This window comes from Jaculus jaculus, chromosome 8, assembly GCF_020740685.1.
Source record: "Jaculus jaculus isolate mJacJac1 chromosome 8, mJacJac1.mat.Y.cur, whole genome shotgun sequence".
Classification (NCBI taxonomy): Eukaryota; Metazoa; Chordata; class Mammalia; order Rodentia; family Dipodidae; genus Jaculus; species Jaculus jaculus.
In genome coordinates this window covers 53003473-53147651 of record NC_059109.1, presented here as the reverse complement: position 1 = coordinate 53147651, position 144179 = coordinate 53003473, and the positions used below count along the sequence as shown (strand labels likewise).

General features: G+C 37.7%; 1 long non-coding RNA gene and 1 other non-coding gene across 3 annotated transcripts; both read left to right on the top strand.

Annotated features, from left to right (window-relative positions):
- The first annotated feature begins 67664 nt into the window (after nucleotides 1-67664).
- On the top strand, nucleotides 67665-141254 carry LOC123462990. 2 transcript variants are annotated; one of them, XR_006638617.1, is made up of 5 exons: nucleotides 67665-67851; nucleotides 74044-74113; nucleotides 117852-117955; nucleotides 118423-118520; nucleotides 140982-141254. It is a non-coding gene; the product is annotated as an uncharacterized LOC123462990 (long non-coding RNA). The 2 variants fall into 2 exon arrangements; XR_006638618.1 differs by lacking the exons at nucleotides 117852-117955; nucleotides 118423-118520.
- LOC123463136 lies at nucleotides 129120-129223 on the top strand. The gene has a single exon (XR_006638745.1). It is a non-coding gene; the product is annotated as a U6 spliceosomal RNA (small nuclear RNA).
- Nucleotides 141255-144179: the final 2925 nt, after the last annotated feature.

The following is a 144179-nucleotide window of genomic DNA, read 5'->3' as shown; positions in this document are numbered from 1 at the left end:
AAAAACAAACAAACAAATAAACAAACAAAATGTAGCTTTCCTTTACTCAACAAAGTTCCTACAATTTTAAGTCAAATGACTGGAAAATGACATTAGCTTAGTAAATTCTTTTTTATCCAACAAGGTCTCTTAACACCTACCATTGACAAACATGAATGAGTAAAAGATGAATAAAAACTAACTGAGCCTCATGGTCTGAATCTGTTTTTTAATCAATTTTCTGTGTAACAAATATGTTATTAAAAACATTCATTATGTCAGAGTTCCATGAGCTATAAGTCCCAGAATTGCTCAGGCTTAAACTCCATCCCAAGCTCCTTGTGGGCAGCAAAATTCATTTCTCAGTGGTTGTAATACTGCGAATCCTTCTCAGATATTGACTATGACTAGAAGCTGCCTTTAACTGCTGGAGTTGTGTATTCTACTACCTAGTCGTTTCTATAGCCAGTTCCAAACAGGGTGCCTAATTACCTCAAGCTAATAGGGAGACTAGTACAACACAAAATCCTCCTTCATGGGTGATAAGACCTGCACTTACCTGTGTGTGTGTATTTTTTGAATACTCACATGTACAGTAGTAATCACAGGATTGAAATGTCTACATATTTAGCTATATTTTATTTGCTAGAGACAAGTCACACTTTCCACCTATAGAGGGGGTGAACATTTGACCACCCTAAGATCTACCTGACAACCCACAATATGCAAACAGTATGTTAGAAAGTAAAAGAGGGACTTCCAGTTAAGATGGCGGCGTAGGTACCATGCCAAAGCAGCCTAGGGGGGAAAAAGACCAAAAAAACTCAGCAAAATACACACTTTTACTAAAAAGTGAGGTGTATAGGAAATTGAAGCGGCAACAGAGAAGTAGAAGAGTTCCAGAGCATCCAGAGCCTGCACAGGTGGGAAAAGTGGCTCCGGCAGCTTGGCCAACTGCCGCGGCCGCGGGGTGCACCAGAAAGCCGCCAGGCTCGGCTCCAGCTGCAGGAAAAGCCAGGTGCGGGCGCTTCCCCTCACACCGCGCTCTCCGCAACTCGGGAAACGTGAGGGGAGAGCGGCAGTGAGCAGCGGAGGAGCAGACCGCGAGGTAGAAGAACGCTTGGAGCAGCGAGAGAACCAGAGCAGCTGCAGCTCCCTCCCCTCCCCCACCGCCTGAGCCCAGCTCCGGGGAACAGAGCAGCGGCCCAGGACCCGGCCATGCCAACTTGGGCTGACAGCGGGACCCAAGCAGGAGCAGAGTTCGGCAGCAACATCAGCGGCTCCAGCAACGGTAACAGCGGCCCCAGCAGCAGCAGACCCAGGAATGGCAGCAGTGGCAGACTCAGCAGCAGCAGCTACAGGGGGAGCAGTGGCAGTGGACACAGCATCAGCAGCTTCAGCAGCAGTGGTGGCTCCAGCAGTGGCAGCTACAGCAGCAGCAGAGGCAGCAGCAGCGGTGGGTCCAGCAGCAACACCTTCAACAGCAGTGGCTACAGACCCAGCAGGGGCAGCTTGAGCAGCAGCAGTTCCAGCAGCAGGGGTGCTGATCTGCAGGGCCACACTTGCCAGGCTCGGTTTGCCCCACAGGAAAAGCAAGTGCCCAGCTCCAGAAATCAGAACAGCAGCCCAACGACCCAGGCAGCAACTTGACTGAGACCAAAATCATCCAAGGTAACTGGGATTGCACCAGGGAAGGGTCTCACTTGGTCGCAAGCTGACTTGGATCCCTCAAGAGACCAGAAATCTTAACCTCTTTGTTGATAGAGGATCTGGTCGTTATAATAACTACTCTTGCATACATACTCGGGGCTGTTTTTGATTGAATGTGTACGGTGTTTAGTTAAATTTTAGAATCTACCTGTATTTTATTCCACTCAGCCTGCTTGAATACTCCTATAGCAGGGAAACTCAACCCCTAAGAACATCTTTGTAGATACTCTGAGAGTTTTAAGAGCCACACCTAACACCTTAAGGTCCTACCCAGAAAATATACTACATCAAATCAAATGATACAGCTAAGAATACACAGCTAGCTAGAAAAACCAAGCATTAACTTAATCCAAGATGCAAAAATATATACATTATAACACAAGAAACACTAAGAAGCAAGACGATATAAATCCACCTAAAAGTATTAATGCATCAGAAATGTCCTCCAGTGAGAAAGAGTTAGAGGAAATGCCTGAGAAAGAGTTCAAAAGAATGATTATAAATATGTTCAAAGAGGTCAAAGAACACATCAAAACAATCAAAGAAGAAATCAAAGAGGAAATCAAAGAGGAAATCAAAAGAATCAAAGAAGATGCAGGACACCAATTTAATGATATAAGAAGGCAATACAAGACATAAATAAGGAAATAGAAATAATAAAGAAAAACCAGTCAGAATTACTAGCAATGAAGAACACAGTTAATGAAATAAAAAACCCTGTAGAAAATCTCACCAGTAGGATGGATGAGGGAGAGGACAGAATATCTAAGCTAGAAGATCAGGTGGCAGACCTAATTCAATCCAACAAAGAGAAAGACAAACTTATAGAAAAATATGAGTGGGAATTTCAAGATATTCGGGACACTATGAAAAGATCCAATATAAGAATTCAGGGCATAGTAGAAGAAGAACTCCACTCCAGAGGCATAGTAGGCGTCTTCAACAAAATCACAGAAGAAAATTTCCCCCAAATTGGGAAAGAGGTGCCAATGCAGATACAGGAAGCCTTTAGAACCCCAGCCAGACAAAACCTGGAAAGAACCTCTCCTCGCCATATTATAATCAAACTTCCAAACACACACACCAAAGAAAAAATATTGAAAGCAGTTAGAGAGAAAAATCAAGTTACCTACAAAAGCAAGCCCATCAGGATGACAGCAGATTATTCAACACAAACTTTTAAAGCCAGAAGGGCTTGGAGTGATATATTCCAAGTTCTGAAAGATAACAACTGTCAACCAAGGTTACTTTATCCTGCAAAGTTATCCATTCAAATAGATGGAGAAATAAAGACATTCCATGACAAAAGCAGGTTAAAGGAGTATTTGAAGACAAAACCAGCTCTACAGAAAATACTTGATAGAATCCTCCATGCTGAAGAAAAGGAAAAGCACACATATAAGGAACCTAGAAAAAACAAGCAATACTCAAATACTAATTAACAGAAGAGAATGCAGGTAGAACCAGAAACACACACACACACAAAAAAATGGCAAACAAAAATACACACCTTTCAATAATATCTCTTAATATCAACGGTCTCAATGCCCCAATGAAAAGACATAGATTTGCAGACTGGGTTAAAAACCAGGATCCTACAATTTGTTGTCTCCAAGAAACTCACCTTTCTACAAAGGATAGACATTATCTTAAGGTGAAAGGTTGGAAGATGGTGTTTCAAGCAAATGGGCCTAGAAAACAAGCAGGGGTTGCTATCCTAATATCAGACAGGGTAGACTTTAGTCCGACGTTAGTCAAGAAAGATAAGGAAGGTCACTTTATATTGATTAAGGGCACACTCCAACAGGAGGACATTACCATCCTAAACATATATGCACCTAACATGGGGGCTCCCAAATTCGTCAAACAAACACTATTAGAACTAAGGTCACAGATAACACCAAACACAGTGGTGGTGGGTGACTTTAACATCCCACTCTCATCAATTGACAGGTCATCCCGGGAAAGAATAAACAGAGAGGCATCTGGACTAAATGAGGTCATAGAAGGAATGGACTTAACAGATATATACAGGACATTTCATCCAAAGGCTGCAGAATATACATTCTTTTCAGCAGCACATGGAACATTCTCTAAAATAGACCATATATTAGGACACAAAGCAAATTTTAACAAATTCAGGAAAATTGAAATAATTCCTTGCATTCTATCTGACCACAATGGAATTAAACTACAAATCAGTAGCAAGAAAGGCTATAGAGCATACGCAAAATCATGGAAACTAAACAATACACTACTAAATGATAAATGGGTCAATGAAGAAATCAAAAAGGAAATCAAAAAATTTATAGAGTCAAATGATAATGAGAACACAACATACCAAAATCTCTGGGACACAATGAAGGCAGTTCTAAGAGGTAAATTTATAGCCTTGAGTGCCTATATTAGGAAATTAGAAAGGTCGCAAGTAAACGACCTAATGCTTCGCCTTAAAGCCTTGGAAAAAGAAGAACAAGGCAAGCAAAAAATCAGTAGATGGGAAGAAATAATAAAGATTAGGGCAGAAATTAATGAAATAGAAACAAAAAGATCAATCCAAAGAATTAATGAAACAAAGAGTTGGTTCTTTGAAAGTATAAACAAGATTGATAAACCCTTAGAAAATCTGACCAAAAGAAAGAGGGAAGAGACACAAATTAATAAAATCAGAGATGAACAAGGTAACATCACAACAGATTCCAGAGAAATTCAGAAAATCATAGGGACATACTATAAAAGCATATACTCCACAAAGTATGAAAATCTGAAAGAAATGGATGATTTCATTGATCTATATGACCTACCTTAATTAAATCAAAATGAGATTAATCACTTAAATAGACCTATAACAAACATGGAGATCCGAACAGTTATCAATAATCTCCCAACTAAAAAAAGCCCAGGCCTGGACGGATTCACTGCTGAATTTTACCAGACTTTTAAGGAAGAGCTAACACCATTGCTTCTTAAGCTTTTCCAGGAAATAGAAAAAGAAGGAATTCTACAAAACTCCTTCTATGAGGCCAGCATCACCCTGATACCAAAACCAGGCAAAGATAGATCAAAAAAAGAAAATTATAGACCAATCTCCCTCATGAACATAGATGCAAAACTTCTCAATAAAATATTGGCAAACAGAATACAAGAGTATATCAAAAAGATCATTCACCCTGACCAAGTAGGCTTTATCCCAGAGCTGCAGGGATGGTTCAACATACGCAAATCTATAAATGTAATACATTACATAAATGGGTTGAAGGACAAAAATCACATGATCATCTCATTAGATGCAGAGAAAGCATTTGACAAAATCCAACATCCCTTCATGATAAAAGTCCTACAGAGACTGGGAATAGAAGGAACATATCTCAATATAATAAAGGCTATTTATGACAAGCCTACAGCCAACATATTACTAAATGGGGAAAAACTGGAAGCTTTTCCACTAAAATCAGGAACAAGACAAGGGTGTCCACTGGCCCCTATTTTATTTAACATAGTTTTGGAAGTTTTAGCCATAGCAATAAGGCAAGAGACACACATAAAAGGGATACAAATTGGAAAGGAAGAGATCAAGTTATCATTATTAGCAGATGACATGATTCTATACATAAAGGTCCCTAAAGACTCTACTAGCAAGCTGTTAGAGCTTATCAAAACCTACAGCAATGTAGCAGGATACGAAATGAATACACAGAAATCAGTAGCCTTCATATATGCTAACAATAAACACACAGAGGATGAAATCAGAGAATCACTCCCATTCACAATTGCATCAAAAAAAATAAAGTACCTTGGAATAAACCTAACCAAGGAAGTAAAGAATCTATATAATGAGAACTTTAAAACACTCAAGCGAGAAATTGCAGAAGACACTAGAAAGTGGAGAACATCCCTTGTTCCTGGATTGGAAGAATCAATATTATGAAAATGGCAATCTTACCTAAAGCAATCTACACATTTAATGCAATCCCTATCAAAATTCCAAAGGCTTTCTTCATGGAAATAGAAAAAACAATCCAAAAATTCATTTGGAATCACAAAAAACCTCGAATATCTAAAATAATACTGAGCAACAAAAAAGAGGCTGGTGGTATCACCATACCTGATTTTAACCTATACTACAGAGCCATAGTAACAAAAACAGCATGGTACTGGCACAAAAACAGACATGTAGATCAGTGGAACAGAATAGAGGACCTAGATGTAAGCCCAAGTAGCTATAGCCACCTGATATTCGATAAAAATGCCAAAAATACTCATTGGAGAAGAGACAGCCTCTTCAGCAAATGGTGTTTTGAAAACTGGATATATATCTGCAGAAGGATGAAAATAGATTCTTCTCTCTCGCCATGCACAAGAATTAAGTCCAAATGGATTAAAGCCCTTAACATCAGACCGGAAACTCTGAAACTGCTAGAGGAAAAAGAAGGGGAAACCCTTCAACATATTGGTCTTGGCTAAGACTTTCTGAATACAACCCCAATTGCTCAGGCAATAAAACCACAGATTAACCACTGGGACCTAATGAAATTACAAAGATTTTGCACCACAAAGGACACTGTGAAAAAAGCAAAGAGGCAACCTACAGAATGGGAAAAAATCTTCGCCAGCTATATATCTTATAGAGGATTAATATCTAGGATATACAAAGAACTCAAAAAGTTAAATAATAAGGAATCAAACAAGCCAATCAAAAAATGGGCTATGGAGCTAAATAGAGAGTTCTCAAAGAAAGAAATACGAATGGCATATAAGCATCTAAAAAAATGTTCTACATCACTAGTCATCAGGGAAATGCAGATTAAAACTACATTGAGATTCCATCTCACTCCTGTCAGATTGGCCAACATCATGAAAAGAAATGATCATAAATGTTGGCGGGGATGTGGCAAAAAAGGAACCCTTCTGCACTGCTGGTGGGAATGCAATCTGGTCCAGCCATTGTGGAAAGCAGTGTGGAGGTTCCTAAAACAGCTAGAGATTGATCTACCATATGACCCAGCTATAGCACTAATAGGCATATATCCAAAGGACTCATCTCATTTCCTTAGAAGTACGTGCTCAACCATGTTTATTGCTGCTCAATTTATAATAGCTGGGAAATGGAACCAGCCTGGATGTCCCTCAACTGATGAGTGGATAATGAAGATGTGGCACATTTATACAATGGAGTTGTACTCAGTGGGAAAGAAAAATGAAGTTATGAAATTTGCAGAAAAATGGATGGATCTGGAAAGTATTATACTAAGTGAGGTAACCCAGGCCCAGAAAGCCAAGCGCCACATGTTCTCTCTCATATGTGGAGCCTAGCTACAGATGACTGGGCTTCTGCGTGAGAATGAAAATACTTAGTAGCAGAGGCCAGTAAGTTAAAAAGGAGACATAAAGGGTAGAGAAAGGAAGGGAGGAGGATACTTAATAGGTTGATATTGTATATATGTAATTACAATGATTGTAATGGGGAGGTAATATGATGGAGAATGGAATTTCAAATGGGAAAGTGTGGGGGTGGGGAGGGGGGTGAGAGGGAATTACCATGGGATATATTTTATAATCATGGAAAATGTTAATAAAAATTAAAAAAAAAGTAAAAGAATTCATTTTACAATGAAAATTTAAGGTCTAGTACATAATATTCAAGCATAATATAAGCATGCATAAAGATCTGTCCAATTTCCTAAAATTGCTTTTTATACATATGTAAATGTGCTATCAGTTAAAGGAATGGAATAAAAAGAGGAGATGAGAGGAGGGGAAAAGAAAACAGGGCACTACAACATATTTTCATATTAAGAGCAAGAAAAAACGAGAGGCATTTTCCTTCGCTTATCACTGAAATGAGTGGCCCATACTTGAGGTAGGACAGGAGTAAACAAAGACAGTAAAATGGGCAGCACTGGTAGAAAATAGCTGAAATAAGATTAAAGAAAAAAATTCTCATAAGCCTACTTAAAATGCAACACTATGCATAAATATCTATAACTAAAGTCTAAGAGTCTAAATAAAAAAATTCTTGCAGAAGACTTGCAGAAAATATACACTGCATTAAAATTTACAAAGTTATTGATGTTTTACTTAATAAATTATGAGCAGTTTGAACATTTAAAGTATAGAACAGAAAACATCTATAGGGCACATTGAATTATCCAGTGATTTCTAAAATCATTGAATGAATACAATGGAATACTTTGTGAGGTGATTTTAGTTTGCAGACTTTAAAAAATGTTAAATAATGATGTATTTTGTATGCATTTGCATATGATTAAAATATTTATTAAATAAGAATGCTGTTCATTCATTAAACAATTACATTTATTGATTTGTTTATTGACTTCTAGTTTGCTTCTCCTAAAGTAAGATAAAGGGAAGCAAAATCAAGTGTGATTAAAAATAGATTTCAGAAAGGCTAGGAGGAAATAGCTAAGACATAAAGTATGGGCTTACAGGCTTGCAGTAAATGGTATCATGTTCTCTTACTTCAAGGCTGATAATTTTATTTTATATGAAATTGTCACCATTTTATGTTATATGTTCTACCTTGATCAGTATAAATCAATATGAATTTGTAGAATCTATTGATAATAATGAAATTTTATGATTCAGAGGAAAATTTTAGGTGGAGAAAATGGCTGTTTTACATTTATGTTGCCTTTTTAAGCAAAAGAAATAGGTTTCCTCCACTCCTAGACGTATCATCAAAGACAGCAGTGTGAAGTAGGGAGTGAATCAGTCAGACAAAAGGTGACTTGATTTCTACCTCCATCAAATCTCTACATTGTTACTCTTCACAGAGTGGCTTCCTTATTTGTAAAGTGGTACTATAACACAGTTCTTTATTTCCCACAAAATAATTATTTAACAAATATAGCAATGTTATAGTGGCATTGTTGTCATAATTAGAAAAACTAAAAATCAACATCATTGTTAAAGGAAAATTCCCAATAAGGCACAGAAAGTTGTCTTTCAAAAGAGAACACAGACATGATGGAGATCATAAAAGAGCTACAAATATTTGATCAATACTTTAAAGTTAGTATCTCAGCACCAGCTACATTTCTACCCTGATTTGATTGCCACACTGTATTATGAATTGAAAAATAAAAGCCTAATCTTGAGAACACTATTTTATATCACCTCCACAGTATGTCTTTTTATCAGTAAGAGCCACACTAATAAAATCTACCCAGATGATCCATGCTAATGTTGCGTCTCACCTATGGGAGGCTTTTTGCACACTTCTGTTGGAACTCTGTATCCTGTTTCTAAATGAGCTAACCAGGTTCAGGCTTTCCTGCTCAGTTAATTAGAGAAGGAAAAACCTGACACCTGTGATACATAATGCCTCTTTCACTCCACACATCTGGAAAATGGATCTGTCATTCCATGGGAAATAAATCTGGAATTTTACTCAGTAAATCAAATGCATTTTGAGCATTTAGATTGAAGGATGAAACAAGTTATTTATTTAAAAGATGAAAGTTTTAAAATGGTCTTTCCCCTTGGTAATTTTTCCATGTGCTAATAATTCATGGTGCTTTGTTTTCTCTACACTCTGGAAAGTTACAAAGAGTAGGAAAACATAATCCAGAGTTTAGAATTATTCATGTGGAAGATTCAGCATCTGTGTTTCTAATTACACATGGGGAGGCCCCCAAAGTGACTCTTTCCAAGTACTTAGCTAATGCCACTGGAAACTGTAGGAGTGATTTTATTTTTAAAATGCCCTCTTAGTTGTTGGGTTATCTTTCCTTTTCCTTAATAACATATTGCACTTATAAAAGCACAAAAATATTCTAGACAGCATGGATGTGTATATGGGTATAGAGAGGGGGTTAAATCAACTAAAATACCACCCTAAATGTAATTGTTGTCTACATTATTTAACTTATATAAATTCCCAACTTCTCTGTAATATACACACATATTTTACTAATATAAGATCATAATAAATTATATTTTAAAATTAATGTTTGCATTTCACAACATATTATCATTGTACTCATGTGAAGAAAACACATGCTCTTTTACACTTGTGACTATTCGAATTGTACTTCTTCATGTGCTGCAGTTTGACATTTTGATATATGTGTATAATATGTAATGACCGTATTGGCATGGCTAACATTTTTATCTCAGGTTTTTTTAATTTATGTATAACAAATGTACATAATTATGGGGCATAGTGGGATAGTTTTATACATATATATGTGTATATATGTGTATATATCTCTCTATATATATGTATGTGTGTATATATATATATATATATATGTATATATATATATATATATATATATATATATATATATATATATATTATACTAATCAAATCAGGATAATCTTTGTCTTGTCTTTTTTTAAAATTTTTTTGATGTAGTCTCACTGTAGTTCAGGCTGACCTGGAATTCACTCTGTACTCTCAGGGTGGTCTTGAACTCACTGTGATCCTCCCGCCTCTGTCTCCTGAGTGTGGGGATTAAAGGCGTGCACCACCATATCTGGCTAATATCTCTTTTTCATTACTTTGTATTTGGGGTCTTTTAGCTACTTACTTCTAGTTATTGATTGGATTAATGTGAACTACAGTCTCCCCACTGTGCTACAGAGCATTAGAATTGATTACTTCTTCCTAATAGTACTTTGGTACCTGCTATTCATCTTCCTCCTACCCTCCCTCCCTCACACCTCCCACCCTTGAGTAAGCATTATAAATGACATAGAAAGACATATACTGTGTGCTTGCTTTCTCCTGCCTAAAGGCTGATAACTAACCAAAAGTTGATGTTCTAAAATGTATTCTAAATTCCCTTTGCACTTTTCTGACACAAATAATGACTAGTGTCTTGTCTTTGAACATTTATATTCCCATACAAGTCTTACTCTTTCTTTAACGTAAACTTCTAGGAGAGTGTTTGCATTAAAGCTAATGCGTATTTTATAATTTTGTCACGTAACTGTTATTCTCCAAAAGTATCAGTTTATATCTCATTTACAAGCTATGTAAGTTCTATTTTACCATATGTAAATTGGCAATAGATTTTACTCTTTTTATTCTTTTTAAAATACATTCAATCTGATAGTTTATATATATAACTTATATATATATGATTTCCACTTGTTTGCTGATCATTTAGTGAATGATATTTACTAAAGATCTTTTTATCATTTTTTTAATAAACTTCTCTCACTTATTTTGAGGAGATTTTTGTAAGTTAAAGAGATTAATCATTGTTTTATTATAGTTGCTACAAATGCTTTTGAGCTCTGTATCTTGAGTATAGTGTTTGAATCTCTGCTTACAATACTTCAGCTACATGGGGCTTATGCCCTTTATCCTGTGATTACAATGTAAAAACACAGTTTTTACTTTTGTTTGTTCTAAGTATAGAAAATGGGTTTTTTTTTTTACAAACTCTGAATAGTTTATTCACATGTATTGTATTTTTAAACAAACAAACAAAAAAAGCCCACTGTAGTCCAGTTCATTAGGTTCATTTAACTGCAAGTTAGGACATGTGATTTCAGATTTATTTTTCCTAAAGGGTTATCTGCTTATCTTACCTCCATTTGCTGAAAGTCAATCTTTTTTTGGAATTCTATCATCTTTTATTGACATATCTATTTTGTATAATTTGAATTTGTTTTATGATATAATATGTTTAATAGTCAACAAAGCAAATCCAAAGAAACTCTTACTTTTCTTTTGTATTTTTCTTCAAAGTTAAGATAATTTTCTAGCATACTCACAGATAATCTTCAACATGCAGTGCAAGTAGAATTTCACCAAAGTTCAGAATGGAAAGGAAAAATATTTCATGAGACTGATAAATAATATTGAATGCCAAATCCTTAGCACTATGTCTGACCAAATAAGTAGTCTTCATCATTCTTAGTATAATTGAGAGTTACACATTTTGGGGGTTTTGGGTTCTTCATGTTCTCCCCAAATGTAATTTTAATTGATTGATGTGGGAGCAATAATCAGCAACTCTACACAAAGCTCTGAAATGGACAGTTAAGAATATCAATTTGGGGCTAGAGAGATGGCTTAGCGGTTAAGCATTTGCCTGTGAAGCCTAAGGACCCTGGTTCAAGGCTCGATTCCCCAGGACCCACGTTAGCCAGATGCACCAGGGGCAAACACATCTGGAGTTCATTTGCAGTGGCTGGAGGCCCTGGTGTGCCCATCCACACTCTCTCTCTCTCTCTCTCGCTCGCTAGCTCGCTTGCTCGCTCACTTGTTGGCTCTCAAATAAATAAATAAAAATAAAGCAAAAAAATGATTATCAATTTTGTAAAATTTGGCTTTTGAGTTTCACATGTTTCTTCTCAGTCTAGTAGGAAAAAAGTGAGTATCCAAGCAAATTAAAGCAATCCAGCCTTTGGTGATATGATATGGAGTCTATGATAGTACAAAGAGCAGAGTGACTCTTCTTGAGCAAAGCAAGGAAAGAGAAGCAGAGGGCTTTGCAGAAAGGATATCATCTGGGGGAATTTTGATAAAGCAATGGGATGTAGAGGAGCAAGGAGATAAAATGCAAGGCAAGGGAGTTAACTCTTTCTTGCCATCTCACCATAATCACAGTTAATCTTTATTGAGATCTTATGATGTGATAGGTAGGCATTATTTAAATAACTTGAGGATAAAGTATTTAATTTAATACCCCCCAGTCACCTGGGAGACGGGCTTTATTATTAGCCCTACTTAATGAATGGGGACATTTATGAAGACCATTAAGCCTAAGTCACTTGACCAAGCTAGTGCGTGACAGATTTCTTATCCAACAGTTCAGCTCTTAAATCACAGTGAGAACTCTGCAACATACTGCCTCTTCACAATTACCAGGCTTGTTTTTTCTATAGATCTTTTTGCTATTTATGAGGCTGAGGCACTGCCTATTATGCAAGAGGGCAACTGCTATTTTTTTAAACAAACGTGATATGCAGCATATCTGTTTCTGTGTGTCAACTATGCTCCTTTGCATTTTCTCTTGCTGAGTATAATACACATGTACATTTGCACACATGTTCATTAAAATATACAGCAATATGGCCCTAGCAGGAGTGTATTTTTGATCTATACCTGTGCTTTCTAACATGATATTCCCTTTTAGGTTGTAAAAAAATAAACAACCTATAGGTATCAGGCAACCTCATATTAATTTCCAGCACTGAACTTGTTACTTGCTCATCTTAATAATTGCTTTTCCATTCCCAACTTAATACCTCCATCATTTTTTTTCACCAATTAGAAATCTGTGATCATATAATGAACTCTGGTTATTATATTAATTATCCCTTTGGTTATAGCTAAGTCCATAGTATACCAGGTTAAAAGGTCCATACTGCTATATTACAGGTACATATGAATCTATGGTTGTGGTAGACACTATGCCCATTTTACTGTCTGTATAGGAATTATCCCACAGTGTCTTTTTCCACTGTCTTCTTTCCAGGTGTGGTTGGAAAATTTTTTATCACCTTCACAGTCTATAATACATACTGTGGTAGTTTGAATATAAATGGCCCCTATAGGCTCAGGTAATTTTAATTAAGCTTTCTACTAAGTCTTCAGCAGGTATAGCCCTAGTGGAGGGGGTATGTCACTAGCAGTGAGTTTTGAGTCTAGCCCTGTTTATTCAGAGCCAGCTCTTGCTTGTTCTCTCTCATCTGTGGATGTATGATGGAACCACCTGCCTCCACCATGATAAAACTTTTCCTTGAAACTATAAGCCTTAAATAAATTATTTTCATCCCATAGGAAGCTGCTTTTGGTTGGCTGTTTTGTTCCAGCAATGAGAGGTTAATAACAACACATATGGTGTGGATATAGCATTAATTTATCTAACAAATAAGCATTCAATAATATCAGAAAGCATTGCTGTAGAATCTGCAAGAAGATATAATTGTTTTAAACTGAAAGTTTCATACAGAATCAACAGTTCATAGAGCAATTACTCAGGAATCCCTGGTTAGTCCCTAGTTCTAGCACTTTTATAGCTGTATGACTATGTACACATTGCTATGAGTAAGGACCATGAGTAGAGTAAGCAGCTGAAAGAAAGAGATTACATAGCTGTTATATGAATGTGCTGAAGTGAAACTAAACAGTAAAATTGATGGAAACTACATATAGTCCAAAACAACTCACCACAAACATACTGTTGTGAAAATTTTAACTGCTGAAGAAATATACTTGCTTACCTACCCAGGCTGTAGGCATAAGGAAGAGATGAAAAGTACCATGCATTTAACTTGAAGTCTTGCAACTAAGTTAAGTGGTTTGGTAGCAAAGCCATAAGTCTGCCATTCACTTCTAATGCCCATTTCTTTCTGTGGGAAGGCTAGCTTCCCAATATCAAGTTTTCTCTGCTACCAAATAGTTTTACGATAAATGAACCTAAGCTTCTTGGGTAGTAGAGCCAAATAAGTTTCCAGAACCTAATGAAAAAAACATACCCTGCATACTTAGGATAAAGTCCTGTTTATTTTTGAGGTTAATAGCAATCATAAATATTTGAGTTCATGTGAGTTTCCAAAAAGATTCTGTAAATGTGGAACCAATTTTCAAAAAAAAAAAAAAAAGAAGCTTATAAAACTATCAGCCTAACATTTATGATCTATAACAGAAGGAGAGCAAGACATGAGCAGACGTGAGATATAGTAGTCGAAATGTCAGGAAAAATAAACATGGGTAATTTGGAAGGAATGATTCCTCTTCTGAAGAGTATTGACTTGTTTGAATATTTACTTATAAAGACTAACATGTCAATTTTATTATATTGTCTTCTGCACAGACTCTAATACAGAAAAGGAATCATGACAGAGTCCACCATGCTAGAACTACTAATATTCTGTAAATAAACGTTCAAATGATTTTATAATTTTTGATTCCAATAAACTCAAAGCTCACATTTTATATATGAAGAACACAGACTAGGGAGATGATACATAAATCTTGTGAAATAAAGATTACCTTCAACATGGTGGCCTAGATGAGCTCACATACATGCACCCAGTTGGTATATGATTAATAGGTATAGATTTAATCTTATTATCTATTTTTGCAAAAGAAAGAGCCAAAGCCTGAAATTGGCTCTACATATACAAACAGTAAATGTCATGATGGTCCAAATAAACTCAATTCCCTTTCATTTAGAATATAGTCTGCATCTCTAGTCATAACTGTTGGATAAAGTTTTATGGGTACAGTAGATCTGAACTTTCTGGAAGCAAAAGAAAACTCAGAAAATAGAGATTCTCACTCCTTCATTCATGCTATCAAAGGGAAAAAATGATATAATCATATAGTCTGCTGATTTCTAATTAAGGACTAGCTACCTGGGCTCTTGACTTCCAGCTCAACGTATAATTAACTCTATAAACTTGTTCATGTATTTGTTCAAATACAAATAATATTATGTATATTCCACTAGGCACTGTACTAGTTTGCTGTTCAGAGGACAGCAATACTAGATTATTGCCTGTTCTCATAAATGTTAAAGTTTAGTAAAAATTATAGAAGAAAAATTAGCAGATCTTCATCCCCATGAGGATGGCCCCTTTGGAAAGGGACAAAAATGAGGGAAATGATGGTACCAATATGTGTTGTTTACATATTAACTATGTCTATAACTAATAAAAATAAGTTAAATAAATAAATAACCTTACTGAGGAGGGCCCTCAGGGAGAAGGGGAATGGAGTATGGGACATACTACAACCTATGTTAAAAAATTAACTAATAAATCCAGGTGTGATGGCCATTGCCTTTAATCCCAGCACTTGGGAGGCAGAGGTAGGAGGTTCACCATGAGTTCAAGACCATCATAAGAATACAGAGTGAATTCCAGGTCAGCCTGGACTAGAGTGAGACCCTACTTCAAAAACCAAAAATAAATAATAAAGCAAAGCAAAATATGATGAATGCTATGAAAAAAAAAAAAAAAAAGCAGGGTGCCTTAAAGTATGCAAGAAAGACTTAACATAGATCAAGAAATCCAAGCTCACTGTGAATCTGTGGCCCAGAAACTGCAACTTGGAGAATGACAAGATGAGAACAGTGTTAGACAGTTTTAACGGGGAGAGGAGAGTGCAGTCAGACACACTGAGGGATTCAAGGAACTGACACGTAGGAGCAACCGAAACCCCGTGGGCAAGTTTAATGAGGGAGAGAAGGAAAGAGAGCCATGTATTGAAAGCAGATGAGAAAGGGGCCTTATATGCTGTGTCAATAATTTCTCTCAAAAGATAAAAGGAAGCCACTGGAGGTTTATAAGTAAGCAAACACTGAGAAAAATGGCCTAGTTTCCTTTTTAAAAATATTTTGTATGGTTGAAATTATATTTGAAGGAAAAAGTTTTAAAAATCTGATACCACTTGGTATTTGTTAATGGGAATATTATAAATTTGTATATATGTGGATAGAGTAGTGGAAATAGGTAATTTTTAGACCTATGTGGAAGATATACTCAATGCATCTGGTTTGCCAATTTGGTTTGAGTTATGAAGTAGGGAAAGGTGTTGCAGATAGAATCTCTGTTTTGGAACCTTGGTGTCTGTTTATATGATGCTGTCATTATTAATTTGGGTAAGAGTAGAAAATAAGCATATTTTTATGAAGTGCTAGAAAGTAGGGTGGTAAGAAGAGTACAGAGGTGAGTGTTCCACTAGACCTTGTTCAGGCAGATGATGACACAAGGATAGTAATCATATCTGGATCGCAGAGGAATAGTGTAGAGAGAGAATTGCTGACACATAGTGGGGTTTCAAGCCCATGTGATTGGATAAAGTCATAGAAGCAGAGGATGAGGCACGTAGGAAGATAAGGTAGTGCTGAACTCTGAAACATGCTACTTGCATCTAATAGTCAGGGAGGGCTGAAGATCTGGTAAGGTCAGAAAAACATATGACTTTAGAAAGACATATAATTACAGAAACTTAGAAAATTCAACAATATCAGCTGCATGCTTCAACAGTTTTGTTTCTACATACCGTAAGTGTGGAAGTTCAAAGCCCACATGTACTTGAGATCTTTTCTTGTTGTAAACTAGATGTGTGAACTGGAGCAAGTTACAAAGAAAAGCTTTCTCATCTGTAAAATGGGAGTGAATAACGTTTTGCACACCAGTTAGGACAACATATGTAAACTGCTATACTTTGATCTATATGTGCAAGGTTTTGCCACTAGTGAGGCCAGAAGTTTTTAAATGTATTTAATTATTAACACATTTTGTATGTTCATATAGCAGATTTAAGCACCTAACAGTGTAGTGAATTCTATTAGAGGATTATTTCCAGGTTAAGGAAACCAAGATGAAAACAGAAAAGAAGCAGCAGTGTGGGGGAAAAATATGTTAAAGAAAACAGTTCCTACCAGCAAATATATATCAACTTGAGAAAAGTTATCATATTATATTAAATTATATTATGTATATTATATTATAGCTAAATAAATGAATATTTTATATTCCATGCATATTCTTCTCATGAGATAACAAAGTCTCATTGAAAACAATTTTAATCTGCTATACTATTTATTATTTATTCCGCTTGAGGCTTAGGTGTCCTTCAATCCTTAGAACATTCTTTTCATCTTTCGCCTTGTTTGTGATGTGGAGTTTCTTAGAACACTAATCATTTTGAGCAACAATTAACATTTGCTAAGATTCGATATAGCTTTGTTTGTTGGAGGGAGCAGAGAAATCATACAGTCATTTGGTATGAAGGAGGTGAGTCCAGAAACCCTGGTGGCTGTGGAGATCTGAGGATATAATGTGAGAGGAAAGAAATTTGAGAGGTTAGAAATTTGAGATTGGGTGTGATATGAATCAGATGTTTTACACAATCACAGGTAGGACTTATGGAAATTGTCCAGTCAGGGAGGTCCTTTTAAGTATTCAGTCCAGTTACAAATAAGCTTATAGCTTGACTGTTGTTTGATTTTGCTAGCTCCCAATCATATGAGTTTAAAATCTTTGGGTCTTTGAAGTGCTTGTTATAAGTAATCCTATTATTGATTGAGGTAGAACTGGAAATTAAAGAGAACAAAGTGTTGTAATTAGCTTGGTGAGAGACACTTGGGAAGACATGATGGGATAGATCATGAAACTCCAATGGCGGCAGGATTAGGAGCCCAGATCCAGAAGTTGTAAATCTAGCTCTTCCACATAGGTAACGATTCTTCAAGGTCTCCTGGGTACAAATTAGATGTTATTTTCTTGCTATATTGTTAAGCAACTAGTGCTTATTTCAGTTGCTCCTTTTCCTGACCTGTCGCCACTGTTTATTTCCCATAAGTTTAGGAGAATTAAGGGTAACTTGAAGGCATGAGGAGAGGCAGTGATAAAGACACTTTGATATGGAACGCCGCTACCTTTTAAGTGGATTGACATCTTTAGGGTTATGGTATGTAAACACAGATTACATGGAAATTGCCAATAGAGTTGCTTCATATAGAGAAGCACCATTTGATTAATTTTTTCCCCATGGTTCTAATCTTTTTATGTCAGTGCAATGGCGTAAGTTGAAAAGTAGCTCTTTGAAAGTCATTCTTCTGGAATGAGAGGAAAATAAAGCATGAAAAAGAACAAATAATTTAGTGAGGAAATAGAAGCCTGTAAAGTCTCACCTCTTGGAACAGGGAATTATCAAATGACATAGAAAGGCAGCCAAGAGGAGATGGAAAACCTATTCAAATACCACTACATTTTTGTCATGTAAATTCTCAAGAAAATTATTGTTGGAAGTTTTCTAGCTCTTAACAAAAATGACTACTTGTTTTTAGTGTTTCTAAACTCTTTAGAACTTCTGATGGCTTTCTTATGTCATATACATTAAAATGACTAACTGAAAGACTTCAGTAACATAGAATATTGATTTTAATTCAAATAATGTTTGACAGTCTAAAGGAAGAAATTTTCCACATTGGTGGGATAAATCCTTATCTTTGTTGCTGGGAAATGATATCCGGCTCATATTCTTGTCTGTCTGTCCTTGGCTCTTGGGATTTTCCTTTTCTTCTTAGTATTTGATTTGAAAAGTAGATACAAAAGCTATGGGAGGGGCTATTAAATGGTTTGTTCCATATAAGAGACATTTTGAAGATGAAATTTTAGAATAAAAATGGCATAAAATTCTATCAAAAATGTCAACAGAGAAATCATGGGCATCTAAGATCATCAAGTGCATATGTGGCAGAGCTGAGCCTTCTGGTCTCTTGAGCCCCCACCCAGTGTTTCCCTTTCAACACTCATGCCCATGATCTGGCATCAATTTTGCCATGAATTAGGCAGACAGTTCCTGAGCTCTTACTGTCACATGAGAAAACTAGGTGCAGAGTATTTAGTACTTTCTAAAAAACCAAAAAATATTAATGCCAGAATTATGAACATGTGAGGGACTTGGAAAATGTATTGGCTTATGAACTTCTTCCCCAGGCAGCATGTGAAAAGCTATATAATCCTTCCTTTGCTTTTGCCTTTTATTTTTCCAGGAGCACTTTTTCTGATTATTTCTTCCCGGATGGCTATTTGTCACATGTCAACCTTAGATAACACTTTCTCTTAGCCAGTGCATCATTTTCAACAGCATCCCTGAAGAATTTAAAATTTATATTTGATAAATAGAATCATTTATATAGTCATATATGCTTATGCATGTATCTTTAAGTTTTTGTTCTACAGAAATAATACACATAAAACAATATTTTTGTAAAAATGTTAAAAGCTTAAAACATTTTTAGGTCACCCTATTCTTCCCATAGATCTATTTTCTGGGGGGAAAAATAATATTGTGTTGGATACTAACATCTTATTTGAAGACTTAGACAATTCTCCTTTGCTGACACTAACTGAGCTGGAAAACATCTGGGTACTAAGGCAGTGCTGGCAATCCAGTCAATCATTTTCCTACCTGCTTCAGATGGTTCATCCAACTCCCATTCTATTCTGTGATTTGTTTTTGTTTTTGTGTTTTGGAATGCACATGTGTATTTGCATAGAGAGTACACATGTGTGTGCAGATGCATGTATCCCATACAGAGGCCAAAGGAAAATATCAGTGGTCTTCCTCTATTGCTTCTCCACTTGTGCCCTTGAGATGGAGTCCATCACTGAATCTGGAGCTGTCATTTTTAGTCAGACTAAATGACCAGTGAGCCCAGCGGTCTTCCAGTCTCCATTCCCTCCTCCAACTCAGGACTGGGGTTACAGGTGCAGGTGGCCATGCCCAGCTTTTTACATGGATGCTGGAACTCAAGCGATCTTGAGCCCAATCAAGCCCTCATGCTTGTGCAGCCAGTGTACTACCTGCTGAACCACATTCCCAGCTGGCATAAACATGTCTTTATTTAGATCTCTTCCTGAATCCCGGGATATGGGAGAACGCATCCATGTCTCAATGTTCCCAATGTCAACAATTAATTTACACACAGTATCCCAGTTGTCCTGGGAGGGTTTTCTTTCTTGTCAAGGAGGGGGTTAGAATTTGTTAGCATTTTGAACACAAATAGTGTTTAGTCTTAAGTCCATGGTAAATTTACATGACCCAAATGACAACAGAATGTATGCATGTGTGTATGTAAAAAGAAAGCATAGGGCTGAAGAGATTGTTTAGTGGTTAAGCTACTTTCCTGCAAAACCTAATGACCCAGGCTCGATTGCCCAGTACCCAGGTTAAGCCAGATGCACAAGATGGCACATGCATCTAGAGTTTGTTTACAGTGACCAGGGGCCCTGGTTCTCTCTCTCCTTTTAAATAAATAAAAATAATTTTTAAAGCTGGACATGATGGTGCACGCCTTTAATCCCAGCACTCGGGAGGCAGAGGTAGGAGAATCACTGTGAGTTTGAGGCCACCCTGAGGCTTCATAGTGAATTCTAGGTCAGTCTGGGCTAAGGCGAGACCCTACCTAGAAAAAAAAAAATTTAAAAAGAAAGCATGTTTTATGTATTACCCATACTCCCTTTATTCCTTAATGAATACAATATTGAAACTAGTGGTTTCTTCTAGTTTCACTGACATGCTGCTATACCATGTCTATGAATAATTAGCTTTCAGATTGATCTCTTCGGTCTTGATCGTTTTTTTCTGAACTTTAAATCCATATATATGTACAACTATTTGCCAGAAACTTCATCTGCTTGTTCTCTTAGCACCTTAATTTTAATATATTCATGATTTACCCTGCTAATTGTCTCTTTAACATACTAAGATACACTTTCCATAGTTTATACAGTGGTTAGGAATATCATCTTTCACAGGTCCTTTAACTATCTTCCAAAATCTGGCCTTTTAGTTCACCTCTGCAAGTGCTTTACACCTAGTTCTCATACTTCTCATTTGAACTGTTTTAGTAATTTTATAACTACTCTCTCATTATCTCTCTCCTCTCTCTCTCTCTGAGTCTCCTCTGATAGCTTTTCATTTCACTCATGATAATCTACACTGTTTAGCCAGGCCCACATAGACCTGCTTGATCTTGTTCCTGACCATTCATTTTCCAAAACTTCCTACCATGGCACTTTAGCCACATGACTTCTTTTCATTCCTAACCCTAAGTCCTCCTACCTTAGGCCACTAAACTGTTTCCTCTACCTGAAATACAATTTGTTCAAGGCCTTCTCCTGGCTGCCTCCTTATGTCTTAATCAAATGTCACCTTCTGAAACAGTCTTTCCTTCATCATTCCACTTAATGCTGATCTCTTGGCTTCATATAACACTTTTCACTAGATTGTTTTGCCTTCTTTATTTCTTTTTTGTTAGATAAAATTATCTTTTATTTACATCTTAAATGCTAACTTCTGCTTTTAAGAAATGACAGGTTGCTTTACTCATCGTGGATGTCCAGGTTCAGAAAAATCATATACATTAGATGCTTAATAATAAACAAGAAAATTTCATAGTATAGTTTTAGAACAATTAGTTAAATTGCCCTAAACACTTGTACTTTGTTTTTCTACAATATCAGAATTGATTTTTTCAAAGAACATGTTACTTTATAACAGTTAAGTATAAAAAATAAAAATAAAAATCTGTACAATAGATAAAATAGCATTTACTTATTCTCAGATTGGAAGAGGAATTTTATCTGGATTTGTAATGGATAAGAAGATAAATTGCTTATGATAAAAATGTTTCTGATCTTTTTATTCCAAAATTGAGAGAAATTCAGAGTGTTGTAAAGAAAAGTACACAGAATTCCCACACACTCAACCCCCAGTGCTATCAATATTAATTTATTATACAATCATGTTGTAATACAGAATCCAAATCAAGAAATTGATGTTACTACAATCCATACATGTTACTCAGGCTTTAACAGTAATGTGTGAGATCATGTATATATGTACCACATTCTACAGCTCTATGTATAATTTTATTAATAGTAGTCTTATGTAACTACCAAAATAAGTAATGTATTTATTATACATCACCAAAAGAGTGCTTCCTATTTTGAGTCCATTCTATTACCTTTTAAAACTACACCAATCCTCTCCCCACACTTCTAATTTGTCCTTCATCCTTGTAATTATATGAATTCAAAAACATAATATAAGCATGTAATATCCATCTTGTGAGGTCACGTTCTGCTGACAACTTGATCTGGTTAGGAATCCACAGACATTCCCCTTTGAGGTTGCTTTCTGGAATGATGGAATAAAGGAGAAAGTCCTTCTTCCAGAGTGAGACATTTCCCCAGAGGGGTGGCCGTCCTGGAGAGGGGCTTTATGTAAGAAATCTCTGGAGGAAAACAGTCCGCTTCCTCCCACCTGGCTGCCAGTGCTGCTTGTTGACGAGCTCTTTCACTAGTACCTGCATCAATCCTGTTCTGCTCTCCCTTCTTGGCATTGGAACCAAGTTTCCTCAGCCTCCCAATGCAGACTGCAGTCCAGCTGTTCTCCAGAAAGCTTTTACATCTTCCATGCTGGATGGGAACTGAGCAGTCACAGGTTACTTGACTCACGCTACAGACTGCTTTTGTTGGGCTTCCATTGGCTAATCTGATAATTCCTTTCTAAAACTCTTTTTTTTTAATGTAAGAGAGAGAGAACAAGAGCAAGAGAGAGAGAGAGAATTGATGTGCCAGGACCTCCAATCACTGCAACTGAACTACAGATATGTGTGCCATCTCGTGTGCATCTGTGACTGCCCACTTGCCTTACCTTGTGCATCTGGTGTACATGGGACCTGGAGAGTTGAACATGGGTCTTTGGGCTTCACAGACAAGTGCCTTAACTGCTAAGCCATCTCTCCATCCCTAAACTCTTCTTTTAAGTTATATGTGTATACACACACACACACACACACACACACACACACACACACACACAACTTAAAGGAAAGGAAAGTGGCAGAGCGAGAGAATGAATGGGCAAGCCAGGGTCTCCAGCCACTGCAAATGAACTCCAGATGCATGTGCCACCTTATGCATCTGGCTCATGTGGATACTGGGGAATTGAACCTGGGCCCTTAGACTTTGCAGGCAAATGCATAAACCACTAAGCCATGTCTTAAGCCCAAATTCCCTTCTTAATACAATTCATTCTATCTGTTCTGTATCTCTAAAGAGCCCTGATTAATATACATCCTTCTAAGTTGGCTTTTTTATATTCAGTACAACTTCTTTGAGGTCCACCCAAGTTGTTGCACATACCAATAGTGTATTTTGTTTGAAATCTGAGTTGGGACATCAACAATATACATGTACTACATTTTATTACATTAATCTCCAAGTGTCTAAAGTTACTATAAACATTGTCATATAAATTCCCATGAGGAATCAAGTTTTAAATGCCACAAAATACATGTCTAAGACTGTAATTGATGGGTCACATGGTAAGTACATGTTTTTTTTACTTCTTAAAGATATATCCAAACTATTTTTTCAGAATTCCTATAACATTTTATATTCCAAACAGCATGTACAGTAACTTAATTTTTCTGCATGCTCACCAGCATTTGGTGATATCATTGTTTTACATTTTAATTACTTCATTTCTATAGCTTAAGAACCTCAGAGGCCCCCAACACCTCATCACTGAAGCAGACCAAAAATGAACCCAACATAGCTCAGGGATATTTTGTGGAAGCAGTGGTGGAAAGTATGTCAGAGCCACATGTTGGGTCATGATATGCAGAGACATTTATTGTGCCAATAACTGTGGGCTAACTCCACAATGCACAACCCTATACATCAACAAGGAGGGGCCATTGGGGAGGGGGTAGGTCACGGATGAGCCTAATAATGGTACCAAACTGCCTGTATCTGCTGAATAGAAAACTAATAAAAATTGTTTTTTAAAAAGAATGAAAATAGGGCTGGAGAGATGGCTTAGCGGTTAAGCGCTTGCCTGTGAAGCCTAAGGACCCCGGTTCGAGGCTCGGTTCCCCAGGTCCCACGTTAGCCAGATGCACAAGGGGGCGCACGCGTCTGGAGTTCGTTTGCAGGGGCTGGAAGCCCTGGCGCGCCCATTTTCCCTCTCCCTCTATCTGTCTTTCTCTCTGTGTCTGTCGCTCTCAAATAAATAAATTAATAAAAAAAAATTTAAAAAAAGAATGGTAATAGTTTTCATCTATTTTCAAAATTTTTAATGCTCCACTTTTTAAAATTTGTATATGAAAATTTATATATTTATAGGGAAATAACAACTTATAAGCAACATAAATAGTAAACAATTTGCACACAAAGAGATCAAATGCCTACTGGGATGTTTGAAACTCAAAATTTTCACAACTATATCACATATGAAAATAAAAATAAGAATACTAATAACAAACAGCAATTTAAAAAGTTAAAAAACACAACAATGATTTAAGAAATATTTTTCCTAGGAGTTTTTAATTGATTCTGTAGGTCTCATTGATTAAAATCTTCATTTCTTTTGGAGTTATAATAAAGGTCACAAATTCTCGGTCTCTCTAAAAAAATGTTTGAAGAGTTCACAGTGTAATATAAAATACAGAAACCAGAGCTGAAGGGATGGCTTAGCAGTTAAGGCATTTGCCTGCAAAGCCAAAGGACCCAGGTTTGATTATCCAGGACCTACATTAACCATATGCACAAGGGGGCACACACATCTGCAGTTCGTTTGCAGTGACTGGAGGCCCTGACACACCCATTCCCCCCCCCCCCTCTCTCTCTCTCTCTCTCTCTCTCTTTTCCTCTCTCTGTCAAACAAATAGATAAAAATATTTTGAAAAAAAACCACATATATCAATTAAGAAACTTTACCAAATGATAGAAATAAATATCCTAACATGTGAAATTTTTAGGGAAAGCTTTATTCCAAACAAGAATCAATAGATTAAGAAAAGCAACTGAAATTACCTATAGAATCAGTAAAATAAGAGTGAAAAGTAATAGTGAAAATCATGCTAGTTTAACTGAGGTAGGAAAACCAGGCACAATTAGAAATATGAGTAATGACCTTGTGGATTCTGGGGCCCAAATAAATTCAGAGTTAAGTCAGGTCATTGACGTAGTAAGCAATCTCTGTGGCTAGTCACATGGCCTGGCCTTCCTAGTTATTAATTCATAGTCATAATTCATACTAAAACCACTAGACAATGGGAAAACAGCAGCTAAACAGAATCTATGACTAGTAAGAGAAAATGGGATTTGAGTTTGGCATCCTCTCTTTCCTCATCATCCCCTTCAGTTTGGTTGAATTTTAGTCACTGGGTAAATTCTTGTCACTGGTTAGTAGACTCAAACATTTTGGGATTCATGACTTAGTCTATCAGAATATCAGATGTTGGTATATCAGAAGGTTATGTGCAAATTGTATAGGATAAGGACTCAGAAATAAACACATATACTACATTGGAGCAAGTTCTAAGTTGCAATGTCTGACATAGTTGGCATCAGACTATGTAATAAAGTAATAAAATTTGAAATTTGGTTCATCATATACAAGAGCCACATTTCACGTTCTCTATAGGCACATTTAGCTCATGGCTAATATAGAATACAGAACATGTTATACAGAATATATTATATAGAATACAGAACATCTTACCAAAACTGAAAATTCTGTAGGGCTTTTCTGACAACACTACTGTAGAGTTAAAGGACCGATGTAGGGAAACATTAAAAGTCTTTTCCATAGTTAGGCCATTATGTTTCTGTCAAAACAGAAAACCTTGTATGTGTAATAAAAACACTGAGCTTATGGCATACAAGTCTTGATTCTGAACAAAGGTATTTCTGGTGGCATTTTTTGTCGCCGTGTGATGTGTTGGCACGTGCAGTGTGAAGTGTGCATGTTGTATGGTCAGATCCAAGGCTTCAGTGAATTCACATTATGTAATTCAGACAAGTACTGCCAGAAACACCTCCCATTTGTTATGCATTTGGTTTTGAAGTAATTTTTGATCATTTCACATTCAGAAACCATTTACTATGCCCAAGTTTTTCATCTTCCCCAAATTCAATTTTACAGATTTGTTGGGTCATGTGTCATAGGTTAAGAAGCTGAACTTTATACTTCATGTTCTTTTGTGCTTTAAATTATGAACTTGCTTTTAAACTTTACACATTCATATCTTTTATTTATTTTTAAAAGTTAATGTCAATATGTCAATGCTTATTTTACTTTTATTTCTAATTAAGGACAATTTGAATATACCTCAGACTGGAAATAAAGAATGTGTTATTGGGTTAGAGAGATGGCTTAGCTTTTAAAGGTCTTGCTTGCAAAGCCTATGGACCCAGGTTCAATTCTTCAGGTCCCACATAAGTCAGACACACAAGGTGGTGCATGTGTCTAGAGTTAGTTTGCAGTGGCCAGAGGTCCTGGTACACCCATTTTCTCTCATTCTTCCTCCCTCTCTTTCTATTTGTCTCTCTCTCCCCATCTCTTTCTCTGTCTCTAACAAATAAATTAAAAAACTTAAAATAAAATTGTGTTATTATGTTCCAGTTTTAATAATTACTACCTCCAGACAGTCTTCTTTCATCTTTGCATTCATTTTCCTCTCCCTTAAACTCTATAATGATGAAGCTAGTCTTTAATATTATATCATTTATCAATATCTCACTTTGTATTTTACTACATGCCTCTAAGTGACAAGAACTCTAATAAATACTAAATAGCATTAGCAGATTTATATACAACTAAAATTAATTCCTCCAATTTTAAAGAATATTATTTAAATTATATTTTTACTTGAGTCAAGATGAAAATAAAGTTCCTATGTTAAAATGTAGTGATATGTCATAACTAAGTTTTGATGTGTATTTCTTTTCATCTTTGTTTAATTAATATAAAACTAAGTCATTATTTCTTCTTTCTTCTTTTTTTCTTTATTTTTATTTTTCTTTCTTTCTTTCTTTATTTTGATTTTTTGAGGTAGGGTTTAACTCTAGCCCATGTTGACCTGTAATTCACTATGTAGTCTAAGGGTGTCCTTGAACTCATGGTGATCCTCCTACCTCTGTCTCCTTAGTGCTCATTATTTCTTAGAATTACCAATTGTCTGTACAGTTTTTGTATTGTTTTGTTTTGAGATAGTCACACAGACTGGCCTTCACTTTCTGAACTCCTACGTTAGCCTCTTGAGTACTGGAAATACAAATTATATTGATTCTATGTGATGTGATTTCACAAATTTCTTTTTTTAAACTGCATATAGAAAGATGAGGCAACAAAACACAGAAATATACAAATGAGGCACAGATTAAAGCCCTGTATCTGAACTTTAGTGTGAATCTAAAAGCCTTGTTAATATCTGAAGAAACAAAAGAAAACAATGCTTCAAGGGGTGGATATGGTGTTGAAACTTAAAGGAAAAGGTGACATATAAGTGAAGATGATGGAGGATAATGTTCTAAGAAAAAAGACATGAAAGTTGAAATGAAAATGTTGGAACAAGGTATAAGTAATTGTATATAACAGAATAGCATAAGAATTCCCTTTTGACATACAAAAAGATGAATGTTGCCAGTCTTGGTGGAGCCCATCTTTAATCCCAGCACTCAGAAGGCAGAGATAGAAGGATCATTGTGACTTTGAGGTCACCTTGAGACTACATAGTGAATTCCAGGTCAGCCTAGACTAGAAAGAGATTCTGTCTTGAAAATCAAACAAACAAAAGAAAAGATAAAAATTGACCAATATCTGTCCAAGCAACTCATGGTCTAATCTACTTAGCAACAAATAACCTGTTGTGATGCCCACACAAGTGCAATGTGGGGAAACAACTGCTCTTGATTGGGCTAACTGATCCTCTCAGTTTTGCAGGACCCATAGCTGGAGCTGGGAAACAATTCAGAACCATATCCAAACATAAGCCCACTCTCCAATATCAAGCTACCATCAATCATGGGGTACAAGAGGGCCTACACCTATTAAACTCTCTATGAAAAAAGTAAGGGTTATCTCATTTGTACTGGTGCTAACTCACTCTCCATTGGAATATCTGCTTCTCTTTTTCAGATAGATGCAGATCCTAAGGAGAGAGCCACCCCATCATACCTCAAAAAGGCCCCGAATGAAACTAAGGAAAATTGGCAAAACAAGCAAGGGTGCTGTTTACCTGATGAACCAGATATCAGCACAAGGGGGAAGGAAACCAACACAGAGAAAAATCAACTCCTACCAAATCAGAGAGCCAGAGCCTCAGAGGCCCCCAACACCTCATCACTGAAGCCGACCAAAAATGAACCCAACATAGCTCAGGGAAATTTTGGGGAAGTGGGGTGGAAAGAATGTCAGAGCCACATGTTGGGTCATGATATGGAGAGACATTTATCGTACCAATAACTGTGGGATGACTCCACAATGCACGACCCATATACATCAACAAGGAGGGGCCATAGGGGAGGGGGTAGGTCACGGATGAGCCTAATAATGGTACCAAACTGCCTGTATTTGCTGAATAGAAACTAATAAAAAAAAATTTTAAAAATTGAGTAGGCAATTTCATTTTAAAAATATTTTATTAATTTATTCCTTCATTTATTTATGTATTGGAGAGAGATAGAGAGGCAGATAGAGTGAATGAGTGCTCCAGGGCCTCCACCTAATGCAAATTAACTCCAGAAGTGTGCACCACCTTATGTATCTGGCTTCCATGCGTACTGAGGAATTAAACCTGGATCCTTAGGCTTCACAGACAAATGCCTAAATACTAAGCTATCTCTCTAGCACAAGGAAAATCTGAATTAGAAATACTAAGGTTGATAATTTGGATTTGTTCCAATAGGTATAAATTGTTTATATTTTAAACTGTTTCATAATACTTGTTCACATTTATGAGCTAAGGGGTGATGTTTCAGTACATATATACCACATGTAATAATTAGAAAAAAATCAACTGGTTTATCAATACCTTAAACATTTATCATTTCCTTGAGCATTTGCTATCAGTTATTTTGAAATATAGAAATTACATCCATCCATAGTTATCCCACTGTGCGGAGATATTGAAAGCTATTCCTTATGTCAGGCTAAGCTCTAAACACTGTCCTCTCTCAGCTGCCATCTCTGTGACAATGCAGGTATCCTTTTGACATTCCCATTTCTTTTCTTTGGTTATAATACTCCAAAGGGGAATTGTTTGTTAGGTCTACTGCTTTTTCTTTGAGGAATATCCATACTGTTATTGCTGATGACTACTTATTTATACTATCACCAACAGAATCTGAGAATCCTATGTGTGTATATATGTATGGATGGTTGTCAATATGTACATACATGCCATGGGTAAATACATGAGTACATACATGCCATGGCATGTGCATGTGGAGATCAAAGGATAGCTTTTGGACACTGGCACTCATTTTTCACCTGCTGTTCTCATTCACCACTCTGTTCTCCAGGATAGCTGGTCTGTGAAATTCGAGTGAATTCTCCTCCTCCCTTCTTCCTGTAGGCATGATGAGATTACAGATGCCCACCTCAGTGCCCAGGTTTCTATTTGGGTCCTGATAATTTGAATTTAGGTACTTACACTTGCACAGTATGTGACAAGTGCTTTATTCTCTAAGCCATCTCCCTGTATGTACCCATAGTGTGTGTGTGTGTGTGTGTGTGTGTGTGTGTGTGTGTGTGTGTGTGTGTGTGACTGGCCTGTAACTTACTCTGTAGTCCCAGTCTGGCCTTGAACTCACATTGATTCTTCTATCTCTGCCTCCCAAGTACTGGGATTAAAGGTGCGTGCATCACAACAAGCTGCTCATTGTAATTTTGATTTGTACTTTCTTAATAATTAATGATGAACATTTTTCATATACATTTTTCTTTTAATAAAGTCTATTCAGATCATTTTGTCATTTTTTGAATTGGAATATTTATTTTCTTTGCTGATATAGTTGAGAGTCTTTTGTATGCTAGATATTAATCCCTTTTGAATGTATTGCCAACATTTTTTTTTTTTTTTTGGTTCATAGGTTGTATCTCAATTCTGTTGTTTCCTAAAGTGAAGTTATTTTTAGTTTAATATAATTTATCTTGTCAATTTTTTTCTGTTAATATTCTTTGTAAGTTAAATCTACGAATTGTTACACAAACAAGGGCCTTGAGTGTTTTCCCCATGTTTTTTTTTTCTTCTAGTTGTTTAAATTTTAAGACAATTAGATCAGAAGGATGGATTGAGGTTGGAGACCAGCTAGAAATGTGGAAATCAATTTAAAAACTTAATGATTCAATCTCATAGGCCAACCTACATGGTGACTCTGGCAATAAAAATGATAATAAAATATTTAACCCCTTTTGTAGTAAATACATTCACAATGCGAAGGATAAACTTCAAATGTATTCTTTAAGATACAAAGTTTGAGAATTTGTCCTTTTAAAAATATTGAATTTATTTACTTATTTATTTATTTAAGACATAGTGACAGAGGGAGAAAAAGAGAAGAGACAGACAGAGAGTGGGGGGAATGGGCATGCCAGGGCCTCGAAGAGCTGCAAATGAACTCTAGATTCATGTGCGCCCTTGTGCATCTGGCTTTATGTGAGTACTGGAAAATCAAACTCAGGTCCTTAGACTTTGCAGACAAACACATTAACTTCTGAGCCATCTCTCCAGCCATGGAAATTTTTCTTATTTAAAACTTCTAGAATGTTCTTTAGTCATGGCCTAATATACATGGCTTAAAAGATTGATGATGTCACAGGTTTAGAAAGCATATTAGAATATTTTTATTTTCCTCTTTGATAGATTTTTTCTTATTAAAAAAGAAATACAGTGAAGTGTTCTGTTTCTTGCATGTACATTGTTCAGGTTATTAAAGTAAAACCCAACCATAAATTCAAATCCAGATATGTAATGTAAAATTGGCAAAACTTCTTTCATTTTTTTGGCTTGAATTATTTATAAGTGATTCCTATTCTATATTCCTGTCCAAGCTTATACAGCAAGCTAATGAAAGAAATGGGAATAGAACGAGTCCCTGAATCTTGGGCCCATTTTTTTTTCCCACTATGTGCTCAAAGTAGAGAAGGTGCCAATTTATCCCTTGGCTGAAATAGATTGGAAAAAGTATGGAGTTCAATTGAAGGTCTTGTTGGAAATCTCTTCCTCACCTGACTCTTACTGATGGCCAAATTTTCCAATGTAATGACACTACATATAAATGCACTGATATTAACCAAATGGGAACTTTCTTGGGACCTGTAAAGATGGTATCAACAGCATAATTAGTACTTACCTGAGCATAAATTCCTAGAGAAGGGCTAAAAATAATGGAAAATGATATGTCCTGTTTTCAGTGGTGATGGCTGAGAGGGCACGCCCTCCACTGTAATAGTGTGGCAGCAACCCAAATCCTACAAACCGTTCTCAAGTCTCATATACTTTATTAATTTTCCATAAAAATTGAAAGAGAAAGACATACTGATGTTGGGAGCTAATTCATGTTTCTGTACATTATGCTTTGAGATTGTTTTTTCTAGGGTGACGGGACAGTGACTAACCTTAGATAAATACATCCCTCTTCAGAGGCTAAGGATCAGGCAAATTTGCTTAGAGTCATTTATATTGGGTCTCCTAAACTCATGTGTTCTCAAATGTAATGCAATTTTTTTCTCAATGCCAAGGATTAAATGGGCTACTCCTATTCATTCCCATGGAGCCTGCAAGAGAAGGGAAACCAGTGCCAATAAACTCTATGCGTGTGCTCTGTTCCAGTTTATTTTTCTTTGATTAAATGCTCAGTAGTGTTATTGCTGCATCATAATTTTTAAACATTTTATTTATTTATTTGCAAGGAGAGAGAGAGAGACTGAGTGAGTCAGGGCCTCTAGCCATTGCAAATAAACTCCAGATGCATTGTACAATATGTGTACTTGGCTTTATGTGGGTACTGGGGAATCAAACCTGGGTCATTGGGCAGTGCAGGTTGTTGCCTTAACCACTGAGCCATTTTTCCAGCCCTGCATCATAATTTTTGACCTAAAACTAGGCAAGCTAATTGGTTAGCCTGCGAGTAGAATCTCAAAACCTTTAAAGTGATTGACAAGTGATTTCTAGCTAGATCTCCAAGTAGCTATATTTTAAAATATTTCTTGGTGCTCATGGAACACAATATGTGTGTGTATGTATATATATATATATTCTAAATACATGTCTTAACTTTATAGAAGATAAACCAATAACTAATTAGACTAAGAGAACAGTTTATATTTCCAAACAGGCAATTATGGAAGGGTGGTAATATGCATATGCAAGTGTTCAGCAGAGCATATCCAATCAGTGCATAGGCAAGTGTGTATCCTTGTGATTTGGCTGGAATTCATTGGTAAACACGGAGAGGACTGAAGGGCTGATGAAATGCACATGCATTCCCTCCTTCCCACTGGATACTGTAGAGGAAGCCTGGCAGCACCCATGGATGTCCAGACTTTGCAGGCAATCTTGGAGCCAGGAACTTTCTTCTATCCAGAAATAAAGGTACATGTACAGAGTCACAGTCACCTAGAAGGTCTTATGATACACATTGTGCCAGAGAGTATCCACCCCACCCCTCTGCTGGGCTTGGCAACTTTTCCCTTCATGATATTTATCACCTCTGATGGCTGAAAAGTGCAGACAGTTAACGACCCTGCCACAATCTAAACACCAAGGCAAGCAGGTGTTTGTTTGCCTTATTAGTTTTCAAGTTTTTACTTTCAGTTCTAGGTGAATTAGCTTTTCCTCAGGTGTTAAAACTCTGAATGTTTTTGTATGGTTTTTTATATATTGCAGCAGTATTTATTGTTTAGTGAGGAGAATTGTATGTTATTTTAGCAAACACAGTTCCACCAAACAGGAAATAGGCTGAGGTTTCTTTTTCCCATGTGCAAATGAACTCTAGATGCATGTGCCATTTTGTGCATCTGGCTTTATGTGGGTACTAGGGAATCAAACCAGGGTCCTTAGGCTTTGCAGGCAAGTGCCTTAGCCACTGAGTCATTTCTCCAGACCAATAACAATATTTAAAAATATTAATATTATAAGCAAGCAGTTGTGGAAGGATGGCAATAGGGATATGCTAATGCATGTACAATACAAAATGTAACCGTCATTTCAAGTTTGCTCCTTGTGATGATCCTTTTTCTGTAAATATTACATTTAATGACCCCATCATATTAAAAGAAAGAATAAGCTGGGAGTTCCTTTTGCCCCCTAACTTATAAGTCATTCTACCTTCAATAAACTAAGTAAAACACAAAACCATATTCAAAATAGTGTTCCTATAAATTGTTGAACATTTTGTTTAACTTACTAAATCATTTTATTCAAATTTAATTTATATGTAATTCATGTATTTTAGTAGACATTTGGATGAATTAGAGGAAGCTGATGCATTTATATAACTAATTCACATCCATCCTTCCATCATTATAGATTTTTCTTTCATCTTACCAGGTAATTATCCCTTACCTCCAGGCCCAGGCAGCCACTGACCTAGTTTCTTTGGAATATTCTAGAAGGTTATTTAAATACCTTTACAATGTGTTGGTCTCATTGTTTAGGTGGAATATTATTCTATGAATTTTAGTACAAATCCCTTGTTATATACATGCATGATAAAAATTTCTTATTTGTACCTTTCATTTTCATTGTTTTAAGTGTATTTTTGATATGTAAAATTTTTAAGTTTGATGAAGTCTATATTACATAGTTTTTCTTTCATAATAGTGATTTTTGTCCTATATGGAAAAACTGTTTTACTATCCTCCCAAGTCAAAAAGAATTTCAAAAATTTAAGAGTTTGAATTTTTTATAGGTTTTTTTTTTTTTTTTTTTTTTTTTTGGTTTTTCAAGGTGGGGTCTCTCTCTGGCTCAGGCTGACCTGGAATTCACTATATAGTCTCAGGGTGGCCTCGAACTCTTGGAGATCCTCCTACCTCTGCCTCCCGAGTGCTGGGATTAAAGGCGTGCGCCACTATGCCCGGCCGAGTTTGAATTTTTATGATTTGATTCATAATGAATGTTAAGTATTTCTGTGTTCTGTTAGCCACTATCATGATGCATTTCTTCCATCTAGATTGTTGTTTTCACTTTATTAAAAAAATTCAGTGGCACATATGCCTGAAGTTCCTTTGCAATGGCAGGAGATCCTAGTACATCTAGTCTCTCACTCACACTCTCTCACTTTCTTCTTCTCTGTCTTCTTCTTTATATATATGTATATGTATATGTATATGTATATATTTAAAAATTCTTCCCAGTGAGTTACCCTGTTGTCTTTGTAAAACACCAGTGAACATACACTCATGGGTCCATTATCCTTGTAGAACACAAGCAAGCATGTAAACATGGATCCTTTGTTCTTTAAGCTTGCATATTAATTTCAGACTCAGCTTTCCAATATGTACACAAAAGTAAGCCATCCAAGGCTTTGATTGTTCAATCAATAGCTCAGTTTGGGAAGAACCACTGCTATTGGGGAAGATATTGAAAATTTCAGAACCTCACTCTTTGTCTAGAAAAATAAAAAGGCAGAAACAATTAAATGTGCATTGTTCAGATTAGGTTAGACATTTTATGCTAAATTTTTGCTGTGCCTTGCACATGATAAATAGTTGTAATTGTTGCTGTCAGTAACCGAATGATTTCTTGTGTCAGCTCATGTCATTTTGACCCTAACCTTGTAAAGGGAGGACTTAGTACTATCAAACATATATTGAAAACTTTTTATTAAGTGTTTATTTTATGAATAAATAAATAAATATTCAGGGCTTAGCGGTTTAGCTCTTGTCTGTGAAGTCTAAGGACCCTGGATCCAGGCTCGACTCCTCAGGACCCACGTTAGCCAGATGCATAGGGGGCGCAGCGTCTGGAGTTCGTTTGCAGTGGTTGGAAGCCCTGGCGCGCCCATTCTCCCTCTCTCTTTCTCTTTCTCTCTCTCTCTCTCTCTCTCTCTCTCTCTCTCTCTCAATCTGTTGCTCTCAAATAAACAATTAATAATAAACAAAAAATATTCATAAAATAAAATATCTTGCTCAAAAATCACACATATGGTGAATGGTGGGGATGTCTGAAAGCAAATAAGCCTTTCAATTTGAGTGTTCTTTCTACAATAATGAGTGTTTAGGGGAAGTTATGAAAGGAAGCCAGGAAACAGATCTCAGAACAATAATTCATCCTTAGCAGAAAAGAGACCAATACAATGGACTCTGGGCTGTTGGTTCTTTTCTATCCCCAACCCTGAGCTACCCACATTTTTCCTCTCACTTGTCTTCACTGACTCCAGACAAATTTTGTCAGCCCTTCTACCATGGACCTAAAGTTTCAAGACCTTAATTCCTCACCATTAGATCAGTCAAATAATTCAGGACTTATTTGGCAACCCATTTCTACCTCTGTCCTGAGTACCTTCCCTGAAAGCAGATAGCAGAGGGTGAGCATTCAGGTCACCTGGCTATAGCTGTCATGCAGCTGATGAAGACCAGGGATGCACAGTTTGGTGCAAAAACCCAGTCTGCTTGGCTCTATGTGCCTTATTTGATTGTTGAAACTTTTTACAGTGATCTCACATTGAAAGCTTCTGGATAATTAATAAACTCCTCTCTAGGTCTTTCCTGATTTTCTGTCCATTTCAGGTGCTATTTCTTGGCTAAATTTAATCTTTGAAAGAATAGCTCAAATAAATTAACTGTAGAAAGCTGTGAATTGAGAATATTCCTGCCTAGCAGGCCTAACATTTCATAGAAACAACTGAATTAATAGCCAAAGGAATATGTAAACATTTACTTTATGGTTCTGTGCCAGCTTTCAGTGGAATATTCATTTTTATGAACACACTAATAAACTTGTACTACTTTGGGGTGAAAAGAAAAAGAAGGGCTGTAATGGAAACACTGACATATTTTTCATTCTATTTTACTTGACTTCAAACTATAAACACTTTACTGACTCAGGGGCCTGGAATGAATTGAGGAAATTGTGAAATATGTTTTCTTATAAAGGATGTCAATAGAATAGATTGTTTCTTCAAACCAGTTATTGGTTCTAAATGGCATGTCCAAATGTCTTTTACCAAACCTGACACATGCAAACACTTTAATGTAATTCAGCAGTGATGCTGATCCAACTTGAGGCCAGGTGCTAGGAGGCATGAAAAGGCAATGAAGGTAGGAAAGGTAGCCCCTGGCCCAGTGAAGGGGTTTCTTCTGTCATCCTGAGAAGTATCAGAGTGCTCTAGACCTCACAGGAATGAAGGGTTCATGACTCGACAGAAGAGATTACTGTCTGGGGTTGAAAAGGCCCCAGTGAATAAAGTGGATCTTTGATCTTGAGGTAAACTAGTGGCTATTCCTGAAGCACAAATGAAATCCCAGAAATGCCCTCAAAATCCTGAATGCCTCAGGAAACTTAAGGGCTACTTGGGCGTTCAGTGACACAGGGACAGAAGCTTGGTCTAATATAGTGCCCGGGACTGAAGAAAAAGGAATGCAGATTTAATAAATTGCAATTGTAAGGCATGCTTAAAATTTCAGAACATGCAAGGATAAGGTTCTTAGTGAATTTTAATGCATAACCAAGGTTTATTTAAACATGTGCATGTATATATATGCACATATATAGTTTCATTTATTTGGGTATATTAAATTTAATTATTTGCCAATATATTCATACTGCAGACTCATTTAAGATATTTCTCTAAATATGGACTACTTATTCTCAATTCATCTTTGTACTTACCACATGTTATGCTCAAAAAGACATTTTAGCTACATTTTCGTTAACCCCATGGGGGAAGAAAATTTTAAACCTATTCATAAAAACTAATGCTAGGAAAGTCTGATATATTTAAATTATCACCATGTGTGGGCTAATATTTGGCAAAGCCTGTTAGAACAACATTCTTTATTATTATTCATATATTGTACATGATTTTTAAACATTCATTATGATATAAAGATATTTCAAGAGTGGTACCTTAATAATGTCCTTTATCTCAGAATGCAAATTTGAATATAAGCACCAGAGGAGGTCAAGAAACCTATTTGAATTTCAGTCTTTTTAATAATAAAAAAGTAAACAATTATGCCTTCATGGTAGTATTATGTGGACAACATATAATGACATGTAATTTTCTTAGCATAGAATGCTGCATGTCTGTAGCACCCATAAGTCACAGGCAAGAAGCTGGATCCAAGCTCAGAGTTGTAGAGCTATGGTATAGATAGAGTCACAGTGAACACAGCCATGCGAGAACACAGCCAGGCAGTAGAAGACAATGCAAACACTAGTTATTTTGTGCATGCACCTTGTCTCCATCATGTGGGGTTGCCATATGATACTAATTAAGTGATTTGACCACTATAGGAGATGTTTTTCAATTTTTAAAAAAACTGAATAATTATAGTTCCTGCTGAATCTATATTCAGGATTAAGAAAAATAGCAAATAGCAAGTTCTCAGTAAATACCAACTATTACTAAGGCAAGATATGATCTCAGGTAAGTGTTGTATCTTTTTCTAGGCCTCTTCCCTAAATCAATTGACTGTTTAGGAACTATTCTCCAGGTACTGAGAAAATGGCAAGTGTGATTGGAGGATTGGGGAGACAGTGGGCAGGGCTGTAAAGTAAGGTTGTATGGTCTTTAATAGAGTGGTGTGTCATAATAATATGTTCAATTCCTGTGGATTCATCATGATTAACATATGGGGCAAGAGCATGGCTTTATTTTCTGAGATTTATGAAGCTGTGGAGATAGCTTTGAGATGTGAGAATGAGGAGAATGATGGGCCCGGAAACAAAACCTGGCTGATAGACCATAGAGCAGGTTCAGCTACTTAAATCTAAGACTGGTTGGCCGCAGAATGGAATATCTTCTATGGCTGTCATGAGGTAAAGTGATTTAGTAACAGAGGGAAAAGAATGAGGATTTTGCAAAGGCCTGTCTAGCCTACCAGGGAGCTACAGGTGACGAGGGTTGTAAAAATCTAATAGCAATCCATATTAAAGCTCACTTAATCACCTTGAGGAGTTCACTGTATGAACTTTATTATGGAGAGTTATTTCACAATCCTCACAAGCATCTCCTGGCTGGATTCTGGGCCATGTGTCAGAGAAATTGTCTGGGTCATCCTTTCATTACTGCTAAGGAGGTCACTGGTGGTTGGAAGAGAAGCAGCAGTTTGCCTGGAATTTTATTACATAAGACTTGTTACAAATCCCAGCTTGACTTATGCAATTCTATTTCAGGCTCTGTCTACATCATGATAGTTTTCACATGTTGAGATGTGTGTATGTATATATATGTATTTATATTATGTCCACATAATACTACCATAAAGGCATAATTGTTTACTTTTTTATTATTAAAAAGACTGAAATTCAAATAGGTTTCTTAACCTCCTCTGGTGCTTATATTTTATATATATATATATGGTCATATTTTAATTCATCCTTTGTCTCCTAATGGTTATAAAACTTGGAATTTACACTGCCTTTTCACTGTGCATGTGTAGAGCCTCCCTTTAGGCTTTGATATTCAAGCTTTGGACTTGCCCTGTATCTCCCCATATACCTATGTATAATTGAAATTTTTCTGAAAAATTAATTGACCTCATAAAACTTCCAGTCTAGGTGTTAGTGCCAATATTTCTTACCCTCTGGCTAGGCTATTTCACTTAATCCATATTCATTCATTCTTTCTCTTTTTCTTTCTTTCTTTCTTCCTTTCAAAAGAAAGAAAGAGGCAGAGAGAGAGAAAGCGAAAGAATGGGTTTACCAGGGCCTCTGGCCACTGGAAATGAACTCCAGATGCATGTGTCGCCTTGTACAAGGCAGATCCTTTTCCATAATAGAAAAAAAAGTGGGGGGGGGGGGCATTGTGACAGGTCACTAAGTAGACTTTCCTGAAATGTCTTGACTAAAATGGGGTAAATAGGTATCATAGAGATTAGAACAGTACCTGCCAGAAAGACATGCCCTAATCTCTGCAGCTATGAATGATGAATGTTCCCTTGTTTAGAAAAATGATCTTTACAGAGATAATTATAGCAACCATCTTCAGATAAATGGATTTCTCTGGTTTATCAAGATAGGCCTTAAACTCAAAGGCAAATATCCTTACTAAAACACAAAAAAGAGGCTGTGAGGACAATTTAACCATGGCTTTAATGAGATAAGAGTAATGTGAGCACTAGTGAAGAAAGGTTCACAGCCACGGAAGTAGGAGAACACAAACTGAGTTTCCCCAGGGCCAATAAGGAAGGGTGAAAGCTTACTGACAACGTGGATTTCACACTTTGAGCCTCCAAAATTGTAGGAGAATACATTTTTACATGTTTTTGTTTGTTCACAATAGACCTGTTAGAACAGTTTTGAGTTCACAGTAAACCTGAGTGGGAAGCAGAGTTCCAATGTGCCACCATTCTCTGAACATACAATCTTCCCAGCCATCAATGCCCGCATTAGAACTGTACATTATTTGCTATGATTGATGGACCTGAGTTGGAACATCATCATTTAAAGACCATAATTAACCAGAGAGTTAACATAGTTAACAGTCTTCATGTATGTTCCATGGGTTTTGACAAATGGATTAAGGCATTATCCAGCATTAATGTATCGGACTAAATAGTTTTACTGTCTGTGGTAATTTGATTATGGACCATTACTCAAAGGAGGCTTCATACTTAATCCCCACCTGGGGGAGCTTTGGGAGGTGGAGCCTTGCTACAAGAGGTCAGGAGGTGGGTCACTGGGAGTGGCCTTGGTGCTCAGTCTTGCCACTTCCCCACTGCCGTTGGTGATTGGCGAGCCAGCTCTCTGCTCTTGGCTGCTTTCCTCACCATGATGAAACTTCCCCTTGAAACCATAGGCAGAGATCGAATCTTTCCTCCCATATGCTGCTTCTGGTTGGATGTTTTGTCCCAGCAATGAGAAGGTAATTGCCATACTGCACTAGAAATTCTCTGTGCTCTGCCCCTCAATCAGTGGCAAACTCTGATTCTATTGTCTCTATAATTTTCTATTTTCCAGAATGTCATAAATTTAGGGTTATATGATATTATAGGGTCATATGCTATTGTAGGGTTATATTCTATTGTAATACAGTTCTCCAAAGAAATGGAAGAAATAGCATGTGAATTTTAGGGTGATGAAGAGCTTTATGATAGGCATTGGCTTGTGCAATAAGGAGTCTAAAAAAATCCAAGATCTGCAGAATAAGTGAATAAGGTAGAGCAGGAAAAATTCTTCCTACCTTAGTGAAAAAAGTATCATTGCATCCTATTCAGACTCTCAAATGATTGGACCTTCAAAGATGGGACAAGGCTTATATTATGGAATGAAATCTACTTCATTCAGTCTACTGATTTAAATGTTAATTTAATCCAAAAGTAGAAATGGAACTATTTGGGAGGAGGAAAGGAATGAGAGAAAAGGTAAGGAGACAATGAGGCTATGGAGATGAATATGTTCAGAATACAAGATACCCTTGGACAAAATGTCATTATGAAACCCATTACCTTATACTGTGAACATACATGAATAATTTTATAGTCAACAACCCCAAGAGAAACTTTTACTTCCACTTGGCAATATGCATTTTGACCTTCCTTTTTCTCTTTTCATAGGTTTACAACTTATTATAATTTAGTTCTGAATAATACTCCATGTCTGTACAGAGTGGAATTTATTTATCCTGTCACCTACTGAAAAATCATGGTTGCATCAAAGTATTGTATTTAATAATGAATAAAACTGTTATAAAAACCTGCATTAAGATTTATAATTTTTATCATATGTGTATATGGGAGCATGGAGAAGGGTCTTTTTAAAATATTTTATTTATTAAGTTGAGAGAGAGAAAGCAGATAGAGGCAGAGAGAGACAGGGAGGGAGAGGGAGAGAGAATGGGTATACCAGGGCCTCTAGGCCTCTAGTCACTGCAGACAAATTCCAGACTCATGTGCCACCTTGTGCACCTGGCTTATGGCATTTTTAAGTTGTAAGAAAATGTTCTGCTGTTATAAGCCACCATGTTTGGGATAATTTACTGCAGAAGTACTAGGGAACTAACACAAATATCTCTATATAAAATGAAAGAAAAATATATATGAATCAAGAATTTTTATCTCAATACAGTAAATGGCTCATTATATAATAGTGTCAGAAATCAACATGTCTTACATGCCCAGTAACTTAAAGCATTTTAAAGACAGGTTTACAGTGCTTTTTCCTACTTTTTTTTCATATTAGAGTAGCTTTCACTGAGATTTCAGAGGCCAGAGGCTGTTATTAAAACAAAAGTAACCCATATTCATATAGCTTTATAGTTTATGAAATAGTCTTCATATTAACTTATAAGTTCCTAATAGCCCCAAGAAGCATATATAAGCCAGTGTGTTTATCTGTGGAGAGAAATAGAAGATGAAACATATAAGCATAAGTTATGAACCTGAACTCTGGAGTTTACTAGTTATTTAATCTTGGTCATATCATTTCAACTTTCTTAGCCTGAGTTTTATTGTCTTTAGAGTGGGCCTTACATTAATATTTTTCAAAGTAAGTGTTATATATTACACATAAGTGCAAGTTATGGCCTAATTAACATTCAGTAAATGCTCATCCTACATTCTTCTGTAGTAACAACGAAGTATCACTATTATAAATACAAAATAATTCAGAAAGTTTAAATATCTTGCCCAAGATCAAATAGCTATTAAAGGCAAGTATTCTGATTCTGAAGCTCCTCATCATGCAGTTCCTGGATAAAGGGAATAGAGTATATATTTTTCAACTTTCTTGAAATGGAAATTTTGCACTATCTACCTATCTTAAAGAGTGTCAATGAGAAACATTATATGCATGAAAATAATGAAGAATAGTACTCAAGAATGAGGGAGATAGCTCATCAGACAAAGTATTCACTGCTCATGCATGAGCACTTGAATTTGATTTCCAGACCTCATGTAAAAAGCCAGAAACTGTGGAGGGCTTCTGTAAGCCCAAAACTCTGATGGGAAGATGGGAGGCGAACACAGGAGAATTCCCAGAAGCTTGCAACCACAGCAGAGTGAGAAGCAGAGAGAGAAACCTGCCTCAAATGAGGTGGAAAGACAAGGTTGACCCAAAGAGTCAGATGTCCTCTGACCTCCACATGTGTGCTACAGTACACATAAACTCACACCCACACAAACATGAATGCATGCAAATGCATGCACATGCATGTGTGCATGTGTGCACATGTGTGCGTGTGCACACACACACACACACACACACTGCAGTGAGTTACTCTGGTGTCTGGTGGAAGCTTTCGTGTGTGCGTGTGTGTGTGTGTGTGTGTGTGTGTGTGTGTGTGTTCCATGCTGATGATGACATTTTGATATAGCCTGTCCAAAAAAATAATGAATTGTCTTGGGACAAATCTGAGTAAGTATTTTCTGATTTCTCTTTCTCACAGGGCATTTAATAGTTTGGACAGAACACTGGGGAAAATTGTGCAAATAAATTACAGTTGTGGAAAACATATGACTATGTTTAGGTGCCATATGTACAGAATTATGCTTCATTTTAAAAACATTCAGAGCAGAAAGTACTCTCTGCATACCAGTGCTTTGTAGAACCACCAGGGTAACTGTTAGGAGAAAAAAAACTAGCATCCTTGCCCACTGCATTCTCTTCTTTCTTTATTTACTCACTGAATTCTCATAACTTTACAAAATACTCATTTTATGAAAACACTGAGGTTCTTAGAGTCCTAAGTCACTCAGCACTTAATGGCAGACTAAAGGCAGATTCAAGTTTGTCTTGACTCAAAGCTTAAATGTGAGCATTTTTCTAACCAAGCTGGGCTGTACTTTAATATTTTAGTAAACCAGCGTTAAAGCTGACTTAAAGCAAAGGCCCGGGAAGCACAATTACTGCACAAAGCCCGGCATTCATCCCTGCACATCAGTCAAGCCTGCTGTTCCGTTTAGCAGGCAAGCTTTCAGGTAATGGGCCAATGGTGAATCTGAGCTTTGTTTCTGGATGAAGGCCACAAAGGCCTTGAGAAAAAAAAATATTTTTTATTTTTTTAGAATTTTATGCCAATTTAAACAAACATTGGAGGTTCAAGAGATTATTCCATGAATTCATGAGCAGAGTTTGAAACCCATAAGTCTAAGTAAAAGAACTTCAGAAAAGGTAAAATCTAAATATAAGAACTAAACTGTCAGTTTCCTACAGGACGAATGATGCCTTCCATGACAAACAGAAGAGAACCTACAGTACAGAGAGCTGGGATCGGTCGTTATGCACAAGGGATCTACTCGGTGATTTTTTCATGACTTGTTTTATGAATATTCAAATTAAATTATCAGAAAATCATTTGCAGAAAAATTAAAAGTATTTCTATTTTCCTATATGATTATAGAAGATTTTCATATACTTTTGATTAGAATTCACTGACATAGCTTTTAAATCCCAAATTATCAGAACACAGAAGAAAATCACCAGAATTTTCAGCTAATTCTTTTTATAAATATTTTATTTTTATCTATTTGAGAAAGGGAAAGAAAGAGAGAGAGAAAGAGAGAGAGAGAGAGAATGGGCCCTCCAGGGCTTCCAGCCACTGCAAACAAATTCCAGTTGCATGCGCCACCTTGTGCATCTGGCTTACGTTGGTCCTGGAGAACTGAACCAAGGTCCTTTGGCTTTGCAGGCAAGTGCTTTAACCACTAAGCCATCTCTCCAGCCATAGCTAATTCTGTAACAAGAATTGTTTACTGAAATTTTTAGTGGATTTGATTGGCATTGTCTACAGGCATGTTTGTATTTGAGTGAGAACTTCCAGAAACGGTGAGTTTCACTAGAAAGTGCATCACACAAGCAAAGGTGAAATTGATATGCTGAAACTGTCTTCCTCAGAATAACTGTGATAAGCCAAGTTGTTGTGGGAGGCATATGAAAGTTGAGTGATGCTGCTGTAGGGCCAAGGGAGTACAAAATAAAGACATTCAAATTTGATATGAGTCAGAAATGTAAATTTAAGCTATCTGTATTCTCAGCTGTCATTCCCATAATTGTTCCTCTCAGACATCCAAGTGCCCCATTTCTAACAACTTCCCAACTAGTACCAATGCTGCTAGCTTCCAGCTATAAGATGACCAACCTACTTAGCTGGCTTGTGATAGGACATGCAGTTCTTAGCAAAGCGTAGAGGTCAAAGTTAGATGTCTTCCTTAGTCACTTTCCTCTTATTTATTGAAATAGGATCTCCTGCAGAATCCAGAGCTCATTAATTTAGTTATTCTAGGTAATCAGATCCTCCTGTCTTTGCATTGTGAGCATAGGATTAAAAACACTCACCACCAGGCCAATCTAGTTTAATGAAACTGAAAACTATTAACATGATAACTCATAACTGCTAAAAACTAAGGATTAAAAAAATCTTGGTGGGCATGGTGGTGCATGCCTTTTATCCCAGCACTTGGGGTGAGAGGTAAGAGGACTGCTGTGAGTTTAAGACCACCCTGAGACTGCATAGTGAATTCCAGGTCAGTCTGAACTAGGGTGAGACAATACCTCAAAAAAGAAAATCCCAATCTCTTAAAGGCAGTAAGGAAACACATGTGGTACATACAGAACAAACATATTATTATTTACAACAGATAGATTGTCATCATCTGGGAAAATTAAGAAATTATAAAGTGACATTTAGAGTAGGCAAAGCTGTACATTTACATCAATTGTAATTGTTATAACCTGTGAATATATCTTTCAAAAGAAAGCAGAATATAAGATTTTTTTTTCAGATATAACAAAGGTAAAAGTCCATTATACTCCCTGGAACATGTGCTTCTATTTACATATCTATAATACCATTCCCTTAAATTCTTCCCTCCCCTCTCTCCCTTATAGACTTTCTAGCTTACTGTCCTCTGATACCAATTTTTTGTTCTAGTTCATGTACAAATCTACACATTTGTAGCTAGGATCCACATATGAGAGAGAACATGTGATGTTTGGCTTTCTGGTCTACCTCACTTAATATAATCCTTTCCAGATTCATCCATTTCCCTGTAAATTTCATAATTTCATTTTTCATTACTGCTGAATAGAACTCCATTGTGTAAATGTACCACATCTTTATTATCCATTCATCTGTTGAGGGACATCTAGGCTGGTTCCATTTCCTAGCTATTGTGAATAGAGCAGCAATAAGCATGGTTGTGCAAGTATCTCTAAGGTAATGAGAAGAGTCATTAGGATATATGCCTAGGAGTGCTACATATTCATTTATTTATTTGACAAAGCAGGAAGGAGAGAGAGAGAAAAAGTTTCTGAAAATGACCATTGTTACTGATAACAGCAAAGATAAATAAAACATGTACTATTAAGTCATTGAATGCTTAAAGCAAAAGTCACACAGTATATATCATCAGTAAAGTAAAAAATATCATGTCAATAACACAAAGGGTGCTAGAGTACATAGAGATTTATTTTCTTATAAGACTTATATTATTTGAAAGTGGACTGTGGGAAATTAAAGATGTATAGTGCAAATTCTGGAAAACCACTAAAGAATGAATGGAAAAAATAATAACCAGGGTAGACACTTAAAAAGAAGTTAAAACAAAATAACAGGTCAAAACCAAGTAGCAGCCCTGTCAAAGCTTGTCAGTACTTACCCTCACTTCACAGGCCAGTGTCAAGGCCTGGGAAATAGAACCATGTCAACAGAGCGCTAGTCGCTCATGAGCCCTCAGCACTTGCTGCACAGGAATCCCAAAGCTTCTGCTCCTTCTGGTGAAGCTTTCTCCAGCTGACACTGCTATAGATCAAGTGAACCAAACCTCTAGAAGGCACAGCAAGGAACAATGGCCTTGTCCCCAGGGTGCTAACTCTTTAGGTCTGCAGCATGTGCCAAAGGATGCCTTCGGGAATCTGGAGACACAATCCCAGCACTGGTGTATCCAAAAAGAGACACAATCAAAGATTGTTCTTAAAGTTTAATATTTAATTTGTACTTAAAGTCTAATATTTAATTGCCTTTGGGGTGTTTGGACTTCTTTAGGATGTTTTGCCTCCTGATGTCTCCTTTTTGGAACAGGATGTCTATTCTGTTGTATTTTGGAAGCAGATAGCTTGTTAGAGTCCATGGGAGGAAAAGGCTGATTCAGAATGAATTATACCGTGGGCTTCACAGTCATTAGATTTAAAATATTTAGAGGCTGCTTTACTCTTCAAATTTTTCAGTTAATGCTGGAATAAGTTAAGATTTTTGATCATTGACATAAAACGAGTGCATTTTGTGTGTGAGAAGAATGTGCACTCAATGGTGCCACAAGTGGAACCCTATGATTTGAATGTGTATACATCCAACTAAGATCCACATGGAAATGTCATCACAATGTAATTATGTTAATTAGAGCATTTTCTGAACTAAATCAAGACGGTCCTGACCTTGTAAGCCAAAGGCTTTAGAGAGATGCATGTCTCTTCTGGCCCTTCTGCTAGATGAGGATACAGGCTCATCTGATACTGAGGCTGTGGAAGAAGGAACAAGGGAGAAAACCCATGACAACTCTAAATTTGCCATTGTCTGTGGTGGGTTTTCCTCACTGAAGAGCTGTGAAGAATAAATTTCTGCACCTGGTAAATTCCCCAGTGTCATACATCTCAAAGCAACAGCAGCAGACTAAGGCATTTCATTGTCTAAGGCTGTCTTCCCCTCACAGGAGTGAGGGAAAGAACCGATAGAAGTGGGTCATTTTGTATCCAAGACTCACACTTTATATCCTGTCACTTTTGTTACATTTTGCTTGCTGGAAACAAATCATTACATTCATCCTTCACTTCAAAAGGAGGAACAGCACAAAGATACACATACCAGGAGGTCAGGATCTTTGGGAGCTATTTTGGAAACCAAATACCACCAGTATGGAGCTTTGGGAAAAAAAAAATACATAGAAATAAGGCTTAGAAGGTCCCCAAGAGAAATAAACAAGGCACTCAAGTTTTCTTAGAGGCCTGTTTTAAATGTTACCTCATCTTCATCTATTAAACTTTTCTTAACCACTCTGACCTCTCACTACAAGAGTTATCGTATGTATTTCACGAAGTGCAGAATGCCAGCTCCATCCTGGTATCTATTCCAATGGTCATACTCATTTTATGACCTCTTTGACTCGTCCATGCGTATGTGAAGGATTATGCGGTGAGTTCCTTTGTGTAGGTCTTGCCCCTTTCCTCATGAATGTTTACTGACCAGATTGAAAATGAATCCCAGATCACTCCCTGTATCTAAGGACAGATACAGCATAAGGTTATGTAATGAAATGCAATGGAGTTGCTAACGGCAATCTTCTAACCTGTGCTGTAGGGTTTCCATTTGTTCTTGGATCTAGTTTCCACTCTACTCCCTCCTTCCTGTGTTCCAGAAGCTTAAAGCTGAGAGCCTGCCCTATAGATTTGCTGGTTTCCTGGTTTCTAGCTCTGCTCTGTCAATGGGAAGCCCAGTGGAAGTCAGATGCAGGGAGTGAGGATGGGAAAGCCATTTCCTGGGTATGTTCCATGTGTGGTTCAAATCCTTCCACTAACACAAACGCTCCTCCCAGTCCTCTTCTGTGCAGCACACAAGCTCTGGATCCTAGTGATACACCTCTGTCCTGGTCTCTTCAGACCCAACTCCTCTACTCCAACAGGCCCCGAGGACTGGCAAGAAACCTTGTTGTCTCAGAGATGTTGTCTTTCTTAACTCATGCATACCTTTCAAAATGGCTCTTTTATTAGTATCCACTCAAAGTGTCCATTCCAATAAATCACCTATTTCCTGAGACCTTAATTGATGGCATGGACACTGGTATAGGCATAGCTTATTCTGGAATTCCTCATGGAGAAAGCAAGTCTACTAAGAGTTCATGGCCTTGTGGATCTTCTTGTCAGATAATTACTTCTTCAGTCAGACATAGGATTTTATATGAGTCTGGGATGGTTTTTATGAAGACCTGGTTTTGAAAAGCTGTTTATAAAATCAAATACTAAATCAAAGCTTTGCTAAAGCTTTGAAATATAGATAAAGTGCCTCTGGCTTAATAAAGAAGGAATAGGGAGGTTGTTATCTACAATATGTGACAGTAGATGCTATCACTGATAATTATCACTTCAGTTCTCCATAGGAAGGAAAGTAAGAAAACAGCCTGAAAAGTAGCCTAGAACATTGTGTGGCTTGGTTTTGAGTAAGCCAGACAAATATTGATGAGCATATGAGTACCAGTTAGAAGAGCATACCAAGACATTTCCCCAAGTTTTTATGTGTTTTAATTCTACTCAGTCTTCACAAAACACATTCATTTTTTACATGGGAAAATTTTTACATAGGAAGACTGAGTTGAAAAGCCAGGGAAAGGGGGATACAGGTATAAATCTAAGACCTCGTTACTTAACATGACTTTAAACTAACCAAGGAAAAAAGGAAACACTGTGTTACCTAATCTGGTGTATCATTCCAAAATTCTAACTCATTCTAAAGTAGTTGGCCACTGAGTCCAAGAATAATTTCTTTGTGTAAAAGCACAAACTATATTTGAAAATATGATTTCATGCTGGGGAGGTGGTTCAGAAGATAAAGGCAATTGCTTGCAAAGCTTGATGGTCTGGGTCCAATTCCTCAGTACCCACATAAAGGCAGATGCGCTTGTGAAACATACATCTGGAGTTTATTTGCAGTGGTAAGAGGCCTTGGTGCAACAATTCTTTCTTTCTTTCTTTTCTTTCTTTTCATTCAGTAGAGACTTTCTATGGAGACATCATGTATTGGCGCTATCATTTTCCTCCTCCTTATCTCCAGCACACTGATGGTCCTCCTCAGTGGGATTGCTGGTATTCACTATGGGTTGGTGGGTTTTGAGTTGTGAGAGCAGCAGCCAGTCATTTTGTGAGGGGAAATACTCTGGATATTCCCTCCTAACATGTGCCTCTTATAACCTTTCTGCCCCCTCTTCCACTGTATGTTTTAAGTCTACTTTAATGTTGAGCTCTCAGAAGCTTCTGGATTTCTGATTTGGTACGTTTTGCGTATCCACAGTGTCTGTCTCCATCACCCTGGCTCAGGTTGTCAGGCTCACCATGAAAGCAGATTCTTGCTCATTTTGCCAATTCCTCTGTGTTTTTTTCCTGGGCCCTAGCTGAGGTGTCAGGGGTGGTTTATCTCCTGCTAGGGAGTCAGCTATCTTTGCTTGTCTTGTTGGTTGACTTTTTTGTTGTTGTTGTCCTTGGTTCTCACTGCCTTCTGAAAAACAAACAGATTCTTTAATGAGAGTGAGATGAACATAGGTTAAAGGGGATAAACATTATTAATTTAGAGAGATTTTGAAGGGTATGACCTCTATGTTGTCCAAAACCTAGTGGGAACATCTCATTGACATCCACAGTCTTGATCTCCATAGGATTTTAACTCTGTTCCTAGTTCCAGCTATGGTTCCTTCCCACTGAGTGAATCAGAAAGCCATTGGTTACCCACCTAAACTGGAATCTGCCATTGCACAGGTGTGGCCATCTTTTCAGGCTGGTTTCTTCCAAATAGTAGTGTGCCCTGCTTTTTCACAGTGTTGTTGGCCATTTTCCCTCAGCAGCTCATGTAGCACTTTCCAGCACTATATGATTTAACCATCTGGGAACTGGCTTCCTTCCACATTCCAGCTGGATCTCTTGATATTCTATGTTGCCAGCATGCTGTGTATTCTGCAATAGGGTTTTACCTGTTACTCAGGTAGTAACCAAGTGCTTTGACAGAAGCCTGTCTTGTTTTGGGGATGTTGTAGGTCTCCCTGCTCAATAGCTCATTGTGCATTATAACCAGTATCAGGTACTGGGAGTACTAAGGCCAAGTGTTTTAGGGTTAGGCTTCATCCCACCCTTTCCAGGGCTCTTCTTACCAGACCACCCCTCCATATTCCTTTTGAGGGTTGTATCTTTCAGTCTACTATCCAAAAAGAAAGTTTCTATGGTAGCAATTCATTATGGACTTAGTTGTACATCTTCCTCAACCCTCCCATTCCACTTCTACCAAACCCTTCAATCCCTATTATCTGACCCTTGAATTACTTTTCAGGTATACTTGCAACTCAAGCTATCCCAGGTTGGGAACCACAGATGAGGGAGAACATGTGGCATTTCTTAGTCTGATCTGTTCCAAGCCCATCCATTTTCCTACAAATTTCATTATATCATTTTTTTTTCTTTCTTCTGAGTAGAATGTCATTGTGAATATGTACCATGACATCATCATTATCCAGTCATCATTTGAGGAGTGTCTGGGTTGAGTCAAGTTCTTAGCTATTGTGAACTGAACAGCTAGAAACATGGTTGAGCAAACACTCCTGTAATGAAAAATTGGGCTTTAGTAGATGCCCAGTAGAGGAATAACTGGGTCAATTGGCAGTTCTATTTTCATCTTTTTCAGGAATTTATATATTGATTTCCATAGAGGTTGTACTCCCAGCAGCAACGAATGAGGATTCCTCTTTCCTCATATCCTCACCAATATTTATTATTGTTTGATTTTTTTTTAAATGATTGCCATCCTGAATGGAGTAAGAGGAATATCATAGTTGTTTTAATTTGCATTTTCCTGATAGTTAAGTATGTTGAACATGTTCTTAACTGAGTACTAGCCATTTGTATTTCTTCCTTTGAGAATTCCCTGTTCAGTTCTCAGCGCCAGTTTTTGAGTGAAATGTTTGATTTTTTTTTATTTGTTTAGGTTTTTGAATGCTTTGTAGGTTCTAGATATTGGGCCTTTGTCAGTGGTATAGTTGGTAAAGATTTTAATCCCATTCTGTGAGTACTCTGTTGGCTCTGTTTATGGTATGCTTCTCTGAACATGAGATTGTTAGCTTCATGAAGCAGACCAAAAATGAACCCAACATGGCTCAGGGAAATTTTGCGGAAGAGGGGGCGGAAAGAATGTCAGAGTCACATGTTGGGTCATGATTTGCAGAGACATTTATCATACCAATAACTGGGGGCTAACTCCACAATGCACGACCCATTTTCATTAACAAGGAGGGTCTAATGGGAGGGGGTAGATCACAGATAAGCCTAAATAATGGTACCAAACTGCATGTATTTACTGAAAAGAAAACTAATAAATTAAATTTAAAAAATTAAAAATTAAAAAAAAAGATTGTTAGCTTCATGAGATCTCACTGGTTGAGTGATTGTTTAATTTCCTGGGCTACTGGGGTATTGTGGGAAAGTCTTTCCCCACTCCTATATCATGGAGAGTACCTCCTATTTTTTCTTTCAGTCATTTGAGAGTTTTGGGCCTGAGATTGAGGTCTTTAATTCATTTGGAATTGATTTTTGTGGATGGTCAGAGGAGTTTCTCTAGTTCCAGTTTTCTACATGTGGTTATCCAATTTGTCCAGCACCACATGTTGACGATGATGTCTTTCCTCCAATGTATGTTGTTGGCTCCTTTATAATAGATCAAGTAGCTGTAGTTACTTGAACTAAGGGCCAGGTCTTCAATTCTGCTCCATTGGTCTATATGTTTATGTTTATACCAGCACCATTCTGTTTTTGTTACTATGGCTTTGTAGTATAGCTTTAGATTAGATATAGTGATACCTCCAGAGGGTGTTTTATTTATTTATTTATTTTCTAATGATACTTTTGGATATCTATGGCCTTCTACCATTCCATAAAAATTTTGAGATTATTTTCTGCTATCTCTGTGAAGAATGATGCTGGAATTTTTATTGGTATTACATTGAATCTGTATATTGCTATTGGTAGAATTGCCATTTTTAAAAGATTAATTCTACCTATCCAGGAGCATGGGAGGTCTTTCCATCTTCTCATGTCTTCCTCAATTTATGTTTTCAGTGTGTTTTTATGTTTGCAGGATATAGGTTTTTCACATCCTTGGTTAGTGTTATTCCAAGGTATTTGATTTTATTTTGTGTGTGGCTATTAAAAATGGGACAGCCCTGCTAATTTCTTTCTTGGTATATTTGTGTTTTGCATATAATAAGGCTACTGATTTTTGTGTGTTGATCTTACAGCCTGCCACATTGCTAAAGGAATTATTCACCTTTAGGAGTTTTATGGAAGAGTCTTTCAGGTTACTTATGAATAGGATCATGTCATATGCAAATAGGGCTAGCTAGACTTCTTCCTTTCCAATTTATATCTTTATTATAACTTCCTCATGTTTTATTGCTTGGGCTAAGACTTCTAGTACTATGTTGAAGAAAATAGGTGAGTGGGCACACCTGTTTTATTCCCAATCTTAATGAGAACTCCTTGAGTTTTTCCCCATTATGATTTGGGCTTTATATTCTTTTCATATAGCCTTTATTATGTTGAGATATAAACCCTTCATGGCTAGTCTCCCTAGTGTTTTGAATATGAAGTGATGTTGTACTTTGCTGAAGGCCTTCTCTGAATCTATTTAAATGATCATGTGGCTCCTGTGTTTAAGTTTATGCATGTATTGTATTTCACTAATTGATTTTCATATACAAAAACATCCCTGCATCCCTGAGATGAAGTCTGCTTGATAGAGGTGGATAATGCTTTGCATATGTTGTATAATTTGGCTTGCGAGGTTTTTGTTCAGGATTTTTGCATCTATGTTCATTAAGGATATAGGTCTATAGTTTTCTTGTTTTTCTATGTCTGGTTTTGGTATTACCATGATGTTAGTTTCATATTCTTCATTTATTTGAGAAAGCTTGAGAAAAAGTGGTTTCAGTTCTTTGATGAAGATTATATCCTGCACATGATTAACTCTGTTAGTTAGAGTTTCTTGAGAGGCTTTTAAAAACTCTATTTGACTTTTGTTTTCTGGTGCATGTTTTTTCTGTATTATATCCATCCCTTTGTCAAGTCCCAATGTCAGGTTGTGGTTTAATTGTCTTGATGATTCTTGGAATTCATTCTTGCATTTATTTCATCATGTCTTCATTAGCTTTAATCAGCTGCTTACTGAGATCCTCTATTTGTTACATCACCCTCAATTCATTTATCTCTCACTTGAGATCTCTCTGATTTTCCAAAATTAAGTTAAGCCTAGTGTCGAAAGCTGTGTGCTGTAAGAGATGATTCCATTGCATTTCATTTATGCAGTTATTAGGTTTTTGATGATTTGCTTCCAGTTCTGCATATTGAAACATTGATTTTTCTTCTTCTCTGCTAAATGTCAGACCTGCAGGTGTCTTCTATCATTTCTCTTCTGTTCTTTTCCTCTTCAGCATTGGATAATTCTCATAGGTTTTGGGACTCAAGGAAGGACTCTTTAGCACACACGAAATTTGTACTCTCTCTTGTATCCTGAAAGCTATTTAAAAACTGCCTGGCATGTCACTTCCATATAATTCCAACTTTTGTTTCTCCATTGTTACTGCCAAATCCTAGACTTATGTGAAGAACAGCATCTGCATGCCTTTTTCCCCATTGTAGTCCTTCCCTTGCTTATTCAGGCTCACCAAGCAATTGCTTACTGCTTATATAAGCTGGAGGGTAAGGATGGGGGGTTACTTGTAACTCTTGTAACTTTATGAGCTTCTTGAGCCTTGTAAGTTGCTTCAACTTTCTATAGGATCATCTTTCCTCCTTCCAGGGGGGAATACCTTGATTCAAAAGAAACAGCTGTATAGCACCTTCCTATACACTCCCCATTCCTATAGGCCTAATATAACTGTCCATTAACAATGCTTGCCTGGGGCTGGAGATATGGCTTTGTGGTTCAGCTCTTATTTGTGAAGCCTATGGACACAAGTTCAAGGCTTGATTCCCCAGTACCCACCTAAGCCAGTTGCACAAGGTGATGCAAGTGTCTAGAGTTCATTTTCTGTGGCTGGAGGCCCTGTTGTGCCATTCTTTCTCTCTCTCTCAGTCTCTCTCCTTTCTCTCTCTGTCTATTGCTCTCAAATAAATAAATAAAAATAAAAATACAATGCTTGCCTACTCCATCAGACCAAAGCTTCAAAAAGCCATCCCTCTACAGCATTTCCAATGGATTTAGCAGCCATTCAACACCTTTTCCACCAACTGAATGCATGAAGCTTCATACTCTCAGCCAATGAGATTCATGATGCTTCTTACTATCCACCAACAGGATGCATGAATCTTATTATCTCTACCAAAGGGATGTATGAAGCTTCTCTCCACCAATGGGATACATGATGCTTCTTACTCTCTCCTAGAGGATTTCTACTTTGCTTTTGTTCCCATAACTCAGGGCCAGAATCAAAACTAACCCTAGTTTTTATGTTTTACTCTGTGTTAATCTCACATTTTATTTCACCTTTGTGACCGGTGGTAACAAGCTTTTCTAACAGTCAAAAAATCCAAGTTGCAGGCCCAGAATGGTGGTGTACACTTGTAATCCCAGAACACTTGGGAGGCAGAGGTAGGAGGACCGCCATCAGCTTGAGGCCACCCTGAGAATATATAGTGAATTCCAGGTCGGCTTGAGCTAGAATGAAACTCTACCTTGAAAAAAAAAGGGGCATAAAAACATCTAAGTTGGGGCTGGAGAGATGGCTTAGCGGTTAAGCGCTCGCCTGTGAAGCCTAAGGACCCCGGTTCGAGGCTCAGTTCCCCAGGTCCCACGTTAGCCAGATGCACAAGGGGGCACATGCGTCTGGAGTTCGTTTGCAGAGGCTGGAAGCCCTGCCGCGCCCATTCTCTCTCTCTCCCTCTATCTGTCTTTCTCTCTATGTCTGTCGCTCTCAAATAAATAAATAAATAATGAACAAAAAAAAGGATAAAAAAAAACATCTAAGTTGTTTATTGTCTACCATCACAAGTCCAATTCCAGTTTATAACACAGAATCATTTTGTACCCTTTTATGTTACGGAAGGTTTAAAACCAAGAAAATTGGTGAGGCAATTGCAGTCTGCCATCCACAACTAATGTGGCCAATATTACTGAGGTACTCCAAAAGAAAAACCTCCTCATCAGCCATGCCCTCCTCAGCAGAGATGCATGTCTTCAGAGAAGGCAGAGCCAGTAATTAGATTTATTTAAAGGCTGATTTACCCTCTCCTTTTTCCACTTTGGGGGAAAGAGTAAATTTTCAACAAGTTTTTGCACTTACTAAAAAGAATGTAAAAATAAAACCTTAATTACTGGAAAAGCCATTAAGAAGAAAGTATACTTTGTTCTTCCAGAGCCAGTTTTGGGGACAAAACTGGTTTTGAATCTTTTCAGTTGCCATAACCCCAGGAATTAAAGAAACCTCACATATTGGGCAGTGTTCTTGTTCTATGATCACAGACTCATTCAGGTTGAAGGATGAGATGTTCTAATGCATGCTTCATCTATTTGACAGTTTGAATGTAACTGGGATAACATTTTTTTTCTAATTGCCTTGTTCCAGATTCTGTGGCTGTGCAACAAATCACTCTAAAATGTAGAGGCCTGAAACAAAAGTTTAGTATCTTGCAATTCTGTGGGTCAAGAATCTAGAAGATGCCAATATTTTTTTTTAGTTGTCTAATGAGGTTATCAGCATGGTGACTAAGACTGAGATCACACAGAGGATACCTGATCTAGAAAAGCTGATGTTTCCTGGACATGTTTATCTCTATGGCATCTTCTCATATTCTCTCCAGTGTAAAGAGAAGAGTGTAGCTGGATTTTTTTTTACAGGTTGGCCTAATATTTAAAGCTGCATTTCTGAAAAGGCACAGAGCTAGGTGAGGAGGACATCATGTCAATTCTGGCATATAATTTGTTTGAGGTAGTTACAATGGTTTACCCAGAAGGGTCAACATCTGTGTTCCATTGTTAGAAGCAAAGGGAGCAATCAGGAAGTCCTTATTCCTATAGCAGAAAGCAAAAAGTCAGCACTACAATATTTTCATTTGAAGCAACATTCATACATTTGTCATCAAACAATGGAATTCTTGGTTTTTTTTTTTTTTTTGCTTAATAGGGAAAATTTTATAAATCATATGGGAAGACTAGTATTACCCTTTATTAGAAAACAAAATTAAAAACTATCATGATGCTTTCCAACTAACATGCAATGAGGGGGAGCTTAGCTTTCAGTTTCCTTGATTTCTTAGTTTTCACAGAGTGTCTGTTACTCTGTCTTTATCATTTGGTGAAGCATGTACACAACATATCACCATAATAGGATGAAGAGAGACACAGTAACAGGGGACTAGTGAGATGGCTTAATCATGTAATAAGCACAGACCTTGAATTCAGATCTCTAACATCAATGTAAAATCCATAATAGCAGCTCTTTAATGCCAGCACTGGAGAGGCAGAGACATGAGGATCCCTTGGTACAATAGATAGCTGGTATGGTAGAATCTATAAGCTGCAGGTTCAGTGAGGGACCCTGTCTCAAAAAAAAAAAAAAAAAATCCTAGACAGAGACCAATTGAAGAAGATACCCAACACTGATGTGTGACAAAAAGAACAAAGATGAAGACATCACAATACCCAACCTGAAACCAGATTGCAAAGCTGTATCAACAAAAGTAGCATGGTACTAGTATGGTCACTGACACAAAGATGCAAAGACAACAGGAGATTAACTAAGAATAAGCCCACATGTGCAGCTTGATAAAAACGGAAATTAGAAAAAGGAAATTTTCTTCCATCTTTTAATAAATGGTCCTGGGAAAACCAGTCATGCATATGCAGAAGAATGGAATGAGACCCTTATTTCTCACTGATTTTTTTATTTAATTTTTAAAAATAGTTTTATTAATTTGAGAGAGACACTGAGAGATGGAGAGTGAGAAAGAGAGAGAGAGAGAAAATGAGAATGGATGGGCCTGGGCTTCTTGCCACTGCCAATGAATTCTAGACACAGGTGCCACTTTGTGCAACTGGTTGTACATGGGCACTGGGAAATCAAACTGGGACCATTAGACTTTGCAAGCAAGTGCCTTCAAGTGCTGTGCCATCTCTGTAAGCCCAGCACTAATTTTTCAGTGAGATCCCAAACCTTAGGCAACAAAAACAAAAATTGGAAAGCTAATGCTCCTGCACAGCAAAGGAAACAGCCATTTGAGTTAGCCAATAACCTTCAGAATGCAAAAATATCTATAAGCAACCCATCCAAGATTAATTAATATTCAGAATGAATTAGGAATTGAAAAAGCTCATTAGAAAAAAGTCAAATAATTTAATTTAAAGATGAGTCAGTTGTCTAAATATGTTTCTCAAAACAAAATGCACTAATTGTCACAAATACATGAAAAAATCACAAAATCACTTCTCATTGGGGGAAATACACATCAAAATCACATTGAGAAACCAGGACCTCACAGACAGAATGGTTCTCACTACAAAGAAAAAATGACAAGTAGTGATATAGAGGAAGGGAATTTTATGTACTGTTGGTAGCATTGTAAATTAATATAGCCCTTACTGAAAACAATATAAAAGGTCCCCAAGAGACTGAAATTAGAACTACCATCTGATCCAGTAATCCCATTGGTCCATACATTATTAAAGGAAGGGAGATCACTATGTCAAAGGTATTCCAGAATGCTCATGTTTCTTGTGGCACTTTTAAACTACAACAGTCAAGATATGGCGTCAATATGTCTTCTCTACAGGAGGCTATATTAAAATTGTTCATAAACACATAATATTATTCAAACATGAAAAGTAAAATCCTATTATTTATGTAAATATTAATGGACTTGGACGTCATTAAGTTAAGTGAAATAAGTCAGACAAAGAATGATAATAGGATATACTCTCTTATGTATGAGTAAACTTAAAAAAATAATTTAAGAGAAAGAACAGTGGTTATAGAGTATAGGAAAGGAATGGGTGATGGATAGAAATTCTGTGCATAGTATTAAAATACACTTCCATAAGAGGAGCAAATTTTATGACTAGAGTTACATGTCCCTCAGAATAGGAGCTGACTATAATTTATTCCATGTGTTCCAGAAGAGTTGACTACAGTTCCTTCCATTTTCTCCAAGATAGGCACTTACAATATTTAAAAAAGAGCTCAAAGAGAGAAAACTGAAGCTTCCCAGCAGAAAGAAAAGAGTGTTTAAGAAGGAAATACCATTTACCCATATTTCTTCATCACATGTTACATACATGAAGGATCACAAAGTACCCCATCACTTGCTCAACTACGTAATGAATTAAGACATTTAAACTGGTTCACATGTGCATGTGTATATATTTGTCCTGGGTGAGCACACGTGAGTGCAGGCTATCATGCATTTGTGTTCCCTCGTTTGTGGAGGCCAGAGGAGAGGACACTGTCAGATCTCTTCCTCAATCATTGTCTACTTTATTCTTTGAGACCATGTCTCTGACTGAACCTGTACCTCAATGATTCAGCTAGACCAACTAGCCAGTGAGTTCCACGGATTTCCCACCTCTGTCTCTCAAATGTTGGGATTACGGGCTTGTGATACCATGTCTGACATTGCTTGTAGATACTGGGGACTTGATTTCAGACCCTCATACTTGCATAGCAAACACTATACCCACTGAGTCATCTCCACAGTTTCCAAGACATTTTAATTTTTTAGTTAAAAATAATATGATTTAAAATTTTATATAACAAAGAATTTAGTTTAGATTGATTTTTCCTATTATTTTCCAGTGTTATCCTTACATGTATCCCATAATGAATTGTATTCTAATTCATGAATCTTTTATGCATTAAATGGGAGCATTATAATGAAATAAAAAGGTAAATGACACAGATTTTTCACTTAAAAATTTACTATCTCATAGAAAACATAGATATGTACTTATAAGGAATAAGTTTTCTGAGATCTATATGTCACATATTGTAATATCCACTTTGCCTATATTATTTCATTTGATATTAATAATGTGAGAAATATTATTATATTTATTCACATTTAACTGCTAAAGAAACTGAAGCTCAACAAGGTTGAGAAATTTGCTGAAAGTCAGATAACTAAGTGTGGAAGTCAGGTTCTGATTCCAGGCATTCTGACCATGCAGTCTTCTGATGGTTCATTACTAAAATCCACTGGGATTGGTGGGAGAGTAAGGATACAAAGTTCTGGCCAACTTTATTGGGAAGTGTTTCCAAACATCGTTTTGAGAGGTAGAAGAATCGGTATCTTGTAGACCTCACATATTGTGCTAGGAGTCTTTTTAAATCTATTTTAAAGATGGCACAGCACCACTGATGAGAAAAGGGATGAATAAATGGCAGTCAGCCTCATATTCAGATGCTAGATTTCCTAATATTGGTGTTGCAAATACCTTCATTTGTCCTAAGTGCCAAATATTTGTCTCTTAGATGCCCAGGAAAAAAATAAAAAAGTTGATTCTTCCTTGCAGACATTTCTGGAGTACCGTCTCATTCTGAACTCTTTGTCCTTTCCTGTTGTTGCTTTCTTTTACTGTTGGATCTCTGAGAAAACATTCCAGCATGTCACCATGTCATTAGCCAAATCAGACTGATGATGAGAACAGTGTGCTGCTTTACCAATAGGAAAACAAGGTTGTAAACTCTGCTCGAAGGCTTCATGCTACTCTTGGCTAGGGCTGGGGAGAGTCCTGAAACAAGACATACCAAATGCAAACACTCTCTGAGAAGATCAGCGATCAGGTGCCACAGCTAGACAGGGATCAACTGTGAACTCAGTCCCTGGAGAGGGTCCAGCACACAGTGTGCACTGCCTAATGTAAGTGGACTGACTGACGTTGTAAGAGGATCCCTCCCTTTACTGCGCTGCAGCAAGTCTGGGGATCCTGGGCATGCATCCCCTCCTTAGCTGGGTGCTATAGATTGAACAGCGGAGCCAGCAACATCAAAGAACCACTGCTTTCCCAGGGTTTCACTTCCAATTGTCTCAGACACCAAACATGGGACTGGGAATAAAGCTTAAATGGTCTTTGTTGAGGGAAAACATTAATAATTTCCTCTTGTCAGAGAGTTTAGCACACTCGCAGTTGGCTAATATGGCAATGATCGCATGTGTAGGTTGAGTACAGAACGTACCATCAGACTGATTTTCAGAATTAACTCATTGCATGAGCCACTTGATCTTTCTGTGCCATGAGCATTCCAGGAATTTGATAAAAGCTTATTGGTTTGTTAAAATGATTTAGAAGAGACGCCTGTGCAATGCTCAAGTCACATAGCAAACTTAATATGCTCAGCTATATGGTTTCTCGGCAGCTGACAGGAACAGGAGTGTATCGTAGATAGTGTGGCAAAGGCAACACGTTAGGAAGCTAAAAAGTAAACAGATATTGACCTTGACACTTATACTTTGGAACAATGTAAACTGGTTGGTCTTAAGCATTTTTTCCTCTATAAAATATAATTTTTTTCTATATCATAATGTCATGTAAGGATTTAGTTAGTTGATGTAAGTAATGTACTTTTTTTTGGTTTTTCGAGGTAAAGGTCTCATTCTAGTCCAGGCTGACCTGGAATTTACTATGTAGCCTCAGGGTGGCCCCAAACTCATGGCAATTCTCCTAACTCTCCTTCCCAAGTGCTGGAATTAAAGGCGTGTGCCACTAGGCCTGGCTTAAAGTACATGTTTGATAGCTGCTCATCAGCACAAGGTATTACATTTGCATTCATTCACTCCCAAGGACAAGACTGGTTGTCCCCAGGGCTCACTACTTACAGCAATGCATTATTATTGGGCTGGTTAATTCTATTACATGCCAACACTAAATATTTTGCCTCTCACTTCTGCCCTAGGAAATTGTCACCTCACACAGTCCAGTGTCAAATCAATGCCTCTCAATTTGACATCAGATTTTAAGAGGAAAGTTCTGAGTTGTGTTGTCTGAAGAAAGTTGGTAATGATTCTTTAGGTCATTTGGCTCTGGTTTTCTGCCCTGCTCAGTAGATAGGAAGTTCACGTGCTAGAGTGAGGAGGTTCCTGAGAAGGCTGGACCTCCTGCAGCAGCTTCACTTACCCTTACAGTATGCTCACAGCAAGGGCGTGGGCGCAGAAAGAAAAAATAAAAAATGTTGCTAACAGGAGAGGTTTGTTGAAATGAACTCAGCACTGAAGCACCAAGGCAAAGGAGCCTGAGAGCAGGGCTGGCCTCGGCCTGCAGACAGTGGCTTTGCCTTCACAGCAGCCAGCAGGGCTTATGTAACACAGGGTCTATTTGACTGCAGCAGGAAATCCAAGTTCAGACGACACCCTGGCTCCAGCAGACTGCCAGGTAGCAGCCTGACTGTCTCCTTTCTTCCCTCCTCCCATGAAAGAGCCCCAGGATAAATTTTTCCCTCACAGCCTGAATTCATTAGATTTGTTTTCTCCCAATCATGCTGTGGAGGTTGAATTGCTCTCATTCATAAGCTGACTCCAGACCAGGAGAAAGAGTCAGCAGCGTCCAGCTATTGCACCTAATAAAATGTGTTCGGTGGCAATCACAAGAGAAAAGTGGATGAGAGTTTAAATAGTAAGGATCTCCAAGAACCTGTAATGCAAACGCCAACACTTTTTATAAGTCTTGGTACAAGTCTTTGGGGGTATAAATATTTTGGGCTTAGTTTTTAAATCCTCCTCACCTTTGATCATTAGCTAAGCCCTGATTTTGGATGGTTCTCAAGGTATTTCTTCTCTCTAGACAAGCTCCCTAGCACTTTAAGGGAAGTGGTTGGCTTTCAAGACAGAGCATACGCAAAGCTTGAAAGTCTGATTGGTAGCACCCGAGCAAGCCCCGACTCCCCGGAGTCCTGAGTCATCTCCTCCCAGCACTGCTCCCTAGCACTGTTCATAATTATCTCCTGTCATGAAGCTATTGCTTTTGGCAATAAACACTTAGCACATTGCTACTGGTTTTTGCCAAGACAGCATGCCCCACTCAAATTTATGGTCTAAAAGATGCAGGACTGACTTTCATACCACAGTTCAGTCTGTAAAGGAAAGCAATTGTATAAAAATTTCCCTCTCACCTTGTTCACTTCTCTCTTTTTCCCTGTGTTCTGGTCCCATAGAAAAATGTACTGGTGAAGACAGGAAGGTTTTGTAGAGGGAAAATGGCAGAGAACTAACGAACTAACAGGGTGTGTGTTTGAAATCTGATTTGAAGTATATTTCTCCTTATCAGAATATACTTTCTTTAAAAAAAAAAAAAGAAACCAGATGAAAAATCATAATTAAACAGAAATCTCTCCTTGATACCTGCTAGTCAACTCTACTGTCCACATGTTTTTTTATAAAGTCAACTGGCTTCACTGTGATATTATCATATCATATATCATTGTATTTTATTCTATTTTTCCCAAGCATATTTAAATCAACATATCAGGAAACACACTAGCCTTTTGAATAAGATGTACCTGAATTAATTCACTGAATTCAATCTATTGTCAAATAAATAAGAAATTTACATAAACAAATACAGTAAAACATCTTTTTGAATGGTTTAAGGACAAAATACAAGTCTATGCTAAAGTGTGTGGTAAAGAATTGGAACTGATTTTTAAATTTCTTTTCTCTCATCCTTCTATGTCCACAGTGTTCTTAATGACAGCCTGTGTGCCCCTTTTTAGGTCATCTTGTCTCTTTTCAAGCTATCTGAGAAGTTCCTTACTTTCTCCAAACCTTCTGACTCTAATTTGCCTCTTTCTTGATTCAGTCTCTCCAGTCATTGCTGGGTGCTTCTTTTGTTTTAATAACGTGCCAATAGTGAGGGAAAAGTCAGATGCACTTGGTCATTGGGTTGCTTTTTCCAGATGACATCCTCACTTTAATAAAAATGGAAGGCAATACTAAATTTTACACAAAATTTTTAAGTCCTCAAATTAGCTGGCAATTAACTATTAATATGTGGAGCACTGGAGGGGGCTTAGAGACTGACAAAGAAGAGAAGATGGCTTTGCTCCTTCCGGAATTTGTAGTCTGCTATGGAAGGCACACTCATGGAAATAAGCACAAAGCTTCAATTCCAGAGAGTATTACAATAGAAGTTGAATCAGGAGACATGGGGAAGAGGATCAATTAGAGCTGTTAAACTATACAAACTTTTCTTACTGAGGACATATTTGAAATAAACTTTGAAGGATGCAGTTTAGGGTTAGCATGAGTACCTTGCATAGAGATCCAGAAGCTACAGAATATGTAATGCTGCAGGGAACAGCAAGCAGAATATGGTAACTGTGATAGAAATTATAGACTGCAAATATATAACACACTAGAAACTAGAATGATTAGATTAAAAGTAATTGAGAGCCATGCTTGGCACTATAGAAGGCTGAACTTCTTGTTGACAGTGGAAATTATAGATCCTAAAGCAAGAAAGAGCATCGCTACTTGTACATGTTAGAAAGAAACCTTCAATTGAAATTGTATAAAGTTGGCAGCAAGGTGACAGGAAGGAAATGTTTACTGTTTTTCAAGCCCACAGTAACAAGGCAATGAACAGAGGGTTATGAAGTGGCAGAAGGAAGGAACGGATGTCAGGGAAGTATAGCAGACAGAAACAACACAGGTTATTTCTTACCACAAACATGGAACGTGCCAGGGAAGGAAAAGTTGAAGATTAATGAATCAGTTTTTTTTTTTTCCTGGAAGACTGAAAACATTAACAGTGTTATCATTGAAATGAGTAACTTATGAGTTTGGTTTACAGTTTACAAAATACCTAACAGTGTGCAGGCTAAACTCTTCTATCCTCAGCAGCTTTCAATCCTCTGGATCACCATGACCCCATCTAAAAGACTGCCTCCTTACTCCTGCTGTGTGCATCTCATGGGGCTGCTGTGAACGTTGGGCAAGGTCCACCAGTATAGCTGTAGTTTCTAAGTTGAAAAATCAATTCACAAAGTGAAAAATCAACAAAGTCATTCAAATCACCTATTCTTCCCACAGAGCCTTTTTTTTTTTTTTTTTTTTTTGTTATATCCCCGTGGAGTTTCAGGAAACAAAACCCTGACCTGTAAGGAGATTGTTGTTTAAAATATAAGACTCAAGTTAATGGTTTCTAATTATCATGTTTTTGTTTGTTTGAATCAAGCTGTAGCACAGGCTAGCCTTGAACTCACATGACCCTTCTACTTTACCTCCAGAGTGCTGGAGTTATAGGTGTGAACCGCTACAGCAGACATTAATTATAATCACATTATTTTTCCAAATCTAAACTGGCCACCTCTGATTTTTTTTAAAATTTTCATTTATTTATTTGAGAGCAACAGACAGAGAAACTGGCAGATAGAGAGGGAGAGAATGGGCATGCCAGGGCCTCTAGCCACTGAAAATGAACTCCAGACACGTGCACCCCCTTGTGCATCTGGCTAACACGAGTCCTGGGGAATAGAGCCTCGAACCAGGGTCCTTAGGCTTCATAGGCAAGTGCTTACTTAGCCTTTTCTCCAGTTCCCATCTTTGAATTTTCAGTGCCGAAGTGTGTGAGTTGAATCACCTACCTTTAGGATTTTGGTCAACAAAAGCCATTATTATGGAAGCTTGGAACATCTTCCATTTCCTGTACTTGGCTCACACATATATACTTCAGGCTTGATGGAATAGTTTAGCATATGAATGAGGCCAGGAGCCAGAAGAGGCTTGGGAAGGGAAAGTGAATTCAATTTAGTAACACCTGATACCTTCTTTACCATCAAACAATATTGTGGGGTGCAAGGAAGTATTCAACACAAGTGTCACTGCTGCCTGAACTTTTCCTAGGGAGAACTAAGCAAACATCTGTTGCCCCTCCCCCCACCCCCAATAGGGAACCAAGAAGAGACCAAAGTACAAACAGGCCAAAGACCAATTTGGGATACCAGTGATTAATGGCTTACTTACAGAGCACCCACAAAGGCTTACTTACGGGAACTGCGGCAATCTCAAAGCAACTGCATCACCAGGAAGTCTTGTCCTAGCCTGGACAATGACCTCCCATAGCTACACAGATGGAGTCTCCCCTCCTGTTAACATTTTACACACTTCTCCAATGCCTCCTGAGATCACGAGACCACATGCAACAGACAGAAAGGCATGTCAGGAGTTTTCAGTCTCCCCAATAGCAACTGAAGGTTTGCTAAAAGCATAATAATTTTCATTTTTATCTTGACTTTACAAATGAGAGGAAATGGGATATGTGTCATTCTAAATCTTGATTATTTTACTTAAAATGATGATCTTCAGTTCCATTCACTTTGTCACAAATGGCATGGTTTTTGTTTTCCTTTATGGCTAAATAAGTAATAATTCACTGTCTTTTCCCATTCTTCTGCTGCTGAGCACCTAGGTTGATTCCATAACTTAGCTATTGTGAGTAATTTCCACTGCAACCGAAATAGAAAGCTCATGTTTAGAAAATTGCATGTAGTACGTTATAGGAAGTTACAAGAGTAAAAAGAAGTCAATGTTTTGACTTATGATCAAAATTTTAGTTAATCTATATTTTTAATTTATGTAACATAATACTAGCTAATGAGATACATAGCTGCAAAATTTCAATGTAATGATATACATTTAAAAGTATCATTTCAGGCTGGGAAGATAGCTTGATGGTTAAAGGCTCTTGCATGCAATGCCTGTAGCCTGGGTGTGATTTCCCAGTAACCATGTAAGAATAGTGCACGATGTGGCACATGTGAGTGGAGTTTGTTTGCAGGACCAAGGGGCCCTGGTATACCCATTGTTTTCTTTCTTTCTGCTCTTCTCTCAAATAAATAAAAAATATATATATTTAGAAGATCATTTCATTGCTGATTTTAGTATAAGTATGATATATTTGCATATAAATTAATAAATTTTAGGGTATAAAAGCAAAAGAATTAAAACGGGTCAATTTTATCAATCCATTTCTTCATGTAAACATATATATATTTATTTATTTATATAAAATTATTGTATAATTTTGACATTTGACTTTTGTGTGACTGATATAATTTTCTATAAAATTTAATACTTCAGGCCAATGGCTGTGATTTTTAAATGCAATAATCTATCATTGCTTATATTCCACTGTGTAGTTTAGAAGTTGAGTTGCTACATGTAGAGATGGAAACTTAGAAGATAACTGTCAGGTAAACTTTAGTAAGAAAAATTTCTTACTAAATTTTTCAAAATAACCATAAAGGAAAACAAAATCTATAATTGACTAAATATAATCTCTATGCTTTTGTTTAACAAAAAATAATTGTTCATAAGTAAATTTCACCTTATGATTATTTATAATAAAAATCAATATGAATGATAGTATGAACAAAAAGTAAATTCAGGACTTTTTTGTAACAACTTTTCCAGTCAATGAGAACTATAGGTCTCAGTAGACACTTTGTCTAAGTTACTTTCTCATTGCTGGGACAAACTACCTCACCAGAAGAAAGCCAAGGAAGAAGAGGGTTTATTTGGGGCTTTTGGTTTCAAGGGGAATTCCATCATGTCAGGGCACACCAATCACACCAACCTAAAACCTAAAAGATATAGAGAATGTGATGACTGCTGCATGCTCAGCTAGCTCTCTTATTTCTATACTGTCCATGAACCCAGCCCTTGGGTGATACCCACAGTTGAGGTGGGTCCTCCCATCTCAACTAATCTAATCAAGACAATCACTCACAGACATGAGCAGAGATTTGTTTCCATGGCGATTCTAAATCTAAAGTTGACATTCAAAGATTAACCATCACATTCTGATTTATTTTCAACTTAAAATTAGAGGTAGATGATAAGCAAGAAATGAAAGTATAAATGGAAAGAATCGCTAAATTGATACAATTGTAGGTAGGGCTAGCACCAGCATACTTAAACCCCAAAAATTCAGATCTTAATTGAGTTTCTTGCTTTTTAGGATTCCCACCCATACTCTTGACTGGGTGCTGCTTTTGTGATTAGTGCTGCCTGATTATTTCTGTTTTTACTCTAATTCTGGTTCCCATACAGAGAACAGCTATTCACTCTCTCCTACTCAATTTTTTATTATCTTAGCTTGGCTTATTCTTTGGTGATTTTTGTTCCTTTCTAAGCATCTAGTTTAGCAGAGTGGAGCTGCTCCCTCCTGCTTCAATTATTTTACTCTTGTTTTCACTGCTTTCCAATTCACTTCACCAAATATCCATGGGACTATATTAGTGTGCTGATTCTCTGTGTTTATACTGTGGGCCCCAAGGTCATTGTGGTGGTTTGAATATAAAATGACACCCACTGGCTGATGTGCTGCTGTTGGAAGGTTATAAAACCTTTAAGGAGGAAGTAAGTCACGGGAGCTGGTCTTGAGGCATGATAGTCCAACTCCACATCCTAGCCCTTGTTTTGCTTCCTGACTCTGGTGAGACATGATGCGGGTGTCTTGCCTTGGCCTGCCATTCCTTCCCCACCCTAATGAAACTCCCCCTCACTGTTCCAAGCCAATGAAACCCTTTTCCTTCCATTATCTTCTAGTATCTTGTTTTAGCAACTAGAAGGTAACTGATACAATCATGATGTCCCACCAAGAATAGCAAAATCAGAAAGCATATGTCTAATATAATTATCTGGTTTCCCTCAGAAAATAATGTGATTCAGGACAATGCCTTAAGACCCAGTGTCCTCTCTGCAAACTAAGTATGTAATCATTTACTTCACCAATGGCAATGACCAGACCAAACTAAGCTCTTTTACTTTTAGAGGTCTACTAAGTAATACTGGGAACACTGAAGTCTAGAAGGAAGTTGTATTTTCTTTCTTTGATTTCACAGTAAAATAGGGATTATAGAGAGATGTACTATAACCTGTTATAATATATACTAAATATTTTTAAAAGAATACTTTTAATACCCTGCTGTTAAACAGAATTCCTGACAGGATTTCAAAATAATTGCAGGTAAGGAGTTTTTAACATAAGATATGTTACAGATGTTTGGAATTTAGCCTTCAAATATTTTTCAATAGACCTTAAACTGAAAACATTCTAGTTTGTCTGAAAAAAAAGTGGCAATCCTAAATAAGATTATTCCCTGGACTCCTTTTAAAAATAAGATTTACTGTATTATCCAATTTTATTTAGTATTATGTAGTTACTAAAATAGTTGATTTATAAATAGCTTGTATAATCAGTTCCTGGATAGTTGGATATGGATAGTTGTTTGCTTCTTGTTTTAATCTAAATCAGTGATGCAAAAATGAGGATTATTATACAAATAATTAAAAACATTTATACTTTTGTCTCACTATTCAATACTTCTTAGATTTCATATTGATACTAGTTGCTATTATAAAGCTAATCAATTAACCACTTCACATATACATGTAATAGGAAGTTTATTATATTGTATATTTTCAGGAAAGAGATATGATATATTCATTTTAAATCTAATTTTTATTATTTGTAAATATTAGCTAATAATATAGAGAATAACAAACAAGAGAATAAAGAAGAAAGAGAAGATAAAATGGAGACAATTTGTCCATAATCCTTCCTTTTAATTGTAACTGTCTTCTATTGTCACAACCTCCTGTCTCTATGAATAGGTATACAATTGTAAACATGATAGTATATATTCTGTATAATAAGTTGTTATTCATTATCAATGTAGGCATTTCATGTAATATAATAATTTAATCACCATTTTGATGCCTTATAATTGTTATCAAATTGATGAAGCATGTACAGCATAAAGTAATCTATCATTAGGAATTTTATTATTTCCTAAGTTTTGTTAATGTAAATAATTCCATAATAAAAATATTTGAGAAAGTTTCTTTGATTTAATATTGGCATAAATTTCAGAGAAAAGAAATAACCATAAAACAAAGAACAAAACTGGTTTATAGAGAGCCAGTTTTATAGCTTCTAATATGTAGATCAGTTTGCTTCTGAATGAGGTTTTACCAGCTGGTGATAAGACAGACCACTATTGAAATTCTTCAGAATGACATAGGTTATAATTTCCAGCAGGTTTTATTACAGGGATGGTGTTAAATTTATGACTAAATTGATTATTTTCCATCTCTACAGTTATATGAAATTAGAGAAAAGTAGGTCATATCTCTCAGTCTATCATCAAGCTCTCAGAATAACCATGGACATAGTGGAAGGTGTAAGGGCACAAACAGGAAGAAGCCTTTATGCACCCAGGTTAGGAATTGTATTCTATACAAACTATAGAATGAAAAATATAGCCTATGGGCTTAACATGGCTTAAATGGTTGATATAATGTGTCATCTCTTGTCACAGAAGAATAATTTTGAGAAAATTAAGTATTTGGCTATTTTTTATAAATACAACAAAGTGGAGAAGTAATCTAAATAACCATAGTTATCTAGTCTAATTCTCAGTATAGAATGTTCACATAGCTTTCTTTGCTTTTGTCAGTACTTCAAATCTGAATGCCTATGCAAAATACATTTTTAAAGATATTTTTACACACACACACACACATATGTGTGTGTGTGTGTATATATATATATATATACATTGTGTGTATATATATATTGTGTATATATATATGTATGTATGTATGTGTGTGTGTGTATATATATATATATATATACACACATACACACACACACACACACACACACACACACACACACTGGTAAATTACCCTCTCCATATATATATATGGAGAGAGAGAGAGAGAGAGAGAACATGGTTACACTAGGGCCTCTCACTGCTGCAAACAAACTCCAGATATATGCACCACCTTGTATATCTGTCTTTGTGTGGCTATTGGGGAATGGGACCTAGGTAAGCACCTTAACCATTGAATCTTGAATCATCTCTCCTTGGGACTACAGGCATGTATGTGCCACTGTGCCCCAAATAAGTACATTTGTAATTTTTCACTTATTTTGTGCTTCTGATTCTCCAAATTAATTTATTCAAAGGCAACTTTAATTTATACTTGTTTATATCTCTAAGACCAATTTTATTATTAATGAAGTTATAATAGCAATTATATTATTGTTAGAGTAGCTCAGAGTAACTAAATTCTTAACATGACCAAAGTTCTTTGTTTTGTACTCTGATATGCATTTTATGACATAATTTTTACAGTAGTTTTATGAAAGGTATCATCCTTCTTGATTTCAAAGAAACAGAATTCAGTAAATTTTCTATTTGAGTTCAGATCTTCAAAATGCCAGACCCACCTACCTGATTTAGCATATGACATTACATTAGTTGTGTGGTTGTGATTTGAATGGATGTCCCCCAATTATCCCAAGCATTTTTATTTATTTATTTATTCATTTATTTTTGTTTATTTTTATTTATTTATTTGAGAGCAACAGAGAGAGAGAGAATGGGCATGCCAGGGCTTCCAGCCACTGCAAACGAACTCCAGATGCATGTGCCCCCTTGTGCATCTGACTAATGTGGGTCCTGGGGAATTGAGCCTTGAACCGGGGTCCTTAGGCTTCACAGGCAAGTGCTTAACCGCTAAGCCATCTCTCCAGCTCCATCTCAGGCATTTTTAAAGTTTCTAATTAAGATCTCCAGTTGCCTGGCTAAAAGAGGTGTCTCTGTGGGCAGATCCTAGAGTCCAACCTAAAGGTGTGAAGGTGGATTTGGAATTGCAGTCTAAAGATATGCAAAGTGCCTAAGTTCTACCTGGGTTCTAAAAGTATGCTTATTTATGATGTTGGTGGTAGTTGCTTTTTTTCCTCTGCATGGACCTGTGAAAATGGATCACTTCTGCCATTGGTAAATTACCCTCTATTTGTAAGTTTCAATAAATCTCTTCCTCCCATGAATTGTTTCTGGCCTGGAAGTTCATCCCAGTGTTGTGAAGCTGACTATAACAGTGGTTCATTATCTTTAGTAAACCAGCGGGATAGTATTTCACTAAATTTGATCTTATACCTGAAGGTAGAGTAAGTAGGTAGGTAGTTAGAAAACAAAGACTTGGGAGGATTTTTATTATCAGAAAATATAATTAATTTCTGGGCCAGATGTGGTGGCACATGCCTTTAATCCCAGCACTCTAGAGGCCAAGGTAGGAGGATTGCTCTGAATTCGAGGCCAACCTGTAACTATAGTGAATTTCAGGTCAGCCTGGGTTAGAATGAGACCCAACCTCAAAAAAATAAATAAATAAAAGAAAGAAAGGAAAAAAGAAAATATGACTGATTTCTCGAGCAGTCAATTGAATGAAAAACATGGAAATGGGCATTGCTTATAGGGAATACCTAAGAAAGTGACTGCTTTACCTTTGAGAAGGTCCTGGATCCTCTAGCCAAAGTAAACAAGTAACAATTCATGAGGAAAGACAGGCTTCAAAACGCATGATTTAGACTTTGGGTCCATTTCTTAGAGCTACTCTATAGAGAGAGATCAGATCAAGAAGAGCAACAGAGAGGATGTGGAATAGGCTCCTCTTGGCACCCAGACCAGAGAACTGAGCCAGTATGCTGATACAGCTGGATTGCCTGGGTGGTCTAGGTTTGCAAAGAGCCCTTTCTGGTCCAGTCCAGAGATCCCATATGTACAAGGAAAGTGAGTGTTTGGAGTAGTCATGATAAACACTGCAGTTTTGTGTTCATTTTCTTTTGCTTCCAAGAATTTCAAAGGGCTTATCTTCTTGTTAAATGATGAACATAAAATGTATGATAGAAGTAATGAAACTATTGTAACTTTGCAATGGTAAGAAAAAACAAAAACAGTTTCTTGTCCTAATTCAACTTGTTAATGAACATTTATTGAGAGCCTACCATATATGAGCCATTGCTATCTGTTTTCTTACATCATAATTCTTTATAGCCTCTGAAGTACAAGTTTATAGAAGTAGACTATTACAAGAGAGAAAACTAAATTCCATGCTCTATGTGTTTGTCTCTAAGATCACATAATTCAAATGACTTTCTGAATATAACCCCAGTTGCTCAGGAAATAAAACTACTAATCAACCAGTGGGACCTCATGAAATTACAAAGCTTTTGTAGAGCAAAGGACACTGTGAACAGAACAAAGAGACAACCTACAGAATTGGAGAAAATTTTTACCAGTTATACATCTGACAGAGGATTAATATCTAGGATATACAAAGAACTCAGAAAACTAAATAATGAGAAATCAAATAACCCAATTAAAAATTGGCTATAGAACTAAATAGAGAATTCTCAAAAGAACAAATACAGATGGAATATAAACATCTAAAATATGTTCTATATCCTTAGCCATCAGGGAAATGTAATGTAAAACTACTTTGAAATTCTGTCACACTCCTGTCAGAATGGCTACCATCAAGAAATCAAATGATGATAAATACTGGTGAGGCTGCAGAAAAAGAAGTACCCTTCTACACTGTTGGTGGGAATGCAATCTGGTATAGCCATTGTGGAACTCAGTGTGGAGGTTCCTGAGACAGCTAAAAATAGATCTACCATATTACCCAGCTATACTACTCCTAGGCATATATTCTGAGGACTTTTTTTCACTACTTTAGAGATACTTGAGATACTTGCACAACCATGTTTATTGCTCTTCTGGTCACAGTAGGTAGGAAATGGAACCAACCTAGATGCCTTCAACTGATGAATGGATAATGAAGATGTGGTACATTTATACAATGGAGTTCTATTCAGCAGTAAAAAAAAATAAAATAAAATAAAAAATAAAATAAAAAAAATTTTAAAAATGCAATTTGCAGAGTATTGGATGAATCTGGAAAGGATTATACTAAGTGAGGTAACCCAGTCCCAGAAAGGCAAACATTCTGTGTTCTCTCTCATATGGGGATCCCAGCTACAAGTGTTTAAAGTTTTGTGTTAGTTGGAGTAAAAATATGGTAGAAGAGGCCAGTAAGCTAGAAAAATGCTATAAGGGAGAGAGGAGAGGGGAGGACTTAGGGATAATATTGTATATATGTAAGCAGACAAGTAGATTACTGGGGGGTAGAATATCCTAAGAGGTCATAGAAGAGACTGAGTAAAAGAAGGGATGGGAGGAGGGTTAATCAAAATGCAAGATATTTTGAATAAGCCATATGAATACTTACCTTTCTGAAAAATGGCATACCCAGAAGCCATAAACTTACTAGAACAATCTCAGTGACAGGGATGGGATACCTTCCAGTGAGTTCTTGGCCAGCGATTTCCCTGATGCCCCCAAAACATTACAGGCTATTGCCAACGCTTTTAGTTTCCCACCAGAAATAGATGGTAAGACACTATTGCTGAAGACTCCACATGCCTGGGCTGCAAGGTCACTGAGAAATCAAGCTGGAGCTGAGCTGAAAATCCCCTCCTTATAGACCAGATGACAGAAAGATGGAAAAAGTTGCACAGTATGCAGCTCTGTGGGAGACAGAAGTCATTAGCAGTGAAAACAATGGGCACTGCAAGCCTCAAGTTTGACCAGCCAGGCCAAATTGGGTGCAATACTGGCATGTCTGTTATGGGGGAAACCAACTGCTTTCTAATTGTACTGGAGACCCACTCTATGGGAGGAAATACATGCCTGGTACTGAAAACCTAATCAAAAGCCTATGGTGAGGGAGATCATAAGATATAAGAATGTAACACCTACTTTTGTCTGGCTAAATGCATATATTAGGCTCACCAAACTGCACTATAAGCACTCTACTTAATGCTCATTCCCATATATTAATGCTATTTTCACTTTTGGTTAGAGATGCTCTTTTCAGATAGCAGTGCCCACTGGAATGACCCAAAAGTCACCATAGTGCTGAGAAGAAGTGACAGAGAGTATTCAACGCTGAAACATCTCTATCGTACCTTATAAGGCTCAGGGTCCATTGCAAAAGAGGTGGTAAAAAGGATCTAAGAGCCAAAGGAAGGGTGGGAGTGCTTACAATGCAATCATCCAGACAGAAAATGGCCTCAAATCCTTGACCTCACAGTGCCTAGAGCTACCTTCACAAGACCCTCATAACAGGAGGAAAATATGATACCATCAAAATAAGAGAGACTAATGGAGAGAAGGAGGATATGATGGAGTATGCATTTGTGAAGGGGAAAGTGAGGGGGGAGGGAATTATCATGCAAATAAAACAAGAGATTTTTAGTAACTTATCCTAAATCTTAATGAAATCCTCTGGATTCCTCTCACAGACAACAATTGCCCATGAGCATAAGAGAAGAGGAGAAAGCAATCCTCTCTGCTTCCAGTATACCCTTTTTGGTAAGTGAGCATCTATGAGCCTTCACACCAGCCTGCTCATACCTCCTTATTTCCTTTCCAGGCATCACTATGCCACCCTTGTAGAGATCAGATTTGCAGCTATGACAATTTAGAACACATGTCAGTGCACTAATAATATGTTTTGGAATCTTTCAGCTCATTATATCAGTAAAAACTTTTGATGACAGATGGAAAAGAATATATTTGCATCCTGAAACTATTCATCTAATGCACGTGGACGACTTATTTCACAAAACTGAATAATTATTTCAGTCTTATTCAATGATTATGTAAAAAAAAAATTTAAACCATGTTAGATTCTTTTTTGATACTAAAAGTATCTTATAATTGAATATAATGGGAATTAAGTGAAGTCAAGCCAAGGATTACATCATGTTGCCTTTTTCAACATATGAATACACTTTAATGCAAACCAACTTGGAGTCTATGGCTCATCTGCTCCTAAAGACTCTCTATCAAGTTGCCAGAGGAATACTGCAGAAACTAGGGTCATTTTTATATGGACATTGCTAAGTTTACAAGCATTATAACTCTTGTCTGACAATTTATAGCTATTCTTTCTTTTTCATGGAAAACTAAGTTTTTAAGACTTTTCATTACCATCACAAGAAATGCCCATTAGAAATAACTCATTCAAATAGCTCTATAAACTATTTTCTACAAGTCCTCTAACAAGAGGCATGCAACGATGTGCCCAAGTAACTGTTCTAAGCTGATTTCACATTTTCCTCACTGTGTCCTCCTCAATGAAACTCAGGGACTTCGCCCTCTCCTGTTTGGCAGTTAAAGCAGATGCACAGGAAAGTTAAGTAACTTGTCTAATGTCACAGAGTTATTTGGTGGCAAGGAAATGATGAGTGCCAAGGTGAAGATAAACATTAAGAAATAAGGCAATGACATAGATAAATAAAATAAATCTATAAGTGTATATTGAACATGTATTGAATATCTGTTCTGTTATAGATAATATACATGCTTCCTCACTTAATCTAATCTCAATTTATGAAATAGGTCATTAAGTCACTTCACAAATCTACATTTTTTTCTGAAAGTCAAGTGCATGTTGGTAGTCAATGACATGTAGAAAAGCCCTCACTGGCACCTATGTTAATGTTGTACTAAGTGGTAGATCTCTAGTGCAAATCCTGATCAAATCTACACCCTTCCATAGACTTCCCTGTCACAGCGAATTAAGGCAATAAGTTTCTAGTATCATTTGCTAAATAGATATATGAACTTGATTATATCATATTATTGTATAATTTCTTTGGGTCTTGATTTTCTTGCTTCTAAGGGTTATAATTGTTTTGGATAAAACAAGGAACTAGATCAGGTGGTAAACTTTACTAGTATGGGTTACTTATTTGTGGCTATTCTAACTACTTTTTTGTAAAATATTTGAACATTTTATTAGGTAAGGGAAAATAGCATATGAATAAGCTGGGCTTAAAATGTCTAGATTCCTGAAAAAATCTGTGATTTAAGACACAGGAACTAGACTCTCACTGATTCCCGATGAAATTTGTGAAGATGTGAAACTATAGTGTTAGGAGTCAGCACGTAGTTCAAACACAAGTTACACTCCACCCACACACACATGCCTCAAAAGAGTGATAGACTTTAGCATGATAGCAAAATAAAAATGAACTCAGTTAGGTCCAGCTCTTACATGAAATTATCAATGTCAGGTTAAAAACTATATTCAGCTCATTTGGGATTCTAAGATTTGAAAATAAAAAAAAATAAACAAATGTTTTGAATTGTCAGTGTCATCTTGTCTAAGTTATCCTAGCCAATAGAATTAGACATTCTGGGAATAAAGAATCCAGACATTTGCTATTCCTGAAATGCCACACAGCTCACAGATGTCCTACGTCTTTAACTCAATCAAAGCCCCATGTCCCACTGGCTGTTCATCATTGACGGTGCACACAGGCAGCCCATGTAGTTCCACAGCTGTTGGGAAGTTGATTTCTGCCAAGATCACTGGAGGACAGAATGAATGTGAGTCATGATTTCTGCAGAACTGATGGAACTCCTCTGTTGACAACCAGGCTCAAAGGTCCAAATAACAGCTTTTCTGCCAGGGAAAGTACAGGTAGGCTGTGATGATAAAGTAGTCCTTGTTGCTTGAATTGGAATAAATTGAATCAGACTCTTCTATTACTTCACTCTAATTTTTAAAGAACTTCTCCCTGGAGGAGAAATGGTCATTTGTCCTTCAAAGTTGCCCATACAATAATATTGTTGATATTACTCTTGAGACCTGAGGCAGGAAGATTTATAATTTGAACCTGGTTATTCCATGTCAAGAAAGAAAAGGAAAGCTTCAGTGGCTTGCCTGGGCCAACTTTAAATGGCTTTTTCTAACTGGGGTCAAAATATTTGCTAGGGCTCTATTTGTTCCTTTAAATTTCCGGTGTCTGCCTCAATAAATAATAACCATAAATGAACTATGGTACACTTTTTTCACTCAGGTTATGTGGTACCCTTAACTGCTTATGTAGATGCTGTACCGCCCAACAAGCATTGACATGAGCCACTGCCTTCAAGAAGCCTTCCAGGACTTAGACTAGCTTTCAATGATTGTTTCAGCCTTTGCAGCAGTTGATATTTTAAGCAAAGGCTAGTGCTTTGCATATGCTTTATATTATCTTTTCACCTTCTTTCTGTCCAAGTGTAAAATGGTAGAGCTCAGGAACCATAATTTCTGTAGTAAAATCATACCCCACTCATCTGCTAGTTCCATGAAGTTAGACAAGTTTCTGAACTTTCACAAAAGTCGCATCTATGGAATAGTGATAATACTAGAATCTAACTGCAAAAGTTATTAAATGGGATAACAATACAAGTAATAAATATTCACTTGAGGTTTTTGATGTCATTTCCTCCTGTTAGGACCACAGTATATGTATCATTCATCAATCTAATTGTCCTAGATTGTGAAGTTTGTTAAAAACCAGCCTTCCTTATGTCAAAATCCAAACTACCTATGAGGTAGATATAGTTTATATCTATATTAGTTACTTTCTATTTGTTGTCATTTTAAATTTGACTCTTGACAACTTTGTATATGTATATATTTTGGTCATATTTGCTCCTGTTACACTCACTTTATTATTATTAACTCCCACTTCTCATAAATCCTTTCTTTCTTTTTATTTTCATGTTTTTGTATTAGCAACTTTTCTCATTGCTGTGACAAAAGCAACTTAGTGAATGAAGGGTTTATATGAGTTTATAATTAGAGGGGTTACTTTCCATCATGGGGAGGAGGGCGTGGAGCCAGAAGCGTGAAGCAGCTGGTCATGTTCAGGAAGCAGAGAGACGAATGCTGTTGCTTAACTCTGAGCTTGCTTTCTTCTTTTTATTTGGTCCAGGACCCCAGCCCATGGATTGATTTCATCCCTAACCAGAGTTGGTTTTCCCATGTTAATTAATCTAAAATAGCAATTCTCTCACAGACAGTCTAGAGACTTTTTTTCCCATGGTCATCCCAAATCCCACATGACAAGTGTTAATAACTGTCACAAGACAACAATAAAATAACTCACTAGAAACATCATTCTGCAGTGTTAAAATTGATAAAGAAAAGAAGAATGTTAGAGGGAAAAAGGCCATCATTATGCTCTTCCTAGTAAATATGGCAACAGAGAAATACAATAAGCGAAAGAGACATAAAAATGGAAAGAGAACCGGGTGTGGTGGTGCCCAGCACTTGTGAGGCAGAGATAGGAGGATCATTGTGAGTTGGAGGCCATTTTGAGACTACATAGTGAATTCTAGGTCTGCCAGGACCAGAGTGAGACCCTACTTTGAAAAACAAAACAAAACAAAACAAAAAATGGAAAGAGAGGGACTGGAGAGATGGCTTAGTGTCTAAGGTGCATGTCTGTGAAGCCTAAGGACCCTGGTTCAATTCTCCAGGCCCCACATAAGCCAGATGTACATGGTAGCACATGATTCTGGAGTATGTTTGCAGTAGCTAGAGGCCCTGGTGCACCCATTCTTTCTCTCCTCTCTTTCTCTTTCTTTCTCTCTTTCCCTGTCCCTCTTTCTGTCTCTAATAAATAAGTTAAAAATTTTTTTAAAAATCTTTGAAAAATAGAAAGAGAAAGCAACCTTAAACCATTTTTCTTGAACTTGTCTTACTATGCCAGCCATATCTAGTGAGACTCTTTGAAGCATTACTATTCTTAGAGTCACAACCAACCTCTCTGATGCTGCTTATAGTCTCTGTACTCCTATATGAATGTTCCCCTTTCCAACCCCAATTTTTAACCTATACACCCTTTCTCCCTCACCTGACTTTCCCGAACCAGCTCCTTCCATGTCTCTCCTATACATCAAATCTTTGAATTTTTCCATTCAGAGTGTGGCAGAGGAACAGCAGGAAATCTTTACAATTTGGATCCCCAGTCCCACACTAAATCTCCTGAATGGAGATTTCATCACATGATAACCTCCGGAAATATTTCCTGCAATTTTGGGTTTGAAAAGCATGGGAAGCATGCTCTAGAAGCCCTTTTCACTGCCCCTCCCCCACCATCTTAGAAATGGAAGGGAAATTCTTCTTATTATGAATGAAATTTTTACCTCTTTCTAACTCAATGACTAAACAAATGCAAGTTATTGTTCACCCCATGACAGCTTACAAATCATCACCCTTCACTTGGCCATGTGTCCATTTCTTTAGCTCAGCACTGGCCTTCTGTTCAATTCATGTATCTTTTGGGGGATATCATTCATCATGATTGTCAGAGACTGGACAAGTAGTTTGGTCCCATCATGGAAGATCGTCAGTATTATCATTTTCCTCTGCCAACACATTTGAACAGTTCAGGTTCCCTGCTGATGACCATGTCTATTCTCTCACCCTGCACTCTCACTATATTTTTGTGGTCCTCAGAACTACTGACATCATATTCCTACTCAACTAAGTCATAAAAGTATCACTTAGTCATTTCAAGCAAATTTTCTTCTCTCCCCAACTATATGTACTGTTTTGTATTGTGTGGGGGCTGGTGGTAAGTGCTCTTTATGCACATTTACATGCCTTTTCAGCACCCCATCCACTCAACCCCTCAATGGGGATTGCTAGTCGGTGGTGGCCAGTGCAGAATGTTGGTGTCCTACTCTGTTGCTTTTCTACCGATCCTTATTATAAGCCTGTGTCTCTCACTGGAGCTTGCTGCTTTTTGTGAGCCTGGAAGATTCCCAGGCCTCTTCTCTCCTTTACACGACTGGGGTTACAGGCTTATAAGGCCCTATCCAGCTGTTCACATGGGTGCTAGAGATTTGACCTGAGGCAATTTAAGGCTACCGCAGGTACTCATGCTTGCATAGGAAGCAAACTAAACCACTGAGCAATTGCTCCAGCCTAACTTTATGTCTTTTGAACACAGGAAACATACCAGTGATACTGCAGTGTGAGATAGTATTTGGCACATGTGGTGGATTGAGCATGCTATCCCCAAATAAATTCATGTGTTCTAGATGCTATGTCCCTAGCTCGTGGGGAGCCTTGCTGGAGGTGTGTGGTTGGAGGAAGGCTTATGACTGTTATAGCCAGTTTCCCTTTGCCAGCGTTTGGATCATTCTCCTGCTGCTATTTTCCACTTGACGTTGGCGGGGAAGTGATGTCCAGCCACATTTTCCCTTGCCACTGTGGCGTTTTCCCTTGAGTCTGTAAGCCAAAATAAATCCTTTCCTCCCATATGATGCTTTTGCTCTGGTGCTTTGTGCCAGAAATGAAAAGGTAACTGTAACATCACATAATAACTTTCATTAAGGCTTCAGGTTTGATTACATAGTGATTAAATATGTCTTTTATAGATGAAGAACTTTGAGGTCCTCGGAGTTAACACTTACCATTATAGTTTGTAGTGAACATGATGGAAAACCAAATGTGATCTTTTTATTACTATCATCATAAATTGTGCATTTCTCACGTAATCATGTAGCTCATAGAAGCTTTCCAAAAAGAAGGCATCTTCCTCTCATAGTAACAAATGTTTTGCATTTCATTTTAATGAGGAAAATTTAATGTAATGGAAACAGCATGGAACCAGAAGTTCTATTTTCAAGTCCTTGAAATCACTAACTATGTGCTTTCAATCCAATTACCGACTGTTGCTCATCCCACTTTCTTGTGTGAAGAAAGAATAATTAAAACATTAAGGGGCTATTATGAATTAAGTGAGATACAATGTGTGAGGAAAACTTGAGAACTGAATACAATATCATGACCTGTTTTCTGTTATTTTCATTTATTATTTTTGATAATGAAATTTATATCATTCTTTAAGAGATGGTGTCATTTAGGACTGGTTTAAGCTTAACTAAAATAAAAAAAAAATGTTTTAAGTCTGGAATTTGGATCTAACTATATAACTATGTTTACTTTCCCCCATCCAAATGAACTGTGGAAAATTCAGAATTAACACAGGAATTGTGCAATGATTTAGATGACTATAAAAGATTAAAATTCTTTAAAAAGTAAACTTGTGTATAAACCTGTTTCAGTTTGTTCTTTGAAGAAAGAAGTGTGTTGTTCAGTATTGGAGCTGACAATCAAACCATGCTTATTTTCAGTATTCTGTCAGTTCCTGGACCTTCCAAAAATATTTACTAAAAACTATGTAAGGAAAGAAGGCAGTCAGGAAAGCATATGAAAGATTTTAAGACAGATGTTTCAACAAATACCATTTGGAAAAGTGATTTGTCTGTCTGGAGATAAGAGATTAAATTGTATTTCTGTATCATGGATCATGCCAAAATAAATTACTGAAAAAGTAATATTCAATATGAAACAATGAAATAACAAATAGGCATAAGTCTGTAATCCCAGTACTTGGGAGCAGAGTTATATTTGAAGCCAACTTGGTTTGTGTAGCAAGTGCAGGGCCGTAAGTGAGACTTTGTTTCGAAAAAAGAAAATCCTTCTATCCACAAGAAAACATTAAATAGGTTTATAATCTACAATAAAACATTACTGTTATATGCTAAATACCAAATACAAAAACAATTTTTGTACTTAACATAAAAACGTATAAGAGTTAATTATATCTAAAAGAATTGAAAAGTTAAATGTATCATCTTCAAAAGGCAAGGAGTAAGTAAATAAATATTTCAAATTATAAGAGCCAAGAGATGTGTGGATGGGATTCTGGAGGAAAATGGATAAAACTGAAGGCAATGAGTGTATGTACTTAATAGAAATCTGACAAATCTAAGTCTGTGTTTGCTGGTTGTTTTCTGGTTCTATAAGAGCCAACATAATGGGAAGCTGCACAGGATAGATAGAGGTTCTCTGAATTATTTTTTTTCTAGCTATTCTGTAAGTCTAAATTTATCTTGAAGTTAACAATTATTGAAAATTATTGAAAGAAAATTACAAAGCTAAATAATTATTTTAACATGTGATTTATGTGGGACGTACTTTTATTGTACAAAATTATAAAAGCAAGTGTCCTCGTAGGTAAATGACTGAGAGATAAAAAAAGAAAGGCAGTGGCAAAAAAAAAACCCTACAAACTAATTAAAAGTATATTAAAATTTCAATCTTAATTAATTATGAAAATACATTACAAAGTATTTTCCTCCCTAAAATTAGCAAAGATTTGGATGGGAAGCTTTACTCACTCAATAAAGTGCTTGCCTCACAAGCATGAGGACCTGAACTTGATTGCTAGAACCCTGTAGGAATGTCAGGTATAGCGGCACATGCCTGTCATCTCAATGATGGGGAGATGGAAACAGGAAGAACTCTGGGGCTCGCCAGCCCTCCAGTCGAACCTAATTAGCAAGTTCTAAGCCAGTAAGATACCCAGTCTCAAAGGAAGTGCACAGAAAATTCCTGATAAAGACATTCGTGCTTGTACTTGGGTCTCCACCCCCCCCTCACATAGATATGTACAAGTATACATAGGCATGCACACCCCACCCACATATTTTTGCAGTTGCCGTCTCATTTCTGAGAGAAAACACCCAACCAAAAGAAGCTTATGTAAAGATTTTTTTTTTTTAAATTTCTGCTTATAGTTTCAGGGAAAAATCTCTAGATGGCAGGAAAGAGTGGACATCATCCCCTATCCAATATCAAGTGGACAGCAGCAGCAGGAAGGGGAGCTGAACGCTAGCACAGAGGAGCTGTGGTAACACTGAGCCTGGTCCCAACAATACACCTTTTCCAGCATGGCTCTACATCCCAAACTGCTGTCACCTGGGAACCAGGCATTCATGACACATGAGTTTACAGAGGACATCCGATTCAAACCATCACACATACACATAATAAATAGATAACTAGTAAAATAGATAAATAGTTTAAATTTGGCAGGGGCGGGGAGATTACTTGGTCAGTACGGCACTTGCCACACAAGGGCAGGGAGGAGAGTTCAGAACCACAGCACCCTTGTAATCACAGGCGAGAAGGTGGTGGCGGCTGCCCATCATCACAGTGCATGGATGCAGACACAGAGGCCCTAGACTAATTAAATTGGCAAAGCTCAGGCTTAAATTACAGGGTTGCTTCAGAAAAATAAAGAAAAAGTAACCAAAGATGACATAGCATGTGGGCCTCTGACATCCACATATACACATACACACAGAGACACTGCACACCCACCCGCACATGCCAACTCATCTACATACACATCCCACTACCACCCCCACAGCACACAAGAAACTGGCAAAAAAAAATTTCAAGATATTATCCCGCCTTAGTAAGGACATAGGGAAATATAAAGTCTACGATCACTCTTAGGTTCATTTTTTTTTCTTTTTTAAAAATTAGGTTCATTTTTTAATAATGTATACAAGGTTTGATTATCTCAGTGACTTATCATAAGATTAAAACCATAAGTAGACACAAAATTTTATCCACAATGAGTAGCACTGTCAACAAAAGCAAAAGTTGGGAATAGCTTCTAAATAAGTTCTAAATTCAACTGTAAAAATAAATAATGTTCAAGTCACAAATGGAACCCTAAACAGCCATGAAAAATGGCTTTGCCTGAGTAGTTGAAACCCCGGAGCTTTCCTAGGGTAGTGATCCTTCTCTATGAAATACTATAATGGTGATGCACCTCCCATTATGCATATGTTCAACCCAGAAGTAAAGTACAGTCTTTGAGTGATAATAACATGTCAACATAGGATTCACCATTCCCATGATAGGCAGTGTTAACTAAGTGGTCTATTAATAAAGGACATGAAGGATATGTGAAATCTCTGAGCTTTCTGCTCACTTTGCTATGAGTCTAGCAGTGCTTTGAAAAATATTTTAATACTTTTATTTATTTATTTGCAAGCAGAGATAGATAGAGGAGAAACATAGATTGGAGAGGGAGATAATGAATGGACATGCCAGGACCTACAGCTACTGTAAAAAGAAACTCCAGATGAATGTACCACTGCATTTGGCTTTAAATGGGTACTGGGGAATTGAACCTAGGTTATTAGTCTTTGCAGGCAAGTGCCTTAACAAATCTGAAAAATATTTTTTAAACAAATGGCATTACAGAGGAAAATGAAATATTAAAATACTATATTTTAATGGAATAAACATGATATTAATGCTTCCCTTTCACTTAATTTCCTACATTTAGTTTTCCTGTGAAAAATAACTTTTTTAAGTTTTTTGGTGTGTTTATGTTTATGTTATGTGTATATGTGTGTGCAAGTTCAGGTGGGTGAAGGAAGGCTTGCTTGTAGGGGCCAGAGGATAAGTTTTAGGTCCTTGACTTTCCCTTGGTTGGGGCAGGGCCTCTCATTGCTGTTCACCACTCTATTCCTGAATTTCTCAGAAATTCTCTGCCTCTGCCTTCCTTCTCATTGTTATAGATAGACTGAGACTACAGAGCCCTGCCAAGCTTCCAGGCTTTGTGTTGGGTCTAGGGATCTTAATTCAGATGCTCATGCGTGACAGGCAAACACTTTATCCACTGAGCCATCTCCCTAGCCCCTCATAAATTTTTAGTTAAAAGTAAAAGAATGCTGCAGCAAAAAAAGACAAAAGAACATAGAAATCCTAGGGTAAAATAGGCTGGAAAACAGAAAATAAAAGATCCAAATTTATGCCAGTTAAGAAAAGATAAACTAGGGGTGTGAAATCAGTTCAAGTGACTCAGAGTGGAGCAATAGCTAGAATCCACCAGGATACTCCTTTGCTTGGTCACTGGTAAGTTTGATGAGAGAGCATAGCTGAATGAATGATGTGCTCTGCAGAGAAACAAGGACTCATGTGTTAACTGAAACTTTCCCCAAAAGTTCTTAATTTAGCTGACTACAATTATTTAAGAATGAGAGATGGGCCTTATAGTATGATTATAATGCTTACTTTAGAGACTTATAGAAAGTTGGATGGGATGGCATATGTGAAGTTTTTAAAAAAACATGGTGCAGTAAGTGACAGTAACTGATAGATAGTAGAAATCACTATTAAACAACTTATCTAATTGAGGTTCAAAGAAGCTAATTGACTTGCTCAAGGCTACCCAGCTAGAAAGAGTATGTGTTCAGATCTGAATTCTAACCTATGCACTCACCGGACCTTCTCATGGGTCTTCAGAAAACTGGGAAAATTGGAGAGGAAGAAACCCAGAATCAGAATGTGAACAATGAGGTACTGCAGCCTCACCCAGCTTGGAAATGTAGAGTTGTTCCAGGACATTCTCCTAGCAATTCCACAGATGTTGTTTAATTCTGAGCATGAACACTGAGGGAATGGGTGCCAATGGAAATACCTTCCACTGAATAGTAATTTGTACTTAAGCTTCCTTTTATTTTAAAAAGCTGTCAACTTGTAATATTAACAATCTGCCCTAGAAGGTATAGTGCACATCTATTGCTCATTCCTTCAGCCCATACCTATCATACATTCCCTCAACCAGTAAGTATTTCATCAGTGCATGCTAAGCTTTATACCCCAGTATCAACAGGGTAAATAAGATTCAAGGTTCCTGCTTCAACATAAACTATTACTATTTATTTCTTACCTTGTTCCCCTTGTCCTTTTGTCTTGTTTCTGGTGGTTTAGTCTAGTGCATTCATTTCCTCTTATAATTTGGAAATTTTGTTGGACTTATACATCTTATTTACTGTCAGCTTTCTTTTCTGAAGGCAGTAACATAGAAATATTTAAAATTGTTTTCTATGAAAAATTTTTGATGGAATTGATGTAATCTTTTTCTCATTTTTCCACCACATCCTCTGTAATGTTCCTTGAGCCCTGGAAAGTGATAGAGATGACTTGCCCAGTGCTAAGCACTTAGTTTTCTCTTATCATCATATTTATGAGTCTTGAGCCTTCTCAGTATTCCATGGCCATGTGGTAAAGGAAGCCTCTCTAACAAGATGTAAGCATAGCATTAATCAAAAGGCATAATCATGTGTATTTAGATTGCATTTAGATGGGCATAGCCTATTTATTTAGCAACAGTGGTAGCTTCTTTCTAGGGACTATGTCCTTCCAATCCATTGGATTTTGAGTTGCTTTTCAATACCAGGCATGAATTCTATCCCAACAATCAGGACTCAAATACAATCAGAGAGCAATTGGTTAGCCCCATATCTTATGCGCCACTATTGCACCTATGGGCATATCTTATCTGGCTTGTTGATTACACTATGTGACAAATTTCTTTGCTATAACTCATCAAGTTGTTGTATGTAAACATTCTACAATTTCTCAAGCTCTGTGGTTCATATTTCCTGTGATATTATTATATCATTGGAAGTATAGCATTATGTTCTTATGTTTACAATGAAAATATGATTTCATTGATTTATTGTTGGTTTGTTGGTGCATCAGTTACCTTCTCATTACTGAGACAAAACACCTAACAGAAAAATCAGTTTAAGGGTGTATGGGTTTATTTCCATGTACAGTCAGGTCCAGGGAAGATACAATGGCAGTAAATTGAGGCAGTTGGTCACATTCAGTCCACAGGGAAGAAACAGGGAAGGACCATGAATGCTGATGATCAGTCGGCTCTTCCCATTTTATACTTCTGGACCCAGACTCATGAAATGGTGCTGCCCAAATAGTCTCTCTCAGGCAGATACACAGCCTACATAATTTCTCATAGTTGATTCTAGATCCTCTCATGTTGCCAATCAACATAAAATGACACATTCAACTTGTCTGTTTTGTACTGCTGGGGGTCAAACCCAAAGCTTTTACAAATACTTACAAAGTGTTGTACCCCCAAGCCACTCCCTGGGTTGCTACCCTTTGAATTTAACATAAACTCATAATTTAGCTTTGAAGAAGTGAGTTCTAGCACAGCGTATTCTCTTAAAATCAAATACACAGAACCTGTGTTGTGCCTTCAGCATACACAAAATTTTTGACTGTTTCTCTTGTTTCTGATTCTCTTGTTTCATTTTATTATTTGGGTATAGACACTATAACCTCAATGGGTGGGAAATGTGGAAGAATAAGATGGGTGGGAAGACCACAGTTTGGTGATAATACCCTATGTTTCCAATCAAGAAATGTTTAGTTGTTCTTTCATTATACTCCAAATAAAGCTACACATGTTTATAGCCCCATCTCTTTCTTATCCTTCTTCATTCTGACAATCATGATCCAGAAATACTTCCCTTGCTCCAAAGTCCCTCTTCCTTCTTTGATAACTCTGTAGATGACCTTGCTACAGTTTTTTTTTTTTAAGGTGTAAGCTCTGTATCTTCCAAAAACATTGGAGACGAACAGAGCTGTAAAATTTATGAGTTCTGATTCCTCTTTATACTTATGAAGAATTTGTAGCCCAGAGAAACACCATTAGACCAAGTTGACAAAATCATGTATTAGCCACGTTAGCACTACATTCTATGTTGCTTAGACATAGGGAATGTATTTCCTCATTTAAAAAACAATTTTTAATTGATTTACTTGCAAGCAGAGAAAAAGAGAGAGAGAGTGAGTATGGGCACCCCAGAGCCTCTAGCCACTGCAAACAAACTCCAGATGCATGTGCCATTTTGTTCATCTGGCTTTACATGGGCACTGGGGAATTGAATTTGGGTCACTAGGCTTTGTAGGCAAGTATATTAGCCGCTGAACAATCTCTCCAGCCCAAGAGGTCAGCATTCTGCAAGGTTGTGTTTTGTTTTACAGATGAAACATCAGAAAATGGCCTTTTATATCAAAACAATTTTATGTATGGCATTATATCTTTTTAAAATATTTTATTTTTATTCATTTATTTATTTACTTGACAGAGAAAGAGGGGAGAGAGAGAGTATGGGTATGCCAGGGCCTCCAGCTACTGCAAACAAATTCCAGACACATGCACCCCTTGTGCATCTGGCTAACATGGGTCCTGGGGAATTGAACCTGAGTCCTTTGGCTTTGCAGGCAAACACCTTAACCACTAAGCCATCCCTTCAGCCTATGTATGACTTTATATCTTTTAAAACTGAGACTTAAAAATCTAACTGCCAGCTTCCCATGTCTAGTCCTCACAAGGGTGAGTTTAGGAATTAATAAACAAAGAAAATACCTCTCTGATCTTCATTATTTGCAATCCTTTAGAAAGAGTTGGCCCATAAATGAGATGCCATTTTATTAGGGACATTTTCCACTTTGTCACTAAAGCTCCCCCCAAAAAAATATATCTCTAGTCATGCTTGGAAATAAAGTCATGAGTGTGTGCGTGTGTGTGTAAAAACAGTTAAAGTCCAGAAAAAGTTAACTATTGGAAAAGGGATGATTTTTCTCTAAGGTCTCAAGTTCACTTAGTGGAAAATACATTATCTCACAAATAGGAGTTTGTTTCATGCTCTGGTTAACAAAGAGAGCCAATGTCTGAATGAAGGCCTCAGGGATCAAAAAGAAATGAGTAGGATAGTTCTTTGGCTAACTTGTTTGAGGTACTTGGCATCTTGACAGTGAAAATAGCCTCAGCTATATAAATTATGCATCTGGGGGTACTCTGTGTCTCAGTCTTTCTTGATGAAGTCATGTGGGAAACATCCAGACATGAGAAACCAATGTACTGATTAACTCCCTATGTAAAAATCTGCTAAAAGTGCCTCTGTGGACTCTAATGTGGAGCTGTGTAACATTCACCAACTTATCTTCAGCAGCCATATGAGGAAAGCAGTTTGACTAGTAGGTTGGTGATGGCCAGTTATTACTAATGGCATCCACATTTGGAAACAGTACTTCTTCTAGGATGGAAAGTATAGCAATGCTCTTACAAATGCTTCGTAGGGGATGTAACTCAGTGGTGGAGCACTTGCCTGACATATGCAAGGCCCAGGGTTCAATACACAAAACCACAAGAAAGAAAAATAAAGCTTTATGAGGAGAAAAAGTACATAAGCTTGCATTTGCTGTGCATGAACTGTATGGTGATAAACCTTCCCATTGCCCCCAAGGAAAACAGAACTCCTTTCTAGAAGTCTGTACTGTCTAGGAATACTGAGGGACACTATTGGCTAATTTCAGTTGGATATAACTAGTAAATCAAGAAAAGGAGAATTTTTGGTGGCTGTAAAGAACCTTTAAAGATAACTCATAGTTCTAAAACAACACTCTCCAAAACTGTTCATTGTAGTAAGAATCAGTTAAGTCATGCAATAGGGTTCTAAAAGTCCAATACACAACCACAGCCTGAGGAAGTCCTGAGTGAAGAAAATCTTTCATTGATTTCTTCATTTACATAAAGACCATTGTCATAATGAGTGAAACACCTAAAATAGCCAATGTAACCTTGATTTGTTGAGAAGAAACAGTATTCTAGATGAGAAAAAGTGATGTTACCACTTTTATTCCTGAATTTGTATAAACTGTACCTTATAATTGGATTGACTTTTTAAACCAGGTCATACGTTTTATATATATTCTGAATCTCCATAGAACATTTTTTTTCTATTTTGATGTGTGTGTGTCTGTGTGTAGCTTGTATGGTGTGGTGTATATAATGTGGAGGGGAGGTGACATATGTGTAGGTCTATGCACCCCATGCATGCACATTAGGAGGCCAGAAGAGAACATTAGGTGTTTATATTTTTATATATCTTTTGCCTGTTTATGAGAGAGATGGATTTACTCTGAGTTTGATGTCCTGGCCCTTATTTTTAAAAAAGAGGACAGGAGAGACTGCTTAGTGGTTAAGGCACTTGCCTGCAAAGCCTAAGAACTCATGTTTGAATCTTCAGGTCTCACATAGACACACAGTGACAAAATCATACAATGTTACAATGTACCACAAGAGGGTGCATGCATCTGGAATTCGTTCCCAGTAGCTGAAGGCCCTGGAGAGCCCATCTTCTCTCTATATATCTTTCTCTCTCTCTCTTTCTCTCTGTCTATCTCTCTCCCCTCAAAAATAAATAATAATTTTAAAATGTAAAAAAATATATGCTGATTGTGGCCATGCAGATTGTAACCCCAGTTCTGTAGGGAGAAGAGACCAGAGAATAACTGGGGCTCCCTGAAAACCAGAACTGTTGCTCTTCAATCAAACTGGCTGACCCTCAAGTTGCTCAAGAAGTTCCCACTGAACCGTCTCCCAGCCCAACTAAGTACCATATATACATATTTGGTTTTTAAAGGTGGGGTCTTGCTTTAGCCCATGCTGATCTGGTACTCACTCTGTAGTCTCAGGATGCCTTAAACTCACAGCAATCCTCCCTATTTCTGCCTTCCAAATGCTGGGATTAAAGGTGTGTGCCAAGAAACCTGACTCAAGTATTATTTTTATTCCCATTTAGCAGACAAATAACCCTTAGAACAGTGAACAATTTGAGAATATATAGTAGATAGCAGAATTGGGATTTAATCCAGGTGAAGTTATATAAGGAACTAGAATGTTTTATTTTGGTTAAAATAAGGAGAATTATGAATTTGTTTAGCCATTCAAACTAATGCCAAATGGGAGAGGAAATTGCATTGAAATACAAAAGTAAGTTAAATAAAATATTAAAAAAAAGAAAATGAGTTATATTTATATATTGAATGAGGGTCATTTCTATAGCAATTTGACATATCAATAAAAATTATGGGCTTTTGTATAAAATAGAAACTTTTATTAGTCTTTCAGAATATCATAGCATGGAGATTCTGGTATACATTTTTAGTATTGATATTATGGCAAAAAGAGAGACATACATCCCTTGAGAATATAATTCATGATGCATAATTCCTAAATTTTCTGGTTGAAACAAATCTTCAATTAGACATCCAAATTCATTTTTCTATAGGCTGATTATTTCAAGTTTATGGATATTTTAACATCAAGATGCTTATTTATACCAATGAAAACAATCTAGAAGGATATAAGTCACTAAAGTCATTCAAAAAATAGCCACTATGGGAGAGGATGTGGAAAAATGGGGACCCTTGAATATGGCTGGTGTAAATTTTGCAGCCATTATGGAAAGAGTTTGGAAACTCTTCCAAGAAAATTAAAAATTGAACCTCCATATGAACAAATGCTTCCAAGGAGCTAAAGCCAGTGTGCTCATGAGTTGCCTTCATCCCCATGCTCACGCCAGCTTATTCATTACACTCAAAGCGTGGACTCAATCCACCTGTTTGGGAATGGGTCAATGATTAAACAAACAAGATAGATATAGAACTTTAATGTCAAAAGGAGGTATGGATGAAAGTGGAAGAAATTTTGGTAAAATAAATATGGCAATCACAGAAAAAAATAACTACTACATGTTTTCACTCATATGTGATATGTTTAACTTAAAGATAGTGAAACTCTGGAATGTTAGATAATAGATACAAAATTCTATAGATAAGAGGATTCAGTTCAAGTGATATATTGCACAACATAGTGATTCCAGTTATTAACAGAATATTGTTTTTTTTTTTTCTTTTCTTTTTTTTTTTTTCAGGCAGGGTCTCCCTCTAACTCAGGCTGACCTGGAACTCACTATGCAGTCTCAGGGTGGCCTCAAACTCACAGCGATCCTCCTACCTCTGCCTCCTGAGTGCTGGGATTAAAGGCGTGGGCCACAACACCCGGCTAAATTATTGTATTCTTGATTGAGAGAGATTTCAAATGTTTTTCACAAGAAAGAACAGTATGTGAGAACATTTGTAAATCAGCCAACTCTAGGAAAAAAATGTTTGTTGCATCTCTCACCTAAAACTTTGTTTAAATTATAAAAGTTTAAGAAGGAGCAGAGAGAAGAGAAAAGAAAGGAAAACAGGCTCCAAGACAAGAGGGTTTTTCCTTTCAAGCTGGGTAGGGTCCTCAGAGGGGAATATTGGGGAATTCATTTCCTTAAGTCTTAAAAGGATATACAAGGCACCAGTCTGAGGTCTGAGAAATAAACAGATTGTAGCACTACAGGTTGGAACTGCATCCAGGGCACTGACCAAAGAACTATGAATGAGTTTTAGAACCATGGAGTCAGAAGCAGACCTGCAGAGCTGATAATGACAAGAGGGTGTCAAAGACTTAGCAACCAGCTAGTAGAGAGAGGGCCAACCAAGAATCACTGAGGGGTGGGTGGCACTGCAAGTCATAGGAGTCTCTTTTTTAAAGAATGCTTTCTTTTTATTTATTTATGAGAAAGAGAGAGAGAGAGAATGCAAGAATGGGTGCTCAGAGGCCTCTAGCCTCTGCAAATAAATTCCATAATAATATGTCATCTTGTGCATCTGGCTTACACAGGTCCTGGTAAATCAAACCTGGGTCCTTTGGCTTCACAGTAAAGTACCTTAACAGCTAAGCCATCTCCCCAACTCCTCATATAACTCCTAAGGAGAAACATGAGGAGATACCCAAGGCCCTAAAACTATAGTGTGCACATGCTAGGCGGCCATGTCCACCAAGCCCCATGCAAACTGATGGAAGAAATGAAAGTTCATTTAGTTTCCCACAAGTATGATTGCTACCTTCTTGTCTTTTCTTTTATTCCTTCTGTTTTACTTAATTTCAACACACTTTTCACACCTTAAAGGAAAAGAAACACAAGTATAGGAAAACCAAATTTTCTTTAATATGCAAGTTTTTAAAAGGACTGAATTATGAATGGGTACAAAGGAAAATACAGACAAGGTAATAATACAAAAAGGAGTACAGCATGTCTTCTTTCTCAAAGCTCTTACAGTTCACCAAGGGAAATAGAATTGTTATTATAATTCCTTGACTTGGCAATCCTTTGGTAAAGCTAAGATATGCTCCTACATCTAAGGACTTTGAATCTATCCTTGTGTAAATTCCAAAAAAGCATCCCTTCTAGATGAGCAAATCTCAAAAGTATGTTTCACGTTCTCAAAGTTTCTCAAATACCTTTCCTCATCTGTCCACAGGATACAGAAACTCACCTCAGTGAGGCTTTTTCAGCTCTCCCAAGGATGACCCATGATGCAAGGCACCTCTCTAGATGCACAGGAGGGAGATCAACTTTCTGCATATAAGGGAAACATTTCAATATTAAAGCTTGATTCTGTCATAAAATGATGAGGGGGATTGCTAGGCTCATGTCTAGACTAGATTTCATCCTACTTCTTCCTGTGTTGGCATACTTAAATTCGATGACATAAGGAGTTGTTTTAATTTGATATTATTAGATTTAAATTTAGATTTTCAACTAGAAGATGAATCATGAACCTCCATTGCTTCTTCTATGGTAAGTGATAAAATGACATACAATATGAACTGATATTTATAAAGTAAAAGAATGTGTTGAATCCCCAAATCAGGAGAGACTTCATGGAATCTCATGATCACCTTGACTCTGACATGACTGTACTTTGTCCAGACCCATAATTTCAGCCACTCAGGAGCCCAAGGCAAGAGGATGACAAATTCAAGGCTTGTTGGGTTTATTCAAAAGTAAAAATGTAAAAATGAAGACTTGGGTATAGCTCAGTGGTAAAGCGATTTATTGGTATCATATGTGAGATCCCAGGTTTAATCCCAAGTGACAAAACAGAGAGAGAGAGAGAAAAGAGAGGGAGAGAGAGAGAGAGACAGAATATTAGAGGTACTGTGAAACTTAGATATATCTCAATCTTGCTGTTGTGGAAAATCCTGAAGGTAGATAAGATGTGACCATGTGGTATAACTGAAATATTCAGGCAGCAGTGAAGATATCAGAAATAAGCCCAGGAAAGAAGCTCTCCCAATATAAATTAAATGATAATGACTTGAATGTCCATCATATCTGTTAGTCAAAATTTGGAGGAATCCACCTGCTCTCTGATTATATTTGAGGCCTATTCTACCAGGAGGAAATTCAAGCCTGGTACTTAAAACCTAGTCAAAAGCCTGTGGATCACTGGGTGTGGTGGCACAAGGCTTTAATGCCAGCACTTGGGAGGCAGGAGTAGGAGGATCGCCATGAGTTCAAGGCCACCCTGAGAATTCAGAGTGAATTCCAGGTCATCCTGGGCTAAAGTGAGACCCTACCTCAAAAAACCAAACCAAACAAACAAACAAAAAAACCTATGGCTCCTGAGATCATGAGCTCTTGAGGGGGGTTACAACTATTACTTGGCTAGATGGACATATTATGACTACCAAATTATGGCCCTTATGTTTATGCTCATGTACTAATGTTACCCTCACTTTTGGTTAGAGAAGCTTCTCTTTTCAGATGGCAGAGACTACTAGGGTGAGTCAAAAGTCACCATAGTGCTGAGAAATGACAAAGGAGTGTTCAGCACTAAGTGAGACATCTCTATCATTTCCGCCAATGATCAGGTACCACTGTGGAAGAGGTGGTGGAAAAAATGTAAGAGGGGTGACAAAGTAAGGTGGTGGTGGAAGGTTATGACCAAGGCATACTGTTGTTGGGGGAAAGAAAGAAAGGAAAAAAAAAAAACCCAAGGGGGAGACAAAAAATACATGGCAAACAATAATAGTGCACCTTTTTAGATCCTAGTTAGGATTCATTTAGACTCAAAAGAAGCAACAGGATCCTGGCAATATCTATATACTGTATTCTTTGGTTTAAATCCCCCTCCAGTATTATTATTTATATGAGTTTACATGTGCTTTGTCTCTGATTCTTTATTAATAAAACATGCTTAAAAATACCTAGCAATGTCACTCAGTTAAAGGCACTTGCTTTCATAACCTGCAGGCCCTGGATCAATTCTCCAGCACCCCCATAATGCTAGATGCAGAAAAAGGTATGAGCATGTGGTTTTTACTAGCAACAGCAAGAGAATGTGTTGAGTCCCTCTACTGACAGAGACCAAGGCCATATGGGGAAGCAAAACCATCTCTCTGATGCTATTAAAACCCAAGGCCATTGAAACTATGGCCCTGGGTCCTATCAAGCACTGCTGTGGCTCCTGGAATGTAGGCTGAGTCACAGGGAGGAAAGGAATACTTCCATTAATAGGAAATGGGTAGGGAGACAGGAGGCAAACGCGGTAAGCAAAGGGCTGGGTTTGCAATTTGACTTAGCAGTACTGACCAGTGCCAGTATAGGTAGAAAGGATAGTTAAAGTTAACTTAGAACTTAATGTACTAATGGCTGAGAGGATAAAGGTGCTAGTAATAGTATCAGGGATGCCAGCAAGTGGGATTCAAATTTGAAAAGGAAAAGAAGATAGCTGAGGATACTTCAAGAGGACATGATCTCACCTTTCTATTTAGTCCATTTGGTAGCCACTGCTGCAACTCGGTGGCCGATCATCTATGGTCCTGTGGTCTCAATGCTCATTGTTTCCTCACGACTCAAGATGGGGGTCCACAGATGGGCAGCTCCTAAGAGTCCTCTGGAGCTCATTAGACATGCAGGGTAGGGTGTCTAGTTTCTCTGAAAACCAACTGCATTGCAGTGAATTTTAACAAAATTCCAATGCAATTAGTTGGGCAAAATAAGTTCCTATGGGCTTTGCTTCAGACAGCAGTAGGAGGCTGGAGGAGGGAATGAAGGTCCTTTAGATGGTTGGCTCTGGACTGTTTACTCTTTAGACTAATCTGACTAACCAAATTGTGTAGTGTTTGTGCACAAAGAGTAAATTAAACAAAGTCATAGTTCATAACAATGCCCTGCTTTGGTTTGCTCCTTTCTAATGTATGAGCCCTTCATGGGTCTGGAGACAAGACTGCAAATAGATGTTGGATTATTTGGAGAAAATCACTATGGAACTGAAATACATATTTAAATTCCATGAAATAAAATGATCACAAAGTCATGGCAACTTTTCTCCATAAATAGAATATGGCTTGGCTTTTATTATCATGTTCAGATTTTGATATAAAAATTCTTCAGTTCAATTTATTCAAACCATGTGTGTGATTTTATTTAGCACACTTGCCATTGTAAGCCCATGAAGTTTTATGTTGTATGTTTCAGGTGTAATATGTCCTAGAGCTGGGTATGAAGCAAATTATTTGTGATGGTGGTAATTTTAAAGAAGCTTTCACAAAAATATGCCACAGTAAAGCATCTGGAATTATTCAAAGTTAGAGTGGAAGTATTTATTTTTATTGTCAAAGAGATCATCTCTATTACATGTTTTGCCAAACACTCAAATTTGATTTGTAAAAATTATTTCACCTTGTATAAGGAAATACAGAATTTTTAAATATATGTATTCAAGACTAGAAAAATATTGAAAACCTTAGCCAATAATTGTCTTTTCATATTTTTGTTTCAACTCGTCAGAAAGGATGGGGTGTACTTGGTAGCAGAGCACTTGCTTAGTGTATATAACATTATGGGTTCCACACTTTATACTATGAAACCAACTAACATCACTATCTATAGTGTTGCAGGTTCTCATTGCTGGTAGAAATCACGTGACCAAGAACAGATTGTGGAAAAAATTAAAAAAGGTTGATTTTGGCTAACAGACTCCAGAGGAATCTCCATGATGGCAGGGGGAAACGATGGCATGAGCAGAGGGTGGACATCACCCCATGGCCAACATAAGGTAGACAATAGCAAAAGGAGACTATGCCAAAAACTGGCACCAGGAAACTGGCTATAATACCCATAAGTCCACCCCCAACAATTCACTGCCTCTAGGAGGTGTTAATTTCTAAATTGCCATCAGCTGTGAGCCTAGCAGTTAGAATGCCTAAGTTTATGGGGGACACCTGAATCAAACCACTACATTCTGCCCCTGGCCCCCATAAACTGATAACTATCCATGAAGTAAAATGCAATGCATTCAGTCCAACTTTAAAAGTCCACATATTTTTAATCAATCCCAATGTTTTCCAAACATCTCTATAATTCAAGTTTTTTTAACTGAGCCATAATACCAAAAAATCCTCCCAACACACATAATGACACAGAATAAACACACTGCAAAAGACAGCATTGGGCATAGCAAAGAAATATTCAAGCAAAACAGGGCAAACATCAAACTCTAGCTCCAAGTCCAACAACTCTAGCCAGCAACAAATCTCCAAGTCCAATAATTCTAACCAGCAACAAGTCTCCGGAATTCTAATCCCACCCCTCCAGCTAGGCTACTCACAGTCCTGGAAAACTTCAGCCTGGGCCAGCAGCTTTACTTAGTAGCCATCTCATGGTCCCGGCATCTCCACTGGTTCTCCACTGCAACCTATTGTTCATCCTCATGGCCCCATGGGGTCTCCATGCAGGCAGCCAGCAAACCTGCTTCACACTGCCCATTGCAGTTTCCAAAACACAAGACCGTGTTGCAAGTTCAATGACCCTCTCTTTCCTGCATTTCTAATACTCCACAATACCAGGTTAGGTGCCAATTTGTTAATACATGGGGAAAGAAAACAGACTTTGAAGACCAAGACACTCCTTCAGCTTTCAGGCCTGTTCAAAAGAGTCTACATCTTACCTGTTGTCCCATTGCAGGTCAGCTGGCTCAATCTCAAAGGTTGTAATCTCTCATACAACTGAAGCTGAATTGGCAGCCATTTTACCCAAAGATTTCATTACTGTGCAATATTCATCTGTTCACATCAGTCCATTTCTATGAAAAGCAATCCTGCGCAAGTTCTCAGAAGCCTTTCACACAAACTCTTTGTAGTCCTTCTAGGCAAGGCTCTTTCTCACCCTCATAAGCCAAATCTCACAGTCCATAGTACTTACTGCATTCAGGCCTTTCAACTCTGACCAAAACAGTTCATCAAGCTGTACTTATAGCACTGCAAGGCATCTCTTAAGCAAAGGTTTCAAATCCTTCCACATTCCTCTTGAAAATCATCTCTAAAAGGCCAAAGCCACATAGTCAGGTGTCTAGAAGCACATGACCCCACTCTCAGTACCTACTTTACTGTTGTAGTCAGGTTCACATTGCTGGCAGAAATCACCCCCACAAGAGCAGCTTGGAGGGGGGATTTATGTTAGCTTACAAATTCCTGAGGAAGCTCCATGATGGCAGGGGGAAAACAATGGCATGAGCAGAGGATGGACATCAACCCCTGACCAACATAAAGTGGACAGTAGCAACATGAGAGTGTGCCAAACACTGGCAAGGGAAAACTGGCTATAACACCCATAAGCCCGCCCCCAACAATAAACTGCCTTCAGGAGGCTTTAATTCCCAAATTTCCACCATCTGGGGACCTAGCAGTCAGAACACCTAAGTTTATTTGGAACACCTGAGTCAAACCACCACACTATATTCATCTCCCATGTAACTGACTGCCTTATTGATTTATTCAAGAAGTGTTTCTTGAGCCCCTATTACATGCAAGGGTCCTAGAGCCTATTTACTGCATACAAAAGATACAATATTAAGCAATAAAATAGAGCAATTTCCCACTGAGCACACAGGAATCACACAGAATGTACAATTACCACAAGATTCATGCTCAACACAACATCTAACAGTTATGAGCATTAGAAATTTTCTAAAAGTGTCATCCTCTGAGAACTTGATAATACCTGCAGATGTCATCTACTGAGGATGTGATGACACCTGCCAATATCATCCATTGAGGATGCAGTGACACCTGAAGAGGTCTTCCTCTGAGGACGTGATGACACCTGGGGATGACGTCCAATGAGGACACGATGACATCTGAAGAGGTCTTCCTCTGAGAACGTGATGACACCTCAACTCCACATGTAGGCATCTGTGGTAAAAGACAAAGTAGGAAGAAGAAAGTTCCAAAACCTGAAAGGCACGGCAACGTGTGGAAATGGCAGAAGGCTAGAGCTGTGGCAAGAACACAGTAGCGAGCAGCAGGAATGTGTGCAGCTAGAGCAGAAAGCAGAGGTTACATCAAACAGAAATGCTTTGAACCGTGGTATGGATTTTATTAGCCCATTCAGAGGATCAGATCAAGCTCGAAACAGGCAAAATGATGTGATATGTTGTGCTTGTATTGAGGGCTTAGAGGCAGTAGTGAACAAGAGAGGACTGTTGAGGAGTCTAATGCAATGGCACCCATGGGTACTCTAGACACTAACAACCGCAAGCATTCTTAGCATGGTTTGTTCACTGGTGACTCTTCCTCAACAGCCTTCTTTTCTTCTTTTTATTGAGATAGAGAGAGAATTGGCATGCCGGGGCCTTAGCCACTGAAAATGAACTCTAGATGCATGGGCCACCTTGTGTGCATGTGCCAACTGTTCACATGTGCCACCTTGTGCATTTGGTTTACATGGGACCTAGAAAACCAAACCTGGATCCTTAGACTTTGCAAGTAAGAGCCTTAACCACTAAGCCATCTCTTCAGCCCACCAGCCTTCTTTCCTTAACCTCACCTCTAACCACGGTCTCAATACCAAAGGCAAACAAATATTTTTAAATATAATATTGAGTTGAGAATACAATCATGCATTACTTATATGGGCATTAACTGCCTTCACAAGAAAAAAGAAATGAAGGCAATATGACCACTAGTGCAGAGAATGGAGATATAGCCACAATCAAGCAATGCCAGAATCAACTATAAGCTAGAAGAGATGAAGAATTTATTTTCCTCCAGACATCTTAATTTGGGCTAAACTAATTTTGGACTTTTGGGTTTGTGAAGTCTGAAAGTACAGATTTCTGTTCTTTTTAATGCACTAATTTTCAGATGAATTGCTATAGTATCTTAACAAAACTAATAAAACCTTTATGTCATACATAAAAGAAATAGGAAGAAAAGACAACTTGAAGTGATTTTAGTCAAAGTAGAGAGGTGATGAATCTAATTGCTGAGATGAAAATGTCTGAGAAAGTTGAAAGTTTGGAGGAGAAATATGTAGTCATGTTTTGGACATGATAAGTTTGAGATCATTATTAGTTATCTAAATAAAAATATTCCAAAATTCAAAGGACCAGTTAGGACTGGAAGTAAATGCAGAAGTCATTATCTAATAAGTGGTAGTTAAGGCAGAATGACCCCTCTAGAAAGTACACAAGATAGGACCTCTGGTTCCACATCACGAGAACTTGGAGGTCCTACCCAAACACCAAAAATAAGCAATAACCTAGTCATGAGAAGGGCTGCTAAAAATAATGCCCTGGGTTCCAAGTAGAGATGGTGTGGTGGTTTGAATAGATGACCCCCAATATATTCAGTTCTTTTTTGTTTGTAGTTTGCATCTCTAGCCACCTGGCTGGAAGCAGTGTCACTGGGTGGATCTTAAAGTGTGGTGGTGGGTTTCAGATTTCAATCTAAAGATATGCAAAGAGTGCCTAGCTAGAGTTCCTGAAGCATGCTGTGGATTTTGGCTTTTTGGCTTGTGCTTCTCTCTCTTTGCTTGGACCTGTGAAGGCAGGCCAGCTTCTTCTGCCATTATGGAACTTCCCCTGGATCTGTAAGCTTCAGTAAATCCCTTCCTTCATAACTGTGCCTGATCTGGAAGTTCATCTCAGCGAACCTGAAGCTGTCTGCTACAGATGGTTTCTTAGGAAGTTGTAGTCTGTCAAAGGCTGTTTAAAGGATGGAAGTATTAGGTGTGGTGGCACAAACCTTTGATCCTAGCACTGAGCAGGCAGAGTTAGGAAGATCACCATGAGTTCAAGTCAACCCTGAGAATATATAGTGAATTCCTGGTCAGCTTGGACTAGAGTAAGACTCTATCTTGAAAAACCAAAAAAAAAAAAAACAAAAAAAGAATGGAAATGATAAAGTTGAGAGAGGATCTGGGATATAAATGTTAGGAAAGGAATTGGAAGAGAACTGCAGTCAAGGATGAGTAAAGATGAGACTTATCATAGTAATGAGGTCCAAGGCTTAATGCAGTCAATGTTCACAAGATGGAGAGCAGGTGAGCTGAATCAACAACCATAAGGAGCACAACATGGGGAAGGTTTTGTTCCATCAAGAGAAGCAAGTTATTGAAATCCAAGGCAATGAATTTAATCTACACATTGGAAGAACTTCTGGGTGCATTATCTTCTTCCCTTCTGACACTTGTGTGAAGTTAAATTATGGTAGAAACATTTTTTTTTCTTGATCCTCAGTTTGAACTGAAGGTTTCACAAATGCTAGGTGGACACTTTACCATGGTGCCACAAACACACACTAGTAGCCACATTTCATAGAGCAAATTAGTTAAAATGATTCAAGTAAAATTTACTGAGCTAATAAGTAGAGACATAAAAATAGTTTTTAAAAGCAGTCTTGAATTCTTTTAGCACATAACTAGGAGAAAATAACCAATGGGAAAAAGAGCAAGATTGTGCAGCAATCTAAATAGATAATAAACATCTGGACAAAGATAGTCAACAAAAACATATACAAGAGGACCAGAACATCTTGTATGCACATGTGGCCATGTATGTGTGCATGTAAGTACATGCATACAATTTACAGTTTTATAGTTCAAGTCATGGGATTTCACTGGATCATGACTTTTACATTATCATTACAATAACATAATGTATTTCCCTATCCATATTCTGCTGTAAACTTTGCTCACAGTCACTACTTAGTTGTGGAATTATATGTGTACTGTAGGAAATCATTGATTTTCTACAGAGAAGAAACCTGATATTTTTCTTGACTAGAATCATGCGGCTATCACGAGTACAAAGAGATGCTTCTCAACATGTAAGCCAACCACTCAGACCCAAACTAACCCTTATAAGGAAAGGGTAAAAGAGTGAAGAAAATGTGAATGAAGACAGACTAGGAAGATTTCACAATAATTTGATCATACTTGCCAAATAGGTCAAACTCTATTACTGCAAATGTTATTCTTAAGTAGCTAGTAGGTTTGGGAGACAAAATTTCTCCAAAATAGCTCTAGCTCAGACAGCATTCTTATCTTCTCACCTCATAGAACCCCTGGACTCAGAATGCACATAGCATCCCAAATGCTACATGTACAAAAGTTCCACCACAAACATGCTTAGCTTTTTGTACTCCTCATTATGATGAAAGATTCCAGTCTACCAGGAGTCTGTGACATAAACTTTAGAACTTTCCCCAGCTCTTCTCTCTTTACTCTCGACATGTAGTGCATTACTAAGTCTCTCCCTGCATTCCTGCTCTCTCCATCCCATTGCTTTCAGTTCATGCCATAAGTTTTATCTTCTCTTTGCTCGCTTACTGTAATTGCATTCAATGTTTCTCCTTGTCTCCCATGTTTCTATTTCCCAATACAACTGCCACTCATATCTCTGCAGTTACATGTTGCAAATAGTATCATATCTCCCACTGACTTAAGCATTTAAATATTTTCAATAATATGTCAATAGAGCTCAAAACTACAAAATACACACTCTCATTATCCGATTGCTGTCATCACATTGGCTTCATCTCTATTCAGTCCTGTTACAGACTGAACTTCTTGAGATCCTTCAAATGAGTTGTATTTTCTCAGTTTAAAATAACATTTATTCAGGCTGAAGAGATAGCTTAGTTGTTAAGGTACTTGCCTGTGAAGCCTAAGGACCAAGGTTTGATGTTCCAGAACCCACATAAGCCAAACTCATAAGGTGATGCATGTGCACAAGGCCATGCATATACACAAGGTGGAACAAGCAGCTTGAGTTCTATTGCAGTGACTAGAGACCTTGGCATGCCAATTCTCCCTCTCTCTCTCAAAAAAAAAATATATATAGAAATATATAAATACATATATATGATAAATATGTATATATATATATGTATGTATGTATGTATGTATGTATGCTCTAATTTGTTCATAGTCACAGAATTTAGCAGCTTTTTTTTTGGTTTCTTGAGGTATGGTCTTACTCTAGCCCAGACTGACCTGGAATTCACTATGGAGTTTCAGGGTGGCCTCGAACTCACAGCAATCCTCCTACTTCTGCCTCCTGAGTGCTGGGATTAAAGGCGTGCGCCACCATGCCCAGCTTTTAGCAGCTTTTTAATAGTAAACCCTGTACATATTAATGCATTACCATGCAATGTTTCAATACATGTACACATTGTGCTGTGTTTAATCAGATTAAATGTGTCTATTTCCTCACACATATATCATTTCAGTATGATGGAAAATTTAAAAACCTTTTATTCTAGTTGTTGACAGTTCACTAATATGAAATAGCCCAAAAGACCTGCTTACTCCTGTGGAATTCTAGCTTTGTATTCATTGGTCAACTTTTCCCACTCTTTCCATCTTCCCTCCCAGTCTCTAAGAGATTGGTTCTTTTAGATTCTACAGGTGGGTGGGAGCACAGGTTACTTGTCTTTCTGTGCTTGGCTAATTTTAAATAATCAACATCAGTTCCATCCATGTTTTCAAAATGACAGGATTTCATTCTTTTGTATGATTAAACACTATTCCATTACATGTATGTACCACTATTTTTAAAACTCCATTTATAAGTGGACACAAGTTGTTTCTATTTATTTTCTGTTGTGAATACTTCTGCAATAAACAAGAGAGGTTCAGATGTTTTCAAAACATGGGTTGCATTTATTTTGGATATGTACCTCATAGTACAATTATCAGGTTATCTTATAGTCCTATTTTGACTTTTATGAGAAGGCTATATACTGTTTTCCGTAATGAATATACTAATTTACATTTCTACCCATAGTGGACAAGAGTTCTCTTTCCTCCAGATTCTCTTACCATTACCTTTTAAAAAGCCTTTCTTGTTGTAGAGAGATGATACATACCTGTAAATTTGATTTTAATTCTGATGGTTAATAATGTTGAACCTTTTCAAAAATATACTTGCTGACAATTTCTATGTTTTCCTGAGAAATGTCTGTTTAGGTCTATTGCCTGTTTTTTAAATCATGTTGTTTTATTATTGAGTTTGTGGAGTTCCACATCTCTTCTGAATATTTACTTGTTTTTCAGAAGTATAACTTGTAAATATTTTCCATAATTCCTGAGGTCTCTGTACTCTGTGGATTCTTTCATTTCTTCTGGTGTAAGCCCATTTGTGGAAATGTAGCAACTTTGACAATGTACTTTTGAGCTTGCAATTGGTGTGTTTCCCTCACAGGACTATTTAGCTCTTTTAATATAGGAACACTCACATTTTGTGTATATCCATCCAGAATCTATCTCAGTGATTGGCACACTCGGTGTCCTAAATAACTGACTGATGAGGAATGGAAAATAATGATATATTAATGTGAGAGGAGCCTGAGGGACTGAAACTCGGGCCAATCAGATCCATGTAACCACATACGTTTGGATGTGCTCCTTTTACTTTCAGAACTTGTTTTTCTCATCTTTAAAATCATACCTTTCAACTAGACACTCTCTAAGGCCCCTTGAGCTCTTATATGTTTCAAACGTGTCTGTTTGTAACCACACTAGGTTAAAGTGGTCCTACATTTGAAGCAAAGCTGCAAAACATGCAATATCCTTTGGCTACCTGAGAAAGTTAATAGTCTTCCAAAAAACAGTAAGTTATTCCTTAATTACTGGCAGGAATATTTCTGATCTTCTATAAATAGAAATTTTCCAGTAAACAAAATAGATTAAACTTAGAGGTTGAGCTTTTGGAAAAGATGACAAATCTCTCAACACCTTGGGAAGATGAATATGATTTGAAACATTTCATCTGAAATCACCTTGTAGATGCAGATCCCACTTCGGATGCCAGTGGCGCTTGGGCTTGGATCCCTCTGCTGAACCTCTAAAGTCACTTACTAAGCTCAAAAGTATTTAGCCAAATAAGTATTTTTGATAGAGTTTGTGCTTCCTTAATAGCATTTGGAACTTAAAAAGGCCTTTTTGCTTATGGAATATTCATTATTGGCAATGTGGGGTGCATTTGCAAGCCACAAAAATTCCCCACTGATTACAGACCCTGTACAATTTGTTATAACATTGTTTTGGAAGCAGATGAATTTGGGAGTTGGAACCAATGTCCAGCAGCCTTGTATCAGAAACATACAGCGGAGGTGGCAGGCAGGGCACTGGATGTCAAATGATGCCGAAGCTCGGTTAAAGTGGACACCATCATGTGAGACTTTAGGAATAAGAGAAGACTTACTAACTTTACTATTTAGCCATACTGAATGCATAAGAAAAGCTGACATTGAGAGACACTGAATATGACCACATTGACTCTACAGCTATAATCACCTGCATCTGCAAGACAAAATCCAATATGTCTCAGGGTAAAGTCATCTATAGGAAACAACAGAAATCTATTGCAGAGGGCTGGAGAGTTGGCTTAGTGTTTAAGCACTTAACTGTGAATCTTAAGGACCACGGTTCAAGGCTTGATTCCCCAGGACTCATGTTAGCCAGATGCACAAGGGGGCACACACGTCTGGAGTTTGTTTGCAGCTACTGGAGGTGCACCCAATCTCTGTCTATCTCTGTCTGCCTCTTTCTCTCTGTCTGTCGCTCTCAAATAAATAAATTAATTAATTTACAAAAAATTAAAAAAAAAAAAGAAATCTGTTGCAGAGAATGCTATTCCTGTCTCAGGCTGCTACACATGAACCTTGGTCATTAGAATGTCTAGATCTGGTGTGGACAAGGAACTCATGCCTTACCGAATACAAAAGAAAAATCTGGTTACATTCGAAGTCACTTTGTCATGGTGTTTTTAAAAAATAACAGAGTAGGTAAGAACACCCAGTAGCGGCTGCAGGAGGTGGGATTCATGTTTTTCAGTGGAGTAACCACTGGCAGTTTTCCCATACTATAGTAAATAATCTCCTACCCATGGTTATGCAAGCAACACTAATTTAACACAGTGAGTCACCCAAAAATGCATGAGAGTGGGATGGGGATTAATTGAGAAGAAGAATGGTTTTAGAGAAAGGGGAAGGAGAGAGGGAATAGTAGGGAGGAATAAGATTAATATACATTATAGACATGTATGGAAGTTTCAAAAATAAAAAAGTTACATTAGAAAAGAGACAACATCCTAGTTGGTGAATGGTTTAAACTATTAAACTATTTAAACTATTTAAAAAAAAACTCTGTGTAAAAGCATTACCTCTCCCTCATAACTGACTGACACCCCCACAAAGCCCAACCCACAGTCCCCATGGGGATGACCTACACCCCCAGCGAGCAGGGCCTTTTCGGAAAAGGGGCAGGGATGAGGAAATGGATGGTACCAACATGTGTTGCTTACATACTAAGTATGTCCATGACTAATAAAAATAAATTTAAAAAAGCTCTGTAACAAATAACCTGTGTAATTAAAAGTAATAAAAGGCTATTTAGTAAGTTTCTTGTAATGTTTAAGAAGAAATGCCTGAATTTAGATAATTTTTATCTTTCCAGTTCATACTTTTAGCAAACTGAGTTCTCTAATATGTGTTTAAATTGGGGAACAATGCTATTTATTTCATAAAATACTTATCACATCAGATGGGTCAGAAGGGTATGTATGCTTCGGTACTTGGGCTTACATGTAGAAAGGAAAGAGAGAGACAAAGGGGGGGGGTTAAAAATCACAGTTTAAACTGGGTGTGGTGGCACACACCTTTAATTCCAGCACTCAGGGAGCAGAGGTAGGAGGATCACTGTGAGTTTGAAGCCACCCTGAGACTACATAGTGAATTCCAGGTCAGCCTGAGCTAGAGTGAGATCATACCTTGAAAAACAAAAACAAAATCAAAAACAAAAACAAAAACAAAAACAAAACAAAAAAAGTCTATTCTTTAATGTAGAAGAAAGACAACTGCTATTCCACACAAACTTTTTTTTTTTTTTTTTTTATTAATCCATACATTCTAGAAGTCCTAAGGTTGAGATTAGCCTATTGGAAAAATTAGTGACCCAAGTTCAATATTCTCTGTTTAATTATCAAAGGATATTTTTGGAGACTGACATTTGTTGACATTTTCTGGTCTTGATCTTAAAATGAATATTTTAATTATGAGAACAATTCAATTATATGGAAGAGTAGCTATGACAAACATGTAAACATCAAAAGCACTGCTAGAGATTTCTGAAGGACCTTGATATACTGGCACCTCAGACCTGTGAAGTGTTTATGTACTTCATTTTCAAGAGGCTATTGGACACTTGTTTCAAATAAACACCTGTATTTTCTCCTCCTTTCCTTCCATTGTGACTTTGCCAAGGCACTATGAATACATGCATGACAGTGCTCCATGCCTTAGGATGGAGGCGACGGCTGTAACCACGTGGGTCTCCCAGCCAGTCCAGTAGGTTCAGATTCCATGAAGGTATGAGTGATGAGCATGCAGAGAGCAATGTAAATGGGACACTGTTTTTTAAAATTTTTCCTTGAGAAACAGGAAAATCAATTATGTGTTTGTAGAAAAGGAAAGTTTCTCAGAGGCAGAAGGAAAGACAGACTTTCCTGGTTTTAGGAAGGAAAACATACCATCCCTTTAATAATCCCTTCAGTGTTGACAATGAGGGAATGAACCAGTCTTCCAAAAATTGTGCTGGTCTTCAGAGCACCTGGAGGCTTGCTTGAGCTACAGGTCCCTGGTCCCTGGGCAAAGCCTACTGACTCAGCATTCTCAAAAAGTAGAGTACAAAATCTCATCACTTACAAAATGTTCCCCACGTCATTCTAACAGGGGTAAGTTTAATAGTGAATTTATTCAGACATAGAATATGTGGAAGATGTCTGTGGATTTTCACAGATGAGCAGAGACCTACCAAGAAAGTATGAGGATTCATGTGTCAATAGAATGGTTGATATGTTTGCATGCAGACATTAGGCATAATATGTTATCAAAAAGAAAAACTGGATCTGAAAATCAGGAAAGCCCAGTTTCATTTCATCTTTCCTAGTCCTTGGCTGTGTGCATTCCTGGGTAAAGCATGTAAATTCTTACTGCTCTAAGTACAGACCTCTGTAAATCCTGGCCAGGGGAATTGAATTAGGCTACCGAGGGAATTCAGTTGAATGACTCTAGCATACCTCTCACCATGTCTGGCAGGCTTGGAGGTCAATTAACATGTAGAGAAGGAGGTGTAGAAAGTAAAGATTAGTCAAGTACTACAGTGCCTGTCTTCTCTGATGCAAATTTTTACATGAAGGGTACTTGGAAGGCACTTGTCTCCTTGGACCCATGTTGTTTTCTTGTTTCCTTCAGAGCAGAATTGGTTTAAGAACAAGATAATTCTCTAGTGGCTTGAAATTTTTATGAGAGCAAATCTGAAAGTAAGTCGTCTTGGCTGTGCCTTGAGCAAAATTGTTATTACAGACTTGGATAAAAACAAACAAGGGAAGCTGATCAAATCTGCAAGTGACAGGAATCGGGAGTAAGTGCTCCTGCGCGATTTATCTAACAAGATCACCATCGTTGCGTAACTATCCCAGAAGGCCAGAACAGATCAGATGCAATGTAACTGGCAGTGAGGCCCAGTGTTGAGATCCAGGATAATATTTTCAAGTTAAGGATAGGAGGGACTTAATGGTTTCTGTGAAAGTCTCCCAGGAGTTTTATTCTCAAAAGCAAAGTTTTCTCACATCTATCCTGTGCTCCCATGAAGAAGCAGTCCTCTATCTAGAAGAGCATTTATAACACTACCACAGTATTTGTTCAGCACTAATCTTACAGTGTGTGGAGAGCAGGAGTGCATGCCTGGGATATCAACTACCTGTGAGACTGTGCAGAGGATTGTGAGTTCACGGCTAGCCTGGACAATATGGAATCTGTCTCCAAAAAAAGTTTAAAAAATGAAAATGAAAGAAAACAAACAGACAAAACAGCAATAACAAAAACAAGACAGATACTAGATACAACATTTTTTTGCCTTTAAATATTGAGCATTAATAACATTAGGAATAGCATGTTTGCTTAGTAAGTATTTTCTTCATGAGAGATAATATCTAGCAAATGTAAGAATTAAATTATGCATCAATAGAATACTCAAATTCTGGGATTAAAAAATGGATGTCTAAAGAAAGGGAGGAGACAAACATTTATTTATTAACTCTTATTGATGAGGCTAACTAATTTCCATAGACTAATTAGCCTGTAATTATAATATGATGATGCAGCATTTCCTAAGGTATGATCCTCAATGTTCTGGCAAAAGTACAGATGGAGGTGATTCTTAATGTTCTAGCATTTTAAGATTCATAATGTATTGCATTATGTTAAAGGCTCCAGGAAGTCCTATGGTAAATAAACTTATTTAAATTTAGCTATCCCAAGGTTTAACTCTGTCTTTGTGAGTTAATTAAACCATGGAAATCAATTTCAATTTTGGGTGTAAATATCTTGGAATTTAGGTCTACTGTTAGAGTAAAAGATCTGGGGTTAAGCCTCTTGGCCTGCAGTCTCCTGACTCTTGACTACGGACCTCACATTCCTGTACATAAAGCCTGAGCTTCCCATTCTTAGACATAAGTGACTAATGTCAGACTTCCTCTTACTTTATCAGCTGTACTTCATGATCCATGAAATTGGGAACCACTCAAATAATATTTATAATTGTCTTTGTATAGTACACATTGTTTTTATCCCCAATACTTACTTGTATGTATATATGTGAATATATATGTATGTATACACACACACACACACACACACACACACATATATATATATTACAATATATATTTTTCCTGTATATATTACTATATATTTCAATATATATGCTTTCCAACATATTATATATATATGTGTGTGTGTGTGTGTGTGTGTGTGTGTGTGTGTGTGTGTATCCATGCATACACACACACTTTCCAATACTTTTAGGGACTGGGAGGGAGGTGGCAGGGCATGTCTAGTTCTTACAAACTATGGCTAATCAATCATGGAAACAGTAAGATGCCCTGCATGCTTTTTCAGTCTCCTCCTTGCTGTCCTAGCCATCTAGTCAAAGTCTCTAGCTACAACACACTTGCTGTGGACGGGGGGAACATGGACTCTGAATGACTGCTCTTGTAGCCTGGAGAGTAGCCTAGACATCCACTAGATTTTGCAATATTGAGAAATATTCTGAAATGGTAAATCACCGATACTGGAGGTGTTTGCTTCCAGTCTAAGCTCAGCCTCTCCTGACAAATAAAGGAGATGGCTCCCTTAATTCAAACAGCATCTGATCCAATATTTATTGGTTCTCTGAACAGATGTTTTACAGGCTTTAGGTTTTTATTATTAAAATATCATCATCTGTGAAATACATTAATACTTTTTATTTCCAACAAGGTTATTAGGGTTACTGTTTTCAATTTCAAATTTCAGGATGAATATCATAGCATGGGCTCACTCACATCACAGCCTAGCAGGCTGTCACTCTTTTTAAAACATTTTTATGTATTTATTTGACACAGAGAGAGGGAGAAACAGAGAAAGAGAGAGAGAATGAATAAGTATGGGCATGCGAGGGCTTCCTGTCACTGCAAATAAACTCCAATGCTTGTACCAGTTTGTGCGTCCGGGTTTATGTAGGTGCTGGGGAATCAAACTGAAGCTGTCAGACTTTACAAACAAGTGCCTTTAGTCCCCGAGTCGTGTCCCCAGCCTAGCCCAAGGCTGCCACTCGATTTCAAAGCAGTTCAGGATGCCTTCATATATTCTCTCTTACTCTATATTCTGCTGTCCAGTGACGCACAGAAAGGGAGAAGTCAGTAATTTTATATCGCCAGCTGCAACTGATTCTATCATGTTTCTCTTCACGCAGCCCCTCCTCTCTTATTGATCCTGCAGTGCTCCATTGCTTTGTGAAGCTTCTTTAAATTCTCATAAAAATTTCTCTGGCTTTTCCAGTGGCATACTTTTTTTGTTTAACACTTTCAGTTCAATATAATGAACTATAATGAGAGGAGTCAGAAGCTAAGCAACAGAAGATAGCAGAAAGATACACAATGGAAAGTCAATGTATTCCCCTAACTATGAGTTCACAGAGACATAGAACAGAAGGAAGTAGATAGACAGGAAGCAGGCAACACACCTCAGGCACCCACATGAAGAACCTAACAAGTTCAAACTGGAGGTCGTCGGCCTATAGTATGTTGCAAATTGTGGGAGATGTTGCTTTTAAATTTAGTCAGTAAAGCCTGCTTAGTGGTAGAAATTCTTCCCAGGTCTGAAACTAATTTAACAACTGTTTTATTTTTGATATTTCGTAAAACCATTAGCAGAATAGTACACCCATGAAATAAAATAAGGTTATGGGAAGAAAAAGAAGAGATGAAGAAAGAACAAGTAAGGGAGGGAAGGAGGAAAGCAAAATAGCCAGCACCACAGCAAGCACAAAACCAACTGCAGCAGTAGGACCCCCAGAGCTCACACGTCTCTGAGTAACTGCATGCTGGAATTCAGACCCCCCCCCCTCCCGACACCCAGTGACATGCTCCCCTGTAACAGGAGTCTGCCTGATAGGTGCAAAAGCTGCAAACTCAATGTTGGGGGATATTCATTCAAAAAAATGCCACAAGACATAAAGGGTAGAGAAAGGAAGGGAAGAGGATACTTAATAGGTTGATATTGTATATATGTAATTACAATGATTGTAATGGGGAGGTAATATGATGGAGAATGGAATTTCAAATGGGAAAGTGTGGGGGTGGGGAGGGAGGGAATTACCATGAGATATATTTTATAATCATGGAAAATGTTAATAAAAATTAAAAAAAAAAAAACATAATAAAAAGGACTGAAGCTGGGTGTGGTGGTGCACGCCTTTAATCCCAGCACTTGGGAGGCAGAGTAGGAGGATCGCCATGAGTTCAAGGCCACCCTGAGACTACAGAGTTAATTCCAGGTCAGCCTGGACCAGAGTGAGACCCTACCTCAAAAAACCAAAAAAAAAAAAAAAAAAAAGAAAGAAAGAAAGGACTGAAGAGAGCTGGAGAGATGGCTTAGCACTTAAGCACTTGCCTGTGAAGCCTAAGGATGCCAGTTTGAGGCTCGATTCCCCAGGACCCACGTTAGCCAGATGCACAAGGGGGTGCACGTGTCTGAACTTCGTTTGCGGTGGCTGGAGGCCCTGGCGTGCCCATTCTCTCTCTCTCTCTCTCTCTCTCTCTCTCTCTATCTGTCACTCTCAAATAAATAAAAATGAACAAAAAAAATTTAAAAAAAAAGGACTGAAGAGATAAGTTTAGCAGTTAAGCACTTATCTGCAAAGTCAAAGGATCTAAGTTCAACTCCCTAGAACCCATGCAAGCTAGAGAGACAAGGTGGAACGTGTGTCTGGAGTTCATCTGCAACAGCTGGAAGCCCTGGCGTGCCTATCCTCTTTCTATCTGCCATTCTCTCTCTCCAATAATAAATAACAAAGAACTTATGGAAAAAAATAAAAAAATTAAAATTAAAATTAAAAAAAAATGTCACAACCACCCAATCACAGTGGAAGTTCACTTCTACATTGCATCCATGTGTACTGATTGAACATCATACCTTTGTCTGGTACATTGGCTAGACAAATAGTAATCAACCACACTATGGCACAGTACTGTCAATAATTACAATATTTGAGTTGAGGAAAAATACAACATACTTCCAGGGATTTAAAAAAAATGGCTTACATAAGTCTTTACAGGAAAAAATAATGAAATCAAACTTTTCCACAGCAATGTTAGAAAATAGTTCTAAATACAAATTCATTTTTAAGCTAGACAGTCCCAAGTCAGATTATCAAGCAAGTGTATGTAAAGTTATAATCACAAGATTGCTCTCTGTCTTTGGAAGGTCAAATAAATAAATAAATAAAGGATATAATCAGAATAGAATGAAAAACAATATCCAAGACAAATAGGATTCCCCATCCTAACTTACATCCAAAAAGAAGACAAAAGAACTATTGGCACATGAAAAAAGAAGTACTCTATCACTCCAAACACTGTATTCTGAGCTGCAATCGTATCTATGATCTCAACCAGGGTGCACATGGGTGGAAAGAGTTCCCAAGCTCACACTGATTGGCAAATCCTTGTTACATGTGCTTGTCTCCAGGACCGTTATGTAACGCAGAACCTGTAACCCTGAGAAATGCTAACTGAGGAGAAAAACAAGTTGAGAACTAAAGTGTTACAAAACAGTTTCCAAGGAAGACACATCATGGTGGTATCCCTTCAGTTCTGAAGGATTGTACAAGAACTTGAATCCAAACGGAGGGTCATTCAAAACCAACTTAGAGTCAGCTCATTGCTGAAGGGGCAATAGTCATTCAGCATTCCTAGAGAATGGCATCTGGCAATTTATGCAAACATAGGAAAACAGGTCTCTAAGAGAAAAATGCCAAAATAGAACACAGGGATTATTTGATAAATATGACATATAAATCAATATATGTGAGACACAACATTGAGAGACATATTGAAGGACTGTTGCACTAAAAAGGATTGTTGAAATTTTTAATTTTAGCAATTTGACCACAGATGAGCCTAAATAATGGTACCAAACTGCCTGTATTTACTGAAAAGAAAACTAATAAATTAAATTAAAAAAAAAGCATAGAAGCAGGAAATTAAGAAAGAAAAACATACAAAAAGTAAACAGAATACAGTATACTACTTAGCTCATCAGCAAAAAAAAAATATTTGCAGGGAAAAATCATTGTAAATGATTTTATGTAACAAAATTGTGACATGAACTATGCTCAAAGTGAGAATAAGGCTAAAAACAAAAAGATAGGAATAACAGAGGCAATGAATAAACTGCCTCCTCATTTACTATCATAGCTCAATAGATAACTTCAAAAAATAATATCAGGTTACTAAATAATTCCTAGAAACCTATATGTAAAGAAAAATCAGCCTTAACTTATTATTTAAAAATAAGCAAGAAAATATCAGATAAAATAGTGGAAATAGAGCCAGGCGTGGTGGCTCACGTCTTTAATCCAAGCACTCGGGAGGCAGAGGTAGGAGGATTGCCATGAGTTCAAGGCCACCCTGAAACTCCATAGTGAATTCCAGGTCAGCCTGGGCTAGAGTGAGACCCTACCTCGAAAAACCAAAAAAAAAAAAAAAAAAAAACCAGTGGAAATAATTGAAAGACACTGAATAATATAACAAGAATGAACCAGAAAGACCAGGGAGTTGCTATTTTCTTTATAAGCATGAAAATAGTATTGACGTATGTTCTTTATGAAAATATGAACATAAGTATATCTGGTTATGATAATATAAACTTAAAGACAAATATATAAGTACAAGTCTACTTTTGGCATCATGTTAGACAGATGCATAAAACTGTTCCTGCCATTAAATTGTCATTGTCTAGTAGTATTTGGGAAATAACCAGAAGGGTTTTGTTGTTATAATCTTCCTTTGCAAAACTGCTTTTATTATTTGTCTTATTAGTGCTTATCTCTTCCTATTGAAATAGGTAGGCAATCTGATTAATTGAATCTTCTGATTAACTGGGTTTTACTTTCCCAGCATATCAGACCCACCTTCCAGGAGACACACAGAAGGGAAAAATGACCCTATCCTAACACAAAATGACAAAGCAATGGGTTTCTTCTTCAGGTGAGCTACGAGGAATGGTAACACTTCTGCTGCTGGTTAGCAAATTGGCCTCACTGTCCAGGAGTTAGAAGATTCTGCATCTGATCACCTCTGAAGTGTGGTGCTTGAAACCAAGAAAAAAAAAACAGAAATGTATTCATTGGAAAATGTGCTTTCACTGTAGAACTTCTGAGAAAGGACAAACTAGTTAACAGTTTTCCTCTAGGCAGCTGGTCAAATATTAATGCGAGCTGGTGATAGCTCTTATAAATATTATTTCCACAGCAGAGAAATTGCAGGCACACAAGCAGCCTTATAACTATCAACAGCTGGACAGTTGGAGGAGATAACCATCATCTCTGATTTTGCTTGTGTAGCTAGCATGCAGTTCCGAGTGGAAACTATCTGCTGGAAGAACAGAGGAGTTGAACATTAAGGCTTGTGTATCCACAGAAAATTTACTTTTCCAGGGACTCATTACTTTAATAGCCTGGATTTCAAGAACTCCTACAAAGAAGAAATCACTAATATATATACTGCTTTTAGTTTGTAGAATTCTTTGTGGCTCTGCAAGTGCCATGGAAATAAAGACTACAGATCAATGGTTTTCACATTAAAAATGGGGAACACATAGAAATTCTGATGACCAGCCTCTATGAAATTAGAATCTCTTGGGAGAGTTGCCTTTAGCACTGGTCTTTTATAAGCATCATAGATAATTTTGATGTGGTTAGCACTGTATGATGGAATGCTAAGAATAGGAAATGTGTGACAGGAAAGCTGTATACTTGGTACATATCAACCTTCTTTACCGGCTATGTTTATGACTTTGAACCAGTAACTTGGCTTGTATGTTTTAGTTTCTTCATTTGCAAAATAAGCATACAAATCTTATCCCTTAGAGGGATGGTTAAGTCTTAGGAGAGAGTCTACAAATACTTCATGAACCATATGGGTCTGTGGCCAACTATCAGCTGAGAGGTTATTCTACACCAGTTCTGGAAATAAAGTGAGAGAGCAAAGCAAAAATTCCAGACAGCATGATGGCAAGATGCTCTGGAAGGTCAGTCTACAAAGGAGAAAAGCTCTTCAGGACAAAACATTAAAGTCATCAGAACTTAAATCCCCGGCTCTGTCTGGGACCAGCTATGAAAAAATGAAATTCTGAAAGGAGAATTTTAGGAATCCATGAGAAAGGAGAAAGAAAATTCCAGAAGATGACACACAAACCGTCTAAAATCACCTGAAATCACAGCCCAACATTAGTAGAGTCTGCTTAAGTTTAGACTGGTTCTGCTTTTTGAAGAGAGACAAACTCAGTCTATGATGTAGGTAAAGTGCCAGGCACTTATATATCAATTGGAGTACTAATATTTCAATACAATGAGAGATTCCTATTGTAAGGCTATGTCTACATACATAAACAATTTGAACCCCACAGATGAAAACATGTAGAGTATAAAAGGTCATGTTATCTATGAAGGATATGAGAACAAAGGTCTGGCCCATTGAGTCATTATTGCCAACATCCTACTGACTGTTCAGGATACTGTGTATCTGGGTATAAAGTTCTCTTCACTTAGTGGACTTAAGCCTTTGGCCTCTCAGTGGGTCCTGGCACTCACTGTATTACAACATGTATTACAACAGGTGTTCATGACAGTATAATGACTGTGGGAGCAAAAGGAGGTCAGAAGTCCCTGGTGAACATTTTCCAAGGGAGATAAGGTCTGAGATTAGCTTTGAAAGAGGACAGGATTGAATAGTAAATTCCAAGAGGTCAAGTTAATGAAGTAAACAACATGACTAAAGGGAAAATAGAAGACAAAATTTTCAGGTAAGAAAGTAAGTGTAGCTCTGGGGGAGTTAAACCAGCAGTGACACTTTCCTCTACCATATTCTCGATGTCAATACATCTCATATGGGTTTTTATTTGTTTTCTGTTTTTGTATCTTGTCTGGGTCAGGAACTGTTCTACATAACAGGATCTCTTTGACGGACAATTCATGATTCCTGTCTTCCAACAACGTATGATAACCCATTTAAGAAGCACAGACACAAAATGGCCTTGATATCCATGACCTCACAGTGCCTAACACTACCATCTACAAGGGAGAACACTACCATCTACACTACAAGACCATCATAATAGGAGGAAAATATCATGACATTAAAATAAAAGAGAGACTGAGAGGGGGAGGGGATATAATGGAGAGTGGAGTTTCAAAGGGGAAAGTGGGGGAGGGAGGGAATTACCATGAGATACTGTTTACAATTATGGAAGTTGTCAATAAAAAATAAATAAAATAAAGAAGCAGAAGGGAGTAGACTGGATTGGCTGTGTGACGTAGGACAACTGACTTACTTTCTTTGAGGCACAGATTCCAAATTTTAAAATATTTTGTAATATTTCTAAAGATTGAATAAGATGTTTATAAAGCACACCAGTAAACTCTGATCAATTGTTGTTATTCCTAACTACATCACTGGGCTTGGGCAGGACAGGGCAAAGGAAAAGGGAGAGGCAGGTTATTTTCTAGGGCTGCAACTGTGAGAACTCACCCAGCAAGTTCACCTGACCAAACAGACATGCATCTAGCTGTGTTCCATGCTGCTAATGCTGACACTTTGGCTTCTAAGTTTTACCTGAACTATAATCCCAGTGGTGATGAAACCCACCTGGTGATTCTTACAGTTTATGCCTACTAGTTCCCTGACATATACCTGTTATCCATATACCCTGTGTAAGCAAAAAGAAGAAAGAAAACAACAGTTGTTGTCTTTCCAGTGGAAGGACAGGGGAACCTATAATGCAGACATTGACATTTACAAGAAGTAAAAGGAGCCTTTGGATGCCTCATGCTTGAGAGTTTCCACTTGGTCACAGCAGCTGCGATCCAGATGGTTGTGCGTGTGGGCAGATCAGGGCTGGGAACCTAAGCATGGCTTGTGGTAACGAGGAAGAGCAAATGCAAAACAAAACTCGCCTTTCCTTGGAAAACATTGCCTCAGCCTGCTCAGGGAGTTTACCTCATCAGTAACATGTCAACATGATGGCAATCGGCAAGAGACAATGAAGATGAGCAGTATTCTTATTTCTGGCATGCAACCAGGTGATGGGTCAGAATCCTTTTCAGCCGATTCGAATGCAAGGAGATGTTAAAGCCCAATTACTCTGGTGTATGGGGATTTGGCTCCCTTCATGGAAAAGTTCTTTAAAGAGACTTAGACACTTTCAAGACTGAAAATTTTGGCCTTACCTTGATGACACACGTTTCCTTACTTGAAATTTACCTAAGATTAAGACCAAATCTTGGTGACTTTTGTGGGACTGACCGTAATATGTGTTCAAATGGTATGCATGTGAATGTTTGTACATATGGGTATGCCTGTGAGTCCATATTAATGAGAGATATAACAAATGAAGGAGAAAGGGAAACAAGGAAGAAGACAAGAAGGTTTTGAAAAGTGGAAGTAGAAGAAGGAAGCACAGGAAATAAGAGGACAAAGTGAGCCGTGGAAGCCAGCTCAGGGAGAGACATAGACCTGGCAATAGATTCATGGGAACTTTCAGGATCTTCAACAGATGCTCCCCTGTACCTGCCAGAAGATTGGGGCATAGGTGAGCATTTGTATCGACACCAATCTCAGGAATAAAGTTGATTATTATGTAGGAAACCTCGACTAATATCAAAATGTGACTCTCATCCATGTCTTTATAAGAGACTTAAAGAATACATTCATTTTTAAAATGCATATGCTGGAAATAGGAAAGAGGTATGAAATTGGAAATATATTACTTATATATTAGTTGTGACCCCATGTATAATTATCAGCATTCTAATGTCCTTTTCTCAGAAAGCATTAAATTTGATCAGCTTTCTTGATTTTTGACAGTTTGTTGCTAAAAAAAAATAATAAAAAAATAAACAAAAATAATCTCAGGGATTTGATAGGCTTGTTTATTTGAATATATATCTGTATAAGAACTATATGACATACAGTATTAATATATGATATACACTTTACTCTCCCTTTGCTCATCAGGGCCTTTAGCTATCTACACATTCGGAGATTATCTCAGCTGCAGATGACTGCCTTGCCTCCTTCCCTCCTGAGAGAGTGTAAACACAATGATGGGATCCCTCATGGTGAGCCATGAAGGCCTATGTATTTTCTTGGGACAATTCTAATCACCTCTTTTAGCTCCAACTGTCCCCCAGAGAGCACCTGAATCACTTATACAAACTAATCTTGCCCTCCCCATTTTCCATTTTGCCTTCTTTCTCTTCCCTCCACAAATTCTGACCCCATGACAACTCATAATACATATCTTGGCTCCTAAACTTGATATCATAGCATTCTTCCCACAGAACACAGCCTGTAGCTTTTGACTGTCCTATGAGTTTTTTGAGGATGGTTATATCAATCTGCTTATCTTGCAGATGCTATTGTATCTCCAGTGCCTAGAATAGAATCTTCTAAATAATGTATGCTTAACAGTAGCTGAGTATTAATGAGGCTTTGTCTATGTGATAGGTACTTCAGGAACAAAAGAAAATACTTAAACATAGGATGAAACTTCTAAAAAGAGTGTCCACTTTGATGTTTATTACAGACCAGCCAACTCAGAGAAACTTGTGGAAATGGCATCAAATGGTCCTGCGAAGAATTTCATTCCTTCCGTGCTTGCTGAGAATATACTAAGTCCCAAGTGTAAGAAAATGATTTTTTTAAAGGAATCTCTTTCAAGTAACCCACCATTTTCCTTGTGGGAAAAAAATAAAGTATAGCTGTTAATAAATGAGAAAACAAGGATTTTATAGAGGATAAATCAAGATCTACCAAACACTGAGAAAACTTTCTGCCTAATCATTGCTAATTAATAAATTCATGATTAATAAAATTAACAATTGCTAAATTAAAGAAATTGATAATAATACATTGATAGCTAATATAATTTAAAATGAATAAATAGCATTATCCTGTGCAGAAGCACCTCCTAGAAGGGGGTTAACAAGTATAAATGGGGATCTATAGCCTGGAGGGACCAGCAGATAATGCGGTTTGTTTAGGAGGATGGAAACAAGAAAATTGAAGGAAGTGAGAGTGGGGAGAGCTGGCAGCCAGAGAGGCGCAGAGCCCTTGATGAAATCCATCTTCTGGGAGCAAAGGCAGCTCTTACCAGTCAGTCACACGTTCCTGTTGCCAGGTCCTGGTGCTTATTGCTTTAAAAGTTCCCTTAAAATGGTTATACATGGAGTCAAATCTTACGCACTGAGAAAATGTCGCCGTTATCTAACTATTGGAGCTTCTATGAATGTATTACTTGAATAAGTAGACTGAGAGAACCTGAAAGTTCCCTTCCTGAAGAATTTTCTTTCACTATCTCTGGATAATTATTACATATAAGGGTGTTACTGACAAAAACCCCATAATCAACATGGTATTTGCTATATTAAATTTTATGTGTGTGTGTGACATGAAATCAGTTGATACTGACAAAACATTTTTAGAATTTTTATTCAATACCAAATATTTTAAGACAATGAACACATAAGGTTAAGAAATAATGAAAAATTACTGACTATAATGGAGGAAACATTAATCTTTCTTTTTTAAAAATATTTATTTTTATTTTTATTTACTAGAGAGAAAGAGAAAGGGAGGGAAGGTATAAGTGAGCCAAGGCCTCTAGCCACTGCAAACAAACTCTAGATGCATGTATCACCATGTACATCTGGCTTACGTGGGATCTGGGGAATCAAACCTGGGTCCTAGGGCTTCACAAGCAAGTGCCTTAACTGCTAAGCCATCTCTCCAGCCCTAATCTCTTTCTTTCTTGATGATGTCTCAACAGCAAAACCATTCCCTTTCCTCCTTGTAAAAAGTAAATAACATAAACATGCATATAATTTTTGTTCTAATGTCCTGGTGTACTGGATCCATTCTTTTATTTAAAATATTTTATTTTTATTTATGTACTTATGAGAGAGAAAGAGAGAGAAAATGGGTATGTCAGGGCCTCTACTTTGCATATTGCAAATGAACTCCAGACATATGTGCCATCATGTGTCTCTGGCTTATGTGAATTCTGGGGAATAGAACTTTGGTCCTTTAGGTTTTTGTGGCAAGCATCTTAACCACTAAGCTATCTCTATAACCCTAGATCTACTTTTATCACAATATGATAAAATATAGTCTGTGGTTTGCTTTATTTTAAAATTAAGCTGTGAAAATATGAATGACTGAATCAGTATCTCCCAGCATAGTGGTGAGGGAACTGAATGAAATACAGATACTATTAATAGCTTTTTCTGTGACCTATAGATGTATTTTATAATTTTACCTTAATATAAAACAGAAAAAATATTGTCTTTAATAACACAGCATCAGGAGAAATAGTCATGTATTTTTCCAGGTAGATAAACATATCTTGGGCAAAGCAGAACTCAAGAAGGGTTTGCATAATTCAGGAATTATATTGACAACTGGACACTAAACATTAGATAGGATAGCCCAGCCCTCTTTTTTTTTTTTTTTTTTTTTTTTTGCAGACTCCCCTTGCCAGCCACAGCCTTCTTTGCATTGCCTTGCAGACCTTCTAGGCATCACTTAACAAGGACCACTTCTAGCAGAATGATACCAAATTCCTGTCAGGATGGTGAGGTCACACTGGAGAAGGACCAGGAAAGACATAAACAAGCTGGCATTCAAGCAGCAATGTAAAACTCACTTACCTTTGGCACTGTGCATTTGTGAAGTGAGCCCTGCCATGTCTGGCTAACAAGGCAAGGATCCTTCATTTCTTATAAAAACGAAAAACCAATGCTTCCAGCTTTGCTTTCAAACATGGCCTGGAACTCAGAGAAGACCCCATGCATAAGGCAGTCTTTTCCGCAGTAAAACATTTGGACAAATATCAAGGGGGAGACTGTTTCTAGCTTAATGGGTTCAAGGCCTGTGGTTAAAGCATGCACTCAGAGAACTTTGCTTCGATGTGCAAATATGTATATGCCTGTCTGAAATTATATGAACTGTTTCTCTTTTCTATGCCTTTCTTTTTGTTCTACTTCCTTGTGTTCCATTCTCTTTAAATTTCTGTCTCTTCTCCCTTATGTTTCTCTTGCTTTCTTCTTTTTTCTTTATTGTTTTGATCTTTCAAAAATCATTATTGTCAATGATTATTTGCAGTGCATTCTTTCATTCCTTTCTTCCTTCCCTTTCATAATTTCCCTTTTATTTATGAGTTTTTCTCTACTTCCTTCTATCATATTGAAACTTTAATTTCTGATAAAAAGAAATTTTTGTTTAAAAATTTCAAAGCCTTCAATAGAAAATGTTTTATGTAATTGTAACTATAATCGACCCACATTACTTGAAATATCCTAGAATTTCAGGACTATCAAAAGAGAATCATTAGGGATGGGGTGTAGCTCAGTGGTAATGTGCTTACATAGCATGCATATACCCAGAATCATAAGAAAAGGTATGAAAGTACACTTTTTTCTGTTTTTTTTTTGCAAGAAGAAAGTGAGATGAATATGATATTGACAAGTGAGCACTAAGAAAGAAGTAGGCACATGCCCTTAAATGTAGTCAGCTGTTTTTTCCTTCCTTCTTTCCTTCCTACCTTCCTTCCTTCCTCTTTTCCCTCCCCCTCCCTCCATTCCTTGCTTCTGTTAGGAACATAGGCTAATGACCCACCTCCATGCTGCTACCTTCAACAGCCTGAGAACTTCTTTTCAGGCATCTTTACTCAGGTGAAGATGAAATTCTTGACGACACTGCAGAAAACAGTTTCAGGATGAGTCTGTAAAGCTGATAGTTTATCAAGAAGAGATTTTAATATAGTAGGTTACTAGAGAGATTCACAGGTAAAGGATAGTATACAGCTGAGAGCAGATGTCTGCTTGTCAAGAGAGAGCTGCATTTTCCTCAGCAGTAGTTCATTTGTAATTTTGGCCACTTCTCAAATTATATCTATCTGAAAGGGTTGCTAAGAATTTTTTCCTTCTTTTTGACAAATGACATCATAGGGTGGCCCTAGAGGTACATTGTATGGGATTATAATCTGACAAAGTAAAACTGTGCATCACAATGTTTGCACGGAGTGTTACTACATGTCTTCTATTATAAATGGAGTTTCTTATGAAATTACTAGAAAACTTCAGGTTCACAGCTGGCAAAGGAGAAAAGCCATACTCACAGATCATATATGCCTGGGCTTCAACCATTACTTTTTTTTTTTCAGAAAAATGTCTATATAAAAGTAATATTGTCTCTGTACTGGCAACCTTCAGAGCAAATGTTGATTGTGCTGGAATTTTGACTCTAAGCTGGTGGGAGACTCAACCAGACTTCAAGGTGAAGGACTCCTTTCCCTTCCAATGTTCTTTTAATTTTACCTATCTTTTCCTTATTCTTTCCTTTCTTCCTCCATGCATTCCTTCTTTTCTGCCTCATTTATTTTCCCCTAATTTTACTTTCATGTATCACTATAATCAATATTTAACAGCATACATAAGGCACTACTATCTTATGTTACAGATCAGGAATTATTTATTCAAGGGTAACATAAATTCATTACTGATATCCTTCATATAACAATAGGATTAACAAATATTTACCACCCCTATTCCATAGTTACATAAATTATAGTAACATCTGAGACAGTCATTGTCCTGTCATTTGGACAAAATTAACAGTGGAATAATTCTAAAATAAATCCATTATGAAACATGAGTAAGCATCTCTGTAGTCACAGAACAGATGTTTGCTGGCACTGTGGATAGGACACTGGATAAAACTAATTCCATTTTTATTTACTGGATTACCAATTTAGCAAAAGATACTTTTATTTGAGAAACATTATGTCATAGCATCTAAAAATATGGTCTCTTAAATCAGGATGGTCTGCACTCTTGACCTCACTTGTCTGACTTCAGATACTTTGAATTTTCAAGCCTCAAGTTTATATAAAAAAAAAGAGCTACTGACCTCAGAAAAGTAATAATTATGAAAGTTACATACTGATCATTGTGCCTGGCACCTAAGATTATATATACTAACCAAGGATCTACCACTGGACTACATTCCTGGCTCAAACTAGATTTTTTAAGTTAAAAAATATGAATTGTGGGAGTGATGATAAAATTTTGTAAATTTGCCGGGTGTGGTGGTACATACCTTTAATCCCAGCACCCAGAAGGCAGAGGTGGGCGGATCACTGTGAGTTCAAGGCCATCCTGAGACTATATAGTGAATTCCAGGTCAGCCTGAGCTAGAGTGAGAACCTACCTCAGAAAAAAATTGCAAATTTACTAAAAGTCATTAAATTGCAAATTTTAAATTCATGAATTATTTTATGTACATTATACTTTAATCAAGGCTTGAAAAGAGGTACATAGCTTACAACAATCTAGAAATTCATAAAGGAAAACATACTTCTCCAAAAGGGAAAAAGTCAGGGAATAGGAAGAGGTAGGAATGGGAACAAAAGACTCTTAAGGAAGAGTGTGATTTCTGAAAGCAAACATGAAATAATCAGGTGAAGACAAATATTTTAGTCAAAACATAGGAATCTAAGTTTGAGTGGTAAGTCTTTGAATACTGTTCTAAAATTTTGAATATGGGGCTGGAGAAATGACTCAGTAATTAAATGTACTTCTTGCAAAAAACATGAGGGTCTGAGAAAGCCTGAGATTGCCTGAGTTAAAATCTCCAAAACCCATACAAACAGCAGGGCATGGTCACACATGCCTATAATTGCCATTCTATGGGGTGAGGAGCCAGGTGAACTGTTGAGGCTCATGCACAACAAGTTCTAGAATCAGCTAGAGGCTCTTTTGCTAGGAAAAACACACTGGTGAGTGATGGAGGAGGACACCTGATTCTTCTCTGACTGCCACAGGTGAGTCCATTAGGTACTACAGGCAACACACAGGGTATCCCATCACCACTTACTCATGTGCATATACCTCATACCACACCATCCATACTTCATATATAAATAGCTGGGCAAGGGCACATACACATGTGATCCCAGCCCTGTCAGAATCAGATATTAGAGAATCACTGGTGATTGCTGTCCTCCACACATGCACCCAAAGAGTACATACATATGCACACACATGTACATCTGCAAAGACACACATGTAAGATGCCCCACATATACTACACACACACACACACACACACACACACACACACACAAAACAAGAAAACATCCACAGCCAAATCACATTAGAGGTGATGAGGATCTGTCTGGAGAGGGGCCAGCAAGTGATAAAGGAATTTGGGGATTCCTTGCCAATGCATCAATATGACACACCAAATGTACTGGTAATTTGAGAGTGTCTTTGGAGTTCTAATCCCACCCTTCCAGATAGACTATGCACTGCATAGGGAAACTTCATCTGGTGCTGGCAGCTCTCCTTGGCAGCCATCCCATAGTCCTGGCATCTCCATTGGCTCTCCATTGCTACTCATGGTTCATCTTCATGGTTCCATTGGGCCTCCATGCAGGTAAACCAATAAACCTGTTGCACACTGCCCATGGTTATTCCAAAACTAAAAATTAAAACAGTGTTACAAATCCAATGACCCTCTTTTCCGCATTTTTTTTAATACTCAATAGTTCCAGGTGGGCTACCAACTTGTTAATCCTAGGGAAATAAGATGACTATGAAGAGTAGGAAAACTTCAGCATTTAGCTCCATAACTTTCAAAAGAGTTGGCATTCTTCCTGCTGTCCCAATATAGGTCAGCTGGCCCAATCTCAGTGGTTGTAATCTCTTAAACAATTGCAGCTGAATGGGCAGCAGCTTCAGCCCAAAGATCTCATTTCCTTCCGTGCCATGTCCATTTGCTCACACTAGCCCATTTATATGCAGCACAACTCTTCACAAGTTGTCAGGACAGAGGCAGACAGAACACAGGAAGCCTCTCACACAAACTGCTTCTAGACCAGTCTCAATGAAATTCTTTCTCATCCTCATAAGCCAGATCTCACAGTCTATAATTCTTACCACATTCAGGTCTTTCAACTCTGACCAGAATGGTTCATGAAGCTGTACTTACAGCACTGCAAGGCATCTCTTAGGCCAAGGCTTCAAATCCACCCACATTTTTCCTGAAAATTAGTTCTAAAAGGCCAAAGCCAGGTGGGAGAGATGGCTTAGCAGTTAAGGCATTTGCCTGCAAAGTCTAAGGACCCAGGTTTGATTCACCATTACCCACATAAGCCAGATGCACAAGGTGGCACATGTTTCTGGAGTTTGTTTGCAGTGAAAAGAGACCCTGGTGTGCCCATTCTCTCCCCCCCCCTCTCTCTCTTTGTCTGTCTCTTTCTTAAATAAAAATAAAATAAAATATTTTTTAGAAGGCCAAAGCCACAGAATCAGGTTTCTAACAGCAATGACCCTACTTCTTGGTATAACTTCATGTTGCTGGCAAAAATCACCTGACCAAAAGCAACTTATGGGAGGAAAGGGCTTATTTTGGCTTACAGACTTGTGGGAAAGCTCTATGATGACAGGGGAAAACATGGCATAAGGGTGGACATCACCTCCTCACCAACATCAGGCAGACAGGAGAGCAACAGGAGAGTGTGCAAAACACTGGCAAAGGGAAGCTGCTATAATACCCTTAAGTCCAGTCCCCAAGATAAATCACCTCCAGGATGCTCTAAATCCCAAATTGCCACCAGCTGGGGACCTAGCATTCAGAACACTTAAGTTTATGGAGGGTGCCTGAATCAAACCACCACATCCCCTGTGAGAGTGAGCAAGTTGTTACACTATGAGACTGAAGTTTCAGAAGCACTCATATACAGAGCAGTGCTACTTGACTTCTGAGCTGTGAACAAGACATTAAGTTTACATCTTGTGCCTAACCCCTTAACCTTCCTGCCTAAGGCTCTTGCTTGATTTTTAGAGTACTAAAACTGCTTGTATAAGAACTCCTTCTTCTGAGGCTTCTCTGAAGCTTTCATCGAATTCTCAAAAAGTCTTTGACCCTGAAAGGTTAAAGAACCACTCTTCTAAGTAATGACAGCTGAATGAAAGAAACCAGGGTCTGTTTGAACTGCTCGTTCTTCCATCCAAGAATGGCTCAACTAAATTCAGAAACAATGTCCTGTCCCCCTTGTTGGTACATAGAATCCTTTCCCAGTTCCATATTGACACTTTACAGTCCATGCTCTCATCCATGGCCCAGATCATTTGGCCCAAGCTGTTCTGCTTTCTATCTGAAGTGAAACACAAATTTTTAAATGCTCTGCTAGTTCATATTTTATTATGAAGTACTATCTTCAAAAGCATTTCTGAGAAGCATTTCTGTTCACTGCACTAACGCATGTAAGATTAGCTTACTTTTCTGGGGTTAAGGTATGCATTAAAAATCCAGATTTTCATATGAAGGGGACAGATGGAAAGGTTTTAATTTATTTATTTTTATTGACAACTTTCATGATTATAAACAATATCCCATAGTAATTCCCTCCCTCCCCCATTTTCCACTTTGAAACTCCACTCTCCATCATATACCCTCCCCCTCTCAGTCTCTCTTTTATTTTGATGTCATGATCTTTTCCTCCTATTATGATGGTCTTGTGTAGGTAGTGTCAGGCTCTGCAAGGTCATGGATATCCAGGCCATTTTGTGTCTGGAGGAGCACATTATAAGGAGTCCTACCCTTACTTTGGCTCTTACATTCTTTCTGCCAGCTCTTCCGCAACAGACACTGAGCCTCAGAAGTTGTGATAAGGAGATTTCAGTGCTGAGCACTCCTCTGTCATATCCATATAATGAATCCCCAATGTGATGTTATTTAGAGATGGAGCATTTTAGAGGTAATTAGAGTAGAACCTCTATGATGAGATTAGCGCCCATATAAGATGACAAAGTGACCAGAGTTTACTCTGTGTGCAATCACCAAGGAAAGGCTATGAAAGTATATACCCAGAGAGCCCTCACTGAAAACAATTTTATCAGTTCACTGATTTTGCAATTCCCGTACACAAAACTATGAACAATTACATTTTTTTTATGGCTCAAGCCACCCTTTCTCCAAAATATGGTAGAGAATATTCCAAACTGACAAATATGTTTGCTTGCTTTCCCCCTCTCCTTTGAATGTGCTTGAGTTGCTAGAGTTTCCCAGAAATATATTGCAGAGGTAGAATAGATGTGTTATCTTACTATCTAGGGGTTTCTCGCCCTGTATTCTTGAAATTGTGATTTGGGTTACATGGCTATAACCTATATTCCCCCAATACTATGATAAACTTTGTTTGCCTTGGTACTTATTTTAAATACTATCTTTTTGGGACTGTAACCCATAATATATGCCTAATTAGTTAGTTAATGCTGAACTACACAATGGGCTTTATAATAGATACACAGAGAAGGTACAATGATGTTGTCTTTCTTGAAGGACTGTGACACTTGTCCAAGACCTAAAGCAAAAGCGTTCATTTCAAATTCTGGCAAACTAAGGAAATTCTCTATGCACTAAGATGATAAAAGATCATTTCAAAGAGAATTGACACTTGGAAGAACAATTACCATCTAAAGAGAAGTCAATTTACCCCACAAATGTTTATTTTTATATTATGCTACACCAGAAGCAAAGTGGGGCAAAATTAATTTAATTAATTAAGACTCGGGGAATGCTCTGATGTAACCTACTTTCCAAAAACATCAAGGATTTACCAAGTACTCAAATATTTTGCTAATCAATCCTTCTGGACAGCAGAGCATAGTGCCAATATCAGTTAACACTTCTGAAAAGACACATGAGAGCTCACATCTCTATCTGTCCCCCCAGAGACAACTAATGCATTTAAGGCAGATACCCTTGTTGTCTTATACAACTTTGTCGTGGGCATTAGGCCTGAAAGAAAATAAAATACTCTGGGTTTCTCACAGGCTGGTGGTTCTGCATTGACTCATCATGAAGGAACCTCTCCCATATCAGGGGTCTGTGCATGGTCTTGCCTCATTGCTACCCTCAGATCAGAAATAGAAACCCAAATATACCAGAAGTCCACTGTGGATTGGTTAGAATAAACCAGAACTGGGACTCCAGAAAATATTTAGTGCAGAGAATGATGGAAGTTTGATTTACCTTAGAATACCATGTATATTCTTGGAATGTGAAAGACTTCAATAGAAGTGGCTTGTTATTGCATCATATTGAGATAATTTTGATATTTCAGATAGGTTCAGTGATAAAATGCTCAGTAATTGATGAGCAATGCCTGCTTTCAGCACAGAAGGAATAGTAGTAAAAGGAGTGTCATGTGTTTGAAATATAAGTTTGTACACCCCCTCCCCTGTAAACATGGAAAAACTGGGAGCAGATGGTCAGGCTTCACCCAAGGTCACAGAGCTGGCTTAACATATAAATATTTTATTATTTTATTTCATATTTTTCTTTGGAAAAATTAAAATACATCTAGATTCCAAGTCAGGAGATCTTGAATCTGATGGGGTTTTGTTAAGTAAGAAAATGATTAGCAGGGGGATGAACAATCATACAACTTGTCCTATCAAATGCACTCATTCCATCAGTGAGAAAGCAGATCAAGACAGAGGCTTCAGTGCATGGCTAGAAGAGGTGGAATAAAATGCTATCCCAGAGTTCCACCCTTAGTGTTTCCCCAACTGTGGATGTGTTAATTTATAAAATCTACTTAATAAACAAGCATCTGTTTAATATGTCATATATGAAAAACAGTAAGCTACAGTCATGGTTGGTAAAAGAAAAACATAAGCAAGTCTAGTGGAGAAGGAACTGGTCTTGCAAATAAATCATTTGATCAGTGCCAGAAAAGGATTATGCAAGCTTCCAATAAAGGGAGGGGTATATCATCATAGAAACTTCATGGATTAATGTTTTGGTGAGTCTCAAAATACATACAGATGCTATATAAAAATTCAGACTGAGCTAGACAAATAGCACATGGGAAAGGCACAGAAGTATAGTGAAGCATAGTTGGCTCAGCAGCCACAAGGCTTCTCGAACCTGAAAAGTAATCAACTGAAACCAAGGCAAAGGCGATCATGTGCATTGCATTAAAGACTGGGACTTATAGTAAGGCAGGAAGACATTATCAACATATCAGAAGGGAGAGAGTCATGGGTATCAGTTCTCAGCTTTGGGGAGATAAAGAAAATAATGGTATAAGAGTCAGAGATGCAAGAGACCAGATAGGAGACATCTGGAAGGGCCTGTAGGAGAGAAAATAGGAATGTGGGTTACATTGGTAGCATTGTGAGAGGTCAGGGAATGACTTAAGAACCATTGTTAATGCTCACTTCGGCAGTACATATACTAAAATTGGAATGATACAGAGATTAGCATGGCCTCTGAACAAGAATGAAAGGCAAATTCGTGAAGCATTCCATATTGGTTTTGTCTTTTTGTTGTTGTTTTTAAAGAACCATTGTGAAAGCAGCACCTGTAGCTTCAATTTGCATTAGATATAGTGATCAGGAAGAGAAAAATAAAAGGAAAAACATAATGCATTTTGTTCAGTATTCCTTTAAATATCTTCTTCAGTGCTGGCTTGGTGGTTATAAACTGTTGTATTTGTGCTAGTCATAAAACGTTCTTATTTTGGGCTAGAGAGATGGCTTAGTGGTTATGGCATTTGCCTGCAAAGCTAAAGGACCCTGGTTCGATTCCTCAGAACCCACATAAGCCAGATATACAAGAGGGTGCATGCATCTGGAGTTTGTTTGCAGTGGCTGGAGGCTCTGGCATGCCCATTCTCTCTCTCCCTCTCTCTTTCTCTTTCTCTCAAATAAATAAATAAAATTTTAAAAATGTTTTTATTTCTTCATCCATTTTAAAAAGAAGATTTACTGGACATTGAAATACTGAATGAAATTTCATATCTTGAAATATGTTTTACATACTTTTTATGGCTTTTAGAGTTGTCACAGAGATCTGATGTTATCCTAATATTTTTTTTCTAGGTAGGGTCTCACTCTGACTCAAAGTGACCTGGAATTCACTATGTAGTTTCAGGGTAGCCTCGAACTCACAGTGATCCTCCTACCTCTGTCTCTCAAGTGATGGGCTTAAAGGCATGCGCCACCATGCTCAGCTCCTAATGTGTTTTAACTTTGTAGGTGAGTTGGCATTTTTTCCCCTATAACTCTTTTTTTTACTTATTTACTTGACAGAGAAATAGGGAGAGAGAGAGAGAGAGAGGGAGAATGGATGTGCCAGGGCATCCAGCCACTGCAAACAAACTCCAGATGTGTGCACCCCTTTGTGGCTCTGGCTAACATGGGCCTTGGGAAATGGAACCTGGGTCCTTTGGCTTTGCAGGCAAATGCCTTAACTGCTAAGTCATCTCTCCAGCACTGCCCCCACCATAGATTTTAATATTGTTTCTTTGTTTTGTAGCTTGGGCATTTTATTGATATTTTGTAGGATGGTTTTTTCCTGGTCATGTCTACTTGGAGTTCTAAGTGACTCTTGTATACACACACACACACATGATTTATTTATTTATTTGAGAGACAGAGAGAAAGAATGGGCATGCCAGGGCCTGTAGCCTTGTAAATGAAATTAGACACATGCACCACCTTGTACATCTGGCTTAAATGGGTCCTAGGGAATTGAACATGGTTCCTTTAGTTTCTCAGGCAAGCATGTTAACCACTAAGATATCTCTCCAGCCCTCCTTTTTATTTTTAATTTGGGGGAAATGTATGCTGTGATTTCATTGAATAGGGTTTAGGTGTTTTTGATTTTTATATAACAACTTCTATGCTGTGGGTTCTTAAATTTGCTCCCTTGATCTTATTCCTGAACTGAGATTATGAATAAGAAAACACTCAGTGGTAAAAAATATGTGGAAGGTTGTGTTTATTGTTTTGGGGATCAAATCTAGGGCTCTAGGCATGCTAAGCAAAGCTACTACCACCACTGAGTTATATCTACAGCCCCTTTTTTCACTTGTTTCTAGATGTGGGCTTGTTAAGTTAACCAACTTAACCTATCTCATTCTATGGGCCAATTATACCTCGAACTTGTGATCCTCTTGCCTTAGCCTACCATATAGTTGTATCACATGCCCAGCTACAGGTATTTTTATTATAAGTACCAGATACTATTTGGATTTACTCTTGGACACAAGGAAAAGGGTCATTTACATGACTAGCATGGTTCAACCTAGCAACATAGTTTTGAATACATCCACGTAATCCTCCAGCACTCATTCATACCATTCCAAATCATATTCTGCAGAGTGGGAAGGATACAGAGATAAATCCACTGCATTCCTGTGGATCAAGCAAAGGTTATCTGTCCTTAAAAAATTCTTGCATGGCAGGGAAGAGACAACCTTTTAGAGTTTTTAGTAACAAACGACATTACAGTGCCTAGAAGTTTCTGGTGTGAGTGGTGGCAGAAGACGCTGCCTTGTGAGGACCTGCTTTAATGAGCAAGCGCACTCATTGCACATTTTGGTAACTAGCAAAACATCTGCACTGGGATTAGTATATCAGAAACAGCTGCTACTTCTTTGATAAGAAATAGAATGTGCAATTTGGGCATGGACTTCACTTTATCCCAGCTGTTTCCCATTTGAAGAAAGGATAAAGGGTAGACACTGAGTCAGTGAGAAAGCATCAAGAAAAAAGTGAAAAGGATGTGATTTGAAATTGCACTGGCCTGAAGTTGACTCAAGTGCATACCATTGGCATGTGGTGAGCAAAGCTCCCCTGCTCTCCACAGTCCTGGGAGCTGGCTTTATCTGCCAAAAACATGTTCCAATAAAAATATTTATATGAAAACAACACAAAGGCAGTATTAAGAGTACTGCTGACTTCTTGGAGTTTGACCTGATCTCTCCAAAGCAACAAGAACTTGAAAAATCTCCCCAGGGAATGATGCAAGACTCTAAGTTACACTGGGTAGTTTGAGCACTTTCACTGGCCATGAGCCTCCACACACTAGCAGAAACATGAGCGATATCATAGCAATGGGCAGACATGCCTATGCTCTTATAGTCTTCATAATCCAGGGAAGGTTAAAATACTTGCTGAAATAGTAATGTAAATTGTAACTGTCCCAAGAATTCTAAAAGTCAATTGATCTATTTCTGAGTGTTGTGTGAAAAAAAGATTGTTCTTAAGGCAGGCTACTACTGAGGATTCTATTATCCAATATCAAATGAGCCTTGGATTGTCCATTCATTTATAACACCATTCTCTTGGACCCTGACAGTTACAGTTCTGCCAGTACTGTTTACTTCATTCCCATCTTAAAATATCTACTTAGCTTCTAGCTCACTCTGAGCTTTTTAGTTTTTAACCATCAGATTTATATTTCTCTATATAAGTATTAAATAAGACATCCTGCCAAAAGATGATTATATAAAAATGGCATTATTTAATGAGTGGCAGGTCAGGCGGCCAGAGCTAGACTCAGACAAGGCTAAGCAAAGCCTTTGGTCAGGTGATGCAAAAGAGCAAGGCTTGTCTTTGATGAGCTGTACCTCCTCAGGCAGTGCAGAAGCAGAGGCACTTCTACTCTCCCTGGTTTTGTTCAGTCTGGTCCTCTACTACTTGAGAAATCCTCTTCTGGATTTATACCTTTCAAATTCATATTTATTTTTCCAATCTCAGATGCTACCCTATCTTGAAATTTCCTATTTTCTTGCTGGTAGACAGCTCGCTTGAATTCCCCTGGTACTTCAAACTTCTCTTAGAACATTGGAGCCTCTCTTAATTTACTGGTATTTTATTTTGTTTCTAACTGAAATGAAAATGTGTCTTATTTATCTCTGTATTCTATGCAACCAGAATTGAAGAAATTTGCACATACTAGGAACCTAATTATAATACTTCCAACACAGGTCTTCTAGCTATAAAGAGCCTGTCTTGGAATATTGACAATGCCTTTTACAAGGAAACAGTTCACTATCTCTGATCCTCAGTTTACTGGTCCTATTTTCTTTTATTAGTTATGTATACAGTGTATATAGTCATGTTGGTACCATCATTAGCCTCCTCCCTCCTCAGGGACACTCCTCATTGGGGAATATGGTGCACTGTGGGGGTAGCCATCAGTTATGGGTAAGAGGTAATGTCTATGTGTATAATGACTCAACTTGTGGCTCTAACACTCTTTGCACCCCCTTCCACAAATTTCCCTGAGCCATGTTGGGTTCATTTTAGGTCTGCTTCAATGATGAGGTCATGGGAGCTTCTGTGTCTTTGGATATCTTGTTTGGTAGGAGTCGAGTATTCTCTTTGTCTATCTCCTTCACCCTTGTGCTGGCACCAGATCCTAAGGAGATAACCAACCCATCACACCTCAAAAGGGTACCTACTGGTCCTATTTTTAAAAGTACCAGTGAGCTCATAGAATTACTAAGCATAGTAAATATTATACATATGGAAAACATAGTCTAGAGTATGGTTCATTAAGGGTACTCAAGAATTTTCTGTCTTTGCTTCTGTCAGTATGTTTTTACTGAGTTAAAATAATCAAAATTCAAGAGAGTGAAATTGAAAAATATTTACCAGTTTACATTTTCTCATTTATACTCTAACTGCTTCTTGTAATCTTGTTGAGATAGATGGTGCACCTCACCTGAAGCACTGAGTAGGTGGTAACCAACTTTTAAGCATGGTTAAAATCTGTTGAAAGTCACTGCTAGCATTAATGTTATTTTAAGTTCATATTTGTAATACTGTCCTTCTGATGTTCATCTTGAATAAGCAGAGTTTGGGATAGGCACTTTGACTTCCTAATTAGCAGCTGTTGTTCTCTCTCTTTTATATGAACTATCTTGAACAGAACCATCCATTTAAGAGCAGCCAGGCTACCTGAATTCTTACACCAGTCATCTTGCTCATCCCTCTATATCTTGAAACAGCTATGTAAAATTGCAGCTGTTTGCAACTATTTCTACCAAACAATAACAAGGCTTGGTGAGCTCTGGATGGTCTTGTAACCATTTAAACATTTACCAGAAGGGTAGCATTTCCCCTGGAGGGAGAATTACAATGACTGGTACTAAAAAGGCAATAATTTGATTGGTATAAATACATGGTTGTGATTGAGCCAAACATACCTTCTAGGGTTATATAACCAGGCTGCATAGACTCACTCAGGTACTTCTGCCTCTTCTGGTATTGCAGCATTTATCTCAGTACAGGCTTCTCTCAAAGGATTTTTCTTGCCTACTTTTAGCAGTGTGGGCTGAGTTGGTAATACAAAGAAAGAGCAAAGACAGTCCAAGGGATATGGCAGTCACAGATTCAGATCTGCAGAAGACTGTCCAGGGATCTTGCCCACCTGGCATCAGATGTCCATATCCTGAATGATCCTAGCCTTGCCCAGCACCCATTTCCCCATTAGCCATACACCACATGCCAGATATCTTGAGTGGTCATACTGGCTTTCACATCAGCCCCTGAATGCAATCCAAGTAGACTAGGCACCTAGTCAGACCACTGAGCTGCAAGGCAGCTGAAGAAACAGCAAAGGGCTCTAGAGCAAAAAGAAGAGGAAAGGGAATGGTAGTGGATGAAGAGCAAAAGAAGAAGAGAGAAGGTGGGGTGAGATGAAAATGTTATTGATCAGTAAAAGCCAGAGAAAATAACCTGCATGCCCTGTTGTCCAGAAGAGCTCCAGAGAACTATGAAGTTTGCACAGCCAAGATTCTCAGACACCAGGTTTAGAGCTGTAACACTGGTCACTAACAAGGGCTGAGTCCTGATAGTAAGGACTGCATGGGTACTGTAACACTTGAGGGTGACACTTGCTACTGTCAAATACTGAGGGAAAACAGCTGCCAAAACCAGAATTTGAAGAACTTCTCCATACCTGCCCATTATTTCTACCCTGGAAGAACAAAATAACACCCAGCCAGCTGATTGGTGACACCATGATTAGGAGCAAAAAACTGCAACTACATCTAGTGAGCCAAATCTATCCATACATTTGTCTTTGAGAAGGGTTGATAGAGCAGGTCCGTCATGTCCCACAGGTCTTAGATCAAATCACAGATGAGTGAAGACTGGGGAAAGAATCCACTGGCGGTGACAGAGAGAAAGGAAGATCTGGTACACAACTGCTAACTCAGAAAGTTGAGGAATAAGCTTCATTTTGTGAGTAGGAGCATTGATAATCAGCCATCCAAGTGGTGATTGATGAACCTGAACAAATTGGATCTGAGTAAGTGCAAGATGAGTGGTATTACCCTATCTACCTACTAAGATAATATTAGTATGGTCACTATAGTTCGCAAAAATAAAGTCTGAAACAAAAGAGAATAAACTAACTCCCAAATATATCAACATGTTCCAGAAAACAGAAAATAAAAACTAAAACAAGAAAAGAAAAAATAATATTTTTTAGAAGAATTTTAATAGTACTACTTAGGACTCAGACTCATGAGCATGTTCATAGAGCTGCCTGACTCTCTAAAACTGACCATCATGGAGCATAAAGAAAGAACATCTTCCAGAATCTATTACTAATAGAAGAAAATTGACTCCACCTCAGTTTAGGCTCTTCCCTCTCCAACAGAGGAAGCCAAGACTCAGGCACATTCATAGCACAAGCAATAGCAAAATGGTAGCATGCCAGTGGCTGGGTGCTGCCTCTGCAATCTGCATTAGCAGCCCTGCTGGTATGACTGAGTTATCACAGAAGCCAGAAAGAAACCCTGGAATATGAAATACAGAAAGATACAAGGTAAGACATAATCAGAAGATGAACTAGATGAAGGCGAAAGTCTCCTAGGATTCCTTTAGTTTTTGTCTGTACTGTGGCTATGAATCCACGTGACTGTGTGTGGGTGGAGGGGGGTTCTTGTGGGCAGACATGAATGTGTATGTAGAAGGCAGAGGACAATACTAGAAGCCTTCCTCTATTGCTCTCCACATTACTACTTAAGACATGGACTCTTACTGGAGCTCACCAATTCAGCTAGAACACCAGTCAACAAGCTCTAGGTATCCTCCTGCCTCTGCCTCCCAGCATGGGGATTACAGGCACCTACAGCTGTGCCTGGCTTTACCCTGGATGCTGGGGGTACAGACTCAAGTCTTCTTACTTACACAGCAAGTGCTTTCCTAATGGTGCCATCTCTCCAGCTCCTCCTTTACTTTTTTTCTTAATGGAAAATTTCATCTTATAATCAGTTTTTTTTCATTAGTGCATATTCATTGTATATAATAATGCATTTCATTAAGACACTGTGGTGGTTTGATTCAGGTGTGCCCCATAAACTTAGGTGTTCTGAATGCTAGCTCCCCAGCTGATGGATATTTGGGAATTAATGCCTCCTGGAGGGAGTGTATTGTTGGGGGCAGGCTTAAGGGCTTTATAGCCAGTTTCCTCATGCCAGTGTTTGGCACACTCTCCTGTTCCTGTTGTCGACCTTATGTTGGCCAGGGGGTGATGTCCACCCTCTGCTCATGCCATCGTTTTCCCCTGCCATCGTGGAGCTTCCCCTCGAGCCTGTAAGCCAAATAAGCCTCTTTTTCCCAGAAGCTGCTCTTGGTTGGGTGATTTCTACCAGCAATGCGAACTGGACTGCAACAGTAAAGTGGTACCGAGGACTGGGAGTGCTGCTAGACACCTGATTGTGGCTTTGGCTTTTTGGAGCTAATTTTCAAGAGGAATTGGGGAGGATTTGAAACTTTGGCCTAAGAGATGCCTTGCAGTGCTGTAAGTACAGCTTGATGGACTATTCTGGTCTGAGCTGCAAGACCTGAATGCAATAAGAACTATGGACTGTAAGGTTTGGCTTATGAGGGTGAGAAAGAGCTTTGCTTGGACTGGGTTAGCAGTCTGGGTAAGAAGCTTACTTTTGTGCCCATGTCCTGAGAAGTTGTGCAGGGTTGCTTTGCATAGAAATGAACTGGTGTGAGCAGAGGGATATGGCACAGAAAGAAAAATCTTTGGGTAAATTGTTGCCCATTCAGCTGCAACTGAGAGATTACAGTCTTTGAAACTGGGCTAGCTGACTTGTGCTGGGGCAACAGGAAGAATGTCAACTCTTTTGAGGGGGCCTGAGTGTTCAAGGAGTGTCCTGTTCTTCAAAGTCTGCTTTATTCCCCACTGGATTAACAAACTGGCACCCTACCTGATATTGTGGAGTATAAGAAATGCTGGAAAGAGGGTCATTGAGTTTGCAACACGGTCTTGTGTTTTGGAAATGGCCATAGGCAGTGTGAAGCGGGTTTGCTGGTTGCCTGCGTAGAGACCCCATGGGGCCATGAGGATGAACCGTGGCTTGCAGTGGAGACCCAGTGGAGATGCCGGGACCATGAGATGTCTTCCAAGGAGCTGCCAGCCCTGATGAAGTTTCCCAGGACTGTGAGTAGCCTAGCTGGAGGGGCAGAATTGGAATGCCAGAGACTTGTTGCTGGTTAGAATTATTGAACTTGAAGATTTGTCACTGGTTAGAGTTGCTGGACTTGAAGCTACAGAGTTTGATATTTGCCCTGGTTGTTTTAAATCTTGTATTGGTTGAATGTTTCTTTGCTATGCTCAATGCCATCTTTTGCAGTGTGAATATTTATTCTGTGCCATTATGGGTTTTTTGAAGTTGTTTTGGTATTATGGCTCAGCTAAAAGATCTTGGACTATGGGGATGTATAAACATCTTTGGGATTGATAAAAACTGTGGGGACTTTTTAAAGTCAGACTGAAAGCATTGTATTTTACATCATGTATGGATATCATTTTATGGGGACCAGGGGCGGAATGTGGTGGTTTGATTCAGGTGTCCCCCATAAACTTAGATGTTGTGAATGCTAGCTCCCCAGCTGATGGATATTTGGGAATTAATGCCTCCTGGAGGGAGTGTATTGTTGGGGGCGGGCTTAAGGGCTTTATAGCCAGTTTCCTCATGCCAGTGTTTGGCACACTCTCCTGTTCCTGTTGTTGACCTTATGTTGGCCAGGGGGTGATGTCCACCCTCTGCTCATGTCATCGTTTTCCCCTGCCATCGTGGAGCTTCCCCTCGAGCCTGTAAGCCAAATAAACCTCTTTTTCCCAGAAGCTGCTCTTGGTTGGGTGATTTCTACCAGCAATGCGACCCAAACTGCAACAGACACTTTCATATGTGTAGCAAATATACTTTGGTCAAATTTACCATCACTCACTGCCATTATAGTGTCTTGTCCCCTCATTCTGCCTGGTTTCCTCCCTCTTCTTAATAGGGTCCCTTTTAATAAGAAGAACATGACGCCAACTCATGCAGGCACACTAGTCAGTGTGGTGTAAGGAAATATACAATGATTAGCCCACATTCAGCCTTTAAAACATTGTATGCCCTTTACAAACAGCTTTATACACATCATCTAATCTTTGCAACAGCTATGGGTTACCTCAATTGAAAGAAGGCAAAACTGAAACTGCTCAAGTTAAGAACACAGAAGCTCACCAAGAGGCTACAGCTCGCATAGGTTAGTGATGGGTGCTGGTTGCCTGGTCCTGTGCCCCCACCTGCTTCCCCCTGGCAACCGTTATTCAGCATTTGCTTATTGCCAAAATGTTGGGAGTCTGAGCTCATAGGAAAGAAATGTTGTAAGTTAAAACACAAGAAGGGTCACTTGGCAGTCAAAGATATATTTTAGACAAACACTTTTTTTTTTTCTGTCCAGGTACCCTGAATCCTTACTTTTCCAGAATTTTAACACTTCCCATATTGTTTGCTGTCATTGAAAATGTTTGAAAAAGCATTTTTGTAGGTTTCTTCCAATGAAAAATCATCAAAAGACAGATTTGTTATTTCTTTTGGGGATGAAAATAGCACTGGTAAAGAATGAAGCAATTATCATTAAAAAATGGCTTTGGGAGCAAGATTTTGGTGCAACAAAGAGCTTGTGCCTGGTAATGATTTTAGGTGATCTGGGCATAGTCAAGTATGTAAGAAATGAAAGTTTCAAAGAGGGGAATTTCTGCATTTTGATGGCTCTGGCACCAAGAATCGAGAGACAAGATAATTCAAAACAGCATCTGTGGAAAATCACAGCAGCAGAAAGCCACAGGGTGGTGGCTGGAAGCTCCCAACACATGGCTTCCCAACTCTGCCCGGGATACCACACATTGGTCAATGGTCTGCAAGAACTCACAGTTGTTCAAACAAGATCTTTAAGTTCCTTAGCCATATTTTAATTTTGGAAGGACACATCTTGCTATAATTTACTTCACTAATATTTTCATCATACCTAAAATGTATTGTTTGACATTTTTCTTAGTTTATGATTATATGGTTATATTCTCAGAAATTAGACTGCTATATTTTCATATGTTAGCCAAAATTCCAACTTTATGGATGTAAATCATAGATAAGTTAGCCACCCTCACTCTGCATCAGTTTTTACATCTGCAAAATGGGGATAAATATAAATCATGTTTTATAAAGTTTCTTACATAGCTAAAAAAAACTAATGTAAATGTTTGAACTAGTTTCTAGCATTTAAGAAACATAAAAAAATTGATATTATTTTATTATTTCTTGAGAAAATAGGTAATTATTCTTTGTTAAGAATAATCTTTGTGAACAGAGCATGGTGGCACACACCTTTAATCCCGGCACTTGGGAGGCAAAGGAAAGGATTCCCATGGGTTCAGGGCCACCCTGAGACTACATAGTGAATTCCAGGTCAACCTGAGCTAGAGTGAGACCCTACCTTGAAAAAGAAAGAAAGAAAGAAAGAAAGAAAGAACAGAAAAGAAAAATAATCCATGAATAGGGCTGGAAAGATGGCTTAGCAGCTAAGGAACTTGCCTGAGAAGCCTAAGGACCCAGGTTCAATTCTCCAGGTCCCACATAAGCCAGGTGCACATGGTGGCGCATGCGTCTGGAATTTGTTTGCAACGGCTAGAGGCCTTGGTGTGCCCATTCTCACTCTCTCTCTGCCTCTCTTTCTCCCTCACTCTGTGTCTAATCTTTTAAAAAATAATCTGTGAATAAAATAGACTGTTCAGCAAACTGTTGAGGAAAAAAATTTTAAAGAACGTTGGTAAGTTTCATAAGTTAGTGACTCTCCCCAGCCTCCATGCTCATCATCTCCTCCAACTAGATATTCTAAGACGAGCAATTTTCTCACGATGCTTCAGATGTCATTCAGTTCAAGAAACTTGCTCCCTTTGAGTGGTACAAGCCCTGGATGCTGTTCTATCTTTTCCTCAGATTGACCCTCTTGCTCTGCTTTGCAAAATAGCCACAAACTAGCACCTGTCCTCAGCCTTCAATGCCTTTCTCACGTTCCAAAAATTTTCATTCTCAAGGACATACCAAGCTAATAGAGTAGTAAATTACATGATGTCTATAAAGTTCTTAAATGTTGCTAGATGATAAGAATAAGTGTCATATACTAATGGCTAAATATTAATATTAGCATCTTCCCTTCCTCTTGATAAAACAATCTCAAGTTTATGTGTCCTGGAGGTCCTGCTACTCCCTGTGACAGCATTCAGTTGTCCTGCCTATTCATTTTAATCATCTCCACAGCTGGGTCACAGGATTATGACTTTTATTAGTAGCAAATAAAATCTGGTCAGCATCACCTCCTCTTGGAGGCATCTGCAACCCAATTTCCCAGCTGTGTGTCCACCTTCATGGCTTTTCTTATGCTGAATTGTCTTTGAATATGATACATCTGTTTTTAGACTGCATACTCCCTGATCTTTGTTTCCCTCCAGAGGTAGGTAAAATATAAATTCATGAATTTTTTTGTATAAAAGCCCCTTACGACCCATTTCAAATGACAGCATAAAGACAGCTATGTTGACTCTATATGGGACTGAACCATACCCCTACATATATGGAGACATCATAATTTAAAAATTGAGTTAAATTCACTTTAAAACTCTGAACTCAAGAAATGCCTGGGACCCTATTAAGAAAATATTTTGTCTCTTACTAAGTATCTACTCTTTTAGCTATCTTGATTGGAATCATTCAACAAAAAGTCCAAAAAGAACATAATGGAAATGCCTACAGACTTTACATCGCCCTCAGTCAGGCATCATGTGGTTGTCCGTTGTGGTCCAGACCCTCTGGCAGCTCTCATGGCTGGCTGCTTAGAACATAAGCAATGTTCCAATATTTATATATGGTGTTGTCTATACTTTTGTTTCTGGCATCAAATCTTTTGATTTTTGCTTTTTTTTAAATAGAAACCAGACATCACGTCATCGGTGTGTCATCAAAGCGGTGCCAGACTTCCTGCTATCCCTGGGAAGGAGTCAGTGGCTAGTGAGAACACAAGAAGGAGGTCGCTCAGGAAAGTCAGCTAAAGTGTATTCAAGCCAGCAAAGTGCTACAGCCATGGATCCAACATAGAAAATTAGCTTTGCCTAGAAGAGATGTGGTAGTTTTTGAATACAGCTCCTAGCAAGTCTTGGATTTCCATCATTGATTGATTCTTTGGTTAAAAATTTCAAGCATATGCCGTGTCTTTGCTATGTACAAAACAGAAAGTTTTGAGTATTTACATCCTCAATTTTTGAGTGTTTTAACTTATAATACATGTATATACATATACATGTATAAACATCCATACATATATACATATGCACACACATATTTAGGGAATAAATTTAGGAGTGATTCAATCCTTTAGCATAAAATTGCATAATGTTAGAGGTAACAGAGAACTTATGAGATATTGATGTATAGAGAAATAATAAACCACTAAGAGTATACTAGAATTTCAGGAAAAATAACTCTATGGAATTCTCTAGGTACAAAATATCTATTTCACTTTTTCCTTTTAGTGCTACCATAGGATATCAATGTTATTGACCACTGTAATTAAATAAATTGCTCAACATAGAGATCTTAGTGGTTAAGCACTTGCCTGTGAAGCCTAAGGACCCTGCTTCAAGGCTCAATTCCCCAGGACCCATGTTAGCTAGATGCACAAGATGGCGCATGCATCTAGAGTTTGTTTGCAGTGGCTGGAGGCCCTGGTACACCCATTCTCTCTCTCTATCTGCCTCTTTCTCTCTCTGTCCATCACTCTCAAATAAGTAAATAAATAAATAAATAAATAAATAAATATTGCTCAACAAATGAGTTACATGTTTTCATGTAACATGTCTGTATATTTGCCCTGATTTAAAAAAAATCATACCTATTATTTGTGTGATTTGTAACTTTGCTTGGTGCCCTTGCTTGCTAGGAACAACACATGTACTTGAAGAGCTTTCTAACAGAATTGCCCTCAGAATGCCCACAGTAAGATGGTCTTAAGGGACCACAAACTTTATCCTCTCTCATTGCTTAGGAAGAGATCAGTGCTAGAGAAGAGGCCAGAAAAATCTCAGTCACCAGAATCCCTTCCCAACTACATGCCTACTGTGAAACAAGGTACTTATACCACATTAAATAATTTATATACAATATATCGACACATTTACAAAGAATCCTCGAGATAGAAGTTTCCATCAACACTTTACCAATGAGGCCAACATTCAGGATCAGGTTTTTCTAATTCCAAAGTATGGCACCAGCTCTCACAGAAACACCACAGCTTGCTGAGGAGATCCAACTAGCCTGTTAGCTCTTTAGCAAAGTATCCTGTGAGGAAGCAATGGAAGCACATGCACACTGTGGCATGCATTTACCTCTGCTAGTGAAAAATTATGGGAAGCAAAACAATTTAACTTTTCTCTCTCCTCCATTTTAACACTCAGATTTTTCAAGTCATCACTGCTTTTTAAAATAAGTCTGTATCAATTTATTAGCTGTTATTTTTAATTAAAAAATTCTAAGCCGTGAACCAAGGTACAGACCTTTTAACCTAAAGTGAGAAGGTTATGACACTGAAATATCTATTTTTTCACACTGTTATCTAAAGTTCTAAAATTTTACCTGTTAAGGTTTCAGTTTCTGGGGATGTCATCAAAAAATATCATAAACTATGTAGCTCATATTTCTCATATGTCTGAAGTCCAAGAGGGAGGTGTCAGCAGGTTTGGTATTTGCTGAGAGCTGCTTCTGATTGTAGATGACACTGTCCAGATGTGTCTCCACATGATGGAAGCACCAAGGCTACTCACTGGAGCCTCCTTTGTAAAGAAATTGGTGGCATCCATGAGGGCTCTGCTTACATGAACCAGCTCTCTCCCAAGGACCCCTGTGTCTTCAAATCATCACAGCGGTGATTAGGTTTGAACATAGAGATTTGAGGGAACACAAATATTTAGATCGCAGCATAAATTCTGGCTTGGTGCCCATTTAGAAAATTTCAAATAACAAGCATTAAAAGTTGGGCTGGGATGATAGCTCAGTGGTTAAAGGTGCTTGCTTGCAAAGTTTACCAGCCTACTTTGATTCCCTAGCATTCACGTAAAGCCAGACACAAAGTCTCTGGTATTCACTTGCAGTAGCAAGAGATGGTTATGTGCCCATACACACACACACTCAAATAAATAACTTTAAATTTTTAAATATTTATTTATATATAGAGAGAAAGAATGGACATGCTAAGGCCTCTTGCCACTGCAAAGAACTTTGTACATCCAGCTTTCTGTGAGTACTGGGGAGTTGAATCCAGGCAGGGAGGCTTTGCAAGCAAGCACCTTTGACCATTGAACCATCTCTCCAGCTGAATTCTTTCTTAAGTTAAAAGTTATAGCAGCAAGAGATCCTGAGTTTCCCATTCTCTCTCCCTCTCTGCTTGCAAATATATATATATGTATATATATATGTATATATATATGTATATATATATATATTTATTTATTTATTTATTTTTAAATTTTTATTAACAGTTTCCATGATTATAAAAAAAATCCCATGGTAATTCCCTCCATTCAATATATATTTTTTAAGTTGTAGCAACAAACTCTCCATGTTGCTTAAGCATGCATGGTTAGAGTTTTGTATTAACACATGTTGATGGGAGAGAATTTGGGAAGTTATTATTAACACAACTTTAGGAAAACATCTCTAAGTGAAAGCTAAAAGCAAAATGCTAGTGGACTTATGATGTGGGCTGTAAGAAAACAAAATAAAAAATAAGTAAAACAAGATGCAAATGCTAAAACGCAAATGGCTTTTGCCTTAGAAAATTGTTGACACACTATGTTTTGGGGAAAGATGGACTGGGTAAACCATAACAGTAATACAGATGCATAGATCAAAGACAGCCCAGTGTTTAATGCTAAGTGGCTTGCTTTCTATCCAGCAGCTTCTGGGGAGACACTAACAGAATGGAAGGGATTGGTGAATGGATGCTCCAGAGAGGAAAATGCTAGTAAAGAGAGAACAAACTAGGAATCATTTATTCCAGTGATATTGAGGGGAATGATAAGAAACTAAATAAGAGACGTAGCGTTAAGAGAAGAAAGAGATGATTCATTCAAGAG